The sequence below is a fragment of the Micromys minutus genome (assembly GCF_963924665.1).
Source record: "Micromys minutus genome assembly, chromosome: 9".
In the NCBI taxonomy this organism is placed as follows: Eukaryota; Metazoa; Chordata; class Mammalia; order Rodentia; family Muridae; genus Micromys; species Micromys minutus.
Window position 1 is genome coordinate 35,772,812 of NC_137978.1, and position 111,091 is coordinate 35,883,902.

At 47.2% G+C, this 111,091-nt stretch overlaps 7 protein-coding genes across 7 annotated transcripts; 3 read left to right on the top strand and 4 right to left on the bottom strand.

Moving 5' to 3' along the window:
• Positions 1-19,396: 19,396 nt before the first annotated feature.
• On the bottom strand, positions 19,397-24,041 carry ZNF691 (zinc finger protein 691). Its single transcript, XM_080921692.1, has 2 exons — positions 23,994-24,041; positions 19,397-20,863 (listed from the first exon to the last, which is right to left on the bottom strand). Exon 2 carries the CDS (start codon positions 20,852-20,854, stop codon positions 20,015-20,017), a length of 840 nt encoding a protein of 279 aa, XP_080777818.1. The 5' UTR covers positions 20,855-20,863; positions 23,994-24,041; the 3' UTR covers positions 19,397-20,014.
• Positions 24,042-27,361: 3,320 nt separating this feature from the next.
• Positions 27,362-44,062, bottom strand: ERMAP (erythroblast membrane associated protein (Scianna blood group); the record flags this gene model as incomplete). Its single annotated transcript, XM_080921237.1, has 12 exons — positions 27,362-28,077; positions 29,302-29,328; positions 29,418-29,444; positions 29,541-29,561; positions 30,662-30,682; positions 32,350-32,382; positions 32,813-32,845; positions 33,337-33,453; positions 35,017-35,298; positions 36,346-36,684; positions 36,877-36,966; positions 44,005-44,062. 12 exons carry the CDS (start codon positions 44,060-44,062, stop codon positions 27,362-27,364), a joined length of 1,764 nt encoding a protein of 587 aa, XP_080777363.1.
• SVBP (small vasohibin binding protein) lies at positions 43,884-49,483 on the top strand. The gene is made up of 3 exons (XM_080921450.1): positions 43,884-44,032; positions 44,487-44,636; positions 49,104-49,483. The coding sequence occupies exons 2-3, from the start codon at positions 44,523-44,525 to the stop codon at positions 49,188-49,190; spliced, it is 201 nt and encodes a 66-aa protein (XP_080777576.1). The 5' UTR covers positions 43,884-44,032; positions 44,487-44,522; the 3' UTR covers positions 49,191-49,483.
• A 3,697-nt stretch (positions 49,484-53,180) lies between these two features.
• Positions 53,181-64,240, bottom strand: TMEM269 (transmembrane protein 269; the record flags this gene model as incomplete). The annotated part of the gene is made up of 6 exons (XM_080921238.1): positions 53,181-53,302; positions 56,671-56,874; positions 57,390-57,533; positions 58,300-58,397; positions 61,226-61,355; positions 64,174-64,240. The coding sequence occupies 6 exons, from the start codon at positions 64,238-64,240 to the stop codon at positions 53,181-53,183; spliced, it is 765 nt and encodes a 254-aa protein (XP_080777364.1).
• A 1,732-nt stretch (positions 64,241-65,972) lies between these two features.
• On the bottom strand, positions 65,973-75,527 carry LOC308423821 (uncharacterized protein C1orf50 homolog). Its single transcript, XM_080920594.1, has 5 exons — positions 75,431-75,527; positions 75,208-75,323; positions 70,937-71,023; positions 69,767-69,898; positions 65,973-69,489 (listed from the first exon to the last, which is right to left on the bottom strand). The coding sequence occupies exons 1-5, from the start codon at positions 75,507-75,509 to the stop codon at positions 69,304-69,306; spliced, it is 600 nt and encodes a 199-aa protein (XP_080776720.1). The 5' UTR covers positions 75,510-75,527; the 3' UTR covers positions 65,973-69,303.
• Positions 75,528-75,803: 276 nt separating this feature from the next.
• On the top strand, positions 75,804-90,891 carry P3H1 (prolyl 3-hydroxylase 1; the record flags this gene model as incomplete). The annotated part of the gene is made up of 15 exons (XM_080921998.1): positions 75,804-76,277; positions 78,803-78,955; positions 80,073-80,262; positions 81,159-81,290; positions 81,923-82,062; positions 84,220-84,309; positions 84,560-84,612; positions 84,773-84,894; positions 86,811-86,938; positions 87,144-87,239; positions 87,633-87,783; positions 89,285-89,402; positions 89,731-89,806; positions 90,055-90,195; positions 90,474-90,891. 15 exons carry the CDS (start codon positions 75,804-75,806, stop codon positions 90,627-90,629), a joined length of 2,220 nt encoding a protein of 739 aa, XP_080778124.1. The 3' UTR covers positions 90,630-90,891.
• A 7,243-nt stretch (positions 90,892-98,134) lies between these two features.
• On the top strand, positions 98,135-104,185 carry CLDN19 (claudin 19; the record flags this gene model as incomplete). Its single annotated transcript, XM_080921427.1, has 5 exons — positions 98,135-98,357; positions 99,050-99,214; positions 99,316-99,400; positions 100,822-100,974; positions 101,682-104,185. The coding sequence occupies 5 exons, from the start codon at positions 98,135-98,137 to the stop codon at positions 101,731-101,733; spliced, it is 678 nt and encodes a 225-aa protein (XP_080777553.1). The 3' UTR covers positions 101,734-104,185.
• Positions 104,186-111,091: the final 6,906 nt, after the last annotated feature.

Consider the following 111,091-nt stretch of genomic DNA (forward strand, 5'->3'; position numbering starts at 1 on the left):
GGGTAACACGGAGTGGGCTTGTGGTAGTTAATTTTTTTTTGCCTGGGTCAAGGGATACTCAATATTATAGTTTGGGTATGGAATGTTCTTCGCGGGCCTGAGTATCTGTTTGAACACTTGGTTCCAGGTGGTGACGGTGCACACAGGTGTTCAGTCTGTGACTAAGGTGTCCCTGGATGCTAACATTTGAGTCGGCTGACAGGGACGGTCCCACCAGTGCAGATGCAGTGTCCAGTCCCTTCATGGTCTGTGCAAAAGAAGCAGACTGAGGGGGGAGGGCGAGTCTCTTTCCATTCCTGAGCCTGCTAGGAACTCCTGCTTAGACAACAGAGCTCACGAGCAATCCTGGGCCTTCAGGACCTGCTCAGTCCATTCCAAGTCTCAGGATTTCAGCCTTGGGTTGAGAGGTACACCATTTTTTTTTTAATTTCCATGTATGGGTGTCTTGCCAACATGTATGCCTATACACCTCATGCATGCCTGATGCACGTGGGAACCAGAAGAGGGAATGAGATGCCCTGCCACAGATGGTGTGCGCCCCCATCTGGGTGCTGGACATCAAACTCGGCCCACTGGAAGAACGTCCAATGCTAAGGCTAACTGTCACACCATCTCTGCAGTCCTCCCTCTCACTAGTGGGCCTCTGACTTAAGACTGGGATTCCTGGTTGTTTGCATACACAGGATATGGTGGGGCTCCTTGGCCTTAGCAACCAAGCAATCCAAACCTTATAATAAGCCTCCTTCAGTTCTGTTTCTCTGGAGAGGTTTAACGTGAATGGTACTTTCCTCTCTGGGGAGAAGAGGTATAGGTATTTTGCCTGCATGCATAGATATTGTACCATATGCATGCCTAATGTAGTGGATCCCCTGGACTTGGAGTTATAGACAGTTGTAAGCTGCCATGTGGGTGCTGGCAAGTGAACCCAAACCCTCTAGAGGAACAGCCAGTGCTCTTAACCACTGAGCTATCTCTCACCCCCACCTCACTATCAGAAACGGCCTTCCACCCTTATTTCAGGACCCACATGCACCAAGAAAGGAGTTCATGCTGGGCCCTGTTCCTTCATCAGCCCCTCCCTCTGAAGGAGAGTGCCTTACCCGCTGAGCCATCCTCTTGGCCCTCTGGTTGTCAGTTTCTTGAGGAGGGTGTTCAGTAAGTGGAAAATGGGAATCTTAAACCCTCCAGCATCATAAGGTAACCTAGATGCTGTTCAATCCATCACCAAGTCAATCACAACCTGGGACAGTCCTGGTGCCCTCCATCCAGCCCCTTCCTCCCGCAAAGCCACCGAAACACTGTTCCCAACAGGGATATGTCTGGCACACACACACACACACACACACACACACACACACACACAAAGTTATCTGTAAGCATTTGAGGAATCTGGCTTTGCTTCTTTGCATTACTTAGGCGCCCGCTCTCCGACCTTGGGTGTCAGCCTCCTTGCTTGCTCGTTACTCTCTGAGCAGTAAGACCAGTGTCCTGGAAGCTGGGTTTCACATTCATAGGCAAGTCCTTGAGTATCTTTTATGTAGGTGGTGGGAGAAAAGCAATAGGTATCCCACCTTCAAAGTGCAGTTATAGAAGGAATTCAGCATAGAAGTGAGTGACAGACACAGTGAAGGGCCCCAAGATTCTGCCAGCAAGAGAAGCCAGGCTAAGCTGTAGTGGGGGGTGTGGGTTTCTGCCACCCATCACGTAATCACCCTTCCACGGAGGCTCACACTTTCTAGACTCTCAGTCCACACATTGATTCTGCACTTGGCTGCCATCCTCTTGTCCCAGGCACGGCACATGAAAACACCACCTTCCCTTGGTCTCAGAGATCATTCGAGAATAAACCCATAGTCTAATCAGGCTGATGGAAGACAAGGATTGTTTTGTGGGAACAGATGAGAAAGTGCCAGTCCCATTTTCTTCTCAGCTATATTGAGCCCAGAGGGAAACCCCAACCTGTACAGGAGGAAAAAGAGGCCTTTGGAATGAAAGCAACATGAATAGACAGGCTAACAGGGACCATGCCTGAGGCCAGCCTTTCACTGCAGAGCCAAGAAACAGCCTTTCCTAAGGCTAAAATTAGCTGTTTAGCTAAAGATTCAAATCATGCAGGCTGGAGAGATGGCTCAGTGGTTAAGAACACTGACTGCTCTTCCAGAGGTCCTGAGTTCAATTCCCAGCAACCACATGGTGGCTCACAACCATCTGTAATGTGTTCCGATTCCTTCTTCTGGTGTGTCTGAAGACAGCAATAGTGTACCCACATACAGGAAATAAATAAATCTTTTTTTTTTAATTCAAAGCATGATGCATATAAGCAGACCTGGATAGACTGTCCCCAGGTTCCCTAGCAACAAGGACGGGTTCAAGGGCTAGAGGACAGTTTTTCAATATGACCAGGGCTACAGCTGACTCTCACTCTTAAGCTGTCTAAGCTTGATTTTCTTCACTTCCTAAATGCAAGTGATGCAGCAGCTTTTCCTTTCTTTTAATTTTATGTGTGTCTGAGTGTTTTGTCTACATGTCTGTACATGTACCGCGAGTGTCCCTGGCACCTGAGGAGGTCCTGGGTTGGATTCACTGGAACTGGGGTTACAGATGTTTACAAGTCACCGTGTGTGTGCTGGGAACATAACCTGTGCACTGGAGAAGGGCAGTCAATGATCTTAATTGCTGAGTCAACTCTCCAGCCCTGAAGCAGTTTCCTTAAGGTGCCCACATAGTTCCTGCAGTCCCAGAATTCTGGGAGCAGAGGCAGGAGGAGCCTGAGTTGGAAGCCAATTAGGTTGACATAGTGAGCTCCAGGCCAAAGTGATTTATTTTCTCATGTGTGAGGGCAGAGCCTCCCACATCTTAAGTTAAAACTTAATACAAAATTTATCCATCCAAACCCAAGACTTGGGTTTTACTTAGACCCCTAAGGTTCATTTAATAACATACATTTCATCACAGCCTCTTACCTTTGTGGATTCTAGACTTTCTGCCCATACATAAAACCATCAACATGCACAGGACACTAAGGCAGGAGCAGGGTTGTCTATGAGAGTAGATGGAAATATCATGAAGGAAGAAGGAGGCTGTGTACATCATATAAGTGTCTGTACAAAACCCATGTGAGAGCTAGAGGGATGGCTCAGAGGTTAAGAGCACTGCCTGCTCTTCCAGAGGACACAGGTTTAGTTCCCAGCACCCATATGGTTCTCAGCTAAGATTCCAGTTTCAGGGGATCTGATATTTCTGACCCCCATGGTACTATATGTACATGCTACACAGACATACATGTAAGCAAAACACTCAGACACAAAAATAAATATTTTTTAAAACCACCCGTTGTGTACAATGAATAGACATCAATGAAAAAGAATTTCATTATACAATTTAGAGTCAGGTCTAGTAGCTTTCACCTATTATCCCAGCACTTGAGAGGCTGAGGCAGGAGGACTGTCATCAGTTCAAAGCCACCTTGAGCTGTAGAGTTCCAACCCATCATAGATGTCCTGTTTAAAAAAAACAAACACATAAACAAAGAACTCAGCTATTCATGGTGGCTCACACTTAGAGGCTGAGGCAGGAGGATCACAAGTTTGAGACTAGGCTGAGCTATATAGCAAGACCCCAAATCACAAAACAAAAACAACCCCCAAACGTACATGGCATAAGATAATTACTGGGTTTAAGGGGATTTTGTGTTGTTTTCTTCAAGTAACACAACATTAGCTAAAGTTTGTCAAATAACCTCACTTATACACTTACAAATTTGACATATTTTGAACTGAATTTGTACACTTCATACTCCCTTTTTGTTTATGCTTTTGTATTCCTGGCCAATCCAGTTCCTACCTCTAGTAAACAAGTCCTGCCCAAGTACTTTATAAAGAATTTATAAATGTAGAAATGTTAACTCACCAGGCAGTGATGGCGTACACCTTTAGGCCCAGCACTCAGGAGGCAGAGGCAGGCAGTTATCTAAGTTCAAGGCCAGCCTGGTCTACTGAATGAGTTTCAGGACAGGGTGCACAGAGGAAATCCTGTCTTGAGAGAGAGGGAAAAAAAAGGAAACATAAAGTCAGCAGGTCTAGTTGTCAAATATTACAATACTGTTTTATGAACTTAACAACATTTCCTTATAGCTGGTGAATCTTAATCCAATGATGCTGACCTATCAGATTCTGTAATATGCCAGATTATAATAATATCTCATTTGAAATATGAAACAAATACACACATCTTATTTTAAGCACAAAATTATTAACCTAAACTGCTTAGTCTCTTTATCAGCTCTATAGTAATTCTCCCATCCAGGCCTGCTTACTTTTCACGATCTGGTACATTTGGGTGGTACAGCCATAAACTCTGTATTTAATCCTAAACATCTGGGTTTGAAAAAAACATTAGTCAGCAGGGAGAAAGTTCTAACACATCTAGGGAGCTCACATTACTGGGTCAGCAATTCACAGGCACACTAGCATTACAGTCTCAAGTGGCCAAGCTGAGGTGACCAGCTCAACAGTTCCTGTGATATTGTGATACCATGTCCCACCCAGGAAGGCTAAGTCTGACATCTTAGGTTGAGGCTGGTAGATAATTTATTCACACCATATCGCTATCAGTTAGAAATTTGACACCTGGGACAGGACCTGAGCTTCGAAGTTCTCCAGGATGATTCTGTCACAGTAGATACAGTGAGCCCTTTTTAAAGTCACCATGACAACATGGGACTTCTATTCCATATCTTCCTGTTGGAGTCAAATTACACCCTTCTGCAATCAGCCAATAAGTTTGCAAGCACATCTAACTTGTAAAACAAACAAACAAATAAACAAAACTTTGATTATGATTAGTGGATACTTGTTTTGTGTTGTAATCTTTACATTTTATGTATTTATTCATTGTGTGTGCACATGCACAGGGCATGCATACCCCAGCACACATACGGAAGTCAGAGGAAAACTTGCAAAGTCGCTTCTCTCTGGTCCCAGTGTTGAACTCGGGCTGGCAGCCTTGGCCTCGGGCCCTTTACCCACCAAGCAGTCTGGCCTACATGTTTATTTCATTTTGTGTCTCGGTCAGGCTACTCGTGCTTCAGCCTCTGGAGTGCTGGGATCACAAGCCTCTGGCCGTATTCTTCGACCTCTGAAGACAGCTTATGGCTTGGTGACTAAGTGTGCTTGCTGTACTCCTCACCTCCCGAGTTCAATCCCTGCAGCCCTCGTGGCGAAAAGGAGAGAACTGAATTCTCCAAGTTGTCCTCTGACCGCCATAGATGCATACACAAAAATAAAATACAGTACAAGGGCCTTGTTGGAGATGCTTGTCATTTTGGGATTATATATTTCTGATAGCTTATAACTTTGAAATGTAGCCCTTTAAAAAGAGTCATCTATATTACTTTTACGTATAGACCTGAATGTGCAGGTGCTTATGGGGGCCAGAAGAAGGTATCAGATGTCGAGCAGAAATTACTGTGAGCTGTCCACATGGATGCTGGGAACCCCCCTGTGGATGTAATCTAGCATCTTTTTCTTTAGTGTCTCTTTTCTGATCTTAACAGAGCTGTGTGTGCACTAGACTCCTTTTGACTGGTGATGACTCGGCATATGTTTGTAAATCTTTTCAATTTCATCCTCTCTGTGTGCAGCTTGAATCTACCCCCTCCCTCCCAGACAGAATTTCTCTGTGTAGCCCTGGCTTTCCTGGAATTCTCTTTGTAGACCAGGCTGGCCTTGAACTCAGAAACTGAGTTTCAACTGCTACTGCCTCCCCAAAGTTCACATGTTCAAGCTTTCGGTGATGCTGGAACAAGGTGGAACCCTTGAGAGTTGATAAGTCAGTCTGGGCATATATTGCCTTAGCTGATGTGAAAACTCTTGGTCTCCTAACTGGTCAGTTTATTACATTTTTATTTGCATCTGGAAAACCATTTGTGCCTGGTGTGTGTGTGTGTGTGTGTGTGTGTGTGTGTGTGTGTGTGTGTGTGTGTGTAGGTCAGGTTGTCAGTCTTCAGCTCCCACCTTGTTTGGACAGAGTCTCTGTATGGTTAGCCTCTGCATGCATCTGACTGGCTGGCCCTAAGACCACCCCACCCTGACACACACTTCACCAAATGGGCTCCGGGCACCAATGGGCACCAAATACTGCCACACCCTACTTTATGTGTGTTCTGGACAATCAAACTGGAGTGCTCACCTTGTGCAGAAGCTCATGACTCACGGAGTCATCTCCCCAGCCCCGGAATGGAATTTTTATTGCTTTTTGTGGCTGCATTTAACATCGTCACGGGTATACTTAACCTTAAAAGTAAAACTGCTTCTTGAACATGAATAAACTTAAATTTTTTTTACCGTATACCTTCCCTTGTAAAAAAAAATTTCCAAATCTACATTTTTAAATTTTCTTTTTTTTTAATTGGATATTTTCTTTGCTTACATTTTAAATGTTATCCTCTTTCCTGGTTTCCCCTCTGGAATCCCCTAACCCCCCAAATCTACTTCTTTACTGATGGTGAGAGAGAGAAAAGGGAGGAAGTGTGGATGCTGGAGGGCAGCTTTGACAATCACTTCCGTCCTTCCGCCTTGTGGGTTCTGGGGAGCAAACTCCTGTCATAGGGTTTGCATAGTAAGCACTTTTACCCATGAGTCAGCTTGGTGGCCCCAAACATTTCAAACTTTGATACAGAACCCCAGATCAACAATATTAAATACAAGCTTATGGAAGCAGGAGACTACTGTAAAGATTTATTTATTTATTATATATAAGTCTACATTATTCAGACACACCAGAAGAGGGCATCAGGTTCCATCACAGATGGTTGTGAGCCACCATGTGGTTGCTGGGATTTGAACTCAGGACCTCTGGAAGAGTAGTCATCTCTTCAGCCCTAAAGTTTACTTTCTTGATAAAGATGCAACATATTGAGGTAACGTTATAATTTAAATATCAGTTACAAATCCCCAATCAACATAAGCCCAACTCCCCAGTTTCTTGTATTATTGTTTTTTTTTCATATTTTTATTGGATATTCTCTGCATTTACATATTAGCTTAGCCCCTTAAGATTTACTTATTATATATAGTGTTCTGCCTGAACATACGCCTGTACGCCTGAAGAGGGCGCCAAGATCACGTTACAGCCGGCAGCGAGCCACCATTGTGTTATTGGTTATATTGGTCACATTACAGATGGCAGGAAGATCAGGAGTTCAACACCAGCCTTGGCTGTATGAGACCTTGTCTCAAAGAGACAAACCATTAAAAAAACCAAACCATGTCTTCAAGTCACTAGATCAGTAAATGCAGTCAGTATACCCAACGTTGTCAGTGGGACATTTGTCATGTGATTTCCTACCTTTAGGGTTGTCCTCTATAGAGTTCCTGTATTTTATTTTATTTTATTTTATTTTATTTTATTTTATTTTATTTTATTTTTCGAGACAGGGTTTCTCTGTGTAGGACTGCCTGTTCTGGAACTCGATATACAGACTAGGCTGGCCTTGAACTCACAGAGATTTGCCTACCTTTGCCTCCCAAACCCAAGTGCTGGGATTAAAGGTGAGTACCACCATCACCCTGTATTTAATTAATCTGTTTTTAAACTTTGAGCTAGAGAGGTAGCTCAGTGGTTAGATGCACTTGCTCTTCTGGAGGACTGGAGTTCAGTTCCCAGCACTTAGGGTAGATGGCTCACAAACACTGTAATTCCAGCTCCAGGGAATCTCATGCCCCCCTTTTGGCCTTTGTGGGTACCTGCACACACACACACACACACACACACACACACACACACACACACACGTATGCCTACACATTTGCACATGCAGAGACATATACATGTAAACAAAAATAAGTAAGTAAATAATTTAATAAAATCTTGATAATTCAGGTCTGAAGATGTGGCTAGTGATGTCATCTTGGCTAACATACACAAATCCAAAACCCTGGCTGTGCTCCCTAACATTACAAAAAATAAAAATTAGGTAATGTGAGACGAGAGAGATGGCTCAGTGGTTTAGAGCACTTGTTCTTACATCAGACCTGGGTTCCCAGCATTCACATGGCAACTCACAGCTAGCTGTAACTCTAATTACAGGGAATCCAACACCTTCTTCTGGCCTCCGTGGGCACCAATCATGCATCTAGTACACAGACATACAGGCAAGCAAAGCATACATATAAAAGAAAAATACCTTTAAAAATTACTTTTAAAATAGTTAATGTTGGCCTCGGTGGGAGAGGATGCGCCTAGCTCTGCAGAGATTTGATGTGCCAGGGTACGGGATATGGGGAGGGGGCTCCATCCTCTCAGAAGAGAAGGGAAGGGGGTTGGGGGAAGGGACCGTGTGAGGGGGGACCAGGAAGGGGGACAGCAATCAGGATGTAAAGTGAGTCAATAGAAAGTATAGGTAATGTACCTAACTGGCTGCTCCTGCATCTCTCATTGTTGTAGTGTTCTCTCTCTATGTCCCCTTCTTCCTTCCATCCCCCTCCCGACACTCTGGGCTTCACTCTAGATTGCTGCCATATTTGTTTGGTTGGGTTTTTTGTTTGTTCTTTAAAGAATTATTTATTTTATGTCTATAAGTACACTGTAGCTTTCTTCAGACACACCAGAAGAGGGCATCAGATCCCATTACAGATGGTTGTGAGCCACCATGTGGTTGGTGGGATTTGAACTCAGGACCTCTGGAGGAGTAGTCAGTGCTCTTAACCGCTGAGCCATCTCTCCAGTCCTCATTATGTATTTTATGACTTTACAAGTTCATTATAAGTTTAGAGCAATTGTTTCTATGTTACAAGTTATAATGGTTTAGTCAAGAGACAGATCATCTGCCTTGTGTCTTAGTATTTTGATAAACTCGTATAGTTAATATTTTATTTATTTTCCGTCCTTGTACCTACAGTAAATTGACCATTCCCAGTTTATAACCTTTAGTTACCAGATAATGGCCTCATTCCTAACCTAGGAGAAATGTTTTCCTTGATCATAAATTTGTTCTGAGCCTGCTTTCTTTTCCTAGTATAATTAGCCTGTGACACATGAAGGTTTCCAGAGCTCCACTTGCAGCTTTTTATTCTACAGGAGGCTTGAGATTACTTGTTTCAGTTTAGGAGTTCCATAAAACCATGATCAGAAATTATGAAATCATCAATTTGTCCATACAGCATTACTATTGCTACATGGAAGTACATCTTCATATTGATTCTGCACAAGATCTGTCCAACAGGAAGGGCTAATGCCCAGGAATCACTAGGCTTTGTAATAGTGACAGGAAAGGCATATCAGTAGGAAGAAGCAGTACAGGGATCAGGTCTCTGAGGACCATGCATCTCAGAGCTCACCCTTTGCAGGCATGCAAAATGGTGGGCAGGCTGTGTCCAGAAAACTCACTTGCTTGCTGTCCTGTTCTAGATGGCTTCTGACATAAAAGCACATAAAACCTTTCTTCTGTAAGTTGCCTTGATCCAGGTGTCCCCCTACAGCAATAGACTGGTAATGAATTCCGACATACTCTATATATCTCCTGCTCCAGTACTTGTCTAACCAGCTCCACTAGAGGGAGATACTATATCATAATACACTTGTTACAGTTGATGAATCCATACTGACATTATAACTTCATAGTTTACCATAGGGTTCACTCTTGCCGACTGGGTTTAGATAGATGTGTGATGACCTGTATCTGTTATCTATGCATCTATTAATTTTTAATATATAGTATTTCCACTGCTCTGAAAGTCCTCTGTGCTTCATCTATTCCTCCATCCTAACCCTGGCAAACACTAATCTTTCTGTCTCATAACTTTACCCTTTCCAGAATATCGTACAGTATATTAATGGTATTTTACATGTGGTTTTGAAAGATGGGCTCCTAAAACTTAGTGTATACATTTAACATCCCTCTGTGTCTTTGTGGCTTAAAAGGCTTTTTTTTTTAAGTGCTGGACATTACTGCATTGTGCCCATGCACCAGTTTACTCACATACTGATGAAGGGAATCTTGTTTGCTCCAACTCTGGAGATTATGAACGGAGATGTTACAAATGGGTTCCAGTCGGGTATAAGTTTCTAGCTCCTTTGAGTAAGCAACAGGAGCAAGTAACAGCTGGATTAAATACTAAAGGTACATTTAGTTTTTAAGAAACTTCCAGACTCCCAATGAGACCGTCCACTTAACATTTACATGTGTTGTTTTATGTCCCCACTGGTGTTACTGTCAGAGTCCCAGGTCGGGGACTTTTAAATAGACAGAGTGGTATGGCACTATATTTCATGTGTAATTTCCCAACAGGATATATGGAATGCTTTTCATGTATATTTGACACCTCTCAATCTTTAACAGATCTTTTGTCCATTAAAAAGAAGGCATGTTTAGGGCTGGAAAGGAGACTCTATGATTAAGAGCACTTGTGGCTCCTAGAGAGGACCCAAGGCCATAGGACACCCTCTTCTGGCCTCCTTAGGCACCAGACCGGATGTCATGTACATACATGCAGGGAAAACATTCATACACAAAGCAAAATAAATAAATCTTTTTAAAAGTTGTCTTAGTTGGGCTGGAGAGATGGATCAGTGGTTAAGAACACTGATTGCTTTTCCAGAGGTCCTGAGTTCAATCCCAGCAGTAATGGGACCCGATGCTCTCTTTTGGTGTGTCTGAAGAGATCGACAGTGTACTCACATACATTAAATAATTCTTTTTAAAAAAGTCTTAGGGTTTTATTGCTATGAAAAGACACCATGACCACTGCAACTCTGATAAAGGAAAGAATTTCCCTGGGGCTGGCTGACAGTTCAGAGGTCTAGTCCATTGTCATCACGGCAGGAAGCATGGCAGTATGGAGCAGACATGGTGCTGGAGAAGGAGCCGAGAATTCTACATGTTGATCCACAGGCAGCAGGAAGAGAACTAGCTTAAACTTCTGAAACCTCAAAGCCCACTCCCTAGTCATGCAATTTCTCCAACAAAGCCACACCTCTTAATAGTGCCACTTCCTATGGGCCTATAAAAACCATTTTCTTTCAAATCACCACAAAAAAATCATGTTTTCTTATTTTTGACTCTCTGAGATATGGTTTCTCTGTGTAGCCCTGGCTGTCTTAGAGCTCACTCTGTTGACCAGGCTGGCCTCGAACTCAGAGATCCACCTACCTCTGCCTTCCAAGTGCTGTGATAAAGGCGTGTGTCGCTACAGCCCAGCTGTCTGCCTTTTATTCTATGTAATGGCCTTTGTGTCCTTTGCAATTACTTCCTAGTCTGTGGATGGTCTTATTTCTCAGAGAACAGAACTTTTTTATTTTCATGAAGTCCAGCTTATCAATTGTTTCCTGGATCCTGCTTTAGGTGTTGTGCCTGAAAAACTTATCACAACCAGGGTCAATTAAGGTTCCTCACAGGCAATCTTCTAGTGGTGTTAAAGATGTGTGTGTGTGTGTGTGTGTGTGTGTGTGTGTGTGTGTCCACAGATGCCTGAAGGAGGTGTTAGAGCCCTGGAGATGTAGTTTAAAGGTACTTGTGAGCCTCCTGTGGATGCTAGGAACCAAACTTCAGTCATCTGCAAGAGCAATAGCATTCTTTCTACCTGGCCTTTCTAAAGCCTGTAGGTTTATGTTAAGGCGATACATGATTGGACAGTGGAGAGGTGGGCGGGGAAAGAGGCTGGAGGGGCAGAGGGGAGGTGGAGATTCTGGAGGCAACGTGGAAGCCGACATGCATGTTTCTCTCAGCACATCTCTAGCTTGATGAGGTTGTTATGGTTATTTCTAAGGGTTTCTATAGATCTAATTTATCTTTTCTGGATGGGCAGTTTATATCTTTGTCCGCTGGTTGTAAGATTATTGTGTAGAGGGGTTTGTGGATTGAAAAGTTAACGTATAAACCTGTTTGATAAGTTAATGGATGTGAGTCACATTTTTACCAGGCAGTGGAGAATGTGAGCTAAGTTCTCGGCTGGTAGAGGCACAGCCAGGGTAAGTGGTTTCTGTGTAGTGGCCTGCAGCCAAAGTTCCAGACTAAAGGAGAGGCAGCTGAAAGAGGGTGGAGTGGGGACCGAGTGGTAGAGAAAGAGCCTGGGCACAAGGCTCCACACTGGAGCAGCTCCTGCAGAGAGAGACCGAGCAGAACTGGTAGCAGAAGATTCCATTTTCTTTTTTTTTTTCTTTTTTTTAAAAAACTAGTGCCCACTAAGTATTTTTTTATTCATTTATTGTATATGAGTACACTATAGCTGTCTTCACACACACCAGAAGAGGGTATCAGCTCATTACAGATGGTTGCGAGCCACCATGTGGTTGCTGGGATTTGAACTCAGGACCTCTGGAAGAGCAGTCAGTGCTCTTAACCACTGAGCCATCTCTCCAGACACCCAGCAGATTCCATTTTCTTTTTAATATTTACCAAAACAGAAACCCCTAGCAGTTTTATGTAGTTTTGTAGCTTTCCCTTAGGTCTTATCCATTTAAATTGATTTTTTTTTTTTTTTTTTTTTTTTTTTGAGAAGTTGGGTGTCTTACTCAGGGTTTCTATTCCTGCACAAACATCATGACCAAAAAGCAAGTTGGGGAGGAAAGGGTTTATTCAGCTTATACTTCCACATTGCTGTTTATCACCAAAGGAAGTCAGGACTGGAACCCAAGCAGGTCAGGAAGCAGGAGCTGATGCAGAGGCCATGGAGGGATGTGACTTACTGGCTTGCTTCCCCTGGCTTGCTCAGCCTGCTTTCTTCTAGAACCCAGATCTACCAGCCCAGGGATGGCACCACCCACAGTCGGCTGGGCCCTCCCCCCTTGATCACTAGTTGAGAAAATGCCTTACAGCTGGATCTCATGGAGGCATTTCCTCAACTGAGGCTCCTTTCTCTGTGATACCTCCAGCTGTGTCAAGTTGACACGAAACCAGACAGTACATTGGGAGCATTGCTTGTTTTTTATTTTGGCTTGTGGACACCTGGTGGCCCGGCACTATCCCTTGAACAGATTCACTGGGTTCCTTTGATCAGCCTGCCAAAGACCAGTTTAGATACACCCATGAGAGCAGATTTCCGAGCTCTGTGTTCTAGTTCACTGAGTTATGTGGATCCTCTCATTGGACACTGTCTTCATTGTTACACCTTCAGGAAAGCCTTGAATTCAGTGTCTTTTCGTCCTTAGTATTGTGTTACCTGCGTTAAACCTTCCACAACTCTAAATTAAACCAGTTTGTAATATGTGAAAAACAGCTTGCTAGACTTTTCATTAGGATTCTATTCGATATATAAAGTTGGGAAGAGCTTACATCTTAACAATTCTGAGGCTTCCTGTCCAAAGTGCACACTATGTTCCATTTTCCTCCCCCACTTTTGTAGCCTTTCTCATGCAGACCTTGTTGCAAGCACTGTTATTTTTACCCCCATTTCCAATGTAACTGGCAATTGTCTTAGTCATAGTTCTATTTGTGAAGAGACACCATGACCAGGACAACTCTTACAAAAAACAGCCTTTCACTGGGGCCAGCTTACAGTTCAGAGGGTGAGTTGTTTTCATCATGATGGGCAACATGAGATACACAGGCAGACATAGTCCTGGTGAAATAGCTGAGAGGCAAAAAGATGGGCCTGGCATTGTCCTTTGAAACCTCAAAGCCCACCCCCAGTGACATACTTCCTCCAATGAGGCCACACCTCCCAGTCCTACTAATCTTTTCAAATAGTGCCATTTCCTGGTGACTAACATTCAGATGAATGAGCCTATGGGATCCATTCTTATTCAAATCAGCACAGGTATTATATTTTCATATTTGTTTAGTGTGTGTGTGTGTGTTTGTGTGTGCACTCACAGGTGCTATGTGCCATGGCATGTGGTTGTCAAAAGACAACTTGTGGAGTCAGTTCTTTTTTTCTAACACATGGGTTCCAGGGATGGCAGCAGTCCTTTTACTACTGAACCATCTTGCTTGCGGGGCCCAAATGATACTATGTATTTAATCTCAAATTTCTACTCATTCACTGTTGGTATTTAGGAAAGTGACCAACTTCTATGTTCATTTTGTGTCCTGCAATCTGCAATCTTTTACCTGCTAGAAGTTCTCTCTCTCTCTCTCTCTCTCTCTCTAAATTCTCCTTGTTTTTTAAGATTTATTTATTATATATAAGTACACTGTCACTGTCATCAGATCTCATTACAGATGGTGTGAACCACCATGTAGTTGCTGGGATTTGAACTCAGGGGCCTGTGGAAGATCAATCAAAGCTCTTAACCACTCAGCCATCTCTCTAGCCTGTTTTTTTTTAAAAACTTGCATGTGTATAAGTGTTTTTGTCTTAATGTATGTCTATACATCATGTTTGTGTCTGTGCCCTCAGAAGCCAGAGCTGGCTTTGCTTGAAAATTGAACCCCCAGTTCTAGAAGTTAATGTTAGTGTTCTTAACCACTGAGAAAACGCCGAAGTCTTTTTAACTTTCTATATACACAGTATTGTTATCTGCAAATACAGGGTTTTATTCTTTCCTCCTAATAAGGCTGGCCTTGAACTCATGGAGATCTGCCTGCCTTTACTTCCTGAGTGTTGTTCTGGGAAGTTCTGGTATAGTTTAAAAGGGTTCCTTTCCACTCCTCTCATCAAAAAATGCACTCAAATATCCCCCAGTATTTATTGTAATAACTTAGGTAAGTCCCCAGAGGTTGAACTCACAGCTGCGTGGAGCCTTCCTGTGCATAAAATCTCCCAACAGCTTCTACCTGTCAGATGGTCTGCACTAACTTTCCAATAATTAATCAATCACAGTTCAGGTTTTCCTACCCTGGCACCGGACATGTGCTCTGTCTAATTCTCTATCCAGCCATCTGTCTCTTCATCCTAGAGGCAATGATTTGGCCTGTGAGACTGTTCTCTCCTGGGTTTAAGACCTGTTGGTGGTTCCATCTGTTCAGACTTTACCTGTCAGGACAGAGGGGCACCTTCTAAGATCTTTACATCCAGTTTTACTTGGAGTCAAGGTCTTGTTATATAGCAAACGCTAGTCTTGAACTCATGAGTGATCTTTCTGCCTGCTTCCTGGGGGTTAGAGTTACAGACATGTACCACCACACCCAATTTTAATACAGTTTAAAATTCAACACAGAATTTGGGTTTAATTAACATACACGAACCCTCTAGCACTACATAAACCAGGCATAGTGGCATATGCCAGTAATTCCAGCATCAGGAGGTGGAAGCAGGAGGATCAGAAGTTTAAAGTCATCTTTGACAACCTGGTTGGAGGCTATTCTGGGCTACATAAAATGCTGTCTCAAAAAAAACTTTAAATAAATTTTATACCAGAATTAATAACTTATAGGGCCAATGACATGCTTTCTTAGTATGTGAGAGGCCCTGAAAAAAAGAAAGTGGTACTAAAAAAAAAAAAAAACCTGAGTATTTTATATACCATGATGTGTCTATATATGTCCATATTTGGACTCGCCTGTGAAATGTATCATGTGTATGCTATCTATTTAAGATTTCTTTGTCTTATGTACATGAATGCTCTATCTGCATGTGCACCTGTGTGCCAGGAGAGGACATCAGATCACATCACAGATGGTTGTGACCCACTGTGTGGTTGCTGGGAATTGAACTCATGACCTCTGGAAGAGCAGTCAGTGCTCTTAACCACTGAGCCATCTCTCCAGCCCCTGCTTAATGATTGATTGATTGTTTATTTATTTATTTCAGTGCTGGCTACTGGACCCAGGGCTTTGGGCACTGCTAAGCTAAACCTTGAGCCCCTTTCCTATGCTTTGCACTGCTGCTGTGTATTTTCTGTTTGAATTCAGCTAACCCCTGTTTGAACTCAAGAACTTCCTTTTTTTTTTTTTGCTTATCTTTGAGTCAGGGTCTCCTTATTTAGCAGCCCTTGCTGGCCTCGACCTTACAGAAATCTACCTGCTTCTGCTCTAGAGTGCTGGGTTTAAACTGTGCGTGCTACCATGTCCTGTTGTTTTTGGTTAGGACAGGGTTTCACGCTGTAGCCCAGGCTTGCCTTTCCTGTGCCCACCGAGTTGCTGGGATCACAGGCATGTATCAACAAAGCAGGAAGCACGTCTTGTACATCAGGTCGAGTACTGATCTCCCTTGGATTTTATCTTATAAAGTCTTCATTTCATTCCTCCTCCACTTTCTGAAGGACACTTCTGACAGGTGGTGTTTTGTTTAGCTGTATATTTTTTTTTCTCTCAGCATTTTGAGTATGTCATTGTGTCTTCTTGTCAATCAGGCTTCTGCTGAGAAACTCCTTCATGTTTTGGGAAATCCTTTGGGTGTAACATCTTGTTTTTCTCTCCCCGTTTTCTTTACGGTGTTTGGCCTTTTAAGAATAACTCCTATTGTGGGCTAGAATTCTCTGACCTCTTGGGCATGGTTAGTCATTTCTACCTTTACATCTAGGGAGTTTTCAGTCATTATTTCTTGAAATATGTTCCTTGTTCCTCTGCCTCGTTAACTATTATTAATGAAATTCCCATAATGCATCAATCTACTTGATGGCGTGCGGTAAGTCCCTTAGGATTGCATGACTTTTTTCATTTTTATTTTTCTTGAGACAAAGTTTCACTAGGTAGCCCAGGCTAGCCTAAAACCAAATATATAGTCCAGGTTGACCTGCAGCTTCTGGTAACTCCTTGTTTCTGACCTCCCTAGAGCTGGAGCGAAAGACACCTACTCTTAAAGTTTTCTTTCTCTGATCTGGCAATTTCAAATGACCTACTTGGCTCTGAGTTTATAAATTCTTCTTTTCTTTTGCTATTATTCAGGCTGACAATATGCTCAGTGGGGAAAGGGACATCCTTGGAAGCCCGGCAACCCGAGTTGGCTCCCCAAGGACTGACTGAAGGAAGAAGGAAAGCTTTCTTCTAGCGTCTGCCTTCATACTTTGCACACGGACCTGCCCCCTATATGCACATCATGCACACATGCTAATAAATATTTTTCAAAGAACAAAGTATTTTTTAAATCCCTTTTTAATTATTAGTTTTTAACTGTGGATGTGGCTGTGAGCCACCTGACGTGGGTGCCAGGAACCAAACCTAGATCTGTGCAAGGGCAGGAAGTTCTCTTAAGCACGCTGAGCCGGCTCTCCGGCTGCACAGGATGGCCCTCAGGATTCCGCTTGCTCCTTCTACAGTGGAGCTGGAGCTCAGGAGTCAGACGTGTCCACTGAGCCTCCCTCCGGCCTATGCAGTCTTTCCCCTGCTCAAGTCAGCTATTAAAACCCCCTAGAGAAACTTCAGCTATTCTAATTTCCCATTTCAGAACATTTGTTTAGTTCCTTAAGACTTATCTCTACTGATGCCTTCATATTCTTCCTGCACCATTTTTCTGACTTTTAGTAAATTTCATTCATACTGGGAAATAATCAGCCCACTCCATCTTGGGGGTGGGGCAGGGAGGGGTGTCCCAATGATTTGGAGGGAGATGTCACTGTTTTTTCTTTTTGAGATAAGGTCTCTCTATATATCTCTGGCTGTCCTGGAACTCACTCTGTAGACTAGGCTGCCTCAAACGCAAATGGGTTTCACCTGCCTTGGCCTCTCAAGTGTTCCAGATCTCACTTCTCCTTGGGTTTCAGGAGTTCACATCTCTTCCGCCCCCTGGTGTTCATTTCAGTCCTGCAGGCTTCCTGGCAACACAGCAACAAGCTTGTGAGTGTCTTCAGTGACCAACTGGTATTTAAATTATGCCGAATTACATGCCTAAGGTTTTTGGTTCTGTTTCTTGAGGATCATCCTGTATAGACCTGGTTGTCCTGGAACTTGATATGTAGATGAGGCTGGTTGGTCTTGAACCCGAAGAGGTCCACCTGACTCTGCCTCTCAGATCCTGGGATTAGATGTTTGATACATGATGGGCTACAAGTCTTAAGATAGGGTTAAGCCTGGTCACACAGAAAAGAAATGGGAGGGAAAGGAAAAAGAAAAAAATGGAGGAAGGAGAGGAGGGGAGAGATATGACATACAAGTGCTCTCCATATACAAGGGAATCCTGAGAAGTCTCCTGCAGCATAAACCTTTGATGTTACATTTACTTAGTGTGTGTGTACACATGCACCGTGGTATGCATGAGGTCAGAGGGGAACCATCTCTCTCCTTTCAACATGTGGGTCCTGGGGATCAAACTCAGGCCATCGGGCTTGGGCACAAGCACCTTTAGCCACTGAACCCTCTTGCCAGCCGAGTCTGCTATAGTTTAAATCAAATTCCTAAGCACTGTGCAGTAGATTCCGTTTGTGGTCATGGCCTCCGTTATCGTGGACAAGTCGCTGTCTCTGGCAGCCTGTTTCCATATCTGTGAAACGTGGATACTTTTACCTTTCAAGGTGCCTGTGAGAATTCACGAGTGTAAAGTTCCTGGTATATTCCATCCAGGCTGAGTGGCAGGGTCAAGTCATGGCCCATACCCTTGCCAACATTCTGGAAACTGGGCAAAACAGAAGAGTACTTTTTACCCTAAACTTCCAAGTAAGAAACTGACCTGTGAAGCCAGGCCTAAATCAACACAGGAAACCTTACTGTCCAAGCCCTGGGGACAAGTCTGCGCTATTAATAAAATGTTATCATCCTGGGTTTAAGGAATTTTATATTACCCCATTCCCAACCCCCTACTCCCTACCACTGCCATTTTCCCTAGCCACAAACATGCTCAATTAAGTCTGAAGTTTGAAAGGTTTTTACCTTGATATGACTTCCAAGATTGAAGGGGTCAAGGTTCTTATCAAGAGGCCACAGTAGGGTTGGAGAGATGGCTCAGTGGTTAAGAGCACTCAGAGGTCCTTGAGTTCAAATCCCAGCAACCACATGGTGACTCACAACCATCTGTAATGAGATCTGATGCCCTCTTTTGGTAAGTCTGAAGACAGCTACAGTGTATTTGTATGTAACAGATAAATCGTAAAAAAAAAAAAAAAAAAAAAAAAAAAAGAGAGAGAGAGAGAGAGAGAGGCCACACTAGCACCACCTCTAGGCCAACCTCCTTCAGAGGCCAACAGAGTACATTGAAAATGCATATGATGACCTGAAAAGGCCAAGTCTACACTGGCCCCACCCTGAAAAGGCCAGGTCTACACACACCCACTTTGTGACCTTCCTTTTGACTGTTTCATCTTCTGCCCTTGAAGGTTTCGGTGGCAACCGAAGGAGGTAAAGAATGACTTGTACAACCAACAGCCTATAGTGGATGTTCAAGTGACAATTTCCCTCTCCCTCCTCTTCAAAGGCCCCGGAGGCTCTCGGCCCTGCGGTCTTTCACGTTTCAGATGGGCCACCACCTGTCTCAGAATTCAACTCAACTCCTTTGCGGAATGGCTGCCCTGGAACAACCTCCCCGGCTCCCCAGATCCCCCAAATAAGTACACGGGTCCTGTTCACTGAAGTGTTTTACTGGTGATCGCTGAGGAGACAGACACAAGTCGGGGTGAGAAAACCAGGTAACAGGATTGGGAGTGTGAGGGTCCCTGGATTGTGGATCCCTGAGGCTTCCTTTTCATTCTTACTGAAGGACACAAGCCTCTTCTCAGACCGAGGAGGTCCTTCATTCAACAGGAGGGCCATGCCTCCCAGCCTAAGGCTCTAGAGGCTGACACAGGACGAGGCACAGTAGGTAGGAACTCACACGCCACTGCAGTGTGTGTGAAGTTAGACAACTTTGGGGACCTGGAGACAGACACCATCTTAGGCACTACCCCCAAAGCCAGGGGACTGATGCTCCAGGGACAAGAGCATGTCCTGAGCCTATCCCATTTCCCCCGCCCCTGAGGAAATGAAGAGTGGGCACTCTGATTTTCCAAGGCAAAAAAAAAAAAAACTGCTGGGAAGAGGCAGGGTTTTTAACTCAGTCCCTTCTTAGGATTTCCTGACGGCAAAGGCAAGAAGGAAATTTTGTTTCCACAAAAACTTTGTTCCACGAAAGGGTTTGTAGTCCTGGAGGCCAGAGCGGGTGCTAAAGGCCTCCTCCTCCCATCAAGGTGGGCTCTATGCTCTCCCTCACTCTCTAAGCAGGGCTCTCCTTTAGCTAGAATCTTTCTCATCCTGCTCGCCCAAATGTGTTTTCTGGTGTCGGATGAGGTTGGAGCTCCGGGAGAAGTGTTTCCCACACAGGGTGCACCTGTACGGCTTCTCCCCTCTGTGCGTTCTCTGGTGTGCACCGAAGTTGGAGATATCGCTGAAAGTCCGCCCGCACTCAGTGCACTCGTAAGGCCTCTCGCCTGTGTGGGTGCGGTGGTGCACCCCAAAGCTGGAGCTGTTGCTGAAGCTCTTTCCACACTCACAGCAGATGTAAGGAGCTGGCTCCAGGTGCGTTCGGTGATGTACAGCCAGCGTGGCACTCTGACTGAAGCTCTTGCCACAAATGTCACAGCGGTATGGCCGCTGGCCCAGGTGATCCTGCTGGTGCGTGGTGAGGTCGGAGCGCCGCCGGAAGCTCTCCTGACACTTGGCACATTGGTAGTGCTTCTCTTCCTGGTGGATGCGCTCGTGCCGGATGCGGTTGGAGCTCCGGGAGAAGCGCTTGCCACACTCGGAACACTTGTACGGTTTCTCGCCAGTGTGGATCCGCTGGTGTGTTCTCAGGTTGGAGGTATTGTTGAAGGTTTTGCCACACTGAGCACATATAAATGGCTTCTCGTCGGTCTCAGGGCTTGAAAAAGTCGTGGGATCCCCAGGGCGGCCAGCTTGCCCAGTGACTTTGCGCCATGGCTTTTGTGGATGCGTTTCGTGGAGCCCCTCCGACAGGCTCTCCTGCCCTGGTGTGATCTGAGAACCCTTTGAGCCATCCACTCTCCAAGGCTTAGCCCCTTCGCCTTCCTCGGGCAAGTGTGCTTCCGGACTCTGCTCCCTCTCACTGCCCATCTCTGAACCCTGAGAATGAACACAACATTCAACACCTCTATTCCTGTGTTGGGCCATGGGACCCCATAGAATCTTGCTTTCTGGTTGAAGCTATGTATACCTCCCCACAGGAATCACCTCAGATAACTTTACTTACACCTTAACTTCCAAATGACAAACTTTCACAGAGTTAAGGCTACCCACTACTAGCAGATGTGCCCTGTGCAATCTGAATGTCACACTTCTTAGTGCCATAAACTACAGACTATAATTTATGAGCAGGTAAAGGTGCTTTCATTTAGAGATGAATCCAGCTCCTTCCTGTTAAGCAGCCATCTACTCACTACCGTGAGATGAACATAAACAACTAGAAGTTACTTACAAGGCCCAGCGTGAGCAGTCTTATGCTCTGCCAACCCATTCCACTCTAGACCTCTCCGTAATCTTCCACCGGTTGACAAGACCTACTGCAGGGCTTGAGCTCTGTCTGCCACTGTGGATCAGTGCCAGCTTCTGCATGCGAGCCTCACACAGACCCATAGGCACACAGCTTCACTCTTAAAGGACACACACCTATAGTCACGTTTAGTTACATTCTATCACGCCACACACAGGACCAAACACACTGACGTCAGCTGTACATACCACGTACGCATTCATCTCACACAAACAACCAGCCTACTGACATCAGCCACATACACATCTGATACAGCCACAAAAAATATGCATGCCCCCCCCCCAGAGTGAACTGAACAGAAGTGTCCAGAAGGCCAGAGGTATGTCCGGAATGCTTGTCTTACTTTCTTATGTCTAATGTCACCCCCTGCTAAGATCCCCAGCAATCTCCTGAGCTGCACCCCCATTCTCCTTTGTAACAGAATGCTGTGCTTGTCTGTATACCTACTTTCTCACACATCTGTTCTCGATAGTTCTTTATAAACAACTTAAAGGACTGGGTCCGTGTAGTAGCTTTCTGTAGCACAAGGCTGGGCGCTCATTTGACTTTCTGAATGAGAGATGAGATGGATGAGAACTTTCATCTCTGCCCGTTGACTCTGCCTGGGACTTTAGGATCTATATACAAGAAGCAATGTAGCCTCCAGTAATTTTTTTTTTTTAAATAGGTGTTCTCTATGTAACTGTGGCTGTTCTAGAACTCTCTATGTAGACCAGGCTGGCCTTGAACTGAGAAGAGCTCCACTTGCCTCTGTCTCCCTGAGTACTGGACTTAAAAGTATGTGCCACCATGCATGCCCAACTGTAGATTCTCTTTTAAAACTGCTGAGACCATAATTCACCAGATCTCTCTCTCTCTGGGGCTGAATACTGGGTAAATATAAGAGTAGAAAGACTGCCAGTCATAGCAGCATATCCCTTTAACCCTGGCCCTTGGGAGGCAGAGGCAGGCAAACCTCTGTGTTCAAGGACTGCTGGATCTACATGGTGAGTTCTGGACCAGCCAGAGCTACACGAGACTCTGTCTCAAACACTAAAACAAACAAACAAACAAATTTAAAAGACGAACTGAGTTGGGGGCTGGAGAGTTGGCTCAGTGGTTATGGGCACGTGTTGCTCTTGCAGAGGACCCAGGTTCAGTTCCTAGCACCCACATCAGGTGGCTCACAACTGCCTGTAGCTCCAGCTCCAGGGGATCTAATGCCCTGTTCTGTTCTCCACAGGCACCTGCACACATGTGGTATACATACATATACTCAGGTGTACATACATACATATAATACATTTTAAAAACTGAGTTGAAAAAAAAAAAAAAAAACTCAGTAGGTAAAGACACTAGTGACCAAGCCTGAAGACAACATAGAAGGTTAAGTTCCAGGGAACAGACAGAACGCACCCATCCTTCCTGGCCAGCACTGCATAGGGGGCATTACACAGTAGTCAGTAATAGTTCATTTTTTTAAAGGTCCTATAGAGCTCGACCTAGGGCTAAGTAGTCGGTCCATAAGCATCACCCCATTTTTACAGCACCTCTGCCCTCCCGAGTGCTGGGATTAAAGGCATGTGCTACTACATCTAGCTCAACTATTCATTGGTCATACTTACTTCAGAAATGACAAAACCAAACCCAGAGAAATCAAATCCCTAGCCTAAGAGCACGCAGTAAATGGCAAAACTGAAGCCCACGCTCATCCCTCCAAAGCTGAGGTTTTTAACCATTCCACTAGGACTGGAGGGAGAAGAGGATGAAAGAAGAGAAAAGGTGTCATAGCGATTAGGACGCACAAAGACATTTCTCTGAAGAGGGCAGGGGAGGAGCTTCATGGAAGAGGTGGTATTTGGACTATGACTTGCAAAATGGACAGATGAGCAAGAACAAGGCTGGCAGGGACAGGGGGTCCATTACTGACTGAAAAGGAAATTCGCGTGGGGGGGGGGGGGAGGCGGATCACGTTGCATTACAACGTGAGAGAGAAGAGACCTAGTGTATACTGGGGTTTCTTCCTCCAAGCTCAGCAGCAGAGTCTCGAGCAAGAGTACAGAGGAGGGACGAGTTCTAAGAAGATGAGGCTTGGTGATCACAGGTGAAGGGCAAGAGCCTGGATTAGAGGGAAGAGACCAACCTGTGGTCTGAAGGATTAAAGTTCTAGATCTGGGTACGGGTCAAGGGTAATGGGAGTAATTTGGAAGGACCAGGGACAGGGTGTGGAAAAGTAAGGAAGCACTCACGGGAGCTACATAGTGGATCAGAGACGGAACATCAAAGGAGCCAGAGGATCTGGGGTTGTCAAGGAGAGGGGACAAAGGCTGCAGCAGTCTCCAAAGAGCCTAGGTAACTGGGGAAGGAGGGGTAAAGCTGGAGGAGTCAGGTGGGAACGCTGAAGGACGGGAGTTGGGTTCAAAGATGTCCATGGGCTTGGGCTGGAGCTGGAAGAGTACCAGGGGCGACCCTAAAGACATCGTGTGTGGAAGTTGCTTGGAGTGGTCCAAGGCCAACAGTAAGGGAGGGAGAGCAGTAAGGCTGGGCCATCCGAGGACTGGGACAGGATCGCAGCGAAGGGACACTCGGTACCCGGCAGCCTTTGAGACTCGCAAAACAGCAGCTTCCAAGCCCTTCGCGAGAGCGAAGGGGCCAGGCTCGAAGCGCCCTGCGCCTCGCGACCACCTCCCCCATAACCCCCACGTCAACACAGCCGCGACCCACCTCACTCCGGCAGCTCGGTCAGGGACAGCACCGCCTCGGTGGGCGGGGAAGGAGCGGGAACCGGAGCCGGAACCCAGAGAGGACCGGCCTCCGCACCGTCGGGATTGGGTTCTGGGAACATTCTTTCTCTCTATTAGCTATACTAAATGTCATATTGCACAAGACCTAAGCGGGACGGCCAATAAACATTGTTCTAGGGTATGGCATATTGGGAGTTGTAGTCTTGAGGTTTGCTTCGCTGAAAACATTTGCTCACTTCAGAACTCAGCTGTGAAGCTGTCTTCACTTCTTAAAGTCATCAAGTTTCTTTTTTTGTCTTTTGAAGTGTTGGTCCTCGATAGAAACCTCGCACCTCATTTAAAGTTTATAGTTTAAAATTAAAAGAGCATGTACCTGAAAGAAGTTTAAAGATAAAGTAATTCGATCTCTTTGTCCAAGACCTAAGTGTCCCCTTCCAAGGACTGACCTCTAGCTAGGCTAGCCAGTGGCCCAACATGGAGTTTTTATTTCTGTGACCTATGTGATCCTGTTAACCCAACAGTCTTTCATCAATCTGGATATGATAGACCAGTAAGGTGTCCAGAGATAGTTTTTATTTGGTTGGCTGGTTGTTGTTTTCCCAGATTTTATTTTGAAGAAGGGTAAAGATTTGGAGATTGCAAGATAAAGAGGATAAAGATAAGTTGATGTGGAAGCTAATTACAAGCTTTTCCTGTTTGCGTGGTCTTTCAGTGGTTGTCTTTGTAGCTGGAGGAACTTGAGGGCTATAGTGATGACTGGTGGTTGAGTACTTATAACTCTTTCAGGACCTGGATTCCCAGCACGTACATCAGGTAGTTTACAGCCACCTGTAACTCCAGATCCAAGCAATCCAATGCCCTCTTCTGGGCTCCTCAAGCACCTACACAAAAGTACACACACACACACACACACACAATCTGAAAAAAAAAAAGAGAGGGACAAGTTTTATAATCCTAGCTCTCTCCTCTATAAAATCCCTGGTACAACTATTATGACAATGTAAAGATTGAGTGGGTAGACAGACAGTCAGACAGACAGACAGATATTCATTTCCTGCCTCTGCAAATAGCTACGGACTCTATTGGCAGCTTCTCTCAGTAGGTGTGAATAGTTTTAGGGTTGGCTACTCAAGTAATTATGTTTGGAACTGAAGATGTGTGGGAAGTATAAGTATCTTCTGCACACTGTTAGTTTATAAGTTGATAAAAAAAAATAAGCCATCAGAAGGCAGACTCAGGAATAAAACTGGGTTTATTCTAAGTGATGTCTAAAGTTTGCTTGAATGGCTGCTGAGCTATTCAGACGCCAACTCGATGTGTTTTCACAATTTGTTTCATAACGAAGACAACACACAAAGCAATAAATACTAACTGGTATGTTTAATAACTGTACAAAGACAAACAAAATATTCCTTTCGGGCACTGTAATGGCAAAGTTTACATATCACCTTGACCCGTCACAAAGGTCCCAGACACTTGGTCAAACGTTGTGTTTGGTGTCTCTGCAAGGGTAGCCTGGACAAGGTTAGAATTTAGTAAGTAGACTGAGTAAAGCAATCTCCCTCTTTGAGCCCAGTGGGAGCCATTTGGTCAGAGGAAGATCTCAGAAGATCTCACAAGATCTTGCTCTTGCTGCCTGTTGGGTTTTAGACAGATATCAGTTCTTTCCCTGCCTTATACTGCAACTAAAACATTGGCTTTTTCTAGGACTCTGACCTGCCAACTTCAGTCCTATATTTATTTTCTCTCCCCATCTCTTACTGTGTGTGCATGCATGTATACACACACACACACACACACACGGTTCTCTTTCTCTAGGGAACACTAATACAGGCTCTATTAGAAAGAACCTGTCCTGTAGCAGATCTAGTTCCTGTGGGGTCTGGCTGCCTTCCCATCTGCAAATCAGTAATTAATAAGTCCACAAACAGGCCAATCACATCCATGGGTATAACCTGAAGATGCCTTGCCTTCTTTCTCTAATCCATATGCAAAACTTGGATTCATTATTTAAATATTTAATTTTAAGAGAGAGAGAGAGAGAGAGAGAGAGAGAGTTCATGTGTAGGTGTGTGCAGTGAGTTGCAGGTGTCCTCGGAGGCTAAAGAAGGAAGTCTCATCCTCTGAATATGGAATTGTAGGTAGTTTTAAACTGCCCAGTATGGGCGCTAGGAAACAAACCCAGACCCTTTGCAAGAGCAATAGGCGCTCTTAATCCATCTTTACATCCCTGAAATCATTATTTTATTATCTCACCTAACAATCTTTCAAATGTGATATCTCAGCTCATTTTGGATGGGTGGCATTGAAGCAGGGTTCCTCCACATAGCCCCTGTCCTAGAACTTCCAGTCAGGTTTAATTTACAGAGATCTCTCTTACAGTAATCCACCCGGGATTACAGATGTGCCCCGTCATACCTGGCAGTAAGATGTCGTATCTGAAACAAGACCAACTTGAAATCAGTAACCTCTGGCTGGGAGACTGTTGTCCCGTCTAAGTATAATGGTCTCGCAGATTTACGTGAGTGGTTCAGACTGTTATTTTTTCCTCACTGGGCCTCTCTGAATGTCAGGGAGTTTTCAGAAGGGCCATAGCCACAGCTTGTAGAGTAACTCATCTGCTCAGGGCTGCACAGCTGGATTGCTTTGGTCACAGCTGTGCCTACCAGCCTGTGTTGAGGTTTCTTGGGATTATGGTTCCTAGTCATGACGTATGTAGGTAACAATTTTTGAAAACACATGCATTCTGGATGCCTCCATTTTAAATTAGCTGTTGAAAACAGCTCTGGGTGTCTCCAAACTCTGCTGTAAATAGTATGAAGAAAACAGAAAACCATGGAGAGTTTACCCCTCTGTCTGTAACCCTGAACAAAGATGGAAGGATGTGTGAGTCCCAAGATATTATACTCGTAAAAAGCTGTTGTGGGGAGTTAGAGGCTGGAGGGGGGTGGGGGAGCGTTGGGATCTGGGGGCTGTAAATTCACAATTGAAAACCCACTGAGCAGGCTGGCAATGAGAAGCTGGTGCCCTCAGGGAGAGAGCCATTTCCTCTGACAGGCATGGAATCCTCCTGTATCACAGCCAAGTTCTCCTCCTAAACCTTGACAGAGTGCATCTTGTTTATTTTAAGAAGTCATCTACCAGGGCAATGGAAATGCCTGGTCTCTAGAAAAAGGCAGAGTTCAGAACTGAGCCCTTGGGGGAAAAAAATCGGAAAAAAAGAAACCACAGAAGGATCTGGATTGGAGTCGAGGAGATGAGGTGCTGAAGAAGAGACAGGTGCTGGGCCAGGGCCTGAGTATAGGGTGCCAGGCTGGATGTTCGGAAAATGAAGCCCGGGGCACAGCCCTACAAAGACGGAACCTTGAGCCCCTGCAGGGCAGGGCCAAGGTTAGAGGGCCAGGTATCGTTTAATGGGAAAAGCTCAGAACCCTGAGGTGAGAGTAAGGATGGATTCACATTCAGGGACACGTCCCCATTAGCACAGCCTTTTTCTTCTTGTTTGGGGACAATCAATTCCTCTGATTTCTGAAGCTCAGTACAAATAATTAGAGGTGCCGTGTTTTTCCCCTCATCGTGAAGACAAGGCTCAAAGAAAGGGCGGAGCGGGCTTGAGAAACTGTGGGTAAAAGTGAAGATGTGTGACTTATCGGTCACATTGTAGAAGGAGATGATGCCGGCTTCATAGTCCAAGAAAATCCCCACACACTTTGGGGACTCTTTGAGGCGGAAAGAGGTCTGCGGGGACGTGAGAGCTTCATACATATTCCCACTGCTCTGTCGCACAAGCCAGTGGCCATTGGCAGGCGAGGCCGTGACCTTCCCTTTCCTGCTCACAGACTCGCTACACACTCCAAGAATCCATTTGGTCTTCTCGCCCACGTATACTTCCCAGTAGTGACAGCCGGTTGTGAAGTACTCGGAGCCCAGGACGCTGACAACAAAATCAAACCTCTCTGGGTTGTCAGGAACAAGCCGCTTCCTGTCGCCGAGCCTCACGCATCTCCGATCCTCAGACAGGATGAGTTTGGGGTGTGCTGTGTTGGGGTCCAGGGTCACTGCCACTGCCGAGAGTCAGAGAGAGGTGAGAAGAGAGATTTATGTTTTGAGGACTCTTCCAGTAGACTCACAGGGGAGAATACTCTGGAGGTCCACAACCTATCATTAATCTGTTTTAATTTATGGCTTTCTCCCGGCCTCCTCTACATGTGTACTAGACCTCTAGCATGCAAGCAGAATGCTGAAGTCTTAGGCTCCACCTTCAGCACTACATAAGACAGGCAGGGTAACCCACTTCAGTGCTTGGTGGTGTCTGGAGCATCAGTAGCACAGGTCACCCTTAGCTACATAGAGAGTTCGAAACCACCAGCAGCACTACATTAGACTCTGTCCCAAAAAGCCAAAACAATCAAAACAAAAACAAAAACCTAGACGTGGTTGTTAGACATTGCCTTAGTTAGTTAGATTTGTTTGTTTGTTTGTTTGTTGTTTTTTTTCTTATGTCAACCTGATTACAGGTAGAGTTACGACTCCTTGGGGAGTCACACATCAGATATCCTTCATATCGTATATTTACATCACAATTAGTCACAATTAGTAACAATAGCAAAACTACAGTTATAAAGTAGCAATGAAAATAATTTTATGGCTGGGGGTTACCACAACTTGAGGAACTGAATTAAAGGGTTGCACCATTAGGAAAGTTGAGACCCACCGAGCTGGAGTAATCTGGGAAGTGAGAAATGCAGTTAAGAAAATGCCTCTATCAGCTTAGCTTGCTACTGGGTTCGTTTTCTTGATTAATGGTCGATGTGATGATGCTCAGCCCATTATGGGTGATGTCATCCCTAGGCAGATGTTTCTGCCTGTATAAGAAAGGCTGAAGGTGCCATAGGGAGCAAGCTAGTGAGCAGAATTTATTCCCCAATGGTCTCTGTTTCAGTTCCTGCCTCCACTTTCCTGCCTTGGCTTTGCCTGATGATTAACTGTGAACTGTTCCCTTCTCACTTAGGTTAGTTGGGTCACTGTTGCTGTGATGAAACACCATGACCAAAAGCAACTTGGGGAGGAGAGGGGTTATTTGACTTATATATGTCCTGTGCCACAGTCCTTTGAGGGAAGCCAAGGAAAATCACAGGTTTGATCCAGCTATGCTACGCAGTGACAGTAGTGGTGATGATAATGACACTGATGAATGTGCAGTCTGCATCCAGACGGAACAGGATGAAACCTAAGTGGCAGAGTTTGAGAAGGCTGAACTAGGAAATGAGGACTGGTTATTAACTTACCAAAATGCAGCCGGGCTCTTCTCCAGCCTGAAAGGCAAAGAAGGGAGTTCTTAAAGCTCAGGAGAAATGGAGACTGCCCAGAAAGCAGAGCTGAAACCCGGGAAAAGGCATCTCACCTGCATTGGCGGCGGCTCTTTTCAACTCTGGGGAAGAAGAAACAGGGTGTGAGCGGTCTGCCTCTGCACTTACTGGGCAAGAGAGAAAACAGTACGGATGTGATAAAAACACAGGCCACTTACTCAGTTCACTCCGGAGTTTCTCTGAAGAATAAAAACAGTTGGACACATCAGAACAAGGACAATTACCCTCTCACAATGCTTTAGTCCCTCAAACCCAGCACATTAGATGTCCTAGGACTTCCCCATAATGTTGTCTGCACTGATGACAGCTCCCAGCTATGGCCTGGGGGATCCCCAGAGACATGACAGATGATCCCCAAATTTCTATGTGAGCCAAACATCTTTTTTAGCAAGTATATATATATATATATATATATATATATATATATATATATATGTATGTATGTATGTATGTATGTATGTATGTATGTATGTATGGTGTTCTGCTTGCATGTATGCCTGCAGGCCAGAAGAAAACACCAGATCTCATTACAGATGGTTGTGAGCCACCATGTGGTTGCTGGAATTGAACTCAGAACCTCTGGAAGACCAAACAGTTCTCTTTAACCTCTGAGGTAAATCTTATCTACAGGCCTAATAAATACTGCATGTCACACCTGTAGGTGACAAAATAAGGGTGTGAAGACATTATAGAATAAAATACAAGTTTAGTTAAAACTATCACCCAATCCTTATTAGCTCTTTTTAGCATGTATATTTTCTCTATGTAAAATACATAAATATGTCACATGCCTCAGGTTTATTTGTTTTCTCAGGTTTTTTTTTTTTTTTTTTTTTTGTTTTGTTTTTGAGGTAGGGTTGTTATAAAATGTCAAAAATCAGTTCCCAAAGACGAAGTGACTGAGAATTCAGAGGCTGTGTCAGATTCAAGTAGAGACTCAACTGTTGTAGATTCTGCCTCAGGGGATACTAAGCCTGGATATAAAGGACTTCCAGATGGCTTCAGCTTAAAAGACACACATCTTTGGTAAAATAGTTCCCATTTAGAGGCTATGTAAGTGATACGCAGGAAAGAGAAACAGAGAGCATTGGCAAAGGGGCTGTGAAGAGTCAGGAAACCCGTGGTTCAAATTACTCTGTTCCCCCTGCCCAAATAATGAAATGAGTCACTCAGCCCACAGCAGAGATGTCAGCAGTGACGTCAGCAGAAAGGACACTCAGCCTGCCACAGAGATGGCAGCAGAAAGAAGGTGGTGCAATAGAACTCAGCAAAAACTTACTGAGGGCTTTGTGGAGTCTTCCTGAAAACCAGAGAGAGACAGAGAGGAGAATGAGCAACCAGAGCCTGTCCCTTTGTCTCTGCAGCCCTGGAAGGCCTACTATTCCACCACCCCACAAAGTAAGGGGTTGCTTCCAACTCTTTCCAACCCTATCCAACCCCTGGTTCCAAAGGTCAGACTCAGGAGCCCAGGGGAGCTTGTACCACTTTCCCGATGGTGAGCTGCCCCAGACTTCCCTTCCTCTTTCCATTTGTATCTGTCTGGTCTCACTTCCTCCATCTGTTGCCATATTTGCATGTGCATGTGCAAACACACATGCACAAGTGTGTGCACTTGTGTGTACGTGCACACACACACTCATGAGTATGTGTGTATGCCTTACTCAAGCCTTTTTATAGACTTCTGGTTACAGTACCTAAGGTGTAAACCTAGCTAAAGGCCCAGCACTGACCGCCTTGTATGCCTTTATAATTCTCTAGAGCAGTTCTCCAAAGTAACCGTTCCCACAAGTCAGGATCTCAGGACGTCTGAAATATTTATATACTTCCGATGCTTTGCAAGAGTGCTCTGGTTTCTTTAGAGGGCCCACCTGGCCCATGTGTTCCCCTGCCTAGCATTATCCCTGCCAAAGAATATTAAAGCTATGCATCTGAGAGGCTCCAAAACAGCTTAGGGCTAGACTCAAGGCAGGTTCTTGGGCTTGGAACAGTGACACTGACTATGTCATAGTTTCTCACTTCTCAGGAGCTTAGGATTGACGGCTGTCACTCACAACTAAGTGCTTCCACTCAGTGTGTCCTGCTCTTACAGAGTTTGACATGGAACCTCTTAACAGTGACAAGCATCAAATTATTGTTTCTGCTTTGCAGAGAGTGAGCTGAGGCTCAGAAGGACATGAAATTTTCTCAAAGTCATCTAGCTAGCAATTGGCCATGGAGGCAGGATTCCAACTCAAGCTGTCTGATTTCTGAGACAGTGTCCCCTGCCACCACACAACACTGCCCCCTTGTTCTCTTGGTCAGAACAACCAGCATGACTGTAGCAGTGATGGAGAGATACGGGGTGAGGCACAGAGCCTAACACCACTCAACTATGAGCCATCAAGCCGGGGATGTGCCTTCTCAGCAAGACTGTTGACATTTGCCCTTGGTGGGTCCCAGCACACGTTTATTCAATTAATGATGATGGCATGGCATTGAGGAAAAGGGGCCCAGGCCCCATAACAGACCATTGGAAAGGTTTCTCTTTTAACACTGAGAACTTACTATCCCCCTATTACAGATGAGGAGTCCAGAGCTCCAGACAAGACCGAATTACTCAAGGCCAAGATGTGGCAGAGTCAAGTACCGCTGACCCCAGAGCCTGTGGTCCTTCCATGGCACCATATTGCCTTTCTCCATGTCAAGGTCATATAGATTCCTGAGATTCTCATGCATCCTATGTGAACTTGTTCATGTTTCAGTCACATGCAGCTCTTCTTTTAAAATGATTGGCACAAGGACTGGTGAAGAAAACACATGATGACCCAGACCCATGCATTTGGGTTACTGGCATCTCCTCACCCACTGCCACCAACTCCACAGCCCCTTGACCCTGGAAACTGCATTCTGTACTATGGAAGGACTGCCAGTATTTACTGTAAGTAGAAAGAATGTGTGTTTGTTCCCTGTCTCACACTCTGAACATACCTTTTTCTTTGGCATGGTCTTCTAGAAGATTTTCTAGAGAAAGAAAAGAGAAAGCAAGTGAGATTCCTGGCCATTTCTGTGGAGGGTCCTGAGTCCCTGTTGGTATTATCAGCCCTTGAACTGCCCAACTCTGCCATCTTCGGCTCCACCTCACCTGATCTGGCCTGTCATCTTTGTTTTGAACAACAAAAAATGGAAACCCAATTCGTTTCCCATGTCTCGTCTTACTCCTCTGGTCTCTTCTCAGCACAGTAGCTGAAGAGCACAGGTCAAAGCATGATTCTGGGTAGGATGTCCCCATTGCCTGCTTTGCCATCTCTTTTAGGAGAAAGACTGGGTTCCTCCATCAATACAAACAGAGGTTGACAAAACTTTCAGGGACAAAGTTTCGTTCTGTGAACACTAGAGATACAGAAATCAACAAAACAAAAGTACATCTCTGACCTCTTCTCAGGACACTTACCTACCTCCATCACTTGTTCATAGAGCAACTTCTCTAGAAGGGGAGAGAAGAGAGAGTGAGCTCAGCGTAGGAAGCACTTTTTCTAATACATGTTGTTGCCTAAACATGGTCTGAGTTGTCTGAATAGCACTGACCCCCTTGCCAATACAGCCATTTGAAAAGATCACAGTCTCCACACCATCAGATGGGGAGAAAGTGTTGGGTTATGTAACTTCCCAAATCCTTTGCAATTAAGATCCCGAGGCATGCAACCACTTTAAAGGAGGGTTTTATCCAAATGAATATAATTGGATTTCCTGATTAGAAGGCTCTAATTTTTAGTTAATTAGAAAGCCGCCAGGGTTGGTTCAGATATAATTTCTCAAAGGCTGAGAATTCACCGCTCTACTCAGAGCCTCTCCACAGCTTACTCCATTCCCTTTGCCATGTGTGTCCCCATTGTCTCGCACCTGCAGCAAATGTCACATTCATCCCACCACCACCACCCCACCCCCGTGCCCACAGTTCCTTTACCACCAAGGTACCTTTTGATTTTTTTTGTTTACAGATGAGCCAAATGCCAAGAAGGATGAGAAGCCCCAAGATGGGCAAGACCACAGAAAGAGCCACTGCTGGAGAGGACAGACTTCCTGGATCTCGGGCTGAAACAGAGACCACCAATGACCACACACAGGGGGACATCTGAGAGCAGCTCCCTGCCTCGAAGGACAGATGGCCCAGGCACATCCTGCTGCCCCCACCATTGCCTCTAGGAAGAGCCCTGCCAAGACTAATGAGACTCTTTGCTTCTGTTGGGAATTCAAACTCTGGGTGACAAAAAGAAATGGGGTGCTCATATTTCATGAAGGCTTCTCAACCACAAGCTGACCTGTCCTCTAACTCCATGGACACGTACTCCCAAGGACCTCACAGTCCTGTGCTCCTTAATAATGGCCAACAATCCCTCATACATCTCCCTTCTCCTCCTTTTGGTAGCAGCCACAGAATCAGCTGCAACAGCGTGCTTCAGGACAGCCTCTGTGCCCCACCATCATCTATGGACCACAGCAGGCAGGCAAGAAAAGTGCCCTGTGTGGGACTGAGGGCTGGGATCCCAGCAGGTAAGGCAGGAAAGGGATGAAGCTGTGGTAAGTGGTGGGGAGTCCCAGCTGGCTAGATGTCCTCGTTCAACCTTTGGGTGGCTTTAGGCAAGAGACCCAGCCTCTCCCAACCCAGTTTAACCCATCTGTAAAATGGAGATGCTAAGAGTCCTAACTCCCTGGGACTTGGGGAAGGGGAAGGACTTAAAGAAGTCACCTTAAACTCTTATCAGCTAGGAAGAGGAGGAGGGTGTAGAGGGAGGAATAAAGAAGGGGACAGCAGATATCCCGTAGGATGCTCTACCAACTCATTTTATCACATGACCCCATATTTTAAGGATCTTTCAAAGTGTCACACCTTTTAACCCAGCAATTCCACTTTCTTAGAATGTGATTCTGAATCGGCTCCCAGACAGGTGTGATCACATACACTGTTTCAATGGTTGTAACACAAGGGGTGGGGGATTGCAAGGCATGTGGATTTCCAGACACAGCCTTTGGTTAATTTGTCTTAACCTATAGGCACACAGTGAAATTCTACACCACCCCAAAATCAAGTTATAAAAAGATTTAAGGATATGGATGAAAAACAGCCTTTGGCTAGGCAGTGGTGGTGCACGCCTTTGATCCCAGCACTTGGGAGGCAGAGGCAAGCAGATCTCTGAGTTCAAGACCAGCCTGGCATACAAAGAAAATCCCAGGTCAGCCAGGGCTTGCTACATACACCTCTCAGAGGTATGTGCATGTAAGTCTTGAGAGCCATACCCCCAAAATATTGGCAATAGTTCTCTATAATTTGTGAGATTCTGTGCCATTGTTTTGATCTCTCTAAAATGTTCCTTTTTTTTTTTTTTTTTTTTTTTTTTTTGGAGTTTTTCTTTTGTTACAATATACATTGTTAGAGCTATAATACATTATAATTCATGGGAAAAAATTTTAAATGTTTAAATTTCATGTGTATGGGTGTTTTATTTGCATGTATGTCTGTGTACCATGTATGTGCCTGGTGCCCCAACCACTGAGCCATCTCTTTACCCCTGAAAATTCCCTATAAAGTTTCCACTGATGGAAGGGTTTCCTCCAGGCCTCTTAGAAGCCTCAAGCTTATTTGCATCCCAGCATTACCTCCAGTAACCATGACTGAAGTCTTCTGTTGGTCAAGGAACTCATTACGGACAGTGCAGGACACATTTCCCAGGGCGCTGTCCCTGATCCTGCTGGACACTGCTATTCGGAACAGCCCAGTTTCATCCAGCGTGTGGACCTCCGAAAGAGAGAGCAGCGCTTTGCCCGTCATGTCTCTCCACTCAGCCCATGGTGCTGGGAACCATCCCATTGATTGACACACCAGCTCCATCCATCCAGCGTCATAGCCCTTCACGTGGATGTAAGGCTCAGAACCTAAAACTGAAGAGGACAGATTGCCTGACTAAAGCAGCCCAGCTGACCAGCAGGGCATGATCCTAGCCAATTCTTGCCCTACGCTCCTCCAGCCTCCTCTGATGGACAGCCACAGCTGTTAACAGAACTAAAGCGCCTGCCTGCTTACCCTTACCCTCAGCTTGGTGCACCTCAATGGGATAGAACAGCCAATCAAATGAAGTTCAAGATCCATTCAGGACAATGCCGGCATCGGACAATTATAAGTCTTTGTTGGACACCAGTCTCCATGTGAAAACCACTCGCCCTCTAAAGGACTCCATGACAGGAAAGAATCCACCAACTACTGTGTGTTTTAAAGGAATTCATCCCTCTGGGGTGTGTATGCAACCAAATGACAATCAAAAAATTATGAGGGGCTGGAGAGATGGCTCAGGGATTAAGGGCATGGGCTACTCTTCCCGAGAACCCAGGTTTGATTCTAACCCCCACATGGTGGCTCACAAATGTCTTTAATTCCAGTCCCAGGAGATCTGACAGTCTCATCTAGGGTCTGGTAGCCCCAGGTACCCATGTGGTGCACAGACATACATGCAGGCAAAACATCCACACACATAAAATAGAAACAAACAAGTCTTTGGAGCGATGGTCTATGGTACTACATGCAGAGACTTGGACTGGGTTTGAGGTCCACTGATTTTTCTAAAAACAATGAAGCTAGTTTGAGAAACAGTATCTGCCTTCTGGCTCTTTAAATACTCAGAACTCGGAAAGGGACTGTGCCGCAAATCCTTGTCACAGCTGGGAATTCTGGGCCTTGAGGATTTTCCCCTGCAGCCCTGACTGTGAGCTTCTTGGTAGTGGAGAGAAAGCTTCCCTTGTTGTCTGAGCCAAGTTCACAGGTCACCAACTGTATTTATCCAGGTCCTGTATCGGACAAAGACCAAGCTCCTCCCTCCTCACAACCAAACACCAGTCAGGGTTTCACTGAGTTGGACGGACTGGACTGGAGAAGTCCGAGCTGACAAAGCAGTTGCCACAAATGTCGCCCCCTCCCGGTCCCTCCATGCTAACCTGCCACCTGCAGGGTCACGTTGTCCTCTCGACTTGAGTTTCCGACCCAGACCTGGCACTGGTACAGTCCCCGGTCCTTGAACGTCACATTGCTGATCTCCAGGGTGTAGCACCCCTCGTGATCATTCCTCACCAGCGTCGTCCTGCCCTTATATTCTGGCAACAGGTCTTCATCGCTGTCCTGCCCATCCCGTAACACGTAGACAGCCTGGGTGCGAGGCGAGTGTCCGAGCCGATACCACCTCAGCTCACTGGGCACCATGCTAGGCCAGAACGAGAAGGGGCAGAGCAACTTGGCTGTGCCCCCGAGAGGGGCCATGTTGAGCTTGCCAGCACAGCCTGTGTGATGGAGACGAGAGGCGGAGAAGGATGCTGAAGAGACAACTTGGGAAGGAGTGAGAAAGGGGGTTTCCTAGGGAACAGCGATCCCAGGAAGGATAGTAGAAAACGGAACCCAAGAAGAACCAAGTTCCAGAGCCATGCCTCACCCCTGTCAGACCTCCCAGGCAGAGAAAGATCCAAAACTCCTACCTGACACCTGAGCAGGCAGCTGGAAGAAGCCGATCGTGAAGAGGCAGCTGACAAGCCAGGAACCCGAGGGACTTGGTCTCTCCGTAGGAACTAGGACAGACACCAGAAGAGGGTTGATGATTCTGAGCTGAGGAACCTAGGAACTGGGGCTGAGACACATGGCCCACCTGAGGAGCAAGGACATGTGCTTCTAAACCCAGGTCCACTACCCCACTCCCTGTGACACGACCCTCGTGTGATGATGGGACTAAACTCAGAAACTCTTCTTCTGAAAGTATGTTCTAATTGTATGTATATATGAGGAAGACATGTGCACTACATGAGGAGGGTGTTGGCTCCCCGTTAATGGAGATGCTGGGGGTTGTGAGAAAGCCTGCTGTGTGTTCAGAGAGTGAGTGAATGCAAGAGCAGCAAGCATGTGCTCTTAACTGCTGATCCATATATATCTCCAGCCTCCCCGACAGCCTTTCAAGTTGACAATCAACCAAGGCTGCAAAGTCCTCATCATGCGCCACCATAAAGGCACAAGTCCTTCAAACAGGCACTGGTGCCAGTTGACTAGACCTGGGCTCAGGTCTTACCTATTTCTATTCGCTAGCCCCACATCTCTAGCAAAGTTGTGTGGTATCTGTGCCGCGGTGTTATTAATCTGTCGGGGCAGGGCTTCTTCACAGGCCGGTGGACAGATTCAGGAAGAGCGTATGCACCAAGCACTGGCAATAGATGCTTGGAGAAATGTGCCTGATACGTGTGTACTAAGCTCAAAGGGAATAGTCATAGCTCAGAGATACAAATCATGTAGTGGCGGGAGAACCCAGAGAGTTCCTTAGTGAAGCTCTGCCCGCCCACTTGCTATTGCCTGAGTTAGCAGGAAACATAGTCTGTCCCGCCACACTGGGGAGGAAGTTGAAAATGCAGAGGAGGAGAACACTTCTAAATTATCTCCACCACTTCCCACCTTTTCCATCACTTTGGTTATCAGAAAATAATCAGGGAAGCTGCAGAGATGGCTCCTACTGACTGCTCTTGCAGAGGACCTGGGTTCGGTTCCCAGCACCTACACAGCAGCTCAACGGCATCTGTAACTCCAGTTCCAGGGGATCCGATGCCCTCTTCTGACCTCCACAGTCACTGGGCACGCATCCATGCAGACATACCCATAAAATAAAAACAAATTTTTTTTCCACACATAAAACCATCCTGTTGCTTTGATACCTGACATCTTCTGTGAGTGTGATATTACACACATTTTCCACGCCACCACATGCTCCTTTAACAGCTTCAGTGTTCCAACACAGACCTGTGAGAATTTTTAGAAATAATTCCATGTGGTTGAACGTTGTTACAGATGACAGTGGATTGGTGGCTGGAATTAGGAGGCTGAGTCCTAAGGGACACAGTGTAGTCTCCAAAAATGAGACTAACTTAAAGCAAACTGCTTGAACTCTTAGGCTTTGGGTTTCCTAATTTTAAAATAGGAATGTTTTAAAATTTTGCCACCAAATTGACATAAGGGAAGAATAAATAAATAAGTTCTTGTTTTCCTACAACCTTGCCTTAAGTGGAATATATCAAGTTTTTAAAGCTTTAATCAATTTTATAATAAAATAATATTTTTTAGATTTCTTTTCTTTGATTTATTGTCTCTTAATGGCTTACAAAATTCTTCATATAGTAAGCACTTTCCCTAGGACAGAAGTTGAAAGAACTTTCCTTTGGTCAGAATCAGCCACATTTTAACTTTGAACTAGTTTGATTTTTAAAGCTTCTAAATTAAAATAAAAAATAAAAAGATTCCAATAGACATTCTCCTGCCAGTTTTGAGCAATTTATGAAGACATACACATCTATAAATGATCCTATGCCCAGCCCGGGACCCAGCAGATGGTGGGGCCAAACTCCACACCTTCTGTAGTATTCATAACTTCTAGGATATTAACTAAGGATCCACCCATCACTCTTGTCACTTGGATTTGAGGCTCTTAAGTGACAGCTAACCATTGTCCCACTTTGTCCTTTAAGACGATCTTTGTAAAGAGAAAGATTATTTCCTTACGGAACCTGAGGATCCTGAGAAATTCAAAGAACTAAACAGATTAAGGAGAGAACTCACCACCTTCAGGATGGGGATTTTCTTCCTGAGCGGCAGCTCTGGAGCCTCCTAGCTGGGGACACTGGGTTTCCCACAGGCAGGGCGATCTGACATCGGGCAAGAGTGCCAGGGACAGCCCAAGAGATGGGTCTGGAAAGAGTTCATATTCTAGTCTGATGACCAGAGTCTCAACACCAGGGGTTCCTCTACCCCACAGATGGCCTCTGGCTGTCCCTATTAACAAACAAGCAACGCCCTGTCTGCCCATCCCTGATAAAGCGAGAGTACAGAAAGAGGCTCCCCAAAAGCGAGGGAGCTGTCTACTGGTGCAGCAAAGAAGGGGCCTTTCCACTAACTCTCTTTTCCTCCAACCATGACTCCTGCAATTTGATTCCACTGCTCCTTCTTAAAAACAAAGGCTTGCTCTCTTCACTTCCCAACCAGCGTCCATTAGAAGCCTCACAAATGCAACTGGAGACCACTATGTTGAGGGAAATGAGGCAGGCTCAAGACTAGTTTTTTCCCCTATGTGGGATTTACGTTTAGGGGCGTGTGTGTATGCGTAGGTTTTGAAAGTCAAAAGGAGAGACCATGGGAGAGGAGAAAGAAACCATAGAAGGCAGGAGGAGAGTAAAATAACAGGCAATATGAAGACAAAGGGAGGAGCACTGGAAAAGAGGGAGAACAGTAAGGGGCTGGGGAGTTCGAGAAGATGCTGGAGAAAGGAATGGATAAGAACAATGTGTAACGATGTGTACACGTGAAAACACCACAACGAAACCCATCACTTTGCACACTGACTTTTAAAAACCCACCTAAATGCTAGAAGGTTGGCTTTGAGACACCCGCCAATCAGCCATGGTTTTTATCTCCAGCTACACCAGACAAGCCAGCTTGCTTCCTGCCCCTCCTCATGCGTTACGCCCTTCCCAACTGACTTGCCTTCCTTCTGACTGTACTCACAGCAACACCAAGCATGCGCCTGGACTTTTATAAAGAAGCACTGGTCACTCAGAAATTCCCCGTGCTTTTCCATCAACACCGGGCTTTGAAACCAGCAGACTCCAGTGGTGGCCTGCACCGTGGCCCCTTGTTGATGGCTGCGCTGTCAGTTTCAGCGTAGCTGAGACTTGTCAGCAAGCTGTAGAGCCCCAGCAGCTTTGTGAGACTCTATGCAAAGGCTCAGCAGGCTGCTCAGCCTGTGGACATCCCTAAAGATCACCGTAGGAAAGGCACCGCTGAGCCATCTTTACCACATAACTCCCCCAAGGTTTCCCACAGTTCCTCAGAAGAAACCCTTTTCTTCTCCTAGATCTCCTTCTGAAAACCCTTGCACTAAAGGGCTTGTCTCACACTTTGCTTTGGGTATGGTGGTGGGTTGTACTAATTCACTCACTGGCAAGACTCTGGGTTTCATCTCCGGCACCACACACACACACACACATCATCATCATCATCATCATCATCATCATCACCACCATCACCATCCGTGTTAGAAGTTTACAACACTTCTCTCTCCTAGTTATCCTGCATATATAACAATCACACGTGCTGACCCATCACGCTGTATGTTGGCAGTTGTAACTCAGCCTTTGCCTATGTCCCTCCCACCCCCAGTTTTAATTGTTTTGTTTTCAAACTGTGTCTCACTACATAATCCAAGCTCACCTCAAACTCATCATCCTCCTGCATCTGTCTCTTGAGTGATGGTACACCTGTTTACAAAATCAGGCCCCACAGTACTTCCCTTTAAGGGGTTAATTGACAGGGGTCTGGACTTCCAGCTCAATAACTGTGGTTTCCTGGACACCTCTCCAAACCCCGAGGCGCTTGACATTTTAAAGAACATTTCTCGTCTTTTCTCCTTTATTTGAGGTAGTCTGCTCCTGTACTCCAAGGTGGCCTCACCCTTGAAGTCCTCCTGGATGCTATGATTACAAACACTCATCCCAGCACTTGGCTCCTGTACGTTCTCCTGGTTGTTGAAGTATAAATATGTACTGTAAAATTTTCAGAAAATACAGAAATACTTAAACAAGACAAAAGTAATCCATACTAATAAAACAAGGTGTATTCATTTTGTTGTGTCTTCTTTGACTTTCTGTTTTAAAACTATAAAACAAAATGTTGTGGTTAGACAATATATGTTCTTTATGACTTTTTAAATTTTAATATACTAACACAATGGTGTGTGTCTGTGTGTGTGTGTGTGTGTGTGCGTGTGTGTGCGAGTGTAGAGGCCAGAGGTCAATGTCAAGTGTCTTCCTCAATTGAACTCCACCTTTTATTTTGAGACAGAACCTCTTACTGCACCTGGACCCACTGAAGTGGTTAGGTGGCCTGGTCATTATATTCCAGGAAATCTGCTTGTCTAAAGCCACTTTAGTATGTCACAAAGCTTTCTCCTGTGCTATTTCAATGGTTGTGTTGAATTTTATTTTAGCTACTCTTTCATCCATTTTTTTGTTGGTTTTTGTTTTGAGACAGGGTCTTTTTGTGTAACCCGAGCTGTCCTGAAATTCACTCTGTAAACCAGCCTTTTGGTCATTTACTTATGACAACTCCGTAAAAGTGAAATTGCTTAACAATGGTTGGAGTCAATTTTTAAAAACTGAGGTAAGGGCTGGGAGATGTCTCAGCACTGCACTTCCAGAGGTCCTGAGTCCAATTCCCAGCAACCACATGGTGGCTCACAACAATCTGGAATGGGATCTGATGCCCTCTTCTGGTGCGTCTGAAGACAGCTACAGTGTACTTACATATAATAAATAAATAAATCTTTAAAAAAGAAAAACTGGGGTAAAAACACTTCGCCATTTTACATTTTGCTTCTCTACCACTGAATTTCCCCAATCTTCCCACTTCGAGACAAGCTCTCAGCAAGCTGCCCTAGGCTCATCTTGAACTCACTCTATATGCAGCTCAGGCTGCCATCCAACTTGTGATTCTCCTGCCTCAGCTTTTCCAGTAGCTGGGATTAGAGGCACAGCATTTCAGTCATTTTAAAGTCTGTATGTAAAAGTATTAGCATTGCCATGCATCAAATCTCTAGAATTTTGTCTTGTAAAATGAACTCTGTATCCACTGAACAATAACTTTCCTTCCCCCTCCCCCAAGCCCTAGCAACCACATTGTTTCTTAAGAATTTGACTAATTTGGATACCTTATAAGAATGGAAGCATGCAGCAATGCATGTGTTTATGTGTGTGTGCACATGTGTGCATACTCGTGTGACTGTGCCCATTTTTAAGGTTTTGAGCTCCAGTGCAGAATTGGCCTCTGAAGAGAATATAACAACTCAAACTTAGTTGGAAAGCCCTTCAGTGTCCATGTAGGTTTCCCACTGGGCGTAGCCCTGGCAGGTCTGGCATTTGCTAGGTAGACCAGGCTGGCCTTAGATATACAACGATCCATTTGCCTCTCCCGTTGGAATGCTAGGATTCCGGTGACAGAGAGAGAAAAAGCAGGTCTGAATATGTCTCCAGAGCCAAGTGTCTTCTGAGCCCTGTCTAAAATGCTTGTTTAGCACTTACTAGCTGGGTAACCTTAGACACTTTACTTTTCCATGCCTGTTCCTGTTTAGAAACCATGTTGGTACACGTGTCTTAATGAGGAATAGGGAACTTAATAATGCAATGCTCTCAGAATATTGCCTAGAATAGAGGAAGCTAAAGGGAAGTATCTATTGTTATTGCTCTGGCTCTTCCTCCTTCTCCTCTAGACACTTCCTACTAATATAACAAATGAAAACGATAGCTACAAGTTTTAATTTATAACCTCGTGATTGTCCGTGGGCTGTTTCTCCCCCTCCTTCTCGCTCTCCTTCCGCCTTGTGCACAGTTGTGTGTGTGTGTTGGCTGAATATACTTCTGTCATGATTCCTGTGGTGGTTTGAATATGCTTGGCTCTGGGAGTGGCACTATTAAGAGGTGTGGCCTTGTGGGTTGGGCTTTCTAGCCATGTGGGAGAGTCTTTTCCTGTTTGCCTTCATAACAAGTTGTAGAGAGATGGCTCAAGGGTTAAGAGCACTTGTGGCTCTTGTGAGGATCTGGGTTTGGTCCCAGCACCCACATGGCAGCTCATAACCATCTTTAACTTCAGTTCCAGGGGATTCTATACCCTCTTCTGGCCTCCAGCACCACTCCATGCTTCTTGCCATGATAATGGACTGAACCTCAGAACCAGTAAGCCAGCCCCAATCAAATGTCCTTTATAAGAGTTGGTCATGGTGTCTATTTACAGCAATGAAACACCTAACTAATACAATTTCCGTCAGGCTGAGGGTATAGCTCAGTAATCAGAGGGCTTGCCTATCACAGACTTAGGGACCTGAATTTGTTTTGTTTTGTTGAGACAGGGTCTCACTGTGTAGCTTGGTTGGCCTGAAACTCATTGTGTAGATCAAGTTGGTCTCCAATTCATAGAGATCCTTGTGCCTCCCCCTTCTCAGTTCTAGGATTAAAGGTGTGCACCACCAGGCCCGCCTAGGGGCCCTGTATTTTAAAATAGATAGGCAAGCAGGTAGGCAGACGATGGACAGATAGATCATTTTTTCCAAAGCTTTCAAAGCACTGTGGCCTACAGGATCTCATTTGATCCTCCTTATAGATCTATATAAATCAGGAAGGAACAACCAGCAATCCTGACTTTCTTGATTTAGAACTTGATGCTCAGAATTCCAGTGCTACCCAATTTCAACCACAGGAATCAGATTTTCCCTTTCAAAGCCTCGCAGTTGTCCCAGAAACTAGAAGCCAGGAAAAGCTTTGGTTACTTGTAAGAATGTCCCTGCCCAAGGCCCCGCCCCTCCTGCCCCAGGCCCCGCCCTACCCGCCTCCGATCCCTCCCCTCCTGGTCCGGCCACGCCCAGGTGTGCTCGCTGCGCCTGCGCAGTGACTTCTGCGGGAGGAACACCTCAGGCGCGGCCCCGCCCTCCCCGGCGCGGCCCGCCCAGTCCAAGGGCAGCGGGGCTGGGCGCTGCGGTCCCGCGGAAGGGGGAGGCTAGAGTGAACCCCGCGTGGGGGCTTGTCTGCGACGTGGCGGAGTTCGGGAGCCCGAGGCCGGGTAAGGAAGCGCGGACCCCCGAGCCGCCATCTTGCTGCGGAGGGGCCTGGCGGGCGGGCGGGCGGGGCTGGCTGTGGGGGCTGCCGCGGACCGAGTGGCTTGCCCCTCGGCCTCTGAGACCCGGCCCTACCGTACGCCCCCGGGTTGAAGCTGCTTTCTCGGGCCTTCTCATCTGCTGCTCACCCGGGGTTGGTAGGGAAATGACCAGGAAATGACTGCTGTCCCATTGTGCAGGAAACTGAGACTCAGAAGTGAGGAGACTCGACTAGGAACGCACAGCAAGGTGCTGGCAGTGGGACTCAGGGCACCCTGCCTCACCTGCTAAGCTAGGGAGTTTGGAGAAAGACTAGCAAGCGGTTCTCTCTCTCTCTGTCTCTCTCTCTCTCTCTGTGTCTGTCTGTCTGTCTCTCTCTCTCTCTCTCTCTTTCTCTCTCTCTCTCTTTTATACCATCAGGTCAGAGCTGATCAAGAAGCATTAAGAAACCAAACCATGGATCCACCTGCCCGGAAAGAAAAATCCAAAGTTAAAGAACCTGCCTTCAGAGTAGAGAAGGCTAAACAGAAATCTGCCCAGCAGGAGCTGAAGCAAAGACAAAGAGCCGAGGTGAGTCTACGAGGGAGCTCTGAATGCCTGAATCAGCTGGAGAAGGTGCTGGAAGAAAAAAAAACAACAGAGAAAACTTTACTAGGGGTCCCTACTTGTCCCCAGGCATTGGTCCCTCCAGAGGTAGAGAGTCCATCCAGGTCCCAAATAGTGAAGTGGAAACCCAGAGACACACACCAAGTTAGTGTCAGAATCCCAACCTGTACCAGTCTTCAGATGACTCCTGGCACAGAGCTTTTGAGATCTGAGGAATGCAGGAAAAGAGAGAGGGATCAGAGTGGGAGGAGAATATGAACAAATGATTGAAGGGGAATGCATGAAGTACCAGTGTGACCTGTGACCCAGTACACTTGTGCATTTGGTGCACAAAGTAGCTAGTTGGTGGGCGGGATGGTGACAGTCCTTACTTGACAACCAGAGTCTGCTCCTCAGAATCCATACATAGATGAAAGAATAGGTCTACATAAAATTGACCTCCACACTTGCTGTGGCATGTGCTTGTGTGCACGCACTCGCGCACGCACACACACACACCCCATCACCACCACTGAGAACAGCAGCAGCAGCAGGTTTTTTTAAGTGTCTGTTGTAACCATGTAAAGGCCCAAGCTTTGTGCCCACCAGTGTGCTTCTTTGTTCTCAACACTTGTAATCATGTAAAAATAAAAAGCTTTAACACGTTTACATTGCTAATGAACCACATCCAGACACAAGTATTTTAATGTTTAGTATTAGGGAAAAGCTTGCTGTTCTTTTCTGCCTCTCTTTATTGCGTGTGTTTTTGAAAAAAATTTAAGTCCAGGAAACACCTGGTATTCAGCTTCTCAGACTGGTAGTGGCTGGTAGTATGGTCAAATTTTCCTAGAATTTTCTTAAGATAAAGTCACTTATAAATGTGGGTCTCCTTTGACTGTTTCTTGTCTTAAACCTTTTTTTTTCTCCCTCTGTGGAAAAGCCCTTTTGTTTAATGCATTGTCATTCAAATAGATGAATACATTATATGCATGTGTATGTTTTGTTTGCATTTCATTTTAGAGATGATAGTCATGTTACTCTAAGAATCTGTTTTCTTTGTTCTTTATAGTGTCTACATTATAAACCTTATTTTTAAAGATGTATTTTTCATTATGTGTGGTAGATGTGTGAACATGATGAGTTTTAGGTGCCCTTGGAGGTCATGTGAGCACATGGGATACGCTGGAGTTACAGGTGGTTATAAGCCACCTGGCACAAGTGCTGGGAGTGGAACCGAGGTCCCCTGGGAGAGCAGCGGGGGCTTAGTCACCGCGCCCTCTCTCCAGCCCCCAGACCACCTCATTTAGGGTATTTACCCATTCCCGGTGATGGGTGTTGTTATTAGTGTTGCTTTTTACAAACATTGGGGGTGGGGGTGGACAACCCTTTTAGTTGCTCCCTTGGCACCTGTGCTAGGATTCCTGTCAGATGTTCTGCTAGAGGAATTACTAGGTGCCAATCAATTCTCCTAGATATTGCCAAATGGCTTCCAGAGGATTCTTGAAGCTTGCACTCCTGTTGACAGTGTGAGACGTGTTTTGTTCCTTTTGGTCTGACAGTTGATATTGTCAGACTTTGTTTATTGGATCCATTTATTAAATAAATATCCAGCTGCTGCTTGTGGGTAGGTGGGAGTTTATGGACTTGAGACACATGACTTGCCTAGACAGAACAGTTCTGCCTTCCTAGAGCATGCATTCCAGTAATCATTTCAGAAGCCTTCCGTTCTATGAACAAATGTGCCACTTCTTTATCCATACCCGAGCTGTTGATCTTAATTGCTTTGTCCTTAGCAGGCAGATCGAGGGGTGCTGTAAGAAACAGCCCCCACCCCCAAACTGTGCACACTGGAAGCTGGATGTGGAGGCATTGTTCCTGGCCTTACCAGCATCTGGCTTCCATGCATTCTTCCCATGTGATGTGGAAAAGGATACTTGTGAACATTACTTCCTCGGTGCTGCTTTGGTAAAATGAGGGTGGTAGGATCTACCTCACAGTGTTACAAGGAATGGAAATAGAAATTAGGTAAAGCACTTACCACAGTGCCTGCCACGCTGCAGGCATTTGATAACCAGCAGTAATCATGACCTGGAGTCAAATGCTTCCAAGCAGCCAATGTGCTTTTACCATGTGGACTTAGAAGGACCAGCTGGTTGTATCCATATTTGCTTGCTGGGTTGTCCAGCTGGATGTCCATGCTGGCAGCAGCTGGCACCTGTAGCTTCATGTCAGCCTGAGGCGGGCCTGCACAGGTGTGAGCAAATGCCAAGGCAGGTGTTACTGTTTCCCCTTACCCTTTGTGGATCTTTCTGGAATACATGCTGTAACCAGAGTCCAGCTGTTCCCCCTGAGGGCAGGCCTGTGGTCAGAGCAGTGCTTCTTACTTTTTGGCCCCTTGGTTTTTGTTTCTGTGGTGTTGGGGCTTGAACCCAGAGCCTGTATGTGCCTGTGCTCTACCACTGAGCCACACCCCCACCCCAGTCTGCCATTTGCTTCCCCCAAGCTCCTTGATATTTTGTGTTCCCTGGAATGGAATGGAATCTTCCATAGGAATGTGCCAGCACCTCCTCAGGAAGGAAGACATAAAGACAGCGTCTTTCCAGAAAGTTAGCTGTGCAGGACAGCTGAGAGGCACACTGGGGTCGGAGGCTCATTTGGAGCTGAAGTAGCTTACCCACACTTACCATAGCACTGCTGTGACCCTAACCCTTGCAGACCCAAGTCTCACCCTCCTCAGATACCCTGGACACCTTAAACCATTTCTTACCCTGCTTACTTTCCCCTCTCTACTACCGTTACGCTTCTTTGACTGGGCCTCTAGAATGCTACTTAATGTTCCTGTCAGTCCCAGATATTATAAAGTATAAAAAAATGTAATCATGTATGATTTAAAGAAGAATAAACTCCTTCTAGTAAGGATTTGTTTTAAAAAAAAAAAAAAAAAAAAAAAAAAAAAAAAAAAAAAAAAGGAAGGAAGGAAGGAAAGAGGAGTGGTGGGGAAGGAAATAGATCAGTAACTTGGAAGCCCCAATGCCACTCTGGTGATATGCATGATCACATGACTACTTTAATTTTATGCCGATCGTCCCAAACTCACTATCTCTGTAGTGTATATATATACTCTGAGTCATATTTCATAGCATAACAAAAAGTCACTTCATTTTGCATGTTTCTGAATTTTTAGCCCTGTGTCACTATATCTGGCTTCAAATTAATTTTTGGTTTGAGACTGGATCTCTCCACATAACCCTGACTGGCCTAGAATACTTTATGTAGACCAAGCTGGCCTTGAGCTAACATGTCTGCCTCTGCCTCCTAAGTACTGTGATTAGAAGTGTGAGTCACCACATCCAGCCTTTTTTTCTTTAAGATTCTTTTTTTAAACTATTATTTATGTATGTGTGTGTGCATCTCTGGAGCATAGGTGCTAGGAATTGAACCCCAGTCCCATTGTAAGAATAGCAACATTCTTAACTGCTGAGCCATCTCTCTCTCTGGCCCCAACTTCTACCCTTCTTTTGCCTCTCAAGATTTTTGTTTTGTTTTGTTGAGACAGGGTCTCTATTCTGTATCTCTGGCTGTTCTAGAACTATATAGACCAAACTGGCCTCAAGCTCACAGAGGTCCACCTACCCCTACTTCCCAAGATAGTTTTATTGTTATGAGTGTTTTGCCTGTATGCATGTCTGTGTACCATGTGAGTGCCTGGTGCCCATGGAAGCCAGAAGAGGGCATAGAATTCCGTGGACCTGAAGTTACAGACAGTTGTGAGCCACCACATGGGTCCTGGGAAAACCCAGATCCTCTGCAAGAACAAGTGCTCTTAACCATTGAGCCATTTCTCTGGCCCCAAGTTCTATTTTTAAATTGGTGGTGGACACAATACTCTGTGACTGGTTCTCTATTCCTGGACATCCTTCCTTACTACATTTATGTGTGTCGTAGCATATATATGGGAGTCAGAGTGTTTTCAAGGCTTTCTCCCTAGTATGTGGCCTGTACTAGGTCATGTTTCCACTGCCTCCTCCCTGGACTTCAACAAATGCCCCCTATGTAGCTGAAAATTCCTCCTTCCACCACCACCCCAACTGGCCTCCAATCATCTTTTCTATGGCACAGATAGTCAGGTTGTCCCTGCATACCAATGTCTGCTGTTCTCTAGAGCCTGCAGGTGAAAAGCCAGACTCCCTGGAGTGCCTTTGAGGCCCAGACATTCTTCTTTTTTCAGCTCCTCGGCTCTCCAGTGTATACTCCACATTAACACACCTGAAGTTCCCAGAACAGATCCCATACTGTTCCCTAGTAGCTGTCTGGTAAAGACCAAGCCTGTAAAGACCAAGCCCTGTGCCTCATTGCTGCTCTCCTCTGTCCCTGGATGAAAGCTGCCATCCTGTCCTAGTCAGCTGTCCAGGCAGCTGCTTCCATTGCTAATGTATTTGTTTCTCTATTCAGATCTATGCTCTCAACAGAGTCATGACAGAGCTGGAGCAGCAGCAGTTTGATGAGTTCTGTAAGCAGATGCAGCCGCCTGGGGAGTGAGCCAGCCTGCATCCCAGTCAGAGGGACTGGCACCTTTGTCTGTGAGCTCATTCCCACTGTGCACTGAGCTGGCCCATCGGAGCCTTACAGAATTGATCAGGACTTGTGGAGACCTCTGCACTGAACTTCCTATAGGTAACTTCCACCACACTGGTTTCTATTCTCAGAACTGGCCCGGTGCTTGCTGGGTAGACTTTTCATCTAGGACAGTTGATTTTTCAATAAGACCCTTTTTCTATTGTTTGAGAAAAATCATTATTTCTTGTGAAACTGTGTGTCTTCCCTAAAAATAATAAAATACAAGAATGTTTGTCCTTGCTTTAGAGGGAATGCCTGCTCACAGAAAGTGGAACAAAGACTAGAGTAGATGGGGCTGGAGGAGTGACTCAGTGGTTAGGAGCACTGCTGGTCTTGCAGAGGACCCAGGTTCAGCTCCCAGTTCACAAACACCTGAAACTCCAGCTCCAGGATATTCATCATCATTTTCTGGCCTCTTTGGGTAACACACACACTCACATACACACATGGTTAAAATAGTTTGTTTTGTTTTGTTTTGTTTTTAAAGAGCTGGGCGTGGTATAGCACACCCTTAAATCCCAGCACTCAGGAGGCAGAGCAGAGGCAAGTCAATACCTGTGAGTTTGTCATCAATCTGTTCTACATAGCAAGTTCCAGGAGCTAATAGTGAGACCCTGTATCAAACACAGGCACATACACACAAGGAAGAGGAGGAGGAATAGGATTCCGTGTCCACTGGGACAGTGATGGTGGCTTTGCCTTTGGAACAAGGACAGCTCAATAGTTTTCTCAAGGGGAAAGAATGCAGGAGTCGGTGGCTTGGTAAGGCAGTGTAGAGGTTCTTTGGGGAGCAGAAGCAGAGAAAGGGGCGGTGATGGAGGCTTGGGGGAGAGGGTGTGAGACAGTCGAGTTCTACAGAGAACGGGAGCATGGGCGGCAGCGAGGCTTCACCAGAATGAGCAGACACTAGACCAAGCAGACGGGCCAGTGATCTCCAGCCCTGGTCGGCTTTGGAAGGAGGCGCAGGAGATGGAGAGCCGTGAGGACATGAACCAGGACTTTGCTCAGCAGCTAAAGCAGAAGCAAAGAAGGGCAGGGAGGTGCGTGTTCCCAGGGCTCTGATTATAACGACAGCCTGGCTCTCAGCTGTGGGCACACGCCTGTAGTATCAGCTCTCGGGAGCCTGAGGCAGGAGGACTGGGAGTTTAGGGCCAGCCTGGGCTACATAGTGAGACCCTGACTCAGTAAATGAGAACTGGCAGAGAGAAGGGACTTCGGGAGGTGTCTAAGGCTCATGGGTTATAATTTCTGAGGTTGAAACTGAGCTAGGAGTACTCTGGAGGGGGTCAGAGAGTAAAATGCAGGGAACAGAGGATGAGAGGCCGTTCTTACTGGAATGACAGAGCCAGGGGATTGCTACAGAAGGCCAGATAGGACGGAGGACTGAGAAGCTAGAGTACTGGGTCAGTCATCATTGACAAGCGCCCAGGTCAGGACTTGTCGGGTGACCTTGGGCAAGTCACTTGGCTTCCTGTGCTGGCTGCAGTCTTCGTGTCTTAAGGAGGGATGTTACTGCACTGCTTCACTTGAATCGGGGACAGAAAGAGCCACATCTGAAGTTCATCTGCCTCATAGTAGCTGCTCAGAAAACAGACAATGGTGCACTAGCTCAGACCTGGGTCCCTGGAAACCTTAAGAGGCACTCTTACTCTTCAGAAGCAGTGGTGGCTGAGGTAGTCTGCACCCAGAGCCACCCCCACTGTTACTGCTGTGTCTGTGTGACAGTAGACAGGGAGGACTACAAATCCCTGTCTGTCCTGGCTTCCTTCTATCCTTCCCTCCTTCCTCTCCCTCCCTTCCCTCTCTTCCTCTTCCTTCCCTCTTTCCCCCTCAAAAAAAAAAAAAAAAAGCAGAAAGTATATTCCCTCCTACATGAGCAGGTGGTAGAAAAAAGAAAACATGCCTGCCTCTAATGTTCTAGGCCCTGCTGATCACAGGGTCCATACACACATAGATATATGTGACTTTACTCCCATTTGAGCTACTAGCCAGAGTTGAAGGGTGCTAGGACCACGAAAACACACACACACACACACACACACACACACACACACAGAGAGAGAGAGAGAGAGAACTGTACTATGCTGACAGCAGCTCTGAGGGCAGTCCACTTGGTTTTCATCTTGGGGCTGCTCTACCAGGCCTAGAGTCAGGTTTCTCAAGGGAATGTTCAGACTGGTCCCTTAGGAGCCAAACGCCCATCACCCAGCTGCTTCTTAGGGGCAGAGGCACACAGTTGTGTCTGCCTCAGACATGTGTTTCAAGGGTGTAATTCAAATGAACAAGTTCACAGCAGGGTTGTTGGATTACTGAGCAAGTGCTGGGATTTAGGACATGTGCCACCAGGCGTGGCTAAAACTAAAAATCTTTTTTTTTAAATGGTTTTTCAAAGTTTAAAGAGTTGTTAATTTATTCCTCTTATCCGTCCTTCATAACAGATCCAACTAAATGATAAGAATCCAGGGGGGAAATTGGTAAAAACAACAACAACAAAACCCTCATTTAGGAAGCCTGTCAACCCAGAGGATGTAAGTGGTGTTTACAACAGTAAACTTTTGAACATTTCACCCTAAAAACAAAACAAAAACCTAGAGAAAATTACATATTAGTTTATCCCCTGCTGATCCCATTGGAAACTGTTTGAGCATTAGGAAGGAATTAAGCTCACAGTTGTAGACCTGAGTTTTCCAAAATTCCAGCTTGCATATGGAAGCCCACATTAAAAAATGTATTCCAAGTATTTGAATGTATGAGGCCACACAAAATTGTATGGGACCCCTGAAGAGGGCCACACAAAATTGTACCCTGACCTATTGATGCTGAAAACAAAACTTAGCCTCTCTGTTAAAGGAGCCAGTGCTTTTAACCGCTGAGCTCTCTCCAGCACCTCAGACACACATCCCCCTATTCTCACCCAGCCACAACTTTTTCTTGCAGTGACAGGCACACTAAGTTTATACTTCAGGAAAACCCAGTCGTGTCCTGTGGGGGAAGTAAATCTTCCACACTACAGGTGAGGATATGGGGTTATAGAGATTAAACATCTCACCCAGAATCAGACTACAAGAAGCAGGAGGGTTCCAACATAAGAGGGAGGGAATCACCACCATCCGGGTTCGGACCTGAGACCTGCCTAGGCTCCCTGACTTCATGCATGTGCTCAACATGCTTTCCTGGTACCCTTCACCTCTGTCATTCTCTATAACATGCAACTTTAGAATACAGTGTAATAGCATGCAGTATTTCTGTCTTGTTTGTATTTTAAAAGACAAACTGGCATATGAGTAGAGTTTAGTTTTTGATAATCTAGAAAACAAACATACAGAGTGAGATCCTAGAAGCCAGAGTCTTGGGCTTGCTGTTAGTAGACAGCCATTGTTGGATTACTTAACGTGGAGTTCCTATTTCTCTTGTTGCTGCTTCTCCAGCTTTGTGAGGGACCTGTGAGGATTGGGTAGGAGCTACTCAAACCACCTTTATTTACAGACAGACAGACAGACAGACAGACAGACAGACAGGTATTAATTATCCTATCATTTCTGCTCCTGACTAATACACCTGGGTGATCCATTTAGGCTGCCAATCAATTTTTATTTTTTTTAAGATAAAGTCTCATGTATCCAAGGCTGTGTTTAAGTTGCAGCCTAAAACTTAGCGTGGAAGCAAAAGTCTATCCTATATTACTGATTCAAGTATTACCCCAAAAGGAGCCTGACTCTTCAATAAGGAGAAAGAAGAAAAGGCTTATGCGCCCACTGTGGGTTGATATGGTTCAAGACAGAGAGGTCACCGAGCGTATGACAACACACAGGCATCTGAAAGCTTTAGTGAGGACAGACAGGTCTTGTTCCAGCATGCTAAGCGTACAGCTCACAGAGCCAGCAGGACTGGTGACACTACGGTTTTCTCTCCCTAGAGCTTAATGCAAACTCCTCTGCCCCACAGGGTATCTGGGGAGAAGATATAGGAGAGTGACCAAGTCAGGCAGTAAAAGGCAGTGAGTGGGAATGGAGAGAAAAACAGCAGGATGACACCTGGAAAGAGAAAAGCAGACACTCAGTTTCATGAATCACCTCACACAGCTCCTACCCAACCCCCATGTTCCTTACCAAGCTGAAGAGACAGCAACAAGAGAGGCAGGAACCCCATGTGTAAGTTCAGTTTACTAAGACTATAGAAGCCCGGGCGGGGCTGGAGATGGCTCAGTGGTTAAGAGCACTGGCTGCTCTTCCAGAGGTCCTGAGTTCAAATCCCAGCAACCACATGGTGGCTCACAATCATCTGGAATGGGATCTGGTATGTCTGAAGACAGCGACAGTGTACTCATATAAACATAATAAATAAATCTTTAAAAAGAAAAAAGAAAGACTATGGAAGCCCCTAATTGGAAGCTAATACAAGCTCAGGTCCATTGCTCAGGTCCATTCTGTTATCTCAGACCAGAAGCCAAGTTCTGGCCAAGACTGAATTCAAGTTGACCAGAGCCTTTTCAGTGGAAAAAACACTCACAGTTATTTGGAGTTTAAGACACAGTGTTAAATGCCTGAGACCACTTCCAGGGTGGCCTCAGCTCTCACCAGCTTAGAGAGATCAGAGAGCCTCACTGTGCCCAAACTGTGCAAGTGCTTGGTCTGTGTTGAACACCCACTTTCTGGAGTCTGGATTTGGTCCCTGCTAGGCAGAGGGTGTCTATGTGAGTCTCTGGTGACCTTCCTAGAAGATAATGCTTCATGTGAGTGACCATAGTTCGGGACTTTAGGGACTGAGTGTAACTCTCCGGAGTCACCTGGAGTGGACCCTGAAGAGCTAGCATCTCCTTTCTGTGGTTACATCCACGCACCCTCTGCTGAGTCTGAACCACATCCTTTGTCGGTTGATTTGGTTTGTTTGTTCGACTTCGTTTGGTTGTTTTCGTTTTTTAAGACAGTTTCTCTGTTATAGCCCTGGCTGTCTTGGAACTGGCTCTGTAGACCAGGCTAGCCTAAAATTCAAAAATCCATCTGCCTCTATCTCCTGAGTGCTGGGATTAAAGGTGTGTGTCACCACATGGGGCCACATCTAGTCTTAGCCATGAGTACCACTACATACTGAGTCCTGAGGCCCCTCCAAGCAAATCACTGAATGTGTATGTATTCTCAGGTACTCCCAAGACCGTCTGAATTTCAGACAGACCACTGTGAGGCATCCCAACTCCGTCGTGGTATATCAACTCAGCACTAGACTCTGCCTTTTGCTTAAATTTCATGTTACTTCTGTGACTTAGAATTACACCTACCTTTCTCATGGGAAACAGAGGGGATGTAACCTACACAAAGGCCTGATTCAAGTCTAGGTCTGCCTGACCTTTAAAGACTAGACATTCTGCCTCAGTTAACAAGAATACAGAGCATCTATAGTCTCATTACAGGATCTGAGGGGGCTAAGACTTGCTATGTAGCTGAGGACGACTTTGGACTCTACCTCCCAAGTGCTTAGATTACAGGTATGCACCACCTCAGCCTGGAGATCAAGCCCCAGGGATCCATGCCTATTATAAGTTGCCTCTACCAACTGGGCTGCATCCCCAGCTTGACCACCATGTATTCTTTAAGGTCCTATTAGATCACGATGGATAACCTAACAAAAGGTCACTTCTGGGGGAAAAATTCAGTTAGGTATACTAAAGTTTTGGAAAACTGCAAGAAAGCAATGTTTAAAACCAGACTTGTCCTAAAAAGAAATAGATGTCATTCACTCTCCAAAACTGGCCATGGGCCAGCTTCTCAAAGTCTGGAGCTCCGTGGGGAAAAAGGGTCTTCAGTCTAAGGCGACCTGCTGTTCTTCAGGCAAGCAGAATGGTAACATCATCCACTGAGAAATGTGCACAATACTGGCATTAACTGCTGTCAGAACCCATGAGGTGCTATTTCCTCCTTAACTCGTAGAGCAAAGAAACCCTTAAGTCTCAAGCTAAGTGTATGGTTTATTTTGAGCAGAGAGGATCAACTCTTAAGAGCATAGCCTCTGAGGGAAACACTGAGCTAGGAGAGGAGAGGTGGGAAAGATGAAGCCAGGAATTGCCATTTACAGTCTAGGACCCTACCAGAGAATCACCTCACTCAATCCCAGTGAGCCTACAAGCTAGGAACGCAGGGCTCTCCCACCATTCTGCCTCTGCCATTGGGCACAGGGAGCCAGCTCCCAGAACTTGGACAAGGATGTTGTACTAATGCCACATAAGATACAAATCTGAAAGAAACAGACCAGAACAACCCAGAGTGGGTTCACAACAAAGGAACAATGGAAGGATCACCAACTCCCAGGGATGCTTGTCTTGTTTACAAGCACACAGTATAAAGGAAAAACTAGTACTCCTGAAGGAAACCCTAACTCGGGGCAAACTCTCTGAGCATCTTCCAAGGCTGGAGCCTACATCAGCTGCTAATACTTGACTTCCTCCCCAGAATAAACACTTGTTCCAACACCTTTCAAATCCAAATGCTTCTCCTCATCCATCACGCCCCCACCTCCCGTCTGAACACTGGACACTACAGTCCAAGCAACGCCTGGAAGCTGCTGCTCTGACTATCACTTGCTCTGAGTTCCACCCAAGGGTTTCATTTGCCTTTAGGATCAAATCTCAAATCCCACCCAGTCTGCACACTTCACTAGCCTAAGTCTTTGTCACTTGCTTTCCACACAAGTACCAACCACACTGTTCCACTAAGGCTTCAAACACCTTCTCGGCATTCAGTCACTACAAAACAGCATCCTCTGCCGGACCGCCCTTCCCCCATCCTTCGGATCTCAGTTAACATCCCTCCATAATGAGTCACCCTCTGAGAGCACCCTGTACTTTCCCAGGGCATCAAAACAACCCAGTTTGTATTTACTTACTTCATTTTTTGAGACAGAGTTTCTCACTAGCTCAGGCTGGCCTGGAACTCACTATATCTTGAACTTACAATGATTCTCCAGCCTCAGCATCCCAAGAACTGGAATTACAAATACAGCCACTATACGCAGCTTTGTTAGTTTCCAGTTCCTTTTTGTCATTTTTATTTGTGAGTTTGTTTTGGTGTTTTCCTTACCTGAGACAAGGACTATGCTTGTTTACTAGACTGACTCCCACATAGGCACATGCTCCCTAAGTTCTACTGAGCTCATTTCCTTAGGTAGGTATTATTGAGCACAGCCTAATTCTGTGCACTGGAAATCAGAGCATGAAGAAAACATCCCACATGCAGCTGAGTACACTTAGTATTTTCAGACATTAAAAAATAGTAAGCTTTTGGATAATTGTTTTTGGAAAATGGATAACAACAGACTCAATGGTGAAAGGTGCACAAGAGCAGAGCACGCGGGCAATGCTGTGGGGAGACACGGAGCGACCACAAAGATGGCGGCAGGTATTTGCACTCACCTCCTATATAAACAATTTTTTTCCAGTTATCCGAATCCAGGATTTCATCATGTGGGTAGCAACTCTGGTCAATCATGAAGAGAATCATGAGGGAAGCCATGCAGCAGAGAATGAATGTGTTGCCTTTAGTCAGGAGGCAGGTGGAGGCCAAAACACAGGAAGCGTAGGGGCAGGGTAGGCCCTTGTATCCTGAGGGACTTCTTTCTAGGGAAAGACCACAGGATCAGCTGCTTCCTAGCTCTAAGAGCACATATTATTTTGGGTCTCCTCTCCATGAATTGCCAAATCCCCTAAGCCCAGGAGTGTGGAGGTCATTTGGTTATCCACAAACAGCTGTTGTATAGGTTTGGATTTGTGTTGGTTTCCGGGGAACAGCAGGCACCAAGTGGTCTACCAGGTATGCCTACACCTTAAAGGGTCCTTGGAAAGCCACTCTGAGCTGAGTGCTGGGATTGCACGCCTTCTGTGTGGTCTTAGGAAGTCAGCTGCCCTCACTTTAGCACAGCTTCTCTGTTTGGGGGAACTGGTGTAATGCAGTGCTCCATACACAGATACTAGAGAGGCATAGCTGCTGAAGCCAAGACCCATGTCTTCCAGGGCTCTGCCAATACAGCCCTTAACCTCCTGCAGGCTCATGAAGACGAAGGGGATCCATAAGTGACCCCTGGCTTCTCCTGCCCTTTGCTCCCTGCCACAGTCCTAAGATCAATCCCACTCACCAGTTGAATAGAAACACAGGCGGAAGGAAGTGGTTAGCACATAGATGATGGCCAGGAACCCATTCAGAGGCCCATCCACACCAAGGAGCAGAGCCGAAGCCAGGCCAAAGGTGGTAAAGACAGCAAAGTCATTCAGCTGGAGTCCTGCTTCAGAGAACAAAGTTAACTCACAGCTATGTGTTCTGCGCCCTAGTCTTGCCTGGAACAGTGACAGTTTGGAGTGCTGGGCTCTCAGAGGGCAGCAGCTGCCTCCTTGGGGTAGCCTGGAGATCAAAGCCTGGGCCTCCCCCAGGCTCTGCCTCTGTTGCTCCTCATCACTCAACATGTAAGGCTTAGCACATGTTTACAAGCCTCAGCATCTTTTTAAAGCAAAATCTTATGTGTAAACTTTCTAGGTATTTTGGACCAGCTGTTTTGCTTGGGGTTGCTTCTCATCTCCTTGTTGACCATCACACTATACTCTTCACTAAGAAAACTATAGAGGACACTCTTCACTTAGAATGATGATGATCCCCAACGAACACTTGGAAAGCAAGAAAGGATAAACAGCAAAGAAATTGCTTTAGGAAGTCAGAGTGAGATCTTACCTTATAAAATTCACAATGGCCATAATTAATGTGCTGCTATAAAGTGTAAATACAAAATAAAACCTTCAGCAAGCTGGCATAAATCAAAAGAAGAGTAAACGGAGGCAAAGAAGATAGGACTGAATACCAGGGCAGGGATGGTACAAAGATGGGGAAGAGAGGCAGCCCAGGGGATGGATCCAGGCTGCAGACAGCAGGACTGTTTCTGCAATTCACAGGGCATGTGCACCATTGGGAGTAACTGAGGAAGGCCTGCCTGGGTGGTACCAGAGATGCACGCTCCCCATGGTCGGCATGACAGTGGGCCTGAGGTCTACACTCACCCAGTTTGTGGCAGATGTTGAGGTGTTTGGTCATCGTCCCTATCGCAATGTCTAACAGGAAGCTGATCAGAAGCATCCAGGAAGCACAGTGGGATTTCCTAGAGGGCAGGCCAGAGGGCAGTTTCTTGTAGTACCTACCCACTGGACAAGTCCCCCACTCACAACCCACTCGCCACAAATCCCTCCCCACACACATCCCTTGTGGATATTGTGCTTTAAATGCTTAAATGTGGGGCTGGAGAGATGGCTCAGCGGTTAAGAGCACTGACTGCTCTTCCATGGGTCCTGAGTTCAAATCCCAGCAACCACAAGGTGGCTCACAACCATCTGTAATGGGATCTGATGCCCCCTTCTGGTGTGTCTGACAACAGTATAATGTATTTATATACATAAATAAATAAATCTCTAAAAAAATTTAAAAGAAAGACAACATAAGAATGTAGAGGATTTTAAATATTTAAATAAATGTTTTCACATACATCCTCATACATGGCTCTATCCCTCACAAACTCCCAGCACATGGTTGCTTCCTGACCTCCTTCCCACAGTAATTACCAAGGGCCCTTCCAACCCGTAAGTCCCAGGTGTATTTGATGACATGGGTTCCTTCCTATTCTTAGTGCAACCTCTACCACCACCTCACTGTGACTTTTCCGCTAAATTACTAGGTGTTTTGCTCCACTTGTGAAATGAGGGATTTATGCTATGCAGTCTTCTCTTTTCCCCTCCTTTTTCCTTTCCTTTCTTTCATTCTGTGGTTGTTTAGGTGAGAATGGCCCCCAGTTTGTGGAACTGTTTGGGAGGGGTTAGGAGGCATGACTTTGTTAGAGGAGGTATGTCACAGGGACAGAAGATTCCAACCACTGCCAGTGTCCCTCTCTCTGCCTCAGGCTTTCTGATCAAGATGTGAGCTCTTAGCTGTCTCTCCCACATGCCTTTGCTCTGCCATCATGAATGCTAATCTACGTGAGCCCAACTAAATGCTTTGCTTTATAATTGGTTTTGTCAGAGTGTTTTATCACAACAGAAAAAGTAACTAAGACAGCTGTTCCTCAGGAGCCATCCACCATACTTTTTGAGACAGGGTTTGTCACTGGGACCTGGGACTTACTGGTTTGATAAGGCTAGCTGGCCAGTGAGCCCCACAGAGTCTCCTGTCTCTGCCTCTCAAGCACTTGAGTCTGAGTGCCCGCCACCATGCCTGGTTTTCTTACGTGCTGCTAAAGACTGAACTCCAGCCACCACGCTTAAGCCACAAGCACTTCATCCACTATCTCCCAACCCCTGGTCTTGAACTCTTGATCCTCCTGTCTCCACCTCCTTAGTGCTGGCTACAAGCTTAAGTCACCATACCTGGCCAATCTCTTACTTTCCTACTGTAACCATCTGGTACTTATTTTTCCCAGTGCTGGAGACTGAAGCTTGGGCCTCACACATTGTAGGCAAGCACTCTCCCATGAGTGGTCCCAGGTCAGGGTTTGTACATTCTTTCCACTCTTGAGATTTGGTTTAATTCCATTTGACCTGACATCACCATCTTAGGACTTCTAGTCTTTTATATGTCCAGAATGCAGTTTGTCTTAGTGAATTCTCCAGGGCAGCCTGAGAACAGAGTGCAGTCTGCTGTTCTTGGAAGGAGCGTCTGCAGGTGTCAGTTATATCCAGACACTGGGTGGTGCTACCCAGCTTGATGTGCTTGCTGGGTTTCCTGGATGCGTGCATCTCCAGCTTTGGTTTAGATCCATCGTGTCTCCCAAAGTTCTCCTGAGTTTGATGTGTGGTAAGGATCTGTCAGTATCTCCCACATTCTCTCAAATTTAATGCTGGCTCTACTCTGAGTGACTTTCCAGAGTTCCTCTAGCCCCTACATTCTCCACTGCATCTTGTTCATCATGTGGTCCCAAGTCCCTCTGTGAGCAGCCACACAGTCCAAAGCAAACCTGCCCACAGAGGTCCACTGCCAAGTCTGCACTGGATTACAATGCTTAGATGACCCAGCAGAAGCAAGGGAGCCTGGCCTCAGCCACCCCCAAACAGTTTCAGCATTTGTCCCACACCTGCGTGGTCTGAGGCTAAATGAAGCTAACGGAACCTACAATTGTAACATAAAACTGCTCTTGCAGGGGATCTGCATTCTCCCACTTTATTAGACTCTAAAACCCCAAATGCATGGGTGAAAACAGATACAGAAAGAATCAAGTACACGTCAGGAGTTCATCACAAAGGGACTTCTTTAAAGAGCTGATTAGAGCTGATTTACCAAAGGTCTCAAAATAGAATCCAACTTCTAGGAACACAAATTTTTCCTCCTTTCTTGGTGGCACAGTGTGACAGGAGTTCCAGAACAGTGCTCATGTCAGACAAATCATATGTTCTGACTCGAGAGCCAGGAAATATGAACAAAGCCCAGTAGGGTGGCTTACATCTACAGTCCTAGCACTCAGGAGGATGAAGCAGAAGCATCAGAAGTTCAAGGACAGCCTAATCTACATAGTTTAAGACTATCTTAGGCTACATTAGGAGAGAAGAGAGGGAGAGAGAGAGGATGGCTATAAGTACTACTGTGCAACTTTCCCCCTCCTACAAGCCATTCTCAACTGCTATAGCTAAAGGAACAAGAAATTATAATATAAACTCCTCATGCTATGTGGAGATTGAGGCTCAGATGTAAGCTACCTGAAGTCACATATCAGATTGTAGTTACATGGAGGCCAGGATCCTGGTCCCTAAATTTGAAGCGTTTCCCCCCCCCCCCACCATCTCTCCTTCCTTCCCTCCCTCACCCCCCTGCCCCCTCTGTGTGTTTACTGCCCCCATCCCTGAGTTGATCCTTTGCCATACTGGCCAGGTCTCTGGAGATTGTACCCGATTCCTCATGCCATAGGCTCTAGCTTTATGCTAAGAGCAGGTAGTGCCCCAGACCTACCTGCTGAAGCTGCAGAAGATGGAGAAGAGCCCTAGGATCATGTTGGCCAGGGACAAAGCATTAATAACATCTTTCCAGGAAAAATCAGTCATCTGAAAATTGATCTGCTCTTGGTTCATGATGTGATGACCTGTGGCCCAGGAGAGATGTGCACAGGGTTCTCAAGGTCAAGGGGTCTCCAGATAAGCTCCCAGAGACCCCATCCAAGAACTGCACCCTCATGATACTCTGTCTCATCAACTGGATTGAGAGGACAAACTAGCAAGAAGGCACCAGAGTTAAAGACAAGGTTTGGGAAAGCTTAGCAGTGAGCCAGATGAACTGTGTGGACATCCATCCCGCTTGCCCTGGCCCCACAGAAGCCTTCTTGATACCTCAAAGGTTCTGTCTGAGATGGAACCTTGTCATAGACTAATGGCTGACTTGAGAGACGCTATACCCACTTCCTCAGAGACCTCAGGGCATAGCACTGCTCCCATCTCCAACAGAGAAAGAAATCAACTTCTCAGAGTGGATATGGAACCATTCAGAGGCTCCTCAGCACTTTCCACCGTGTTCTCCCCTCTTTGGGCCAGCACAAAGGATGTACTCTTTCTTCCCCTATTTATGAGTGAGGAAGCTCAAGTTCAGCAACTTAGAGAAATCTGTTCAAAGTTGCACACTAAGTGAGTAGAACCAAATTCCAGCTGCTCGGTCCTCAACTTGCTGCTTGTTCCTGCTCGGGGCAAGACCCCAACAGGAGGAGATTTGGGGACTAGGACTGGGGGGTTCACCAGGACAGCCTCTGCATATTGGGGCAGGCCATGTCCAGGCCTTTGACATCTCTCACAGCAGCATAGAACCAGCTGGCTTATCCATCTTCACAACCAGTATTGGCGGTGTTTATACTGTGTCTAAACAAATGCACCCCTTACACATAAACTGTGTGTATCCTCGCTAAGCCAGGCAATCCCCACGATTAAGGGTAAACTCATCACATCAGCCACACAGTGACCCTGCCCTTGAGTGACATGAGTTAGTTCTTGTTCTCATGTCTACTTTCCCTTCAATCCTTCACTCATTTTGAGGCTCGGGTCTACAGATAGCCCCTCTGGACAGTTCCAGGCTCTTATGGCCTGAGCAAGAATTGAGAGAAAGCCAGACATGGCAGCGCACACCTTTAATCCCAGCTCCTGGGAGGCAGAGGCAGGCTGATCTCTGAGTTCAAGACCAGCCTGGTCTATAGAGTAAGTTCCAGGACAGCCAGGGTTACACAGAAAAACCCTGTCTCAAAAACAAACAAAATAAAAATTTAAAGGACTGAGGCAAGTTTTGTTTTTTGTTTCAAGAAACCCTGCCACCAAGTTATCCAAAGGTGGGAGGGGCTGGACTTGGGTCAGGGACTGGAGGCATCACTGAAGGGCTAGCTGTTCCCGTAGGCACCTTAATCATGGCAAGAATCAGTAGCTGTATGACCCCATCAGGATTAACACCTAAGATAGGAAATAACAAAAGCCTCAGAAAGCTGCAAGGCCAGGGGAGAAGGGCAGACCACACCATCCCACTCCATGAAGCTACACAGCCATCTCTTCTGCCTCAACACCAACCCGGGCAGGACAGGATACCTCTGTTTACCTGCCCACCCACCCACTTACAATTTTCTAGAACAGCATACTTGGGTCTCTGCCTTTCAGGGCAGATCATCAGATGCCCAGTCTCCCAGCAACCACACATTGTCCCATCTTAACCACCTCACAGATGTTTTAGTCTTAATTAATGAGTAATCATCAGCTACAATGTTGACCCTATTCACAAACCACTTGGGCACCTAGGATTCCTACAGGCCCTGAGATCTCAATCTGGCAAGAGTTATCATCCCTGCTTATACAAGGCAAACGGGGTGCAAAGGGGAAAGCCTCGGAAGAGGTCACTTTGAAGTTACAGGAGAGACTCAGCTCTGCCTTGAGTGTTTTCCCTCTGAACTCTGCCATCTACCAACAAACAGGACAGGATGGTGCCCATGATTAGTCAGAGTTAAGAGAACCCTTATTGCCTTCAAAGGACGTACAGCTAGTCAGTCTCTCTGTCTAGAACAGTAGTCCTCAACCTGTGGGTTGACCCCTTCACAGGGGTCACCTGACACTATCCTGTCTATCAGATATTTACAATTCATAACAGCAGCAAGACAAATAATTTTATGGTTGGGGTCACCACAAGATGAGGAACTAATTGTATTAAAGGGTAGCAGCACTAGGAAGGCTGAGAACCACCAGCCGACAGAAACGAGGCACAAGCACGCATTCACAAGCAGTCACAGTTGCCCTTTACAGACGAGAGAGCAAGGCTTCCCAACAGAAAGGACTTGTCTTAGAAAATGGGGGAGCCAGGACTTGTACTGAGTCTCCTCTTTCCCAGTTAAATACTATTTGCAAAAAAAAAAAAAAAAAAAAAAAAAAAAAAAAAAAATGCATACATGGGTCCCAGGAGCAAAAGGAAGGGCTGTTCAATTCTGCAGAAATGGAGAGCTATCTCTTCACTCCTACAGCAGACACTGGGTAGCAGCAGGTCTGATGGTTGGTCCTGTGGACACACAGATGACTGTGTGTCCCAAGGCACAGTCAGGCCGAGGATGCAGGCCAGCATGGGAGCACAGACAGGGTCGCCCTGCCAGGGGAGGCTCTCAGAGGAGGGGTACAGCTGAAGCTGGTTCGTGCCCCGCCCTGAAGAAGCAGATTTGGTCATATGCCAGCTTCTTAAATTCTTTAGTCTGGAGTCCTGCCCCACACCAGCCCTGCCAAGCTCCCATCCTCCAGTCCCACTAAAACCTCTCTTAGGTACTTCCTTGGGTCTTTGGTCCTCTTTGAGGAGCCTTCTGGTGTCTGGTGCCTGCAGTGCTTGTAAGTACTCATCTTGGAAGGCTTCTTGTGCTGAGCATGTAACACTTGGCATTCTTCACTGACTTTGCCTACCTTGTCTTCCTTTTCTCCTAGAGGGGATGCAACTTGAGTGCAGACTGGGGTCTCCTTTGCCAAGCATGAGGCCTGACAATAAAAGTGCTCAAGGTTAGTTTATACAGTACTCCACTACTTAGGCCCTCTTGATGCACTGACTCTAGTGTCTTCACTGAGGCCTTTGAGAAGCCATTTTTAAACGAAGGCCCTTCAGCAAACTGCTCAACCCTCATCTTTATTCATCTCATGCGTTCCAGTGCCATGCTTTGAATATTTGGATAAATAGAACAAGACCCATGTGCCAACTTCGGAATGTCGGGTTCTTGAGGAGACATGTGCTATATGCAACTAGGCATGTTCCAGTTGCCCTGGGTATACCAGGAAGCAAAGACCAAGTCTGGGGCAAGGGCCAGGACAAGGAAGAATTCCACCCACGTGGTGACATTTACCAGGATGGAAGGATGGGTGTGATTGCCAAAGAGAATTTAAAATACAGTAAGACTTGGTTCTTAAGACAAGGGTGACTGGAGGTGAAGTTGGGGAAGTCTGAGCTGGGGCCCTCACAGAGGTGACTGTGGGCCAGCCCTGTGTGGGAATGAAATGGATTGGGGAGGAATTGGGGAACTGTTGGTGAGAACCGGCCCCGGCGGGACCCCGGAGCTCACATGACTTTGGGTTTCTAGAAAGGGATGATGAGTTCCCCCAGCAGGCAGCATGAGAGGCTGATGAGAATGTACTTCCCAGCACTGGTGTCTCCTGTCCTTCCTTACCTTCCCGGGAGGCCAGGGGCTATCTCCACCCGGCCTCTCGAGAACAGGACACAACACTAGTCTCTCACCAGCCTCCCGTAGGTTGTCCGGGTAACCCAGTTAAACCCAGTTTTGTCAGATGATGAGACACTGGCTGGCCTGAGGCCCCTGTCCTTTCCTTGCCCCACCTGCTTTATGTCAGTGGGGAATGCTTACCTGGGGATCAAACATTCCTAGATGAGGCTGAAGCTGTCCCGCTGCCTTTTGAGGCAGAGGGTCCAGCCCAGGTGAGGGTGCATCGATGCGGGTCCAGCCTCTTAACCTGGCTCTTAGCTCACAATCCAGAGAACGGGGAGGGGCTGCAGAGTCTTTGAATAGAGGCACCAGGCCGTCAATTTACAGCTCTTGCAGTGGGCGGCAAGAGGCGGAGCATGGAAGATTCTTAGGGGAGGGGCCTGCTTTCTCCACCCACTTGAACCAGGATAGAGCCGAACCGGGGCTCACCCTGGGCTTCCGCTTAGCGCTGTTGAGTGCCTGGGGTTAGAGATGGGCTGGGAGTGAGGTGAAGATCATAAAAAGCAGGCCGGGGTCCACATCATGAAGAGCCCCTTGAGTGTCAGCTCCAAATCGGAATGGCCTTTTATAGCTCCGGGCTTTTGTACCTAAAAAGGTGGTATAAACCTATAGTAACATTTCTCAGGAAGATGAGAATCTGAGGAATTGAGACCCAAAAATGAAGACAATGTTTTTAAGTCAGGTTCCTTCAGAAAGTCACTGTAAAGGACAGCAGTAAGACAGAAGCTATGTAAAGGAATGGAGAGGCAGCCAGTGTGAGAGGAACTGCAAGAGTGAGGGAGGCCCTAAGCAAGGATGAAAGCTTTCCAGGTTCCAGATGGAGCAGTGAATGAATAGTGTGCTATAGAAGACCCACCCCCCAGACAGGGTTTCTCTGTGTGGCCCTGGCTCTGTAGGCTAGACTGGCCTTAAACTCTAGAGATCCACCTGTCCCTTCCCCCCATGTGCTGGGAATAAAGGCATGGACCACCGCATGAGTGAGTAAACCCTTTTTGTTTTATTTTTGTCTTAAGACACTGCCCCACACTGTAGACCAGGCTGACTGAAACGGTGTAGCTGAGGCTGGTCTTAAATTCATGTTCAAGCACCCACAGGCTTGGAAAAAAACAGCGCTAGATAATATTCTAGGTAGGGTCCACCCTCAGCGATCCCACATCCACACCACACCCGGCCAGCACTCACTTCAGCTGCTGCACTTCCACAGGGCTCAGGTGCCTATCAACACCCTTCATGTCATTTCTGTCAGCTGCGTCTCTTTTCGTCCTCCATCGAGCTCTTCAGCTGTTAGGATTTTTCTATCCAGACAGTCTTACCACGCTCCGTGTAAAGACCAAGGTTACTTTGTTTGATGAGGTTAAAAGCATATCCAATACATTTCACCCAAAAGGACCCTCCCTAGCCCCAAAGGCAAGCTTCTACACATCCCTCCACTAAGTCCTTATATCAAAAGGCTTCTTCCTCTAGCCGACTGTTTTTGTCTTTGAAATAGGCCATGGTGGCTCATACCATCATTTCTAGCACTCAGGAGACAGAAGCAAGTGAATCTCTATGAGTTTGTGGCCAGACTGGTCTACAGACTGAGTTTCAAGACATCCAAGGATACAAAGAGAAACCCTACCTTAAAACTGAAAAACTCTTGTTCCCTACAAAAAAAGAAACAAGATCCTGTCCTACCCTGAGATTATCCTCTAGAACCTGGAAATGAGAAGGCACTTAGTGCTCAGAAAAATGCCAGAACCGAGGGATGAGCAGCTGACACACAGCACTTGTCATGTATACCCAGAACCTGCATCCAGAACCACCAGGCATTATCAATCAACAGTCATCTCTCAGCCAGGCAATACACTAGCCAGGAAGGAGCACTGGCACCACCTGGTGGCCAGTGCAGGAAGTACATCTTGAATAGGAAGTTTCTCTCCAGGTGCAGCTCATTGTTGGAAATGTCAAAAGTGGGGTAATCTACATCTTCAGCGGCTCAACCTGATGACTGCGTGTCACAGGGAGTGAGAAAGACCAAGGGAACTGGAATGTAGCCAGGATGTTATCTTCAGGATGTTCACTAATCCTGAACATCAAGTCCAGATCTGTGGTATGAACACCATCCAATCATAATCCCCTTTTGAAACTTTTTACCCCAAACTGGGTACTCTTTGTCTCAAATGAGCACTGCGCAGACTGTGAGATCTGTGATCTCTGCCGTCTGCTCTCTATGCTCTTGTGTAATTCCTTCTCTTCCAAGTGCTGGCTTAGAGGCTGGCTTCTAAACAGAATCCAGCAAAGGTGACGTCAATTCTGTGGCAGGACTACATAGGTTAGAACTCCCATTCTGCTAGTGAGCTGCAGTCTTTTCTCTCTGATCGAGAATGTTCCTATGTTACTGGGCCCCTGTGGTAAGAAGCTGAGGGGACCTCTACCATATATATCGTCAGCAGGTCGCTTAGCACCAAGGAACCAATATTCCAGCAAAATCAAGTGAGCTTGGAAGCAGAAAGTAAGGCCCTAGCCAAAAACCTGGCTGCACCCTTGCAGTATCACCAAAACCCAGAGGCTGAAGACCAAACTCTGGCCATGAACCCACGAATTGATGAATGTTGCTTTAAGCCGCTAACCCTGTGGCAATTTGCTTACATCCTAACAAAGTACATCTCAAAATCCATTGTGAGAACCTCCTGAAAATGTAGGCAGTGTCCTGGAGTCAGAACCAACTAACATCCCAGCAAAGCCATCTTCCAGCTCTGCAGCTTCCCAGTGAGGGACTTCCCAGTGAGCTGAATCAACTTGCCCTGTTAGATCTCAGTTCTTGTGCTAGGCATGGATGTTTCAGAACTCACGGGGTGCACTGTTCATAAGGAAAGTCATGAACACCGGGACAAATGCTGTGGGCTGGGGACTCGAACAATAAACTACATGGCACCGAGGCAGTCACTGTTAACTAGCTTACTAAATAGGAAATGAGGCCAAGTCCAGAAAAGCCCAGTCATTCACAGTAGCTTTAGCTAAGAAAGGCCCTGCTTAGTACTGTCTGCTTGTCTGCAGTACTGGAGACAGAATGAGAGCCTCATGAATACTATGTAAACACTCCGTCACGGAGCTGCACCTACAGTCTGTCCAGTTCATGATTTATTCATAAGCAGTAAAAATGAGTTCCAATCTGAGCTAACTTGTTGGGTGTAATAGATAGCTTATGCCTGTAAATCCACCACTAGGAAGCTTGAGGCAGGATTATCACATTAAGGCCAGCCAGTGCTAGTCGGTTTTAGGTATTCTGGGCTATAGACAATCTGTAAATAAAAAAAATCCCATCAACTCATAACACGAGGACAGATTGGTCATTTTTTTTCTTGTTTTGTGTTCTCACTGCCCTATTCTTCCATACTATCTAATTTTGAGAAGATTCATTTTTAAATGTATGTATATTGAGGGGTGGGGATGGGATGCCATTGTGTGTATAGTTAATGGAATCAGAAGCGTGTGAGACCTGGAGCTGGAGTTACAGGGGGTTATGAGCTGCCTGATGTGGGTGCTGGGAATGGAACTCGGGTCTTCCAACAGAGCAGCAGCACCCGGACTGCTGACCCTCTCTCCAGCCCTCCTACCCTGTAGCTTAAAAATGCCATTTGATGAGTCTGTCCTGCGGTGGTTCCGAGTTCAGGCTGTCCTTAAGAAGGCTTTAGGATGGACACGCAAACCAGCAGCGGCAGCCTTCTATACCTCTTCCAGGTCTAAACTTCTGCAGGGTTTAGGATGACTCCCCAGACCTGGCCTGTGAGACTGCTGCTCCAGTCAGTCTCACCAGGATGGAAGGACAGAAGGGCGAACTAGGGTGCCATCGGGACAGCCGCTCTGGAGTCAACACTCTCACTTAGCAAGGCCAAGTCTTTGTTTTTCAGTCCTCCTTAGGCAACACTAGGGTTCCTGGGTCAACCTGAAATCGGCATGGCAGCACCGTGAAGACAGCTTCAATACCAACCCACAGAAGACACAGACGGTTCCTCTTGGAAATGACTCACCAACTCTCTAGGGAGAAGGCTCTTCCTTCTCCAGTGTTTCGACTTAGAGGGAGGAACAGCTGGAGGTGAAGAAAAGCACTGGCCAATCCTTGGAAACCAACTGACCAGGCATCAGTAGACCCAAGATCCCACAGTTCTGTGACTCCTTACCATCCCATCCGACAGCAAAATCAGCAGCTACATTCATCAAGACCTCTTCCAAGTAATTCATGATTCACCCAAATACCCACAGTCCCCCTCCCAGGGAGAGAATGTGGACAGGAGGTGGGTGTCGCTCAGGCTTCTGTCATGAGGGCTGCTAGTCAGAGCCATACTCAGTGAGTCAGTCCCTGGAAGGTGGGCTCAGTGCATGGGGGCAAGGCCACAGGCTGGCTCAGCAGCTTGTCCATCATGCCGATTTTAGCATCCTGCTTCTCCACGTCTTCATATGGAGTCCATGACATGTCATGCTGCAGCTTGTAGGCACCAAGGAAGTCGTGAGGACAGCCTGCTCCCCATTCCTAGAGGGCAAAGGAGCAAGTCCCTCATCAGGGTGAGAAGTTAACAAGGTCATCTTCCTACTCGAGCCACAGACTTCTTTCTGTGCTTCTTACCTCAGACTACGCAAACCACTGTTACAATACACATCAGAAATGGCATTCAAGCACACACAACTTTTCTCACACCCGGGCTCACATCACCTCATTTCTAGGAAACCATAGACGAATATGCATGCTTACATTTTCATATGAATATGCCAGAGTTTCTCAGAAGCTGGAGTTGGTTTGTAGTTCTTACCTCTGGGGAAACAATGGAAAAGTACTGCTGGCCACTTTCCCGCTGGTAAAGATAGTAAATCTTGCCAGGCTTTTTCACCATATTACAAGCCACTCGGTGCAAGTCAGCATCTCTTCGAGCGTCTTCCAGCACCTGCCAGTCACACGGGTGTGACAACTGATGAGTCAGAGGTTATTGGCCCTCACCCACATCGCTCTACCCGAAGCATGCATCATTTTCAATCTCATTCCCCAGCAGCAACAACTCACTACTGGGGTCCAAACAGTTCTGAGGATGTGAAGATTACACAAGCTGCTACACTGAGAAAAGCTGTTAAAAGGATAAAGTTTTCAAATGATGAGTGTGGCTGGCTTGGGAGATTTTGAAAGTCCTCTTCCCCTGAGTCAAGTGCACTGATTCCATAAAAGAGACCCTCCCTCCCTTAAAAACCCCTATCCTGCCCTTTCTCCTAGCTAAGAAACAAAGCTCACTTCTCTTAAAATTTGTTTTGGGTCAGATGTCATTTATCTCCTAAAGAATCCTAAGAGCTTGGCCATGAGGGCAGTGATGTAAGAGGAAGGGCCTAGGGAGTTTTAGGGAGATCACCATGAAGACTTTAAGCTTGGGTGCAATGCTGTGGAAGCCTGGAACTGAGTCTGAATCTCTGGCTTCCTCTGTGAAGATGTGTCTCTTCTCCCACACATGCCCTGCTGTGATTAGATACGGTCCACACAATTCCCAGAGCTGAGCCACACTAGCACCGTCCTTAAACCTCAAAACCTGTGTGCTAAATAAACATTATAGGGAGACTGGAGAGAAGGCTCAGAGGGTAAGGGCACTTCCAGGGGTCCTGAGTTCAATCCCTAGCAACCACATGGTGACTCACACCATCTGTACTGTGATCCGATGTCCTATTCTGACATGCAGGTATACATGCAGATATAGATGCAGTCATACATTAAATAAATAAATCTTAAAAATAAACCACACACATTATAGCGATGCAAAATAATTAACGAAAGCTCTTGAACATATTCCTGGTGTTTTATCCAAAAATCTCTTTACATGTTCAGAACGTGTTAAAAACAAAGGTGGCGCCATGACTCTAGGCAAGGTCGGCCAGTCCTCCCAAGCACAAGCAAAGGACAGCTGGCCTGACCTGCACTGACGCTCATCACGCTCCTTTCTCACCTTCCTAGCTTGGTCTTGCAAATGCTGGATTTGCTCAGCAATGACTGTCAGCTTGTTAGTAGCATTTGCTCGGATGAATTCATCAGCCTACAGAGGAGAAGAAAAAAACAAACTGTGGGGTGAACCAGCAAAAGGCCCCATGGTCTCATGGGGATGCACTTCAAAGAGTTATGACACCAGCTCTGCCTCTACCTAGAGCGGCCTTTCCATTCCTTTGCCACATAAGCCCCTACCCACCCTAAACCCCAACGGAGAAACCCACACTTTAATGACCCCACACCCAGAACTAAAGGCTCCTTCATCTTCCGCCGTTCACTCTCAACTCTAATCACATTGAGTTTTGGGCTTCCATACCCTCATCTCCTGCCATCACATGTGAGTGTACCCCCCTCCATCCCATCACGTGTGAGTGTACCTCTTCCATCTCATCACGTGTGAGTGTGCCCCTCCATCCCATCACGTGTGAGTGTGCCCGACCCTCCCTCTGCTCTCTGTGTGACTAACCCTTCTCGTTTACCATGCTCCTCATTTGGTTTTGTTTCCCCAGTACGGAGCTCAGGCAATTATGGAACTCACTGATGATCCCAGGCTAGCCCCAGACTTGCAACCCTCCTGCCTCCTCTTGCCAAGTACAAAGATACTGGCATGCACCACCACATCCAACCCATTTGTTTTCTATGTTTCAACATCTTTAAAATAATGAGTTTTGCAAATGAAAATCAAGCCGGATGTAGTAGCTCACACCTTTAATCCCAGCACTCAAGAGGTAGAGGCAGGTGGACCTCTGTCTGTCAGAAGCCAGCCTGGTCTACAGCAGGGCTGCCTACCTACATAGTGAGACGGTCTCTAACAACAAGAAAAGGAAAAAAGAAAGTCAAAAGATACTTGTAATGGACCATTAGTACCTGCTAGTGCAGTTCTCTGACCTCAGTTGGATTACTTACATACATCATACCTACCTAATAAAAATTCAACACACACAGAATGAATTTTAAAAGGCAAAGGGCAGCAACAGGTCATGGAGGGTCCTGTAGGCCATGGTTAGAAGCACTTTGTTTTTAGGACATGAAAATCCATATGGCTAATAAGGAGAAAAGGCCGTCTCCATATTTAAGGCAGGTTCATGATGGGAGTGACCTTACAGTCAAGGCGCTGGTGGACAAGTCGGCCTGTGTCACACTCTATGACTCGGAGCGCTGAAACACTACCTCCTCCCCAGGGGTAGCTGCCGTCAGACCTGATCAACACTCCCAAATTTCCACAGCTAATTGGGGTACATGTCTCACAAACCCATGCTTTGCCGATTTACCCTTCTCTCTAGAACCCAGTTGAGTCACCACGTGAAGGAAAACACACAAACTTAGTTTAGAATCAATGGGTAACACAATCGCTGGGCACAGCAACTAGCATCCTAATTTGTAAGCCATCCTAAGTCATAAATCCTCCGGTAGCCGATCCCGATGGACCCACCACCTGAACTGGGAGCCTCTGCTACCTACATTTTGGCTCTCTCCCTTCCAAAAAACAAGTCTCTTTCTTCTGCCTCCCCCCTTTCTCTGACCTGGAAGTCCCACCTACTCAACCAGCAGTTGATTCCTTGAAATCTTTATTCATTGGGGGAAGGTTCTGCCACAGTATGTGAGTGTTTACGTGTATATATGTGTGCTGTAAGCTTGATTGATGCCTGAGGGGGCCAGAAGTTATCAGATCCCATAGAATCAGAGTTATAGAGGTATATGCCACACTACAGGGCTGGGTACTCTGCAAGAGCTGCAAATGCTCACCAAGATAACCAGGTGTGGTGGTTTGAATAAACTTGGCCCAGAGAGTAGCATTACTAAGAGTGGTAGCCTTGTTGGAGAAAGTGTGTCATTGTGGGCCTGGGCTTTAAGACCCTTGTCCTAGCTGCCTGGAATCCAGTCTTCTGTTTGCCTTTGGAACAAGATGTAGAACTCTCAGCAGCTCCTGGACCATGCCTGTCTGGATGCTGCCATGCTCCCACCTTGATGATAATGAGCCAAATCTCTGAACCTGTAAGCCAGCCCCAATTAAAATCCTTGTAAAACTTGCTTGGTCATGAAGTCTGTTCACAGCAGTAAAATCCTAACTAAGGCACCAGACCACTTCTCTAATCCCCTTTCCCTTTAGGGGATACCATTCGAACCAGAGTCTGACTAAGAAGAAATAAGGAAAGTGTACTTTTAAAAAGTTTATTTATTGTCTATGTACTCACATGTGTACCACATGGTGCCTGCCATCTGAGAAGGTGAGAAGAGGGAACAAGTCACCTGGAGCTGAAATTATAAATGGCTATAAGCCACCAGGTAGGTTCTAGACACCAAACCTGCATCCTCTGCATGAGCAAGTACCCTTAACCTGAGCCACCTCTCCAGTCCCAAAGGATACTCATAATGACTAAGCACTGGCCCTGGACCCACACACTCCAAGAACCTCTGTGCTAACAATGGCATCTAACTCTCCAGAAAGGATAACCTTAGTCGGGTATTAAGACTCAAAGTAGGCGTGGTGACCTAAGATTTTATAATAAATGGCAATTGCAAGATCTGAACATAGTTAAACCCAATTCCAAAATCCATATCTCAATACCAAACCTCCGAAAGCTTTCTGAACACACATGAAGGGAGCCGGGAAACAGTCCTCTCAGCAAGTGTACTGCAGTTGTCGACAGTGAGTATGTTGATTTCGTTTTTAATTTTTTAAATTCTATGTATATAGGTGTTGGCCTGCATGTGTGCATGTGTATCGTGTTCAAGCAATGCCCAAAGGAGCCAGAAGAGGGCATCTGATCCCCTGGGACTGGAGTTTCAAATGGCTATGAGCCTCAATGTGGGTTCTGGTAACTAAACCTGGGTCCTCAAAACAAGCAGTAAGTGCTCACCACTGAACCATCTCCCCAGCTCTCAATTTGTTTTTAAAGTATTTTTTATTTCAGCTTCTCAAAGAGGAATTATTCCGGAGAACTGGAGGCAACAGAATAATATATCCTTTATATGTCACCAGTATACACGACTTCGGCTGAGTCCATAACAGTCACTCAGAAACTAAAGTGTTTGATCGCCCAAGCTTTGGTTCCTAGCCACCTCCCTCCAACAGTAATCTGGTTAAACAGACATAAGATAGTCTTCTTAGCCTATTTTGCACCCATCTCTCTTAAAAAAATAAACAAATAAGGTTTTAATTAAAGGGCTTTCCTAAACATTGGAATCTTTCTTGATACGACACATTCTTATGTAAGTGATTTTGGCATGTCAATCATTAATTTTCTTGATCAAAACAAACTCTTGAACAAGATCATTGCCAAATCAGCTAGTTTACACAAGAGAAAGGGGACACTGGAAGCAATCAGGCTCTGATACTGAAAAAGATTTCGCAGGGGAAGTCTTGCTAAGAGAAGGAAACTGGAGTTTCACTTAGACCTGTGAGCCTCTCTACCTCAAAGCTCTCACTTCAGATTCTGAGCTCCAGAAAGAAGCAATTTGCCCACAACTAATGTGTCCAAACTTCTATGGTCTTTTCCATTATTTTGCATATCTTCACTACTTTAGCTATTATGGCAACCGATGTCTAAGCTCTGGACATGGGAATACTGTATCCACTGAAACTCACCAAGTGTAACAGCCACCCTTGTAATACGAAGCCTATGGAAGGCTAAATTTGAAGCCAACCCGGGCTACGCAGCAAAATGAAACTGTCCAGTTTCATTGTGTGTGGTCCTTTTTTTAATAGGAATTTTACCCTATGCCTTTTTGCATGTTTTTAATAGTGCTGAGAATCAAATTCAGGTCTAAGCAAGTGGGGTAACACTAAACTATACCCCCAGCACCGTTTTGTTGTTTTGTTTTGTTTAAGGAAAGAAAGAACATATACTTAATTAAATTCCACAGGCTCTTGGGTAACAGATAAAGACCTCACTGGAAGCAGAATAAAATAAGTGACCATTTAAGAATTTGGTATAGAAACCAAACATGGTGGCTCACACCTTTAATCCCAGCATGCCGAGCGGGCGTGGGGGTGGGGGGAATCCGTGAGATCGAGGCCAGCCTAGTCTATAATATTCCATGACAGCCAGTGCTATGTAAAAAGACCCTATCTCAAAACAAACAACAACAAAGAATTGGAATAGTGATCCTCTTCGTGTGTGAACTGGAATAGTAAGGAGTACTGCCAAGTTCACAGGCAGTCCTAACAGTGCAGATAAAACGTGAGGTTCGAAACCAAAGAGGCAAACTACGGAGATGGCTATTCCTCACCTTCTGCACCTGCTCGGCGAGCGCCACGAGGTCTAAGGGGTCCCCGACCCGGTGGGTGTGATAGGGGCTCACCAGAGCCAGGCCGCCGGGGGTCGGGGTGAGCTCCACCAGGGCTCCTGCGATACACACCCAGAACACAGGCGTAAGTTGAAGCCTCTCGCGAGACAGCAGGAAAGAGCCACCCGGCTGCGACCTCGTTCCCACGCAATTCAGTCCCACCTACCTCCAGGACCCGTTACCTCCTGCACCCCCAGAGTTCCCGTGCCACTTTCGAACTGGCTGGGAAGCCCGGGGTCCGCCATAATAGTGGCTCAGCTCCACCGCCCACAGGAAAACTCAGATTGAAGCGCAGGCGTACAACAGCTTGTGGGCGGGGCTTTCTCCCTCTCGGCCATTGAGAGGTGTGCATAAGATTAGAGGCGGGGCCTCAAGAAGAGTGAGTGTTCGGATTGGTTAAGAGCAAGAGGAGGTGCGCGCTTCCTGGACGTGAGTTTCTGGGCTTGGGGCGTGGATCGTCTCTGGGCGTGGCTTATGTGGAGGCGGGACTCTGGAATGTGCCCCAGGCTAGCAGTCCCGTTAAGTGGAGGAGCGAGACCATGGCGGTGAGCGTGGGGAGGCTGCTGGCCGCGATGCTAGCGGTCGCCGCAGCTGCCGCCTTGCGGGCTGCAGCGGAGTCTGAGCCGGGATGGGACGTGGCAGCCCCTGACCTGCTTTATGCAGAGGGGACGGCGGCCTACGCGCGCGGGGACTGGCCCGGGGTGGTCCTGAACATGGAGCGGGCGCTGCGCTCACGGGCCGCCCTGCGCGCCCTCCGCCTGCGCTGCCACACACGCTGCGCCTCCGAGCTGCCGTGGACGCCGGACCTCGATCTAGGTCCGGCCCCGGGTCTGAGTCAGGACCCGGGCGCCGCCGCCCTGCACGACCTGCGCTTCTTCGGAGCCCTGCTGCGCCGTGCAGCCTGCTTGCGCCGCTGCCTCGGGCCGCCTTCTGCCTACTTGCTGAGTGAAGAGCTGGACCTGGAGTTCAACAAGCGGAGCCCGTACAACTACCTGCAAGTTGCCTATTTCAAGGTACCACTGGTCCGGAGCCCGGCGGCCGGGAGCGACCCGGGGAACTGGGGGTGCAGAGCAGAGACGAGACAGCAGGGAGGAAAGGGATCTCTTGGCTGGGAAGCTCTCGGCAGACTCGGGGTTCTTAGGGGCAGATGCTAACCCTAAAGGTCCAGCCAGTAATGACAGCCCAAGCCAGGAAAAACCTGACTTTTTTCTTTTGGGAAAGCCTCCTAGAGGGAGCCGAGGCGGCCGCTTGGGTCTCCAGCGGTACTTCATTGCAAGGGTCCAAGTGCTGGTTCTGCAGCATCTTCCTTCCGGTTCATTCTCCAATCATGCTTTCCCTGCTCCCTAATCCAACAGCAGCGCTCTTTCAGGACGTGGGATTGCCACGTCGCCAGCAGGGGCTGCCTGGCTCCTCCCAGTGGAGGACCCTCTGGCTAGTATGTCTTTTTTCTTTTTCTTTCTCGTTCTTCCTTCCTTCCTTCCTTCCTTCCTTCCTTCCTTCCTTCCTTCCTTCCTTCCTTCCTTTCTTTCTTTCTTTCTTTTTAAGAAAATGACTGTTTTTGGGGGATGCCACTGTGCTTTAAGGCCAAGTTAGCAAACAGGCTTGGAACACCAGCCTTGTCGCAGGTAATGACTGGCAGCATGTATTTCCAAGACTTCGTAAAAGCACTTTACGTTCATTTATTACCTCATTTGCCCTGATAGAGTTTCCTTTGAGTAAACGCTATTAGTCTTATGTTAAGGGGTCGGGCTGCACAAGCTACAACAGTTTGACAGACCTTTCAGTTCTACCTAAAGAGAGACTTTGAAGCTATTGGGGACCCCAGATTTCTGCTTTGTTCCCTCCATTCCTTCTGGTTGCTGGGAAACGTGCTGGACTGGATGTAGAAGCCCTGAATGATTGGGTTCTGGCTTGGGTCATGTTACTTAATAGAACTATGTAAAACTCATTGACATTTATTGAGCACCTACTACATTCCAGTTCTTGGACTGGTGATTGATTCTTTGTTTTTCCTTGTGTCACTGCTAGGAGTCACTGTACTAAGAGCTAACTTAAAAGGTTATGTAGATAAGTTAGGACTGGGAGAGCACAAAGGAGGGAAACTCTAGCTTTGCTTCAGTTGAATTAGGCCTGAGGAAGAGGAGACATTGAAGAATGGTTATTCCCCAGAGAGGAGAAAGTAGAGCTAGAGGGTAATGTATTTTGGGCCATGTGGCAGTCCGTTGCACAACTCCTGTGTGGGGAGAACGGGAGTGACTACAAAGTTTAGTGAAGCTTCTGCACCCTTCAGGCAGCCATGGTCAGACCTCAATTTTAGAGCGTTAATTCTGGAAGGCAGATAGATGGATAGGTGGAAGGAGAAAGGGGTGGTAGTGAAAACGGGAGAATTGGGAGCCCCGTGCCTTAGTCCACCCCGGGAAGCTAGGTGCCAGTGCCTGGAAGAAGGTGAGGGCTGGGGTGCATAGCAAAGGAAGCAGGAGGAAAGGAGGCATTTCACTCCGGAAGCTCTGGGTCTACAACAGCCCTTAGATTCTCACCACAGTGCAATTGTTACTTTAGACTCTTCAACTCAGTCACTATGTTTCATTTGGGTTTTGTTTGATTGCTTGTTTGTTTGGTTTTGAGACAAAGTCTTACCTATAATCCCAACACTTGGGATCTGAGGCAAGAGGATAGAGAGTTTGAGACTGACCTGTTGCAGTAAATATTAAATATATATATGTATATATATACACATTATATATATTATATATATTATATATATATTATATATATTATATATATTATATATATATAATATATATATATATATATATATATATAATCGGTTTATCTATTTACCGGCCCTGAGGTCTCGCTCTTCAGGCCTGACTCTGATACAGAGCAGCATGCACCTCTGGCGCCCAGTCTGAGCTGCCACCATGACCCAACTCATCCCACAACTCCCTTCCCTTGCGGTTTTCCACCTCCTGTTCTCTGCCTCCGTCCCAGGGTGTTTCTCCACCCCAAAATCCTACATAAATACAACTCTACAGCCCGATAGCTTTTCATACAGGTTTATATGTTCAACTCTCAATCCACAAACCCTCTACACAACAAGATTACATCAAATAGACAGATACAAACTTCCCATCTGTATGAGATACTAGAATTATAAAATCCTTAATGTTCATAGCTATTTAACGCCAATTAATATCACCTGGGTCTAGCTGGTCCTTGGGAAACTCCATGTTGCCACGACCTCCACCCTCCATCCTCTGACCTCCTCAGACCTCTCAGCCCACTCCACCTCCCTGGCACCGCCCAGTCACTGGCTTTCCTTTATTTACTAATTAAAATGGGAAGATTCAGTTGGAGTCACATAACTAGGCAGCCCTTCTTGGGGAAGTGGAATTAACATTAAAATACAAACAGCTTCAGGACAGTCTACACTGACCTATATAGCAACACCCCATGTCAGTACATACTCACACATGCACGTACACACAAGGAAAACAAACAGTTTCTATATGATCTTATTCTTTTACTTCATCTCTAGATAAACAAGCTGGAGAAAGCTGTGGCAGCAGCACACACCTTCTTCGTGGGCAATCCTGAGCACATGGAGATGCGGCAGAACCTTGACTATTACCAAACCATGTCTGGGGTAAAGGAGGCAGACTTCAAGGATCTTGAGGCCAAGCCCCATATGGTGAAAAGACATCCCCCACTGTGTGTGTGTGTGTGTGTGTGTGTGTGTGTGTGTGTGTGTGTGTGTGCACGCGCACGCACGCACGCTGCTATGTAGTTCATTGGTAGAACATGTGCTTAGCATGCTCTGGGTTCATATTCAGCAGCAACAACAAAAATGTATGTGTATATGCACATATACATAACATTTGTATATGTATATACACACACACACAAATATAAGAAACACTATCAGAATGACAACAGTCATACGTAGTACACACCCTAAGCATTCTACCCATACCAGAAGTACTTTTTTATTTAATTTGTTATACATGTGTACACTGTCGCTGTCTTCAGACACCAGAAGAGGGCATCAGATCCCATTACAGATGGTTGTGAGCCACCATGTGGTTGCTGGGATTTGAACTCAGGACCTCTGGAAGAGCAGTCAGTGCTCTAACCACTGAGCCATTTCTCCATCCCCAGTAGGACTTTTAAAGTAAATGTGTTTGCTGTACATGATGGTATACACCTCTAATCCTAGTACTGGGAAGAAAAAGCACATCAGTGAGTTTGATGCTCTCCTGAACCGTGGGAGATGTGAGACATTGCTTCAAGGGGGATAGGGTGGGTTGCAATTTATTTTTAATTTATGTGTATTTGTGTGTGTAGGGGGCTTGGGGGTACGTATGTGTGTGACAGAGAAGGGGGCGGGGAGAAAGAGAATTTATGTGAGTGCCCAAGGAGGCCAGAAGAGGAAATTGGAACCCCTGCAGCTGTAGTCACAGGCATTTGTGAGCCATCCTGTGTAAAGCTGGGAACTAAACTCAAGTCCTCTGGAAGCACATGACCAGTCTTTTTCTAGGTCATGTCATTTGAAAACTGTGAGCCCTACAGAAACTTATAAAAATGACAGCAAGCTCTCTCTTCTTGCTACATTAAAAGTTAAATGTTGTGAATCCCAAGGGCACCTGGGTGCATGTTTACTATCGGCCTTCATTATGTAGCAGCCTCCAGGCTCTCCCGTCCGTCCGTCCATCCGTAACTTAGTAGGAATCATCACTCCGTGATAGCGGCTTAGGACAAAGTGAACGGCTCCTCTGGAGCCTGTTTTGAGTTCACCTTCCCTCCAGTAGCATGAGTTTCGGCTAGGGGTGCGACTCTACTCGGAGGAGAAGCCACAGGAAGCTGTGCCCCACCTGGAGGCGGCATTGCAAGAGTACTTTGTGGCCAATGAGGAGTGCCGAGCCCTCTGCGAAGGGCCCTATGACTACGATGGCTACAACTACCTAGACTACAGCGCTGACCTCTTCCAGGCCATCACGGGTAGGTGCTGGTCAGAGTATAGACTGACCAAGCCTCAGAGGGCTTTAAGGTCAAAGACCAAGTCTATATATATATATATATATATATATATATATATATATATATATATATATATATATATATATATATATATATATATATATATATATATATGGGTACACTGCAGCTGTCTTCAGACACACCAGAAGAGGGCATCAGATCCCATTACAGATGGTTGTGAGCCACCATGTGGTTGCTGGGAATTGAACTCAGGACCTCTGGAAGAGCAGTCAGTGCTCTTAATGGCTGAACCATCTCTCCAGCCTGCATCCCCAAATGCTTTTAAGTCCAGAACTCTGACTAAAAATTGCCTTTCAGGGGCTGAAATAGCTCAGTGGGTAAGGTGCTTGCTGCACAAGCAACAGGACCTTAAGCATCCTGGGTTCAAATCCTTAAGCATCCGCATAAAAGCCGAGCATGGGCACTCACCTGTCACCCGTGCTAGAGCTTGGATGGCCGCACAGTCTGGTCAATGGGTCAGCTTGAGGGTACAGAGCCTGTCTCAGAAACAAAGTGGAGAGTGATGGAAGAAGGCACTGGCATCACCTGGCTCCTACACACATGTATTCATACATGTGCCCACCTGCACACACATGCGCACAAATACACACCCATATCCTCCACACAGAGATTGATTTCCACTTCAACATACCTATGTCAGCCGGAATTTGAATCCTAAATATGACTTTATTAGCCAGGAAGCGGTGGCACACTCCTTTAATAGGCAAGCGACTCTGTGAGTTCGAGGCCAGCCTGGTCTACAGAGTGAGTTCCAGGACAGCCAGAGCTACACAGAGAAACCCTGTCTCAAAAACAAACAAAAGACCCCCTTATTCTTCATCTTTGATTCTTTTCAGATCACTACATCCAGGTCCTCAGCTGTAAGCAGAACTGTGTCACCGAACTGGCTTCCCACCCAAGTCGAGAAAAGCCTTTTGAAGACTTCCTCCCTTCGCATTATAATTACCTACAGTTTGCCTACTATAACAGTAAGGCCTGCTGTCTTCCTTCTCTCTGATGCCTCAACTAAGCAGCGTAGCCAGGCAGGCAGGGTTTGTAACCACTCCATTTCTTCAGCATGTCTAACGTCTGTGTCTGTGGGAGTCAGCATGCCAGTGACTCCTGGGAGTTTTGCCACTAGCCCAGGTAGCCAATTTCAACTGTCCAGAAGGGAGGAACTGGGGAGTCTAGGGCCTCTTTCTTTTGTCCCTTTTTGTACATTTATTATCTAACTTTGCATTTGAATGAGAATGAATAGCAACAAGAAGGATGTGCCACTGTTGACACTAGCCCACAGGGCATACCCAGCCTTCCTCCCAGGGTAAAGGGACTAAAAGTACCCAGAAAAAAGAAAAAAAAAAAAAATCCCTCAGCACGTCAGCAGTTGCTTACTGGGGACCTACTCAGTACCAGGAGCACATGATGTGTATACGTGTATAGTTGAGTTGAAAAGGTTCATCTGTCTAGGAGGCTATCTGCTACTATAATCTTCCTCTTCTAGAAAGTCATGTTATGTAGCAAGTACTACTTTGTCCTGTCATCATGGCCTCGAGGCTAAGTGGCTGTTGGTGTCCAGGATTATACCCTTCCCTCACAGCCATTTTCTTTTCTTCCTTTGCAGTTGGGAACTATACACAAGCTATTGAATGCGCCAAGACCTACCTCCTCTTCTTCCCCAATGATGAGGTGATGAACCAGAATCTGGCTTATTATATAGCCACGCTTGGAGAAGAAGAGGCCAGCTTCATCAGTCCCCGGGAGGTGAGAGGCTTGCTTCAATGAGGGCTTCTGGCTGAACTTTCTGTCAGAAAGCAGAAGAGTGCTCCTGGTGCAGGGTGGAGCGGGCCTTGGACTCAGCTTGTCACTCAGGGTGGGGAGGAGTACCAGGAATTTGCAGAACATACCAGAGCCAAATCCTAGATTTCGATGTACGTTCCTTGGATTGGCACACAGATTGCTCTGCCCTGATTGACACCCAAGCTAGATGCTGGATGCCATTTGCCCAAAGTCAGTGTTTTTTCCTTCATAATGGGTCTGTTTTGCCCACACCTGCTTTCTCTTTCTGTTTCAGTCCCAGAGTGCATCTCTCCCTGTCATTGTCTGCTCTCTCCAATTATTCAGCATTATCCACATCTCTAAAATGAGAAGAAAACCTAGGTAGTACAGACTACAACTCTGAGGGGCAAGCCACGGTTCCTTCCACATAGCTCTGGAATTGAGTCTCTAGAGAAAATAATCCCACTGTCAGCCCCTCCCAGGTGAGACTGGCTTTCTTGTAGTTATCCGTCTTGGCCACTAGATGGCGGTCATCTAGCTTTAAGAAGGCCCTTCCAGTCTTTGTCTCACTTGGTTAATACTTTTTCCCTTCCTGTGGTCCTATTAATGAGCCTGGGAAGGGAAGGAGAGTAGTCTGTGTGGGCATGTTTGCCTAGAACTCTCCCCTCATGGAGAACTCTCCCAGAGTCAGGAGTAGCTAATATGATCCTCACCCTGCTGGATAGCAGGTGTGCCTTGGTTTCTGGCATTTGCAGGAGGAAGCTGATCACTTAAACTCCTTCAGACAGAGTTTCCACTTGCTTGAGGTGACTATGGTAGCAACAGGGTGGACTCCTTTAACGTGCTCCTATTTGAACTGCCTCCCCTTTATTACTGTCTCTTTTTCTCTTCCTTCTGCTGCTTGGGTTCTAGTAGGGGACCCGGGGAAAGATGTGACCCCGAAAGGGACTCAGTTTCCCAGCTCTGGGTAAGCCCTACCTCGAGCACACATGCGATGTCAGAGTGCCCAGCTTAGCTGTTCTGCGGCTGCCCACCTTCAGAGAGGGAGGAAGTCTGGCCATTCTGAGGATGTGCAAGTAAAAAGTACGTGGGCCTGAGGACCCCAAAACCCGGGTGTGAATGAGGATTGCTCAGTCCTGCTGCTCTCAAGAGTCTTTGTCTTTAAGATGAAGTTAACAGTCTCCGACCATGAGCAGTCTCAGGACCAGAGGCAGAAGAATCACAAGCTCAAGGCCAGCCTGGGTTATATAGTGAGACCTGGTCTCTAAAATGGCAGGCAAGATGGTTCATTTGCTGCTGAGCTGGTGACCTGAGTTTGATCTCTGGACCCTCATGGTACAAGGAGGAAACTGACAAATTGTCCTCTGACCACCACAGCACACACATGTGCACACACATACACCAAATAAATAGAATTAAAAAATCTAATTAAAAGAAAAGTATTTGCCACATAAGCTTGTGGCCTGAGTTCAATCTACAGAACCCACAAAGACATGGATGTAAACAACAGATTCCACAGAGCCACCCTCTGACCTCCACACATGCACAGTGGAGGTCACACACTTCAGAACACACAGAGTAAATAAATAAAATATAACTAGAAGGAAAGAGTGCTCAAGACACAATTCAGTTGGTAGAGAGCCTTGTCTGGTATGCTTGAAGCCCTGGATTCAATATCCACAACTTCAAAAGCAAAAATGGACCCTGGGGCTGGAGAAATGGCTCAATGGTTAAGATCACTGACTGTTCTTCCAGAGGTCCTGAGTTCAAATCCCAGCAACCACATGGTGGCTCACAACCATCTGGAATGGGATCTGATGCCCTCTTCTGGTGTGTCTGAAGACAGCTACAGTGTGCTTACATATAATAAATAAATAAATCTTATAAAAAATGAACTCTGTCATTCTGAGGATCATGAGCTCTAACATTTCAGAGACCCACTGGGATCTTCTTCCCTCCCAGGAAGCTAATTATTCTGCCCTCAGGGGTCTTCCTAAGCACAGAAGAGAGACCTTTGGCAACACATAACCTGTGATGGGGAAAAAGGCACCTCAGTCACACAGGGAAATGTAAAATGCCAGGGAGGGCCACTCTAGGGTTGAAGGATAGGGCTAAGTTCTAGGAGACTCTTTGTTTCCTCAGAATGCCCAGGAATACCGCCATCGAAGCCTGCTGGAGAAAGAACTGCTTTTCTTCGCTTATGACATTTTTGGAATTCCCTTTGTGGACCCGGTGAGCCAGAGCAGGAGCTGCAAGGGAGGGGAGAGGGAGGCACCGAGAGCTGAGGTACACAGCTCTGGGGAGCCACTGTCCAGGGCTGAGCCCAGCATGGGTGCGTGGGCCCTGAGGATGAGAGACAAAGTGGACTGTGAGAGGCAGTCCTGAGCCATTCAGAGTAACTTAGGTCATCACTGGCAGTGAGGCAGGAAGCCATAGGTCACACACTGATATCTGGAAAATTTTGTTTCCTGCCCTACCTTAGGATTCATGGACTCCAGAAGAGGTGATTCCCAAAAGACTGCAGGAGAAACAGAAGTGAGAAATTCCATGGTTGGATCAGTCTGATGAAGCACTTGAGGCTTCCTGCACCCAGTCCGATGGGATCCTAGCCAGGGGTGGAAGGGTCCAGCTTGGGACGCTGGGGTAGGAACCAGGGCTGGCCTCAGCACGGTCTTCGGTGCTGCTGTGCTCACAGGTCTGAACGCGAAACTGCAGTCCGCATCTCCCAGGAGATAGGCAACCTTATGAAGGAGATCGAGACCCTCGTGGAGGAGAAAACCAAGGAGTCCTTGGATGTGAGCAGACTGACCCGGGAAGGTGAGCCAGCAGCGGGTGGCACGCCTGCCCACGTTCACCAGGTGACAGCACCCACGAGGTCTTTCTCAGCCCATCATCTACCAGCTTCTGCTTGTGTAGCAGGTGCTAGGATTTCCTCCACACTCAACACACCAAGGAGCTGTCATCCAGACAGCCCTGAGAAGGAGCCTTTGACTAAGAAGTAAGATTCCTGTGTCACAGTTAGACTAGCGTAGTCACAGTAAGTATGGATAGCATAAGCCTCCAGCCTCCCCCTCCAAATGCTCTTCTGACAGCTCATGTTATCAGGAGCTGGAACCTCCCAGTCCTCTCTACTCCATTTGCTGCACTCCCGGCCCACAGTGATGGCTGCTCTCTGCTTTCTTCCTCTCCTGTCTTTCCCGTTCTCATAGGCTCAAACCCCTCTTACCGGCTCTCATCCTTTCCCAACACAGATGCCAGGCCTGTCTGTCTTCCAAACACTGGGACCATGCATGCATTCCTAATAGTCAAGCATCCTCTGTGTACTTTCTCTGTGTGTGTATCCTCCATGTCTCTATATCAAAAGGGACCGGCTGTTTCTGGTCCCCTGAGCCTACTTGTCCTCATTGCCAATGTATTTTACATCATCTCTGCCCTTATCTCGCCCCAGAAAGATCTTACACAGCCTCCTATACCCTCCTCCTTGGAGTCTGTGAGGGTGCCGCACTGTGTCTAGCACCAGCTGTTGTCTGGCTGTGGCGAAGAGCTCTCTGGGGCTCTCTGACTATGGGGAGTGGGGTTAGGGCCTCTCTGCCGCATCACTCACAAGGTCTCGGCACGTACGTCGGGTTGAACCAGGCCTCTCATGTGGCCCAAGCACACACCTTAAAACTACAGGCAGAATGTTGTCTTTTGCCATTTCCAGAGTGAACTGGTCAGGAATAGAGTGTGACAAGCCTGTCCAGCGCTGCCCTGTTTTCAGAAGCTGCTTTCTATTTTTCTCACTTCTCTTCATGTCTGAGAGGCAGGTTAGGCAGGTTACAAGATTGCTCTTGTACATAGTATGACAATGAAGAAACCATGGGCAACATTTTTGAGCATTCACTATAAGCCAAATACTGTACTGAGAGTTTTGCTTACCTTACTAATTGTTCTCACTAATCTGTTGTCAAGCTTATAAGGTATCTTGATGCTGATAACAGTAATTGATTAAAATTTGAGGCTGGGTGTGGTGGTTCATGCTTTTAATCCCAGCATAGACTAGCAGAACTCTTGAGTTTGAGACCAGCCTTGTCTACACTGTGAGATCCAATCTCAGAGAAAAAGGGGGTTGTGCAGAGGTCTGAAGAGATAGCTCAACAGTAAGAGCATTGTCTGCTCTTCTGGAAGACCCGGATTTGAATCCTGGTACCCACAGGGTGGCTCCCAACTGTCTGTAACTTCAGTCCACTTCTTCAACTGTCTTCTTCCTCCAGGCAGGGTTTCTTTGTGTAGCCCTAGCTGTCCTGGAAGACAGCTCTGTAGACTAGGCTGGCCTTGAACCCACTTGCCTCTGCCTCCAAGTGCTGGGATTGAAGCACCACCACTGCCCAGCTAAAATAAAATAGTTGTTTAAATATTAGTATAACTCAGAGTGGCTAAGTAATTTGCTAAGGTCACACAGTCAGGGGAGGATTCAGGGACCAAGCCCAGTTCTTTGGGTCTGGAGTTCATGTTTTGAGAATGTGTGTAGCTGTTTACTCAGGGGGCCCAGGAGCCAGCAGCTGTCTGATGGCAGGGTAAGGCCTAGGATGTGGACTTGCATCCCTTTGGAAGCATCTGGGTAGGAATGCCTGGTTTTTTTTTGTTTTTTTGTTTTTTTTTTTTTTTTTTTTTTTTTTTTTTTTTCCCCCGAGGACTTGGGCAAAGCTGCCCTGTGACATCGTCCCTCTGTCCCTCTTGTCCTTGATTTGCAGGTGGTCCCTTACTATATGAAGGCATCAGTCTCACCATGAACTCCAAAGTCTTGAACGGCTCTCAGCGGGTGGTGATGGATGGTGTGATCTCTGATGATGAGTGTCAGGAGCTGCAGAGACTGACCAACGTAAGGAACCCAGTCACTGAGCCTTCTCCCGACTCCACGGGCTAAGCGCCTTAGTCGACCCCACTCAGCACACACACATGCACACACTCTCAAACACTTGCACACTTGAGCACACACACACACACACACACACACACACACACACATGCGAGCATGCACACACAGCTGCTCCAACTAACTTTGTCTTGTCTTTTGGGTCCATTAGGCAGCGGCAACTTCAGGAGATGGTTACCGAGGTCACACCTCCCCACATACCCCAAATGAAAAGTTCTATGGTGTCACTGTCCTCAAAGCTCTCAAGGTAAAATACAAAATCAGTCTTGGTTCTCTAGAGCACGGAGCAGGGGGAATCTGCCTGCCAGGGAGGAGGCACTCCGGCTCTAGGGAGGAGCTGGGGGTGAGGATGGGGGGGTGAGTGTCTCAATGCTGATATTCCCGCCGCCAGCAAGTGAGGATAAGCTGTGCTGAGGAGGCTTCCTGCTAAATCTTGGCTGTTAGAGCAGACACAATAAATGGGATGGATCCCCAGGCGTGTGGGCCGGCTGTGAGTCGGGGCATATCCTAGAGGGCTGTGTTCCTGAGCAGGGTGCACAGAAAGAGGAGTGTCAGGTGTGAGGGACAGAGATAGCTCCTTCTTCAGGATGGGCAGCCCATAGAGGAGAGTCAGGGCAGCCGACCACCATCTTCTTTGCAGCTCGGGCAGGAAGGGAAAGTTCCTCTGCAGAGTGCCCGTATGTACTACAACGTGACAGAGAAGGTTCGGCGTGTCATGGAGTCCTACTTCCGCCTGGACACACCCCTCTACTTCTCCTATTCCCACCTAGTGTGCCGCACTGCAATAGAAGGTGGGTCTCATCAGCCCTGCAGTTTCTGGGGAGTGGGCTGGACCCTGGTGCTATACTAGACGCTGAGAACGTGGAGGAGACAGGGTATGGTTCCTTCGTGCTGGCTGGGGCATCAGTGCAGCCCAGCATGTTGAATGTGGCAGTAGCATCCAGGAAGATGCAGTTAACCATCCAGGGGACAGGAAGCTTCCCAGCGGAGTGGTGAGAACTCTGCAGGATAAATGTGTCTGTGGAGCTGAGGGCAGCAAGAAGCCTTGGAAGCCAGAGAGACCAGTTCTGAAGGGATAGAAGCCCTGGGGGAGCTAAGAACACTGCCAGCGTACAGAGAACCATGTTCTGGAGCTTGTACTGTGTCCTTTAACTTGGTCACTTGGTCCTGCTCTGTGCTGCAAGGCCTCTCGCAGTAACTGTTAGATACCAGTCATAGGTGGGAGAGTGTGCATTTGAAGTCAGACAGAAGTACAAGGCCTCGTTCCTTCTCCCTCGCATCCCCTTTGCTTTCACAGCCATGAGCAGAGGTAAGGCACAGCCAGGCTGCCAGCTCACATTTTTGTGGCCCAAAGCCAACTGTGTCCTGCTGTAGCATTCAGAAGCCTCTGGCTCTGACATTACCTTGGAAAGGTGGCAGGCGCTGGAAAGCTTCTCTCCCTCAGGGTGTTAAATGAGCTAAGAAAATCTGGACACAGCAAAGGAATGTGTCAGGCACTTGACTGTGTGCCACAGAGCCTCCGAGTGAAGAGCTGGCATGAGGAGGAAGCATGAGCAGACAAGGGCTTGGCAGGACCTTCCTTCTTAAAAGATGAACTTGCGGCTCTGTGTCGAGATTGGGAACAGGTGGATCAGGCTAGAGGCATGGGAGCTGGTCAGCAGTGACCAAGGTGGGTGAGGATGAAGCGTCAAAGAAGCTCAGAAGAGATGCCACGGGAGAGGTGGAGAGGAAGATGGGCGGGGGCTGGTGACTGTCTGGACCCAGTGAGGCGGCATCTGCCATTCCCACACAGTGTGCCAAGGTTTACACTGGAGGAAGGTGTGATCTGCTGGCATTTACAGTAATCCTGTCCCCTCTCTTTCCATGCTCCCTCCCTGTGTGGTTTCCCACCCATCCCCACTCACAGATCCCCACTTCTCTGGCTGTGGCTCACTGCTTCTGTTCACCCGCTCCACCCCTCCTGCAGGCCTGCTTGAAAATGAAGTCAGTGAACCATGCACCCACCAGTCCCCCCTGTGGTCCTTCCTGTTTCAGAAAGTCTCTAGCTCTACCAGGGTGATGCCACTCAGCCCAGGGTCTGCCTTGTTGACACCTGTGGACTACATCCTACTCACCCAAAAAAAAAAAGTGTCCTAATCTCTAAGCTGTGGCTTAACCCAGCCAGAACATGAGGGTTCCATAGACTCGCAGACATTTTGGGACATGTCTCCATCCCCTGCTCCACGTGTCAATAGGAGAGCATCTCTCTGTGCTCCCTGTATATTCTTCTATAACATGGATTATCTTGGCCAGAGTCGCAGGCTGAAAGGAAGGACAGTAGCCACCCCGTGCACGTGGATAACTGCATCCTAAATGCCGAGTCCCTCGTGTGTATCAAGGAGCCCCCAGCCTACACGTTCCGGGACTACAGGTGAATGCAGCGGGAGCTTGGGCACGGTGCAGCACTATGCTTGCCTTGCACTCCGCCCCCCTGCCCTCACACATGTGCGCACACAGGCAGAGGCAAGCTGTCTGTAGAAGGCAGTTCCTCACCCTAGACCCCACATGAGCCTCAGGACAGGTGTGAGTAGGTGGGCATCAGCTAGGGTGTGGTGGACTCCCCAAAGAGGGATGGGGGACCATGTGAACTGGTTGATGGCTTCAGAAAAGCTTCTGGTCTCCAGCTGCTAGTTGAAAGTTCACAGAGGAGGGTTCTGTGGAACAGGAAATAAGCCATGTCTGGATTCCTGCCTTTCTAGCGCCATCCTTTACCTCAATGGGGACTTCGATGGAGGAAACTTTTACTTCACTGAACTAGATGCCAAGACTGTGACCGTGAGTGCTCCCCTGTCCTCATCCCTGGGGACAGAAACACTGCTCTCTGGACCTGATGTCCCCAGAGGACAGTAAACAGAATGACTACTGGGCTTCCTCTCCCCAACCCCCAACCCCCAGCCTGTCCCGTCGTGGGCCGGGAGCTTTGGGATGTAATAGCTCTCCTCTGACTATCCTTTGGGTCTTTGTCCTAATGGTCCTTTGCTCCTCTGGGACTTTCCTGCATTTCTCCTCCTCTCCCCACACAGGCAGAGGTGCAGCCCCAGTGTGGAAGGGCAGTGGGATTCTCTTCCGGCACTGAGAACCCACATGGAGTAAAGGCCGTCACCAGGGGGCAGCGCTGTGCCATCGCCCTGTGGTTCACGCTGGATCCTCGCCACAGCGAGAGAGTAAGCTGTTGGGAGGGCCACTTGTCTGTTTCCCTGAAACAGCCCCACCCAGGCACTCACTGCAGTCCTTGCAGGCCCGCCCTCCCTGGACCTTCCTTTTTATGTGTAAGTGGGAAAGGGTGGGACTTGGGCCCTACTCCAACTACCAGAGCTTAAGCCTGCTGGGAAGGAGGCGGTCCCAGAGCCCCTGTGGCAGCACTGCCTTTGTTCTCTTGGAAGCAGCAGCTAAGAGGGTGAGGGCTTAGCCATAGGCCATCTGAGAAGAGTTTGCCTTGCAGGAGAGGGTGCAGGCAGATGACCTGGTCAAGATGCTGTTCAGCCCGGAAGAGGTGGACCTCCCCCAGGAGCAGCCCCAGTCTGACCACCAGGGCTCCCCAAAACCTGGAGAAGAGTCTTCATCGGAGAGACAGTCACAGCACAAGGATGAGCTATGACAGCAGCTAGGCCACAGCTGGGTGTTGTTGGACCCATGAGGGGAACTCAGTCCTGCAGCCTGGACTTCCCAGCCCCCTAAGGCTGCAGAGTGAGGGGCACTTCTGTTTGCTGCCCACAGCCTTCTGCATGGTGCTACTGTTCTTGGAGCGGGCATGGCAGGACACATGTTTCTCTGGGCTTGGACAAAGGCTCAAGATGCAGGCCCAGAACCACCCTGGGGCCTATGTAGGCAGCTGCCTGTCAGCAGCATAATATATTTAAGTGTCTGTATAGACAACCAAAGAATAAATGATTTGTGTGTTTTCATGTAGCGGTTTGTTCCAAGAGAGGAAGTGTTCTGTTCTTCCCTGGATGCTGTGCTTGGTAGCAGCTACTCTGGGCAGCGTATAGTGGCATGTGCCATACAGGAATCCCTTTGTAGCCTCAGGCCAAATAACCCAGGTACCTTGGGCTCTTACCATAGAAGGGGCATCTTGGTCCTCACTGTGCCTACCTTCTGTGGGAACTGGGTGGCCCAGATACAGCACCCAGTATGGCAGCACTTCATCAACTTTAAAGCTTTAAACATCTAGATTGTTACTAACCCTCTTCTGGCAGAGAGCAGCAGGCAGCACCGCTGGCACATCACCGACTTCCTGCTCTGCTGGACGGCCTCAGAGCCCAAGCCTGACTGGAGAGTCAGCTCCTCCGGCCACATAGCTGGCACTAAGCCCACCACCTTTACCATGCCTGAGATGCTGTTGTACAGAGCATAGGAATCTGTCTGAGCAATCATTAGTCAGCCAAGCTATTTATTTAGTGAGCACCGGCTTGTTTGCTGGGAATATGAGAGACAGAGCAAGGCAAACCTGGTCCTCAGAGCTTGTATTTTGTAGGGAGGGGATATATAATAAATGTGTAAATATGTACGTGTGTGGTTTGTATCTCTAAGCCTTTGATGTACAAAATCAAGTCAGGGCCCCAATGCAGGAGAAACAGCAAGAGGGCAGATTAGGGCGGAGAGGGGCTTCAGCACTCCAGAGCCCTTGCTACTCTTGGCATCCTGGTTCCTGTATCATATAACTTACAACCTACCTGTAACTCCAGCTCCAGGGGATCTGATGCCCTCCTTTGCCACCAGCACAAACACGGCATACACATATACAAATAAAAACATCTTTTTTTTCTTTAAAAATAGGAAAAAAGGAGGGTGCCTGTGCCCAGTGGACCTGAAAGAGAAAATGCTGAAGATCCCAGCAGGGTTTTGAGCTTGGAGCATCACCGTGTGACTGACATATTAAAAGCCTCCTTGGGCAGGTTGCTGATAACCCATGCCTTTAATCCCAGCACTCTGGGGAGGTAGAGACAGGCCATCCTGGTCTACAAAGTGAGTTCCAGGACAGCCGGGGCTACACAGAGAAACCCTGCCTCTCAAAAAAACAAACAAAAAATCTCCTTGGGCAATACATGGAGAATAATCTGTTGGGATGGGAACAGAGGGAGACAACCAAAGAGGAGATGCTGAATGACCAGAGGGACAGGAAGAGGCCTAGGCCTCAGCCAGAGCCAAGCAGTAGAGGTAATGAAGACCAGGCTTAGATCAGTTCCACAGTGCCAATGGGAAGTATGAGCAGAAGCCTTTGCAAGTTAAGCCTGTAGGTGAGGACTCCCAGGCAGAAGGTGAAAGGCATAGCTGCTGGAGTAAGTGGGTGTCCCAAGGGTGAGTTTAAGGGGTATATAGTTGGCGTTTGAAACCAGAGAGATACCTCATCTAGAGGTGGTTTCAAGGACAATAAGAAAGGTGTGTCCAGGCCCCTATGAGGGCATTTTTTTTAGATGTATTTATTTTATATACAGTGTTCTGCCTGAATCTATGCCTATATGCCAGAAGAGGGCACTAAGATCACATTACAGATGGTTGTGAGCCACCATGTGGTTGCTGGGAATTGAACTCAGGACCTCTGGAAGAGCAGTCATTGCTCTTAACCACTGAGCCATCTCTTCAGCCCTATGAGGACATTTCAAGAGGGATGTGAGCAGTGTGTTGGAAGCCAATGAACGCCTGAGTGAATGTGCACTCTTGCCATGAACACGGCCGTGGGGAAGATCCCAGTGCTTTAGACCCTCTTCCCCTGGTCTAAATACAGGTGGCAAATGGCTGACCTCTAGCAAGCTCCTGCAAGAAGCATCAACTGCAGATTTTTCATCCTGGACACCGACTACAAAGTATCACCCCCAAAATCTTCCTCTGAGGTGACCGTAGCAGAAGACTGCTCCCCTAGGGAGATGAGCTAACCTGCCCTCTTCCTCCTTGGTACTGTATGTGACACACCAGCTGAGTTTCCAAGCCAGCCATCAGAGAGCACACGACTCACCAGATCCATGTGTCTGTCATTTCTCCATTCCCCATTGCCCCGGCCAGGTCAGTCCCAAAGCCATGCAGATCAAGGCAGTAGTGACAAATGGCGTCCAGAGGCTGAACAAGCTGAGAGCTGAAAGCCTGGCGTGATGGTGTTAGCCTGCAGCCCTAGCACTTCAGAGGTGGACAGAGGCGGATCGGAGTTCAGGGCCAGACTTGACCATAGAGTGAGTCTGCGGCCGGCCTACTCTACATGAGAGGACTGAGGGGCTTCTGTATTTGACAATAGGGAAGTCAGAGAGAATTTCCCAGAGATGTTTTGGGGGAGGTGGTGTACACAGAAGGTGAACAAGAGAGAGCTGGAGGAAGAGCCTGGCAACTCTTTGCAGGAGTTAGCTCGGTGCTGAGGGAGAGGGTGAACTGAAAGGCTAGGCAGACTGTCTCAAGCTGAGCTAGTGAACCAATGGACTGATTACCATTATTACTTCCTCTGTCTGCCCTGGGTGAAGTGCTTGCTGGACAGAGGCCTAAAGATTACATTAAAAGGAACTGGAGCTGGCCTGGGCTCTGAGCTGAGGAATACTGAACTTGAAAGGATGTGACCAAGTTGTTTTTTCGCCAAGGCAGAGAGTAATCCATGTGCTGGGGCCAAGATGCCCAAGAATACTTGTAAAAGAATTCTTTTTTTTTTTTTTTTTAAGATTTATTGATTTATTATCCATAGCTGTCCTCAGACACACCAGAAGAGGGCATCGGAACTCATTACAGATGGTTGTGAGCCACCATGTGGTTGCTGGGATTTGAACTCAGGACCTCTGGAAGAGCAATCAGGGCTCTTAAGTGCTGAGTCATCTCTCTAGCTCCTGTAAAAGAATTCTTACACAGCACCTGACACAATAGAAGCAGATCCACATTACAGAACTCTGTTGACCTTTTCCTGGTGTTTCAGAAGTTTCTATATTGGGGCAGATGGCTTTTTATGTTTGGTTTTTTTAATGTTTGGTTTGTTTTGTCTGGTTGGTTGGTAGGTTGGCTAGTTGGTTGGTTTGTTTTTTTGAGACATGGTTTCTCTATATGCTCCCACTGTCCTAGAAGTCTCTGTAGACCAGCCTGCCTCAGACTCAGAGATCTGCCTGCCTCTGCCTTCTGAGTGCTGAGATTAAAGGTGCACTTCTTGTGTGCCCACCTGGCTGACTTTTATAAATTCAATGCATGCTAACTAGAGAGGGACAGCAGACTGCCTCACTGAGCTCCCAAAAGGACAAGGCAAATGTATGTAATTAGGCTAGGAGGCTCACTTAGAAGCAGTGGGTAGTATCAGGGACTCAGCTGAGATACAGTTTCATGTGTTCAGACTGTGTTTAGGAAAACATGTTAGTTGTGCAGGTCAGCAATATGAGGAAACTTGCTTAGGAAGGAGACAGACTGTGGGAGTGTCACAGCATCTGGAGCAACTCAGCAAACCCAGGTCAGATACGAGCATTACACACTGGTGCCCAGGGAAGGTGCATATCCGGGGTTCAGAGGGCACCAGAGATCTGTGTACACTGCTCTTGTCCTCAAGGACTGAAGACACTTTTGGACTGCCCCATGCACTGTAAAGTGTCCTCGCCCTGGTCAGACAGTGGAGAGACCTGAGATTCCTAGTACAGCCTCACATTGCTTATGGACCTTGAGAAGGAAGAAAACAATTTGCCATCTGCAGTGGATGGGAACATGCAGAGGATTATGGGATTCCAGTTTGGCTGTTCCACTATGCCTGGGCAGGCAGAGCGGTTTGGGGGTGACACATGGTTGACCATCTTGCTCTCTTATTGTGTGGCCCGAGCTGAGTCATTTCTGTCCTGAACCTGTGGTTGTGCAGGAACTTAACCCGGTTGGGGGTAGTGAAGCTAATAGTGAAGTAATAGATCGCAACTGACCAAGTCAGACACTCTTAATCAGCTATGAGCAAGGATAGTGGACTAGTCCCTGGTGTTTCATTACAAGAGAGGCAAAACCAATGACTCTTCATACCAACCCATCAATGATCAACACATACCTACCAAGGCTACTCAGCCCAGCACAATGGTGAAAGACGTGGCAGCCAGTTCCCACCCTTAAGCACTTTGCCCTGCCAAGATGAAGGGGCACCAGGGAAGGTTCCACCCTAGGGCCAATACCTTGGGAACAGCTTGGATCAACCACAGTTCTGAGCATGTATGATCCTAATTACCTCATGAATCAGACAGGAAAGTGGTATCACCACCATTTTTCAGTTGAGTAATCAGACTAAGACAAGCTGAGGACCTGCCTAATGTCACACACTTTTCAGTAGTCATGGAAAAGTCAGCCCCCTCCGGAAGAGAAGTCATTTGATTTATTCATTTTAAAACTGTGACTTTCTGTCTACCCCAGGCAGTTCCCTCCCCTCCCTCTCCACCCCCTCCCACCCCCTCTCCCTCTCCCTGCATGCCTGAGAGTCACTGGGCTGCAGAACCACCAAGAATGGTGGGTTCCCTAGGATGGAGAAGCCATGCTGGCTGGCCTAGAAAACTAGTTGCTCCAGGAGCAGGACTTGAGTTCCAGATGGCTTTGGAACATTGGTACAGGAAGGCTGTTGGAGAAGCAGAGAGTGTTCAGGTAGAACAGACAGACCCAAATCTCAAATGACAAAGGAAAAAGCCACTGAAAGAATTTCAGGGGATGATATATAAAAATCACAGAAGCCTATGCTGGGTGGTGGTGGATTAAGCAACCCAGCACTCTGGAGGCAGAGGCAGGGGGAATCTCTCTGAATTCCAGGCCAGCCTCGTTTACAGAGCTAGTTCTGGGACAGCCAGGGCTACACAGAGAAACCTTTGAGACGAAAAGTAATTATGGAGACTCTGAATCCTTAGAGTCTGGGGGTGACCTGAATGGAGGCACAGACAGACAGACATCCTACTGCCTCTCAGGCTTCATCTCTGGGACACATTAGCTCTTGAGAAAGTGGCCATCATCCCCTTTACCTCAACTCTCACATGTCTGGAGACAGGGATCACAGCTAGTGTGGCCCTGAGGCTCCAGAACTCAGGGATCTGACCAGTGTCCAAGGTCAGAATGAGTCCGGGTTCTTCCTCACAGAGAAGTCTTTGTCAGAGGCCAAGGCCCAGCTTTGGGAGAGAGGGCCTTGTCTGGCCTTTCCAATGGCCTGGGTAAAGTTGCTACCTATGCAGACCCCCTCTGCCTCCTCTAAGCTTCATGCCAGCTCAGCAGAGCAGTATCTCTTTAAAGATGCTGAACTTCCACGATTGTCCATTAGTAGGGAGCATCTTATGAAGCACCCCCATCCATATCCCCACTCCCTCCAAAAGGAAGAAAGGCAAAGACTTAGGGAGAGGCCATAGGAACCAGCACCACACACATCCCAGTTACCTGCCTAGTCAGAAGGCCTGCCTTGAGGTTATCAGAGTCTTATTGTCCCCAGGAGTCTTTTGCTTGTATCTCCCGCTTCCCTCTGGGCTCTGGTAATCTCCTCCTGTTTCTTTTGGTTCAGTTGTCTTATCATTCATGGCAGGAGAATCTCAAGTCTGAACCGTCTTTTCTGTCACCCTTCTGAACCCCACTGGTATTTTGGAGATCTGCAGGCTACTCTAAGAAGCAGGCCCCCGTGTACACAGGAAGTCAGGGGGACCCAGCGTGTGGCACTATCTACCAAACAGCACTGGCCCCTTATTTACCCAGCTTCCCCCAGTTCCCCCAAGCTCAGAGCTGGAGCTGCAGGCCATACCAGGGGCCCACGCCCTGAGCGGGCACAGAGGCCTGCCATTGTCTGAGAGCGCCAGGCACCCACGTGAAGAATGCAAGGCAGCAGGCTGGGGGTTTGTCCCTGCAGTGGGGGCTGAAGGTGTGGGGGAGGAAGCTGGCCATGTTGCAGCTCAGGAAAGGCAGTGGGATGTCGGGGATGCAGAGGGGTGGCTGGGGGGCTGGCAGAGTGGGAGCAGGGGTGTGACATTCCTCTTGCACCCATGCCAAGCCTGTGGGGCTGAAATGAACGTGAGAGGATTGCTAATGAGACCCAGGGGAGTTAAACATTCCCTGCTCCTGAGGGCTAAGTGTGAAGGGGGGGCAGGCCGGGGGTCTAGGAGCGGGGGAGCCTGAACCCCAGGAATGTGCAGAGGCCATTGCCCCTGCCAGGCTGTTCTGGAGTAGGGGCCAGGGCCTGCTGTCTCAGGTCTCAGCAGGAGCTGCTGAACCAGCCAGAAAAGGGATTAACTGGCTGAGCAGTTCTCCTTCCTCCAAGTCCAGGACAGATGTTGGCGAAGGTCTCCCCAACTCCCCACCATGTCTGAGGCTGGCATGTAGCCACCCGTGGCCCAGTTACTGTGGGGCCCTCTTCTGACTCCTCAGATCCTAGACAGACCCCACAGCACATGTTCCCTTGTTTGGCCTCTTCTATTTTAATAGACATGGCTTCCAGGTACCCAAGACTCTTCTCCCCAGAAGCTCATATTTAACCGAGTCTCTGCACATCTGGCCTTAGAGCCCTGACCCAAAACTAACTCTAGGGGATCTAGGTCAGTGGTAGAATGATTGCCTAGCATGTACAAAGCCTGGTTTACACACACACACACACACACACACACACACAGAACTCTATAGTTTTTCCTGCTGTAACTAAATTTTTTTTTCTTTTTCTGTCCTCAACTCAATGGGCACGAAACCCCTGGTTCAGATCAGGCACACAGCAAAGCCACCCACTGAGCTGGTGCTTTTGGAAGTCATTAGGAGAATCCTAGGGCACTGGACTCACACCTAAGGGCTTTCCCTGGTTGAAAGGGGGAAGAGTCACTCCTCCTAGCCCCTCCCTTCCTTACTATTGAGACCAGGAAGGCAGGGGTACCCCAGCTTGGATTCTAGGTTCCGCCCTCCAATAGCAAGAAACTGGGCAAGAGCTCTGCTGGGGACTGGCTGTGGGCGGGCTCTGGCCTTTTCCAGCCCCAAGGCCACCCCCTGCATTCTGGAATCCAGCAGTTACTGCCTTTGCTGGGCTGACTCTTCGGGCTGGTCAGCCAGCTATCTCCTCTCCTCCTCCTCTTCCACTTAGCTCCCCTTTTCCAGGCGTTCCTCTTACCATGAGCACAGCGCTCCTCCAGACCCCGGCCCATCTCTGAGTCCTGGGACACTCAGACTCCTCCCTGAGCCATGGCCAACTCGGGCCTCCAGCTCCTGGGCTACTTCCTAGCCTTGGGTGGCTGGGTGGGCATCATCGCCAGCACTGCCCTGCCACAGTGGAAGCAGTCCTCCTATGCCGGCGATGCCATCATCACTGCCGTGGGCCTCTACGAAGGGCTGTGGATGTCTTGCGCTTCCCAGAGCACCGGGCAGGTGCAATGCAAAGTCTACGATTCACTCCTGGCCCTGGACGGTAGGTCTCTGGTGGGAGCCGGGGAGGGGGCGCTGGCTGGGCTGTGGAGCTTGAGGACAAGCTTTCTCACAGCCTGTCCTCAGTGCTGGATGGCACACTCCAGCCCCTGTGTGAGTCCCTAGCTGCTGTCCTGTGTACACTGGAGAGTCCAGGCCACAGGTCTCTAGGCCCTGGGAGGCAGGAGTGCAAGAGGCTGGCAGCCTGGGCTCTCTGTCTTGACACCTAGTCACACAACCCTGGCACCCGAATGTTCTCCTGTGTAACTAGGCCATCAATGCCCCGGGTAGAGGAGGGTGGTCTGAGATGAGAGTCTGGCTTCATAAGCCTGCTAACACCCTCTGTGCCTCTTCTCTCCATATTCCATATTGACAGACATGTTTACACATATATGCCCAAGTGTAGACAGCTCACACAGCTGGACACACACACACACACACAGTCAGACACTATTACAACACTGACCTTGGGGACTATCCCACCTGCACTCCGACAGGGCTGGAAGCAGAAGTCCCCACTCACTCTGGTCCAGGTTGTCACTAACCTGCCTCCCTCGGGGATCCAAGTCTCCTGAGCTGCCTGGGGCCTAGAACTGACCAATCCACTCATGAAGAAAGAAACATACAGCTCACACACACACACACACACACACACACGTTCCCTGCTCTGCTCAGACCCTTCTTACACTGCCTCAGGTCACATCCAGTCAGCAAGAGCCCTGATGGTAGTAGCTGTGCTCCTGGGCTTTGTGGCCATGGTGCTCAGTGTGGTGGGCATGAAGTGTACTCGGGTTGGAGACAGTAACCCCACTGCCAAGGGCCGTGTGGCCATCTCCGGAGGCGCTCTCTTCCTCTTGGCAGGTGAGTGTCCAGCATCCTCTCCCCTCTTGGCCATGCAGCTAGCCCACCTCGTGTGGCTAGCTAGGCCAGGCAGAGCTGAGCACAACATACTTCCTCCTTAGGTCTCTGTACTTTGACTGCTGTCTCATGGTACGCTACCCTGGTGACCCAGGAATTCTTTAACCCCAGCACTCCTGTCAACGCCAGGTGAGTGCCGGAGCTAGGCCTCCTTCCTATCTGTCCTACCCTGGCTCCAGTTGTCACTTGGAAGAGGAAATAAGGAAACAGGCACCAGCTAGTTTCTAAGAAAGGAGAGCCATGCGGGGTCTGAAGTCTAGCTCCATGTTCTTGCTGGATGACCTGGATCACTTGTGACTTAACTTTTTCCTGTCAGAACCAGGTCTCCCGTGGTTGTGAGGACCCAAGAGATTCCTCCCCGGGCTCAGCACACCTGGGCTTGTTTTACTTTCGCTGGTGGCAGCAGGCTAAGGTGGCTTCGTGGAGGGGGAAGAAGAATTGGGTGGTGGTGGTGGGTCTGGGAACCTGAGACTGGAGAAAATACCCAAGATATTCTCATAGCAACTGTGAGGATTTGCCCCTCATCCTGGATAAGGCTGCAGCTGCCCTCTGCTGCAGGCAGAAGGGCAGGGAGGAAGCCAGTGCAGCCAGGGGGCTCTGGCTGAGGGAGGTAGCTTTGGGAAGTAGGCCATTTGTAAGTCTGAAATCCTGGGTGGGTGGGGGATTAGGCAGGGAATTTCGGAAGGGCCTGAGTCTACCTGGCTCTTCCCTTCCTTTCAGCCCAGGCAGGGGCAAAGAATGATGGCTCCCTGGCCAGATGTCCTGCTGACTCTGGAGTGGAGGGGGATGAGAAAGGATGCTTGGGCTGTCTCCATGGGAGGGGTCAGAGAGGAGAATTCAGACAAGAGAGTCATCCCCTGGGTGGGCGGCTGCAGCACCAAGACCTGCTATACAAGGTCTAACCCAAGGAGCCAATCAGGGACTGGGACATCTCTTCAGGACTCTTGGGGCTGCCTGGGCTGGGTCCTGAGAGCACAGTTAAGCCTGTCTGTCCTCTAGTGCAGATTAAAGGATCCTTCTGCTGTGTGTGTGTGTGTGTGTGTGTGTGTGTGTGTAGTGGGAGGTGTTCGTGGAGAGGTAGACCTGTACACAGAGGTGGAGAAACCCCTGGAAGAGTCAAGCTGGCTGGCAGGGATGGGTGTGGAGAGAGCCAGGCAGAGGGACAACCATCTCCAGAGGGCAGTAAAGAGCAATCTTGGGTGGATGCAGTTCTGTAGATCAGACCAACAGGGGAGGAGGGTACAGGGGAGGGGGGAGACAGGAGGTGGTTCCACTGTGTCCATCTAGATTTCTGTGTCCACCAGATGAGGAAATGAACCAAATTGCCCTGCCTACCTGAGGCTTGGGCTGTGAGGTGTGAACTTGCTGATGGGGATGGACACAGGGTGTGCACTCACCCTAGTTTATTTGGAGAAAAAGAAGAGGCCTGTGAGCTTGTGTGCTGCCTCTGTGCACCAGGTGCCAGGGATGAGGAAGAGGACCCTCAAAAGGGTTGGGGCCAGATAGGGCTGGGATTTGCAGCCTGACACAGTCCTCTCTACTTCGTACAGGTATGAATTTGGCCCAGCTCTGTTCGTTGGCTGGGCCTCTGCTGGGCTGGCCATGCTGGGAGGTTCCTTTCTCTGCTGCACATGCCCAGAGCCTGAGAGAACCAACAGCATCCCACAGCCCTATCGCTCAGGACCCTCAACTGCTGCCCGAGAGTACGTCTGAGTCTGCCTACCCTACCCAGCCCTTTTGCCCAGCAACCCCCCTTGCCCAGAACTCGTGCCAGACTATATAGTACCCTGGGCAGGGTAGATGGGGTACGGATCCCTTGAACTCAGTCTGGAACTCCAAACACCTGGTCCTCAACATAGGCACTGGGTCCCAGACTCAGACACTCAAAGAGACATCAGAGGCAAGACCCAGCCTACACATGGCCTAGTAAGGACCAGGCCCATTCTGTCTACATCAGAATGAGTATCAGATTTATGCACTAGCTTAGCTTCTGGCTCCTTCACTTACCAGCTTATTTGCTGAAGGGCTCATCTGCCTGGTACGGGCTGGGCCCTGAGGGCTTCCCAGCAACAGAAGGATCTCAGCGTTCAGCATTTTGGGCCAGACAGACACATTTCAGCCAGTTCTCACTGCAAGCACAGAGGAAGAGCTCTGGGCTAAGGACTGTCTCCATATCAGACCCAAGGACACAGAGCTTCAGAGAGACCTGGAGGCTCTCCATCTGTGAGAGCAGCCAGTTACCAACACTTTTTGGATGCCCATATAGGTCATGAGGTCAGACTGTCATTCCCACCCTAGGAAGGGGCCCCAGGCAGGGCTGCCACCTACTCCTGGACCTGAACTCCGCAGCCCCCATCTCCCTGAGCCTCCGTTCACCCCACTAACCAGCTTTCTCTCTTTTGACTTGCAGACCAATTGTTAAATTGCCTGCCTCCTCGGTCAAGGGCCCCCTGGGTGTGTAAAGGCCAGGTTCCCAGCCAGGCCCCGCCCCCTACCACCTCTAGACTGTGTGTTTAATATTTTTGGAAAGAGAAGTGAATATTGAGCCCCAAGTGTGATGTCATCCTATCTGTTCCCATGCGCCTAGGATGGGGTCTGGACTAGAGAGGCCAGAGCCAGCTCTTGGGGCTACTGAGGTAGGTTCCAGGGTACAGGCAGAGCAGGAAGCACTCTGGGTTCCTGCTTTGTTTCTCTGCCTGCCCTATCTTGGAGTCTGGTTCCAGAACTTCCATGAGGGAAGATCACAGCTACCCTTGGAGGCCACCTAAAGCCTGGCCTTGTAAGGGAGCAGGACCTCAGGGTGAGGGAGACCTGGCAGAGACCATTCCATAGGTAGAATGTTCTAGGTCCTCCCTGGGAGCCCTCTTAAGGGAAAAACCATTCTCTGTGGGGCCCAACTAGAGGCTAGGTCACAGCCGAGTGAGGGGACCTGTAGGGGCTCCCTTGATGAGGAAGGGAAGGAAGGTGTCAGGACAGCCCTGAGACAACTCCAAAGCCCTTGGCTCAGCTCTTACCCTACTCTTGCAATGGTTGCCAACGCTTCCTCACCCTGAAGTATAGCCAGCTGACAGGGCTTCAGATCTTGAAGTCCAGGTATGACATACTAGAAAAGATTAAGTCCTCTAAGAAACTGAGGAGACCAGTCCAGGTAAGCAAAAGGCCAGCAGTGTCCTTCATCCTCAGGCTCCCTTTCCAGAGAGCACTGGCCCCTGCCTTCACTCACAGGCTTCTGCCACCCAACCCTCTCTCCCTGGACTGCAGGCCTGTCCCTCTCCAGGGACAAGGTGTCCACCACTATCTTGTCTTGCTTCCCACATGCCTTCTTAGATAACCAGCTAGCGTCTACGACCGCATCTCCCACCAAGTTACTGAATCCCCAGGAGGCAGCTCAGCTTCTTGCTTCTGTGCAGCCTTGAGGTGTGAGTAGGACATCACACTGACAGTGGGATTCGGAGGGGGAAAGCAGGTGACCGAGAGCTGCTGAGCTTAGGTCATCATATACCTGCTGGACTGCTGACCAATTTACCTTCTGATTGATGGTGGTCGCAGGCCCCCATGGACACCTCTGATCCTAAACAAGTTTCCCGAGTGAGGCCCCTTGCACTGTAAGAACCACAGAAGAGCCCTCTCCCCGGGCCTGAAGCCATCAGGTGCATACTGGAGTCATTTAAGAAGTGGATGCCCAGCCTCCACCCTGACACAATGACTTAGTTGGTCTAGTTGACCCAAGGCTTCAGAATTCACACAGCTCCTTCCATGTGGTTCATATTAGGGGTAACTATAACACTCCTGACCATTCTGGGGGATCTGCAGAGGGTGCAAGGAGCCTACCAGAAGACGGTGGGGGGAGAGCCAAGACTAGAAAGGAAGTCCTGTCCACCTCCTGCCCTTCCGGAGTCCTGACCACTGGAGGAGACGCCTATATCCTTCCCATCAATGTCCCTTTGTGCTTAATGAGTTTGACTTTGAATCCTGTCACTTGCAGCCTGACTAACCCAGAGTTTGAAACCTGTGAACCAAGTGGGACACAGACAGCCCCTCCCCAGGCCTGGAACTTGGCAGCCCTTGGTATTTGGTTGTAAAGCTGGCAGGAAGCCACATGATTCCTCTTCAGAGTCTGAGGGCTGGGAGGCTCAGGATTTGGTGGGGTGGTAGAGGGTGGTCAGGAGCAGGCTGTGAGAGTCCAGAGCTCCAGGCAAGGACAGGACCTAACGACGGGGTGGCACTGTCTGTTCCTCTGTTAAAGGAAGCTCATCCCGCCCACACTGGAGACTGGAAGGGCAGAGGGTCACACACCTTTGATGATTTACACAAGCAGTCTACACCCTGATTAAAGACACAGGAGGAGCTGGGGATGGGAAGGAAGAGTGTGGGAGAAGTTGAAGTCGCTCAGAGCTATGAGTTCAGGGAATGTGATCTCCCAGGCATCTCCTGAAGCAAACCCACTCAAATGTCCAGTCTGTTGTTTACTGTTCTAATCTCAAGGCTGAAGATCCAGGAAAGACTGGGGAGGACGAGGCTCAGACTCAAAAGAGACGGTTCTAAAGTTACTGCTGTCGCCTTTCCAGTCCCAGAAGTGAAATCGGCAAGTTAGACATTTTGATTCCAGAAGGACCATAGCTATGTGTTCCTGAAGTCCCAGGCCCTGGGCAAACAAACCAGGAAGCTGTAGCTTGGGAGGAAGCTTAAAAATCAAGTACGATGTGTGGCTGAGGCAATTTCAACCAGTAGCCAGTTATTACTTTTGTGTTACAGAAAACTGTTTGTGTGATGATGGCGCTGGTTGTAGTTTTTGCTTGTTTTTTTTATCCTTCCTTATCTGGCAGAGGTACACCTGAAAGGGTGATGGTTGGATTTATTTTAACTTCGAACAGGTTCCTGGGCACGGAGAGCTAGGATGTTGGGAAGAGCCAGCGGCTGACGGGTCCAGTCTACCCATTTGTATGTTTGCTGATGAAAGAAAAATAAGAAATAAAAAGTTTGAAAAGACCTCCAGTGTTTGCGCTGGCTGCATCCATCATTGTCCTTACTCTGACCAAGGAATAAAGACTCCCATGTCTCACAGGACCTCAGACTCCATTGTACCACCTGGCCTGTTGGCCTCTCACCATTTCCGTCCCCACCCAGGTCTAGCAAGCGTGACATTTTAACAAGACCTCCATGTGGGTGACAGCATGTTACAGTCTGAGAAACACTGATGCTTGCTGGAGCTAGCTGCATCATGGGGATTTCCGGCATCCTTTGTTTGTTAGGTATAATGAAGGTGGCTTCCTTTTTGAGTTTGGCCCTGTCTAGCCTGGAACTTACACTGTGGACTGAGTCAGCCTCAAACTCGCAGCATTTGCCTCCTGAGTACTCAGCAAATTAAAAAAACAAACAAAAAAAACCAGTTATCTTTATCTATGTGTATGTGTTTTCATGGCAGTCTGCCTCGTGAGTGCAGGTACCAACTGAGGCTGGAAGGAGGTGGGGCAGGAGGACTGGAGTTTGTAGGTGTCTGCGGACTAAATGAAGCGGATGCTGGGAACTGAACTTGGGTCGCCTGAAAGAAGTAGCCAGTGTTCTTAACTGACCCATATTTTTAGCTCAGCAAAATTTTGAGACAGAGTCCAAAAACTTGATTATCATGTCTCCACCTCCTGTGTGCTGGGTTTTTGGGCATGCGTGCACTACTGTGCCTGCTTCATGCAGTGCTGGGGACGAGGGATCAGACTCAGGGCCTTGGGCAAGCTGGACAAATACTAGGCCAACTGAACCGCATTCCCAGCTTCCCTACAAGACAAGTTAATATTGTTTGTCTCTGTGAGGAACGGCTTTGGGATCTCCATGGGGACTGTAAGGAATGTTGGTTGTTTTGGAAGGGATAGCTATTTTCATACTTTTATGCTTCCGATCCAAGAGTTCAGGTACATCCCCCTTACTCTACAGCCTCCGGTTTCTGTCTTCTCTAGGCTACAGTGAGCAGAGCCACCCATCCCCATCTCTTTCTTGGCCAGCTTTTCTGTTTTATTTGTACACAGGAAAGCTACTGCTTGTTGATACATTTTGTATTCTTCCTACCCCAGGATGAGATATTAGATCAGCTAATTTTATCTTTAGTCAGCCTCTGAACTTACCTATGGATTTTTCCGATTACAGACGTCCAGCTGGTTCGTTTCTCTTCAAGTGTCATTCATGTTCTGAGTTATTCTTGAGGGTTAAGGCCCAATGTGGACTCAGGAGGGCGTGGGCACAGTACAGCTCACACACCTGTAAAACCTACTTCTCTCCCTTTGCTGCTCTGTTGAGCACAGTAGCTTTGTCTTCTGACATTGGTATCTGGAAAGCCCATGGCTCCTTTTCTAATGTTTTTTTTTTTCCCCCTACCAATCCTAGCTCATGTCTTTTCTCTTAGGTAATGCCACAACCTATGTATGTGTATTTAAATTGGTACTACACTTGAAAAAAAAATTCACCAAGGTAATGTAAACCTAGCACAATGAAATTTTCATTCAGTAACTTGCTTTTAAGAGGTGCCTAAAGGCAGGAGCAACATATTCAGGAACATCTTTATTAAAAATTAAAGCTACTAGGAGGGGGGAATAGAATGGGGAGGGGAAGGGGGATAATATTTAAAATGTAATTACAGAAAATCTCCAATTTAAAAAAAGAAAGAAAGCTCCTTAGATCCCCAGGCCCTTGGAAGACACTCCAGTGTCCATTTAAGTGACTAGTATGGATTGTTCACACAAGGTCCCTAACACAACATAGGCTGGCTTACAAGGCTTGCTGCATTTGGTGAGCTTGTATCTGAATTTCTCCCTTCTCCAGGTCAATGCTCAGGGTTCTCAGTGGCCCGAGAGATGAACAGGGTGTCTAGGGTAAGAGCATTCCTGAGCATCACTGTCACTTCCTGTGTCACCATGTTTTTTTGGAAACTGTTGTTATCTTTCTCTCTCTCACACACACACAAAAGATATCTTAGTGGGGGCTGGAGGGATGGCTCAGTGGTTAAGAGCACTGGCTGCTCTTCCAGAGGTCCTGAGTTCAATTCCCAGCATCCACATGGTGGCTCACAACCATCTGTAATGGGATCTGATGCCCATCAGATCAACAGATCAGCAGAGCCATCACTTGCTCCTGCTCTATCTGAGAATACAGATGCGGTCTTAGCATTCACATGGTGGCTCACAACCATCTGTAACTACAGTTGCAGGGGATCTGATACTTTCTTCTGAACTGACAGGAACCACGCACATACATGATGCACAGTGTGTGTGTGTGTGTGTGTGCAGGCAAAGCACAGGTACAACCCCAAACAAAGTAACAATTATTAAAATGTTTTAAAACTAGCACCAGACAACTTCAGAGTACAATTTAAATTGTTCCATTAATACAATTTTATTTTCCTCTTGTGCATCACAATCCAAACTCACAGAAGAACTATTAGATATTACGATACCACAGAATCAAGTTAAAACATCACCTCTTACGTTGGTTTTTTTTTTAAGACAAGGTCTCTCCATAAAGTTCCGGCTTCTTGGAACTATGTGGATAAGGCTGGTCTTGAACTCACAGACCCACATGCCTTTCTCTTGACTGTACCAGGTATCATTTTCTTGGTAGCTGTTCTGAACAGAGTGAAATGGAATCTTGGAAGTAGGTTTGTATTTCTCTGATTCCTAAGGATGTCCAAGCATTTATTAGCTACTATATTTCTTTTGAGAATGGTTCATGGGCTGGAGAGATGGCTCAGTGGTTAAGAGCACTGACTGCTCTTCCAAAGGTCTCAAGTTCAGTTCCCGGCAACCACATGGTGGCTCACAACCATCTGTAATGGGATCAGACCCCCTCTTCTGGGGTTGAAAACAGCTACAACGTACTCAAATATGTAAATAAATATTTTAAAAGAGAGAGAGAGAATTATTCATTTAGTTAGTGGCTAACACTGCCTACTCGGGAGAATCTGGAATCACTTAGGAGTCAAGTCCCCCTCCATGCTTGTGAGTCATCATCTATATTAGGTAAATCAAGGTAGGAAGACCCACCAACCACACACAAGCCTGCACCACCAGCCCTGGCTGTAATATTCAGTGCCTATGTTAACTGTTAATATTTGCTTTTTTGCCACTGACTTCTATTTCACTGTACGAAGACCTGACAAGATGGGAGAAATGATTTCAGTTTTTATTTAGTAAATCTTAGTTTGTGGCCTAGAATGCTGGCTGAGAAACCAATATTCAGTTTTTGGATGAAATAGGACGTAACTTAGCTGTTTCATTGCTGTTTTTCAGAACCAATGACCCGTCTAGACACCAGAACAGTAGAATTACTACCCCGCTTATCATATAGCAACTTCATCTTCTAGCTTAGTCTGGTTGGTCTGTTTATTCAGTAAGCAAATTAACTTCTTTTTTAATGTTTGTTAGTGACTTCTGTAATTTGACTCTCCACTGTAGACTTATTTTCCAAAACAGGTTTCATGATGTAGTTCTAGATGGCCTGGAACTATGTAGACCAGGCTAGCCTCTGGCTCCCACTGGGCAAGTGTCACTGTACCTGGCTTACATTCATTTCTGAGTTCAGTAACTTAAGTCTTTTTTTCTCTCTCATTGTGTATCTAACCCTAACACTTATGAATGCTGTTTTGCTATTTTGACCCATTGGTAATTTGGGAGGAACAGTTGTAGCTAGCTGTTATGTGCTGGCTATTCATCTGAGTCAGCAGTTAGGTTCATCACTGAGACTAAGAAGCAGCCGGTGATAAAGCAAGAGTTCTAGATATACAAGGCTCTGAGTTCTTCAAGACTGAATCCCGCTCCTCCCCATTTGTGTTAATTTCCACAAACTTGTGATTTTTACAGCTTCACAGTACTGTGGTCAGAAAAGACATTGTATAAGAGCTATCTTGGGGCTGGAGAAATGGCTCAGTGGTTAAGAGCACTGACTGCTCTTCCAGAGGTCCTGAGTTCAATTCCCAGCAACCACATGGTGGCTCACAACCATCTATAATGGGATCTGATGCCCTCTTCTGGTGACAAAAGACACTGATGACAGTGTAGTAGTGTACTCACATACATTAAATAAATCTGGGTTTGATTTTTAGCACCTACATGGCCACATTCACAGCTATCTGCATCTCCAGGGCTCCACACTCTCTTCTGGCCTGTGCTATCCCCAGATACACAGTGGTACAGACAGAAGAGCCATCCACATAAAACCAACATGCTACCACTGCTGCCTCTAATATGGGTTCTGAGTACCAAGCTCGCATGGCTTTTACCCACTGAGCCAGCTCCCCAGTCCCACTATAAACTTGATTTAAAGTCTCTTTTTGCTTGATTAATATAGCATGTCAGGCTGAGAACATGGCTCAATAACCAAAAGTAGTACCCACTGCAGAAGCAAGAGGGCCTAGGTCTTTAATGCCACAGAAAACCCCAAGGGGACAGTGTGCCTATGATCCTGACACTGGGGCAGTAGGGACAGGTGAGTCCTTAGAGACTACTAGCCAGCCAGCACAGCTGTTTCAGAAAGAGACCTCAGGCCAAGCACAAGGACTGAGACAGCAGCTATCTTCTGCAGCCCACCCTGCTCTCAGAGTCTGTGTGCTCACTCTTGAGATAGCTCAGTGGTTAAGAGCAGACTGTTCTTCTAGAGGTCCTGAGTTCAAATCCCAGCAACCACATGGTGGCTCGTAATGTGGTCTGATGCCCTCTTCTGTGTCTAAAGACAGCTACAGTATACTTATATATAATAAATAAATCTTAAAAAGCCAATTTTCTCCCATAAAAAGCCTGGAGGTAGTTTTTAATAAAGGCTAACAATGTTAAGACTTTATCTAAATTCCTACAGTTTTGGCCTTTGTCATGGGACCCCATCCTCTGAAAGAGGGAGCAGAGACCTTGGATATGAGCATTATTTATCTTATTGCTATCATTTTCCACTTCAATGTCTTACCAGTTTTCTAGGTCATAGGACTAATCTAGCTGCAAAGGAATCTAGTAAAGCAAATTTCACATGTCTACTAGGTCTAAAAGGTCTGCTAGGACATTCCAGTTCAGCATTCAGAATTAGAATTAAAGCATTGGCAGAACTGTCATAAAATGGGTTATAAGACAGGCATGGTGGCACATACCTAAGCTAAGCATCATCTCCAGGCCAGTCCTCAGAAACAAGTTCAGTATTTCAGGTTTCTGATCATGACCATTTGCCCCTCTTCCTTTTACTTCTGGGCCTGTGGTGAGGCAGTCTTGACATTAGAGGCATAAGGCAGAACAAAGCTGTTTTAATTCTATGGTCCAAGACAGAAGAGACACCCCTCTGAAGGCATGTTCCCTGGTAAAGAGACTCTCCACTAGGCATACCTCCCTCCAAATAGTGCTAATAACAGGGCTGTCAATGAGCCTTTTGGGTCTATTCCAGATCCAAGCAAGGCAGGAAGCCATTCGGTTTGGATGAAGTCATAAGGGTGGGGCCCTCAAAGTGGGAGTGGTTCCTCTGCCCTGTGGACACAGCTGGAAAGTAACCTTTCTTGTGACTGTAAGCCACAAGACTTCCTTTGATCTTGGACTTTCCATCTTCAGAAGTGCTGCTTGAGGCACCCAGTCTACAGTATGATGCAACAGCTGTCTAAACTAGTCACTACTAGTCATCTTCCCTTCCCGCTATGGCCCTCACTCTACCCCAGTTCCATACCTACTCAAGGTTGATTATTTACTTTCAGCAGGTTCAATATTTTGTTCTGAACTCAGCCAATCATAAAATCCTCTGCCCCTAAGGAGCTTACCAGGGACAGACATCAAAATAGACGGTGACATGCTGTGTTAGGAACAAACTGAATTAGAGCAGAAGTTCAGGAAACCATGTGAACTTGCACACGGTGAGGATGCTACTTTTGAACACATTAGAAATGTCCTTCCTAAACCACAGGCTTTAAGAGAACGGAAGAATTATCTGCAGGAATAGTTACAGCTGAGAGGAAACGCCTTGTGGTGGGGATGGTGCCTCTCATGTTCCAGGAAAAGGAAACTGGAACAAATAGTAGACACAGGAACAGAGTGCACGAAGTCTCCTGTAGGACACTGACATACGAGTTTTGTCCTAGTGTGGAAAACATGCAACAGACAGCTTAGGCAGACAACTTGTGTCAGTAGTAGCCTGGGAGCATCAGTCCGGGGTGGCTATGTGCTGCTTCAGTTAAAGTCCATGGAACAGCACTAATTGGATGTAGAGGCTGTGATAAAAGGCTAGGGCCTCTGAAAGATAGAATAGTGGTTTTAAGACAGCGACAGTGCATTCACATACATGAAGTAGAAAAACCCTTTTTTAAAAAAAGGCCCTCACAGGGGCCCATGTTTAACACTTGGGTCTGAGGGTATCACTGGAAATGGGTTTTAATATCAAGACTTGCAGACATTTTGAGTTTGTGATGTCCCCTGTGGATTTCCCAAGGTGTGGTGGCAAATGCTTTTCATCTTAGTTTAAGGGCAGAGACAGGTGAACTTTAGTCAATTCAAGTCTGATCTACATAGGTGAGACCATAGAAATCTATTCTAACTGATTTGACACTTTACAAACCCAATTAAATGTTGTCTTTTTCCTCTTCAAGTTAACAGCAGCCTCCTTACTAAGTATGTAAGCATAGTAACCTAACCCCTCCCTGTTTTCAAGGCTTTCTGTATAGTCCTGGCTGTTCTTGAGAACAGATGTTTCCACCACATACCCAATCTCATGACCTCCCCATGTCATATTCATTCCAGCACAGTTCACTGTCTCAATTCTGTCACCCTCTATAGTCACCTCCACTGCTGAAAACATATCTAGTGTTACACTCTTCTG

Excerpts from the sequence above, each read along its gene's own strand:
- LOC308423821 (XM_080920594.1), bottom strand. The coding sequence starts at position 75,509 with ATGGCGGACCCCGGGCTTCCCAGCCAGTTCGAAAGTGGCACGGGAACT. Across the intron at positions 75,324-75,430 it reads GGAGGTAACGGGTCCTGGAG|GAGCCCTGGTGGAGCTCACC; the intron begins GTAGGTGGGACT and ends TGTGTATCGCAG. Across the intron at positions 71,024-75,207 it reads TCGCCGAGCAGGTGCAGAAG|GCTGATGAATTCATCCGAGC; the intron begins GTGAGGAATAGC and ends TCTCCTCTGTAG.
- SVBP (XM_080921450.1), top strand. The coding sequence starts at position 44,523 with ATGGATCCACCTGCCCGGAAAGAAAAATCCAAAGTTAAAGAACCTGCC. Across the intron at positions 44,637-49,103 it reads AGCAAAGACAAAGAGCCGAG|ATCTATGCTCTCAACAGAGT; the intron begins GTGAGTCTACGA and ends TTCTCTATTCAG.
- ZNF691 (XM_080921692.1), bottom strand. The coding sequence starts at position 20,854 with ATGGGCAGTGAGAGGGAGCAGAGTCCGGAAGCACACTTGCCCGAGGAA.